Raw genomic sequence first — 144,179 nt, 5'->3', positions numbered from 1 at the left:
TGTTTGTACACCAGCTCGTTTCGCGGTTTTTTTTTTATCAAAACGGCTGATCATCCGTTTTTAAAAGTTTTTTTTTTCAGCGTAAACTCCCGTTGCGAATGCGACATACCGGTTCTTGTGGTTGACACTACAACCAACCCCTTTCTTCTCACTTCCCTGCTCTATCTTTCTGTCAAGCCTGCCACATACAGAACGCAACTTATTGCGGGCCGTGATAGCCACTTGCACTCCATAACGATGGCCTACTTTTTTTAGGCGGTGTGTGATCGTATGAATGTATGGGATGACGGCAACTTTTTGGGCTTTCGTGTGTCCTCAGCAACCTCCCGGCGATTGGACTTTGCTTTTAGGATTTTTACAAGTTTTTCACACGACCATGACAAGAGATTAGAATTAGAATAGGACTTTATTTCACATCAGTTGCATGATGTAGGAGACCTGCGGAAAAAGCTGAAAGAAGTCAGCTTGACAAGGCCGCAGGCCCCCTCATTGGCATGACACATAAAATTCGCGATGACATGATATATAAAATTGGCATACATGGGCATGATACATAAAAAAAAGGCATGATAGACAAAACAGAGCAATAAAACAGCCTTTTTTTTTCGAAATGAAAGAAAAAAAAACCACGAAAGATCACTATCATTAGTGTTAGGCACGCTGCCTAACACGAAATGATAACTACGACATTTCTTTTATTACATATCTGCGCCTGATAGCGCGCGCACACAAATTAGCATATTGAAACATATCAAACAAATTAACACAATGTACAAACTAACACCACTATAGCCAAAGGTGACGAATTAGCGAATAACAAATTGAGACAGGCAACAAAAGGCATGTACTACATTTTGAAATTCTGTCGCAATGCCTTAAAACTGATGTTCTGAAGCTTGACGTTTCTAGCATCCAAACTGTTTAATAGCCGAGGTAGTCTGTTTCTTAACAATTGTAGACCGCATGTAGTTCTAGTAGTCGTGATTTTCCATGGTTCAAAATGATGCTGTGGAAATCCCGCCTCCCTTAACTTTTTCAATTGGTCATTGAAGCTGTTTGTCATCAAGTGCTGGCACGATTTCGAAATGGCTGAGCGAAAACATGACAAGGCATTAGCGTTTTTTACAAGCTTGGTATGGCCCGATGAGTAGTTTATCAAAGGCTTGACCGATCGTGGCGCATACATCCAGCATACATGCTCCTTATCAAACCGAAGATAGAGATCCAGATACTGGATGCAATTCTGTTTTGTAGTTTCAATCGTGAAATTGAGTCCCAAATCCCTTTGCTTAAATACCTTAAAAATATCCACAGTCACTCTTAGGCTGGAGGAATCCTCAAAAATAACCAGGTAGTCGTCTACGTAACGGAAAACTTTAGTGGCCATTGGCGGTGAGCGCGACCACGGGCGGCGCTGCGGAGCGCGCCTCCGTGACGTCGGCTTAGGGATTCTCGCATTTGTCGTCTGCTTCACTCGGGCTCGCTCTCTATGCTGTTTCTTTGCGCGCGGTTGAGATTTTGTGCTTGTCCGCAGCAGATCTCGCGAATGCGCAACTTTTTTTTCGTAACAAAAGATTTAAAACAGCGTAAACTAGCGCAAGGCGTGATTTTAAGTATAGTTTTTGATACCGCTCCGGAAAAAAACATTGCCGGCGTCGCCCATGCATTGCTGCGAAGCTGGTCCTGTGCGGAGCGCGAAGAGTCGGAACTAGGCGTCAGCCTCTGTGTTCAGCAGTCTTCGAACAAAGGTAACAGCCGCAGGCTGACAACCGACAACAGCGAAAATGGAAGACCAAAACAAATTCCAGGCCTTCGGGGCTGTCGGCTTTGGCAGAAGGCATTACGATTCCAGCTAATCGTATGTAAGGTAAAACAGATTTGGCAATCTTGCCTAACACTCGAAACTATTGTATCAAGTCACTTTACGTTGTCACGGCATGAAAGTGTGCCGACATGCACTATGGGGCACAAATAATGTAGGTTGATTTCCAAATAACCTGCTGTGTGTATAGGCGCGTGCTGGTTTTATACCAGGCTTCTAACCAGTATGCAGGCTTATTGAGCAAAACGAGTAACCTGTAAGGCAAACATACAGTAAGGCTATGTTTGTTCAGATTTGGAGGGATATTTCGGTACATTTACCACAGCCATATCATCCCAATATTCAGATAGGCGTTATAGTAAAACTGCACTCAAGAGGGGGAGGACCAGGAGGAGGAGAAAACTTTAATAGTAAAATCGAGCTGGTTAGTGGGCAGGCTCCTCAGTCCAAGACGAGAGAGTAAGATTCATTCTTCAATTCACCGAACGTCATCCCGAGTAGGCCAGGATTTGTTCTTTGCGACTAAATGGGTTGGAAAACAATAAAGAGCTGTCTGGACATATTCATTGGTTTCGAATTGTGTTATACTGAAAATTGGCATGTATACTATCTATTGCGTTAGTTAGCCAGTATATCAAGTTTTCAACACCGTAATCATGTCATAACTTTTCAGGTTGAGATCGAGTTCGTTACGATATCGATGGTTCGATAGAAATTAGGTGCACAAAAGCCGCCTTCGAGTACTGTGGACAACGTTATCTGCGCCGTAGCACAGATCTTATTGCATTGAATATTGAGACGAACTTTGTGAGCCTCGCAAACATCCTCAAACCTCCTAGTACGTTTAGGACGGTGCAGAAAAATGAATGCGTTGGGCACAGAAAAAAAAAACGTTCATCTAACAACAACGAAAGAATTAGAAAACACCCGTTTTATTTCCTGCTGTGCGACCCGCTGCTTGATGCGTAGCATTAGACTGTTGAGTCTTCATAAGAGCATCTCAGAAATAGTTAAGGGAAGCATACGCATTTTGAATACTACTTATCGAGGAGCTCTGAAACTCGCAAATACGCTAGATAAAACGAGGGCGGGTTACACACGATTGTCTGAGCGATGCTCTCTGAAAGTCGTTCTCTCTCTCCTCGTGTGTTGTAAAATTGTGCGGGACAAAGCTTGAAATTATTCAGAGCCGTCACAATCTGATTGAAAACACGCTTTTTAAAGCACCAAAGCATCAAAGCGGGCGATTTCTAGCAAAGGGACTGCTGCCAGTCAGAACCGGACGACCGCGGCGCGGGTGTAGCAGCGGGGCGAGTGTAGCAGACGACAGCGGAGCGGGTCCCTAAGCTGACGTCAGATCCAGGGGGCGCCACTCAAACATCTCACCGCCAATACCGTTCAGGTCCCTCTCAGGAGAGCGATCAACTTTGGCAAGAAAAATGTCGCTTAGAATTGGAGCCACTCGCGAGCCGATACACACTCCCGACTTCTGCGTGTACACTACACCGTCCCGGTAAACAACCAAAGAGTTTAAATAAAAAGTCAAAAGTTCCAAGAAAGCTGGAACAGGTATGCCGCTTAAATTTTTAAATGCTATTTCGTCGTTATAATTCGTAATGCACTCCTTCACAGCGGGCAAAAGATCGGCATGGGGAAGCGAATAGAATAGATCTTCCACATCTATGCTAATAGCAGAGCAGTGAGAAAGGTGATGCGTTTCCAAATACGTGACTACAGCATGGGAATTTGGAACAAGGAAGGGATCATTAACGGGCAAGGTGGACAGACACTTCTGTAAGAACCCAGATACACAGTACTGCCATGTCTGTCGCTCGGTAACAGTTACCCTATATGGGGTAATTGTTACCGGTAACAATTACCCTAAATGGGGTAATTGTTACCGTTAACAATTACCCGACTCGGTAAAAATTATTCGGTAACAATTACCCTAAATTACCCTAAATGGTTCACTAGAAGGTGCTTCAGCTAGGACCGAAGTTCTGCTTCCAGCCGCAACTACGCCCGGTGGAAAAGGTGGCTCTCGCTAGAGGCGTAAGTGCACGCGTTCCGGACAATGAACGATACAGGTGCATAAGTGACAGCATGGAGGCAATCGGGCGAGAGAAAAAACCTGTTAAGCGTTCCCAATGTCTTCCCTAGTTGACTACCTCGCAAGCAATGAGCTTCGGGTGCTTGAGTCGGACAAGGAGGGTTCTTTGGTTGTAATGCCTGAGGCTCTTTTTGGCCATAAGGCTTTGGCAGCAGTACAGAAAAGCTTTAAGAAAGCGGGTGTTAACTTGATGGAAAGAAAGAAAGAAACATGCTCCTTGCTGATAGACATGAATTTGGGCAAGTTGGCCTAATCGATAAAAAAGGCTAATAAGCTTCATCTTGACGTTTTCTACACAGCCAAGACCCATAAGCGAGGAATCCCATTTAGGGTAATTGTTACCGAGCGACAGACGTGGCAATACTGTGTAACTGGGTTCTTACAGAAGTGTCTGTCCACCTTGCACGTTAATGATCCCTTCCTTGTTCCAAATTCCCATGCTGTAGTCACATATTTGGAAACGCATCACCTTTCTCACTGCTCTGCTATTAGCATAGATGTGGAAGATCTATTCCATTCGCTTCCCCATGCCGATCTTTTGCCCGCTGTGAAGGAGTGCATTACGAGTGATAACGACGAAATAGAATTTAAAAATGTAAGCGGCATACCTGTTCCAGCTTTCTTGGAACTTTTGACTTTTTATTTAAACTCCTTGGTTGTTTGCCGGGATGGTGTAGTGTACACGCAGAAGTCGGGAGTATGTATCGGCTCGCGAGTGGCTCCAATTCTAAGCGACATTTTTCTTGCCAAAGTTGATCGCTCTCCTGAGAGGGACCTGAACGGTATTGCACTAAAGTTTTCCGTGACGTAGACGACTACCTGGTTATTCTTGAGGATTCCTCCAGCCTAAGAGCGACTGTGGATATTTTAAAGGTATTTAAGCAAAGGGGTTTGGGACTCAATTTCACGATTGAAACTACAAAACAGAATGGCATCCAGTATCTGGATCTCTATCTTCGGTTTGAGAAGGAGCCTGTATGCTGGATGTATGCGCTACGATCGGTCAAGCCTTTGATGAACTACACATCGGGCCATACCAAGCTTGTAAAAAACGCTAATGCCTTGTCATGTTTTCGCTCAGCCATTTCGAAATCGTGCCAGCACTTGATGACAAACAGCTTCAATGACCAATTGAAAAAGTTAAGGGAGGCGGGATTTCCACTGCATCTCTTGTCATGGTCGTGTGAAAAACTTGTAAAAATCCTAAAAGCAAAGTCCAATCGCCGGGAGGTTGCTGAGGACACACGAAAGCCCAAAAAGTTGCCGTCATCCCATACATTCATACGATCACACACCGCCTAAAAAAAGTAGGCCATCGCTATGGAGTGCAAGTGGCTATCACGGCCGGCAATAAGTTGCTTTCTGTATGTGGCAGGCTTGACAGAAAGATAGAGCAGGGAAGTGAGAAGAAAGGGGTTGGTTGTAGTGTCAACCACAAGAACCGGTATGTCGCATTCGCAACGGGAGTTGTGTACAGTATTCCTTTGCCTTGTGGCCGAACCTATGTTGGGCAAACTGGCCACTGTATCAACGTGCGTTTGAGAGAACATGAATTGTCATTGAAAGGCCCTGTATCATCCCATCTTTCTTCGCATTGCGCTAAGTGCAGCCAATGCGAACCTAATTTTCCTGACACTAACATTTTATTTAGGCACCGTAACCAAACAACCCGCGAAATAGATAAGTGTGTAAGCGAAACAAGCGTGTGTCTCCATCCGAAAGAGATTGCGTATCTGCGTGTGCCTTCATTGTAACATGAGTATAACTACTTGTGGTATCAACGTGACCTTTGCAAAGTTGTTTCGCCCATGCGCAGTGTCTTTTTATTACTTTAGTGTTTGTGTTCAGTATTTATATTCACCCTTTCTGACATTAAAATTTAGTTGTTGGGCCAGCGGCTGTCCTTGTGGTACACTTTCTTCGTCTTCGTCTGAGTTAGCGCTGGTTTTATCCAAGAATGTCTTTCCAACTAGCTCAGCTTGCAACCCTCCTGCAAGAATTGACGGGCATTTTAATAGAACGTTTATTTCCAGTGCCCATTTACCGTCAACCATATCTGATGCTTTTAGATGACAGTGTGTTGAAGCGCGTCAAGAAAATGTGCATCCAAGCTGCTGCAAAAAGTTTCTTTTTTAAGTTGCACACATCAAGTTGCCAGTTAAAACGGCTCAATAGTAAAGGTGTATATGTGCCTTGGTCTGTTAACTGTCGCTTGTGTAACCAGCCGGAGACACTTGATCACTGCTTTGTTTTATGTGGGGATGATGTGTCTTTTTTGGAAGTTCTGCAACGGACTCTTGTAAAGGACCTAGACATAACCCCTTAGAGTATACGATTCCTGCCAGTGATGAAGAACTGTTCCGTGCCATATGACCTTTTCGTGCTGATAGGATTGTTTAGCCTATGGAAGTGTCGCATGATTGACCGCCATGCCGAGGAACCTCGTGGAACCAAGTCAATTTTTCGCGAACAATGTGCGCTTGTGTACAGTGTTTATGCGGCGCAATCGCAGCCGCCGGACTGGTTGCATCTTATTGAAGCGTGTGTGTGCCTGCCTGACTTTGAAATGTATTAGTGAATGTACCGTTATTGTAGTTAGGGTAGAACTTTAAGCTATTCGGTCTAGTTTCCCGTGCAATAAAGAAAAAAAAGATTTGTAGCGTAGTGGGAAGAGCACCGCGTACCTCCCGTTGAGGCCAGAAGTCGTGGGATCGAAACCGGGCGCCGCTAACTTTGTCTTATAGAGTAGGGTGAGAGGTGCGGACAACGGACGGACGCCGGAAATAGCCCCGAGCAAGAGATGCTTTGCATCAAATAGTCTAATATACTCACAACCAAATCTAAACATCTAAGACCGGTTTATATGTTCATACTTGTCAACATTGTTGAACAAGAACAAGACATTTCGCAAGTATAGAACAGAAAATAATGCACAAGGAATATTTAGTGTTCCTTTATACAAAATTTATAGATACTTGATTTTCGTGAAATGAAATACTACATTCACTGCACAAAAAAAATTCACACTGTCACCTGCTGTCGCCCGCGCCACTACAGCTTCTGGCGGCATATTAAGAAAGCAAGCAGCAACAGTTACGAACCACTAGATAGGTTCCACGTTCTGCTTGGAATGCACGCGGACTAGGGCAACACGGTTCTATAAAAGTGGAAGTAGGGCGCCTCGATTCACGAGCGTCTCCGCCGTAAGGCAGCGCTGGCATCGAGGAACCCGATGCCAGCACTGCCAGCGATGCCAATTTAAATTGACATGAGCATACCTTTAGCGTGTTTACCTTGGGATTAGTGCGACGCAAAAGCAACAACATGATAGGTGAGCAGGAAAGCGAAGGGAGGCATTGATTTGGCAGATGTCGACAGACTATCGTTTTTTGCCGGCATTTGCAACGAAAGGAGTAGATACGCGGCCAATTTTTTGCTAAAGTCACTGCACGTGGCGGGGGTGGGTGGCGTTCGCCGCGAGGCACGGGCTCACGAGTGCTCGGTGTATTATTGGTTTTTTTAACGCGTTCCGCATTGCGCGCCACACATTACGGCCAGTTACCACAGCTATGCTTTTAAAAGCGAGGCGCGCCGGCGCAGCCCCGAGAGCATACGAGAGCTCGTGAGGAGCAGAATGAAATGATGGTAATGAGCGGCGTCGGGTACGAGGGTTGATAAGGAGGAAGTCACAATAATGCTTGTACTGCAAGAAAAGATCAATTGCTGGGTAGATATGCAGTTGGAAATTTCAGCAGTGCAGCTTGGATCGCAAATTGTTCCAGCTAGGAAATGGCTACTACTCAAGCAAGAAAAATTCCAGTTGTAAATACTTCTACCGCCACAAATTTTCTGGTTCCCAAATCCAGCTAGAAACCGCATTGTTTTATTCTTTGTACAGGCACATTGCTGCACTATGTACACAGGTAAGGCATTAAATGCAGCTGCGTCATACCTGGTACCATTAACAAAACTAGAAAGCGGCTGAGCCCGAAAAGATGGTGCAAGCACTGGTTAGGAACAGCCTTTATTGCATACAAGCATTTGCATGATGGTGCTTTCTTTTTTTAGGGACACTGACCCGCTGAGCGACTGGAGTGTTCTTGCAGGGCGACGTGGACATCATCTTTACAATGATTAGCAGTACATGTGTTAAAAGCGGGATGAACTGCGATCTTTGGTGTGGTATTTCTTGCTGTTCACACCGTTGTTTGTGCACTTCCTCCGAATTACGTCAGGCAAACTAGCCCTTCAGATTGCCTTGATCTCATGTCCAAAAATATTCAGGGCATGCCAAAAAGCACTAATACAAGTTGTAATTTCTGATCGAGTGCCTGAAATACCGGGTGTAAAGCTATAAGCGAAGATGGCATTTCCTTCCCTCTGAAGGCCTGCAGTGTACCGCTATCATGTGGTTCCACCTCCAAGGAGGTTCCACTTCCAAAGTAGCCCCACTTCCAACGTGGTTCCACTTCGAAAGTGGTCCCACCTTCAAGTGCTTCTACTTCCAAAGTGGTCCCACTTCGAAAGTGGCCCACTTGTGAAGTGGTGCCTTTTCGATAAGCCACTTCAAGGCGATCCCACTTCAAATATTCGTCTGGGTGGCCATGACGATGTCTCGGCAGCAATTATAACAATAATAATGTTAATCAGCGACGCTCTAGCCGCTCGTCGCCCTTTCCTTCACCTTCAAAACACTTCTGTGAAGGAAAGTTTTACATCCACCTAAATGCAGTCATACGGCTACAAAGGAAAGCTATACAGCTTTCCTTCACAGAAACTTACTCCAGCTTGGGGATTTCCCCTAAAATCTGATCGATTAACACTTGTCCTTCGCTTGGAGTTGTTGATCAATTCGCTTTCGCGCTACTAATGACTAGCCTCCTGGTTAGCTCGATTGGTAGAGCGACTGCTCCGGTTACCAGTGGTCCCGGGTTCGAATCCTGGACCAGGACGAATTTTTCTTCAACTGCGAAGTTTCCGAGAAAGCTCTATTAGCCTCTGTTGGGTTCCCCACAGTGCAAGTATTGGGTTCCCAATAGTGCAAAAAAAGCGGCGTTGTCCTGTACAGAAAACGGCCACCCTTGGGAAACGTTTTAAGCGAAGGTGTATTTTACATCAGCCAGCGCCTAATGCTCCCGCATTAAAGCAAGAAACGAGCACAATGCTAAAAAACGAATAATTAGAACGTGCAATACAATAAAATTATAGGTACAGTTAGTATATGCAGCGATTAAAAGTCAGAATCTGGAAAAAACACAGGTATCTACGGCGCCTATCTAGCGGGGCCGAATGCCGGTTGGTCCAACACCAAAGGACAGACTCTGGTTGTCCTGTGCTCCTAAGGCCGTCCTGCCGCGGCGCCTTCCTTCGATGTCCTTGGACGCGGCACTCTTGGTGCTTCTGCGTTTGGCGGGGCCGGGAACAGCCTTGTGGCGGCGGGCCAACCTGAGCGGCGAGTGGAGCTTCCACTTGTCGGCCATCATGCCTCGCATCGTGTTGGCTGGCGGAAGCTTCGTCGTCTCTGGCAGGGAGATGGCCAGGAACGCGAGGAACAGCAGGAGGAGGGCGACGACGGAGAAGGCCACGGCCCGCAGCTCTGCAGAGTGCACGTCATTGAGGAAGGGCCCAACCATGGCCCCCATCCGACCGCTCAGGTAGCAGAAACCCAAACCTGCTCCCCGCACCACCGTCGGGTAGAGCTCGGCCGAGAAGGCGAACAGCGTGGTCACGGTGAGCTCGAACACCAGCAGCCACAACACGGTGACCCCCCAGTGGAGCGCGTACGAACCGCGGTACACGTCGACCACAGCTAGGCATCCGATGATGACGGATAGGGCCGCCATGCTGTAGGCTAAGGAGAGCCGACGGCCAATGCGCCTCAGCACGTAGACGTTGAAAGGGAGCTCGATGACCTTCAGCCCCAGAAGGGAGAAGCGTGGTACCCAGCTTGTGCGCATAACTTCGCTTGTGTTGAGGCTGTAGAACATGGCAAATGTGATGCACCAACAGCCGAAGATGATGATGGACCGTTTGCGCAAGCTCTCGTTCGCTACCAGGTCGGAGACATGAACGTCTGCAACAGGAAGTGCGTCGTTGCTGTTAGTGCGCTGTCCTCCTGACAAATGGTTGTCACCTACAGACACAGCTGGGATAATGATAACGAGGAAATGTGGCTAAAGCTACTCAGTTAACAATCATGAATTACCAGATTTATATTTAAAGTCTTGGTTTCTGATCAAGGGCCGACAATACTTATTTGCTTTTTGATCCCCTTCATTTGCTTCAATTTGCTTCAACACAGCTCTTTACCCTCTTCCCTCGTAACCCACCACGGGTTGATGACTTGTAGCTTTATCCTTCCCTCTTCTATTCTTCCATTTCGCTCGTACCACGTTTTTAACTGTCCAGGGGCGGTATTCTCGTAACTGTCCCCTTTGAAAACGTCCCTTTTGCGTCCCGTTCATCGTGATGTACTTCCGGTTAAGCAGTGGGCCTTTGATTCAAATACCGTAACTGGTCTTGCAAACGCATTTTAAAGAACTGAAACCGTATCAGAGTATCTTTTATGTGTTTTTTGTTCCGCGAGCGAACCAACAATAAGGCGACGAAAAATCGTCTGCTCCAAATCGTCTGCTCCGAGTAGCCACGGCTCATAGCTCCGCCGTGCTTGTAAGGCGTCACATCCGGGTGTTCGCTTTTAGCCAATCAAGGCTCACTCAAAAGGAACAATCTTGAAAGGGACACAAGAAAGACAAAACACCGGAATACCGCCCCAGATCTATCATCTCGTTATCACCACATTGTCATCATCATTTAACCTCACTTATGGTTGCCCAGCGGGCATGCCCACGAGCTCACTTGCCAGTTGAGAGAAAGGATCTCCTTGCACTTTTGTCTCCAATATACTTACTATTACCACGTGATTCGTGGAGTAAGTAAAGAAACCAGTCAGTCTTGACCCCACGGTATCATCAGGTCGGCACAGTAGAGGAACCACTCATAGTAAAGATACAAGCCGATAACGCTGGTTAACTGGTTGTTTCTCCATGTTAGTAAGTCTGAGCTTAGGAACAGTGCATCACGGACACCGGCTTTGTTTTGAATCACAAAATTTCAATTATGAGGACGTGCTGGCGCGAATCTTGTTCCCTAGGATGATCATTCTGCTTGAGTGCTCCCGTCATCTCGCGGCAGTTCTCGGATGAGTTTTCGACCTCAGATATCTTGCCTAAGCTTTTTTTAGAAAGGGCATGCTTTTACTCAGAGAGGTTAAATATTCAATCCGGAAGCCTTGCTTTCGTGTTGATGGAATTGATAAAGCTGGTGTATTTTTATTGTATAAATCACAGAGATGACCGCAAAAAAGCCTTCACCAAACCGTATCAAGTCTATGGCTTCCAGAAATGAGCACAGCAGGAATCAGGCGATGGGGAAAGCCTTGCAAGTAAATAAAAATACTACTTATTTGTCAACAGTAACAGTAAAGAGCGGTACGCACCTTGATCTGAGAGAATGGCATCGAGAGTGCCCCCTTGCCCGTGTTCGAGCAGCTGCTGCTGCCTCTCTATCTGATCCCGGAGTGCAGCGAGGCGAGTCTTGAAGGCGTCCTCATCGACCTTGTTGACACGGGCCGCCGACACCAGGACGCGCTCGCCTTGACGCACCCGCGCGGTCGCCAGGAGCCAGCAGGGCGACTCCTCCATCAGGCACACAGCCAGGATCAGGGCACTCGTGGGGACCATGTACGCGATCTGCGCCATATGCCAGTCGTGGATGAAGGTCATCACGAGCTCGCGATATATCGCAGATGCAACGCCAGCCCCGGACAGGGAGAGAGCGCAGAACAGGGCGCGGTGGTCGATGTCGGTGACCTCGAAGAGCAGCACAGTAGACGTGACGATCGTGCTCGAGGCCGCCGTGGACAGCACAAAGCGGAGGACTGCGAAGGCCGGTATGCTGTGGTCGAACGCGGTCGCGATGCCGGCCAGGATCAGAAGAACGATCATAATGCAGAGGACCGGCCAGCGCCCGATACGGTCGGCCAATACCCCCGCACCGGCACCACCCAGCACGCCGCCAACCATGTATACCGCCATCAAGAGGGACAGTATCCAACGCCGGCCACAAACGAGGTCCCAGGCGCTCACTATCGAACGCTGTCCAGCACTTGGTTCATAGTCCCAGCCGGCGTCACAGGGTACCACGGTTCGGTTATCGGCTCCCAGGTCCTCCGGCACGGGAAACGGGGGGTCGTGGCGAAAGCAGTGGCTGCGATCATCATCTGTGCCGTCTACGGCGGGAATGCTGGCGTTCTTCCAGGTCTCCAGAGGCAAGTCGGCGTAGGCCGCCGGCGCCCTGCACCAGTGGTCGACGGGCAGGGCCAAGTCACTGGCAGCTAAGGCGTGCACAATGGATGTGAAGACGGCTAACGTCGTGCATAACAAGACCAGCCTCTGGAAACGGCCTTGGCCGAATATTAGGATGTACTCTAGCGGCGATGTCATGCCGGCGAGGGTTGAACCCTGGGATGGTACTCCTGGGGACAACGGGGATATCGGGGACATGATTGAGGACACGGGGAAGCTGGAACCTTGGGCTTGCACTCCCTCTGGGGACATCGGGGACATGATCGGGGACGCAGGCTGGTTCGAACACATCTGCCTTCCGTGTGCGGCCTTCGGCGTTTGGCTGAGGCGGCTGGAACACTCGGACGGAGCAGCTGCGACAAGCGGCTGCATCGGAGAAATGAGGTCTTCTTCTTCGAACGTGACCGGCAGCGCGAGCCTGGGCCCAGGCGGGAGACGATGTTGATGACGAGGATGAGGATGACGACAAAGAATATGACAGTGACGACGACGATGATGCGTTTCCCCGTATAAACTAGGTCATGGTTGCTATATCGCTTCCGAGTGAATAATAGTGAGAGCACCAGCCACGAATGACATGGCAACATGGAAGCCGGTTTTATTCCACTCAGCAAAATCCCGATGATGATGATACCTTAATTGTTGGTGACGATGATGACGACGTATCATCTCTTCCCCCCTTAATTACAGCCACTGTAACTTAATGGCTAAAGCGTGCAGGGGAAAAGCCGAAGCGGTCAGAGGGCCGTCGGAGTCTTGTCGATTTTGGCAAAGTTGGCGGGTGAGCTCCCGCCTCGGCCCCTTCCGCGCTGTCGTGGAATGAGGTCGTAGTACCGGGAGATGAGGTCGAAGCGTTCTGCGATGAGGACGGGATACTCTCGGCGGCGGGTTCCCGCTGGTTAACGTCTCCCGAGCGACAGTCGTGTTCCTCAGCCCGACTTCTCAACTGGTCTAGATGCCGTCGCTGAAGTCCCTGCTCCGATCAACAGTAACCATCCGGGAGCCCTGGTGTCTGTGCACAACTCCGGGAGTCCACCGTCGACCTGACCCAAACCTTCGCATCCAGACGGGGTCAGAGGCATTAAATTTAGTCTTTCTCGCTCTCGGTTGGATTTCTGTCCGGCCCTTGTCCGGTGTGATGCAGTCCATTTCGGATCTTATCTGATATCCCAGTAACAGCCCCGCAGGTGACTTGCCATCCTTGATAGGCGTTCGGTGATATCGGAACAGAAACCGAGATATTCATGTTTTGAGGTCCATTCCAGGGTTTTTCTTTAGCCCTTCTTCGAGGGTACGCACTGCTCTTGCAGCTAATCCGTTGGACTGTGAATGATACAGGGCAGTTGTGAGATGTTGCACGCTGTTTCGTGCCTCAAACTCGCGAGGACAGCGCTCACAAAATGCGGTCCGTTGTCTGAAACGACCGTTTTTGGAAGGCCAAGACGTGCAAACATTGACCTTAGCGCATCAACCGTTGATTGCGCTGTGGTAACTTTTACAGGAACTGCTTCCACGCATTTTGTTTTGGCGTCCACAACAGCCAATACCATCTGGCCGTCTATCGGACTGACAAAGTCTGCGTGTAGTCGGCTCCATCGTTCACCGGTGTCCGGGCACGCCAAAGGTATCTGGGCTGGTGGCATCGCCGAGGCCTGCGCACATGTACAGCATGATTTGACGAGCCGTTCTATATGTCACTATATGTCACCTGGGTACCAAAACAGGGTTCGGGCTATGCTTTTCATGGATGTCATTCCGGGGTGTGTCTCATGCAGCTGACGCAACATGCGTTTTGCCACATCCATGGGCAGAACAATGTGGTGTCCCCAATACACCATATTGTCGCTTGCGGTAAGCTCTGTTCTCCGGTTAAAGTATGGACGGAGTTGCTCGTGACCCTGCGGTAGGAAAGACGGCCACCCCTCTGCAATCCACTTTTTGACCTGCCGAAGGATGGCGTCTTGATTAGTCAGTTGTGCCACGTCGCCAGCGCATATTGCCATTCCCTCCGGACCTTGAATATACAAAACATGCGTTCAGCGTTCTCAGCCGCCTCCTGTGCCGATACAACAAAGTCTTCCGCCAGCTGCAGTGTTAGCTTTCGTTGTGTCAAAAAATTTCTCTGCACGTGTACATCGCGCACACCGCAAACAATTCGGCCTCTTAACATGGGCGCCAGTGAAGTTCCGAAGTTACACTTCTCTGCTAGCCGCCGAATTTCCGCAATAAAATCCTGAGCACTTTCATCTTCTTGTTGCGAACGCATGAAGAAAGCATAACGCAGCAATATCGTTGACTTGCGGAGCGTAGTGATCCTCTAAATGCCCGACAACTTCTTAGTAGCTGAGCTCATTCACCTTTCTCGTATGACGTAGTGCTTGCACCACTCGCACCGCAGTGTTCGTTAGCGAAGCTATGAGCAGTGCTCGCTTCTTCGTAGGCTCCTCAATACAATGAGCTTCGAAGTAAGCTTCCAGGTGAACCCGGTACGTAGGTCACGTACCTTCGCCGGTGAATTCCGGTGGCCGCCCGGCACTCATTCTTGCGTGGGACTACTCGCCTAGCGCAAGCGCGATCCTCACGCCACTGCTATATCGCTTTCGAGCGAATAATACTGAGAGCACCAGCCACGAACAACATGGCAAGATGGAAGCCGGTTTTATTCCACTCAGCAAAATCCCGATGATTATGATTCCTTGATCGTTGGTGATGATAATTATGACGTATCAGTGGTGTCATAAGGTTGTGACCTCCTTCTGAAATGGGGCTTCTCGGCAAATTCGCCGCGTGGGTATGTGCTACAATCTGGGTTGCCAGCCACCCAACGCAAATGTGGAAACTCAGTAGCAGGGTCTGCCACTCAGGGTGCATTACCCACGTAAAAAAATTCTAAAATTCTCAAACAAAGGTGCACATGAGTTCAAGTTACCGGCAGAAGGCCACAAAGTATCCTTACAGAAATTATACGTCGCAAAAAAGAAAACGACAATAAAATGAATTATAACAATTTTGAGGAATCGAAGTGCGCGAGGAAATTTTAAAAATTCTCGTGACCATGGTTTGCTGTATTAAACGTACATTCTTTCTCTCTTTATTTCAGCTGACATGTTTTTTTAACGCATAGAAATAGCATTGGTCGCCCTGGCACGAAAGCTGTACCTAAGCTTTACTGATTGATTGCAGGGTTTAACGCCTTGACCCAACGCAGACGATGAGGCGCAGCGTAGTGGAGGGCTCGGGATTAGTTTTGACCCCCTGGAGATCTTTAACGTGCACCGAAATCTCGTACACACGGGCGTTTTTGCTTTTCGCCTCCATCAGAAAAGCGGCCGCCACTCCCGGGAATCGAACCCGTGTACTCGTGCTCACCAGCACAACGCCCTAGCCAGTAAGCCCCCGCGGCGGGTGTTAAGCTTTATTGTAGCTACAGTAAGCCACGTTGGCAACATGCAGACTGTATGAAAATGCATTGAGAGTGTGAGGAATGTTCTGGCATAGTAATGGGCTCTGTTTAATAAAGTAATCATGCTATAAATGGTGCTGACATTGAAATGTGATGGGAATAAAAGCTTGAACGGGTCGGTTTGACATTGTACGAACAAAATGTCTTCCTATAGAAGGTTCCCGATTCATTCACTGATTGACTGATTCCCCCACGACCAGCTGAAACTGCTACGCCTAGGAACTTCAAACTTCGAGAACGAAATCCTATCATGGCGTAAGAGCACACTAAATCGGGACGTTCATAAATGCCACACCTAACAGAGGAAAATGGGAAAATTGCTTTTTTTGCAAATTTCCGATGACCTCACTCACCCGCACAGGTATCAAAGTGATTTCTGCAGATATAAATCCCGTAAAAGATCTGTAAAAAGTAGTTTTATAGCTTTGTCCTATTCCATCCCCATGGTCGAATATCTATTGCGTACAGAATTGGGTTCTTTAAAAGATATGTTTCACTGGATGAAATATAGCATGGTTTATCACTGATAAATGGTACTTATAAAAACACATAAAACAAGTTTGAGGATTTCGCCCAAATACGCCTGTAAGAGGGCGTAAAAGATTTTTGAAATTAAACCCTAAAAATGTGATAGGGACAAATAGGTGATGTCAGCGCCCAGCCAAACTTCCTTAAAAGGAGGGAGAAAATGTCCAGAGCACATACCCATCATAACGTAAGTATTCCTTGCGCCAGAATTTTTTAAATTATCAGGATGAGACAGAGAAAAGAGATGACATATTTTTCTATCAATTTGTCATTATGTCGTAGGCCTGTTGAGATATTGATCTGGTTTTCGCGTTTTTAGGTAACCCATTCGGATATCCAAAAACCGCTTTAAGGTGTTTTGGGTGATGCTCCCCTCATAAGGCTAATTTCTGATTTAGGGTGGGGTACACGTTCCCAGAAATTTCTCAGGGAGTGTTGAGCGCGTTGACATACCCCATTCGTTTTTGTTTACAAACGTTACCCACACATGCGCCCAAGGTAATATTCCGTTCCCAAGAGGGGTACAAACGTGGCGCTCGCGGCTCGAGAGAAAACGGTAATAAAACGTACCCACCGCGGTGGCTCAGTGACCATGCCGTTGTGCTGCTGAGCAGAAGGACGCGGGTTCGATTCCCGACCGCGGCGGCTGCTTTTCTGATGGAGGCGAAATGCAATAACGAGCGTGTGTTTGAGATTTCGGTGCACGTAAAGATTCCCACGTGGTCAAAATTAACCTTGAGCCCTCCACTACGGCACGCCTCATCGTCTGTGTAGCGTTGGCGCATTGAACCCCACAATCAGTCCATTAATTAAACGTGTCGATATGCAGCACCGCCTCCCTAAGATGACCTATGAGATTCCAAACCACTTTTATTTACGAGAATAATGCTGAGAACTGAGCTAAGAGAACATAATACTACAATAAAAAAATCAGGGACGCGTGCACTCACGAGGAAGACTTGAATTGCAGCGCTGTTGTCGGCGAGCATTGGCAAACAGATAGCATCATAGTATAGTATCATGGAGTCATAGTATATAACACATAATGTCTTAGTATAATTTCAGTACCATTGTTTATTGGCATGGTTTCGGTGATCGTAATCGTCGTCATATTCATCGAAGAGGTCGTCATCTTTTTCGCGGCGAATGGTGGATGCAAAGTCATCCTCAGCATTGTAGATTTTCACCAGCACTTCGTCTTCGACTCCCACGCAGCGGTTGCGGTATCTGCAAATCACCTTGGAAAGGATTGGCGCACTCGTAACCATGTCTTAAATTATCCGCAATGGCTTCTAGACAATGTGGCATTCGCGGTTTTTTTTGTGTGATTGTTGTTGCTAAGGCCACTGCGTGAGCCGGGGAGTCGGAGGTCGCCGCCAGGCACGCGCTCACGAGCGCTCAGCCCTCTCGTGGTATTTTTTCCTGCAACGGCGAAGTTACGGCGAGTAAGAGCAGCTCGGCTGTTAAGAATGATTGGTGTAGGAAAAAATTATGAATCCCTCGGGCTCAAAGTCGGGGCGTACGTTCCGAAACCCTTAACCGTAGGCTACCGAGGCAGAACAATAGATCTTTTATGCACTTTTTTAATAATTGCGGGAGTTTGCTGTTCAGCATAAGGAAAAACTACATGTAGAGGTACACTCCGCATTTCCGAAGGAATCAGAGCAGGGGGACATAATGTGGAACTTGTATCCTAGCCATGAAATTTGGTGGTCGTCCTGGGTGCGGACCGTAGGTGGCGGTGTGCACAAGTCGTAGGCTTCGCAGGGCAGGGCAACTCCACACCAAATGCTCTGGTGTATCCTGGTCCACAGGAGCGGCGCAAAAGGGGCACGTGGAGTCAAACGAGCATGGTATTGAGGTGGCCAGGACCTCCTCACAGCCGGCGTGAGGGCGACTCCCAGGCGAAGACGTCTGAGCAGGACCTCATCTTGGCGAGACAACCCGCCAGGGAGATCCGTACCGTGCGGGGGTGTGAGAGAGCGCGCGGCGCGCCGTAGACGTTCTTTTTCACTGGCAAGGCGAACACCGTTTGACGAAGGTGCAAGTGGAGCTGGGTATTGCACACGCGAGAGATGTGTACCGGCATCTTCAGCCTGAATTGCGGAGTGGCTGCTCCGTTGGCGCCATGACACGCGCACACGAAATGGGTTCCGAATTGCTAGCAGAAGTTCGTTGGACGAAAGAGTTTTACGAAGCTACAGCTGCCGATGAATCAGTGTAAATTGTACACTGTGGTGAAGCGTTATTGATTATCAACGATCTGTGTAACAGAGCATCACTCACTGCAAGGTGTCCTGCCTGCGTTGATGGCCACTTCGCCGTTGTAATGTAAGTGCAGGTCATTGGAACGGGAGCCACAGTCGGACAAAGTAGAGCGGTAAGAATAAAGGTATCTAAAGCACTCGCGTAGACAAACATTACCGTAGAGGAAGAGCTAGCAATGTACATAGACGGCAGAATCGCAGCACGAACCGTTCGGGGATCAACACGGGCAACACGTTGTGTATGCGTTAATATGTGGAACTTCCATGGGGCGGTATAGTGGTGTTTGATAGTTGTGGGGCTGGTGAACCGGTCATGTACGCTGCAAGAGTGGCGGAATCTGGGCCAAGGGCTTGTTTTTGGAGGCAGGCTTTTGGAGACGCTGATGCGCGAGCTCATAAAATGTGCTGAGCTGTGCTTCCTGTTGGAGAATAGGGATGGGGGTGAGGGCTGGAAGACCAGTTATAGCTCGCATAGCCGAATTTTTTTTAAATGCGAATGCATTTCTCAGTCGGGGGTTGTCGTGCTCCGTCGGCGTGCGCTTGCGTTCCTCCAGCGCGAGCGCACGTGAGCGCGCGCCTCGTAGTTCTGCCTTCGTCGTCGTCGTCTCGGCGCGGCGGACCCGCGCCGCTACAGTCTTTTTAAATGCGAATGCATTTCTTAGCGGGTGGTAGCTCGGGCGGGAGTAGCGGAGGGCAAGGGGAGAGGAGGAGCGCGCTCGGGCGTGTGAGGGCGCTCGCATCGCGGAGCTCGGGCGGAGTAGCGGAGAGTGAGTGGAGAGGAGGAGCGCGCTCGGGCGTGTAGGGCGCTCGCATCGCGGAGCTCGGCGGGAGAGAGAGCTCGCGCGCGGGGCGGGCGTGTTGCGCGGGTCTCTCTCTCCTCTCCGCGTACCCTCTCTCCGCTCGCTGCGCTCGGAAAATGTATATAAATGCAGTGGAGCGCACGCCTCTCTCCGTTACTGCTTGCCGCAGCGCACTCATCGGTGCACCCAATGCATTCGCATTTCCGCACGATCCCCTTCGGGGAGGTGGAGGGAGTTTTTTTGTTTCGAGTAGTGCCTAGTGTGACTGTGAGAAAGTGGAATTGAGCTCGATAAACTATGCGAGGCCGAAGAATGCCTCGGACAAGCATGCGGGTCATCTTGGAGGCCACACCGCCGGCTTTTTGAGACATGCGACGGAACAGATGCAGCGATTGTGAAGCTTGATGCTTTGCAGAGCGAATCCAATGTTTAGCAGAACCGGTGGCCGTAATAGCCAAACCCAGCCACCGTAGGGTAGACGCTGCTGGTATAGGGGTGCCTTGAACCGAAAGGCGGATAGAGGAGGTTGCCAAGCGCCGTCGGCCCCATGCGTTGGCCTAGGTAACAAGTGCTGTTTTGTTAGTAGATAGCGGAAGGCCGAGATACCTGACCAAGAATTGATTACATCGAGAGCTTGTTGCAGGCGGAGACTTTGGACGTGAAGGACCTGGTGAAGAGACCATACCGTGATGTCGTCTGTATAGATAATACTATAGATGTGTGGAACAGCACCCAGGCAAGAGGTATCATGGCCATGTTGAAAAGCAAGGGGTGCATACAGATCCCTGAGGCACACCACGGCGGGGCTGGAAGGAACCGGTGGGAGATCTGCTGAGACGGATGGAAAAGGGGCAGTTTCATAGGTAGGAGGAAAAGAAATCACATAGGCGGGATGGCAAGTGAAGGAGATGAAGTACCGCAATGACGGCGGCGTGGCCACGGTGACCGTACGCTTTGTGAACATCCATTCACAGTACAGAGCGAACAGGATGGGATCGGCCGCCAATAAGGATAATCTCGGAGAAGTGGCCCCCACTATCCCCTGCACCAAGGTGGGGACGAAATCCAATTTGGCAGGGGTGGTATAAATGGTGCACGTCGTGCCACCACGGAAGGCGTGTGGCAAACATTCGTTCCAACAGCTTCGAAATTGTCTTCGTGAGCGGTGTTTGTCGGAGGTTGCGGACATCTGTACTAGGGGTGCCGGGTTTCGTAACAGTGATAATAGCCGTTTAAAGCGAGGCCGGGGGGATCGTATACACGTGAGCCAAACCCGGTTGTTACGCCTTTAGGAGCCTCTCCAGTGAAGAATCGTCTAGGTTCTTAAAATATTGAAATGTTACTCCGCCATTGCCGGCAGCTTTGCCTAGTGCGGCCATGTGAATGGCCGCGGTTGGTTCCGCCATTGTAAATGGTGACAGTATACTCTCGGTTGTTGCTTCCGATGGCGGCGTACCAGCACCAGGCGGAAAAGTGAACGGAGGGGACATGATGGCTATGTCCAAGTCAAAATCGGGGTATAAAGTATGAGCCAGCGTATCTGCAAATTGCAACGAAGTTTGGTTGGAGGTGAGTTACGCTGAAGCAGCAGGATCTGGGGATCGTGGTGAACACTCCAAAGAATGAAAAATACGCCATATGGAGCCTAGCACAGACTGGGGCCCTAAAGAAGCGCACATGTCAAGCCAGCGTTGGAGGCACAGCCGGCGCTCATGGCGACAAGTCGTGGAACTGAGCTGTTTAAGGCGGAGTTGGCTAGATAAATTGAAGGCAGGGTGGGAGCCAATGCAGTGTATCGGTGTTACAACATCCCGCGAAATTTATGCATAGACAACAGTGACAAATTATCGCGTGGATTATGCATTAAGAAGAACAATAGACCCTATGCAAAATGCGCCCCGCCATCTCACGTCGACTCCGGTAACTAGGTCCGCCATTTCGGTACGGTCGTTTGAAACCGAAACCAAGTAGCAAAACATAGAAGGCGGGCATTGACCGCTCTTGGTGATGGACTACAATGCCGGAGCATTGCTGCATGCTGCAGTGCACGCAACGAGGAAATATTGGTCCATATGGAGAAAAGGCACGTGAAGTTCCACGCTCTTGAACGAACTCTCTGACGAGAACTATGCCGGCGCGAGCAACCTTTGTGACACGCTGAGCGCGGTGCGCTGGGAGCGAATATTTGTCATTGGTTCGCTAAGCGCGGGATTTCGTAGTCGCTGTCCGGATGAAAAATACAGCTGCGTTGGAGTTCCGTGGTTCAGCCTTTGTATTATAAATGAAGCCTGAGCGTGCGTCACCTATTTATGACTGACAGCGGCGCTCGAGCGGGGAAACAGTACCACACGTTGTCAAAATTAGGCTTTATTTCTTCACTCGTCCCTGTGGCTCTACGCCCGCTTCAATTCATTGTGACATGGTACCGCTTAGCCCCTACACGAGCCTTTATCTTACCTAGGGCTGTAAACTTTTCTTGCCGCACTACGCCGTCACGGCGCGGTTGAAAATTTCCTCTGTGGCGGGCGCGCACGGTATCGGAGTATGTTATTAGTTTCTTTTCGGTGCATTCAGCCGCGTGCCGTTACGGAAGTGGCGTACACTGTTTTATGATGATCTGACGTTGGAAAATTCGAGTTTCTGCAATTGTTTCCTGATTTGCCGGGCTGACAGGTTTGTTTACGTCAAGTTAACTTGTTGCCCATTGTCATTTCAGCCGCGATGTATTTACTGTCGAATATTTTGCGACTAAAATACACACTCACTCCTCTAGTTTGTCACATACTGCATGCATGCCTACGACGTAATGATAGTGGCCATTGATGTAGGTAGCTGAGGCAATTTTCAAGTTTTCATCAAAAAAAAAAAAAAAAAAAAACGGCCAGAGTTGCATCAGTCCGCCGCGCATCAGCTTGAGTGCTTTTGCTTTTTTTGTATCCATAGTGAAAATCCAAGTAAATTAAAATACTTCGCTGATTTATAGCGCGTGTAGTATAGCAAAATGTGGATATAAATGGAACAAAGGAAAGCATTCGCCCACCCCGGCATGCAGCGTTCTAGTAAACACGACGTTGCCCAGCCTCTGCGTGCTCGCGAGATGACCACGGCGTGATGTGGCTTGAATGCTTGCTGGTAGCTCATAGGTGACCCTCCAGGTGCCATGCCAGTCCTTGTTTCTGTTACTGTGGGGGGGGGGGGTGAGGCCAGCAAAACTGAGGCAAAAAACCCATTCCAAATGCTACCAAGTTTCCTCCCAAGCGCTTGCACGGCACTTTATTGCTGCTCGCATTGCTCCTGCACTCGACGTGCGCCCAACAGACGCATTGGCAAAGGAAGGGAGGGGCCATTTTCTTGCGGGCTTCTCCAGTCAATGTTTTGGACACTCGCTGGCTTGATGCCCTGCTGTCTCAGACGTCCCCACTGTTGTGGCAGTTGTGCACGCAAGCTCCGGTGGCGCCTCTTTAAAACCTTGGGCTTGCAAGAGGACGAGTAGGTGCATAGCTGCCAGGATGTGACTGCATGCTCCACTGCAACCCGCCGGGCACTCGCACGCTGCCTCCACAATCTCCCCACTGTCCGTCTCAGAGGTGAGGCACACAACGTAGGGCCGGCCAATTTTTCTCTGGGAGCGAAAGCAGCTGCTGACCACATGGATGAGGCCCAACCTGCAAGAACAGAGAGAGTAACAGTAAACAGCACTCAGGGAAGAACAGGACTAGTCCGCTACAGTTTATGCTAAAGGGACAGAGCAGAAAGCAGTGGCCGCAAGGAACAGACTCAAAATGACCAGATTTTGTGTCTTGCTTAACACTGTTGCTAGGGCAATAATCTATACCTCAAACAGCAATGATGTCAAAATTGTTTTTCAAGTTCGAGCGTGCAAGTATCGCTGCATGCTTTGTTAATGTACTTTCAAGAGAACCTCACCGTGGGTAATGATACCAGTACCCGCATATTCGTGTTCGTCATAACTTAAGCAAGCAATATTATGATTATCTGGAACTCACTTCCAAAACCTTTCGAGATAAACAGGTAAACATTCTGGCTATACCGATGACCCATCGAATTAAAAAAAAAATTAGTTCAGTGAGTTCGAGCTAACGAGGTTTTACGGTATTATCTGTTCGGGCACACTCAAAACATGCGCTTTAGAAGCTACCACAACCACCCCACTGCCGAAAAAGGCCAAGCCAGACGCACAAACAGATTTTTGCGGTAGGACATGCGCAATAAATAATGAAAACACACACAAAAAAGAAAATTCAAGGCGCATGTGCACTTTTGCAGTTGACTTCGCCGCAAAGCACGAATGCTTTGCGGCAAACGCGCGGGCGGACGACCGTCACGGAAAACGGCCGCAACCTTTCCGTAAACATCTTTGCCAAAAATCGTCCCGTAAATTCGATGTACAGCATTTGAAAATACCTAATCCACCCACTCGCGGTACGGTCTGGCGATTGTCAATTTCCTCTTTCAGGGTTACTACAACAGGGTAGGGTCCCCGCTACGCATTTACATGGTAAACAACGGTGAACAAAGGGCTATACCAATGCTCATACCGGTTAACTCGCGTCAAGGAAAAAACAAACATTTACTTACTGCGAGTCGCACGTGTTTGTCCGCACCGATGAAGGCGAGCAATGCGGCTCGGTGGCTAGGCGGCATGCCCTGCTCCGCTGGGCTCGGATGGGTCTTCGGCGCGGCACCACGAGTGGTGTGAGTCCTCAGACACAGTCGGCAGCGCAGACGAGTCCTTCGTCCACAATCCGTGGTTGGGACCCTGAAAACGCAGTCCAGTTTGAGCCATACAGCGTTACCGTCACCTACTCTTCCACAGTAAACAATGCCAGACTTCGCGATCGTCGCCCGTACCAATATGGCGGACGGTCTTGTTTACATCAGTGTTGCTAGATCACCAAGCAATTTCGCATAGGGTCTATTCCCTGTTTAAAGTGGTACCGGTCACTGGGCTGTGTACAAACTCTGAGTGATCGATACGTGCCGTGTTAATTCGTCAGCCGGTTCACCAGTTCCGTAATAATTTTATATTTTTCTTATTTTTCTTAGTTTTATCATTTCGTTCGACCAATTATTTTCATATACGCTATTATAACAATTAAAGGTGGAACTTTTGCGACATATGCATTATTGTGGAAATGCCATGCGTTATATGTTTTGCCATTTTCCGTAATTTTCTATTATTGATCTTATTTTCTGGTTTTTCAAAAGATCACCCGGCCAATTATCTGCACTTACACTATCATAACAATTGCATTTGCAACTTTTGCAAAATCTGCATTATTGTGGAAATGCAGGCCATTACTCGGTTCGCCATTTTCCTCAACTATTTTATATTTTTCTTATTTTTTCGTTTTTCGAAATTTCGTTTGACCAATTAAATCGATTTACGCTATTATCACGATTACAAGTGGAAGGTCCGCGAAATCTCCATCGTTGTGGGAAGGCAGGGCGTTAAACGTTTCACCGCTTTCCGTATTTTTTTTGCATTTTCTTTATATTGCAGTTTTTGAAAATTTCGCGCAAGCAGTTATCTCTATTTACGCTATTGTAGCGATTACCGGGGGAACTTCCGCGATATGTGCCTTTTTGTGGAAATTCAGGGCGTTACATGGTCCTGGCTGGGGGGGGGGGGGGGGAGAGAGAGAGAGAGAAAACGTTTATTTGAGCTTTCTAAGGTGGGAGTGGTTCCCTAGTCCGGGAATCCATCAAGTGAGCAGAGAGCCTTCGCTCTGGATGCCAGGAGCTGCTGGACGTCCAGACGGTCGCTAGTCACCAGGTTCTCCCACAGCTCAGGGGTGGGAAGAGGGGATCGGAGAGGTGGAAGTTTGGGATTGCACACACACTGTATTATAACATGAGCTAGAGTTCCGGGTTGTGAACAAAACTGGCATACAGCAGAGTATTGAGTTGGAAATATACGATGCAGGCGAACTGGGTGAGGAAATCTATTGGTTTGTAGTCTGCGGAGCAGCGATTCTTCTTCCTTGGATAGTGAAGGGTGAGGAGGAGGGAAGTGTTGTCTGTCGGACCGGTAATATTGCGTGATGTCCTGATACGTTACGAGCGGGATTAATGATGTGGTTTCCTCGGAAGCCTGGAGAGAAAGGGCGCAGGCTTGCTGATGAGCAAAGTTGTTGCCCGTCAGGGAGGAATGGCCAGGAGTCCAGATGATATTAACTTTCCGGCTGGGGTGGTGTGGTAAAAGTAGCTTTAAAGTAGAAGGGGCCAGCCTCCCGGCTAAGAAGCTTCGGCAGGCAGCTTGGGAATCCGTAATAATGATTGGGCACTTCGTGTGTATGAGGGCTAAGGCTATAGCTAGCTCCTCGGCAACCCAGGTTGATGATGTCTTGATTGATGCACAGGTAATGAGGGCGCCCTTTGTGGTGACTACGGCTACTTTGTGTTGACCATTAGGGTAGGTACTAGCATCCGTATAGGCGACATCCGTTCTTTTTCCATAAATATTCTCATGTGCTTGGCTTCGGGCTTGTCGGCGGCTGGGATGGAGGTGAGGGTGCATATTTTTGGGTAAAGGGCGAACCTGGATGGTACTTCTCCAATGGTCAGGGAGGGGCTGACAGACAGTAGATTGCGGGCATGGGATATGAAGGCTGTTTAGGAGGGCTAGCCCTGCAGGTGTTTGTGTTAAACGGAGCCGTTGGCTTGATAGGTGGCCTTCAATAAGTTCGGATACCGTATTGTGGAGGCAAAGTTGTAGGAGACGGGCCGTCGAAGTGTTCATAGGTAGATTTAATACTTGCTTAAAAGCTTTGCGGATTAATCGATCAATGCTTTCTGTGTCACTTTTGGTGAGGGTAAGGTAAGGTGTTACATAGGTTACTCGCGAAATCAGGAGAGCTTGAACCAGTCGAATGAGATCTTTCTCTTTCATGCCCCGGCAGCGGTTCGAAACGCGTCGAAGCATGTTGGAGACTTGCTGAAACGCCTTGGAGAGCTTCAATAAAGTTTGATCATTACGCGCGTTGGCCTGGATGATTAGGCCTAAAATTCGAAGTGAGGAGCTGGGTCGTATGGTATGGCCGTCGAGGTAGATACAAATCGGTTCAATGTGTGAAGCAGGGGGATGTTTGCGTACGACGATAAGTTCCGATTTTTGTGGCGAGCATTGAAGCCCGACAGATGAGGCATATTTCTTAACGACATCCGTAGCCTGTTGAAGTGAGTCTTGGATTTTTCCAATGGAGTCAGTGTCTGTCCATATTGTGATGTCATCAGCGTAAAGTGCGTGATGAACGGGCGGGATGGCGTCGAGTTGATGGGGTAAGTCCAGGAGGGCCAGATTGAAAAGTAGTGGAGAGAGGACGGAACCCTGAGGCGTGCCCCGATCACCCAGTGCAATAGGCTGAGATTGAACATCTCCTACCCGGATAATAGCTTGGCGTTGAGTTAAGAAGTCAGCAATATATGAGTACGTGCGGTGGCCGCAGCCTGTTTGATTTAGACGGGATAGTATGGATGAATGCGACACATTGTCGAATGCGCCTTTCAAATCTAAGGCAAGAATGGCTCGCGGGGAGTGACGGGTAGCCGGGGCAAGGACCTCTTCTTTAATTCGAAGGAGAATATCCTGGGTACTCAGATGCTTCCTGAACCCATACATGGTGTTGGGAATGAGACCCTTGTTTTCAAGGAAGGTTTGAAGGCGCTTCAATAATAAACGTTCAACCAATTTACCCACACAGGAGGTTAGAGAAATGGGTCGAAGGTTATCTAGGTGAGGGGACTTATTAGGCTTGGGTACGAACCGGATCTCAGCTGTCTTCCACTGGGGAGGGAGTTGGCCTGAGGCCCAGCATAAATTGATGTGGTGGAGCAGATGATCGGGAGAGTCGCCATCCAGATTGGCAAGAAGCCGGTAAGTGGCTTGGTCTGGACCTGAAGCGCTATTTTTGTTGCACTCGGAGAGAGCTGCTTCTAGTTCGTACAGTTGGAAGTCCTTATCCAGGTCATTGTTCGTCGACCCCGTATAGGGGGGTGGGGTGAAGTGGCGGGAGGTGTTGAGTTATTTAGCCGTGAGCGCTTGTATGAGGTCGTGGGCCGATCCGTTGAATGAGTGTAGGGTGCGGGTAATAGAGCGCTCAGTTTCATTCTTGCTGGAAAACGGGTCCATAAGATACCTTAGCAAATGCCATGTTCGGCGAGTGGTGAGGGTACCTTGGAGGCTGTCGCATAACTGAAGCCAATTCTCTTTGGAGAGGTGTTTGGCGTATTCAGTGGCTTCTTTGTTAAGTGCTGCAATTCTGAGGCGGAGTTTGCGGTTATGTCTTTGCCGTTTCCATCGTTTTGTTAAGATTCGACGGGCCTCCCAGAGATGTAAAAGTTTAACATCCACGCTAGGTGTCTGGAAAGAAGTGGCTATGGTTTTTGTGTTCAGTCGGACTGTTTGAATTATGTCATCAATCCAGTCGGTGAAAGGTTGGTCCGGGTCTATGGGGCGCGACGAATTGGCCTTGCGAAAAGCATCCCATTTGGTGAGGCGGATGACCCCTGTCTTGACGTTGTAATTATGGTTGCGAATGGTGAGTTGGATAATGTCATGGTCAGATCCAAGGTTCTCGTGAGCTGATGACCATAGTACATCCAAGGTGCCCTTGAGGAAAGAGAGGTCTGGAGAAGTGTCCCTCGCTGTGCTGGTTCCCGTTCTTGTTGGTAAGCCGGGCTGATTAAGCAGCAGGAGTTGAAAATCATCGACTGCTTGCGCCAGGAGGACGCCCCTTTTTGTTTTGTACGTGTAGCCCCATTGAGGATGTGCAGCATTGAAATCGCCGAGAATAAGTAGGGGCCCTGTTTTAGCGATAGCGATGGCATCGCGTATTGTGGATGAAATATCGGGGGCATTTTGGGTAGGGCGGCAATAAATGTTCAGAACGTAGAGGCTTGATTTACGTTTGATCGATGGAGATAGGAGCTCGGTGAACACATGATTACATCCCCGTTGTGGGGTGACGTGTGCAACTGCAGATATGGTGTTACGAATTAGTGTGAGGGTGGAGCAATTATTTGGCGGGCCGTAGGGGATATACCCAGGGAGCTTGATGTGAGAATTCGCCTCCTGGAGGACAATGACTGCTGGTTTAGAATCAAGGGTGGTGATGTATTGAGTAAGGGCCGCAGCTTTTTGTTTGAAGCCTCTGCAATTCCATTGTAGGAGTGTCGTTGAAGGTGGGTTAGGCTGTCTCCGCGCCATCAGGTAAGGAAGCTGGGATGGCATTGTCGGCGTTTCGGGCATATGGGACGGCGCGGGTGTGGGTCCTTAAAGAACCTTTTGTACTCCTCTCCTGCCGGATGGGGCCGAGATCATAGTTGTGCTCGAGTGAACTGGATGGAGTGCTGATTGAGGCGGCGTCTTTCCTGAATGTGTTATATTCCGTGCGAAGTAATGCAATTTCTTGCTGTAATTTTTGATTTTCTTCCCGAATAGTGTGAAGGTCTTGGTTTATGGAGGCCAGCTGTGTAGCGAGTGTAGAAAACATGTCTTGGATTTGCGGTGGTGGCGGTGGCTGTTGGGTCTGTTTTGAGGGGTGTGAGTTACACGGTTCTGGCGTTGGACTAGGAGGGTTAGGTTTCTTGCGCTTTTCGCTAGCAGTGGAGTCAGCTTTCTCGAGGGCATCAAGGCGAGCTTGGAGCGAGGCTATTAAAGTGTTTTGCTGTTCCAAAATTTGAGTAAGGCGCTTACATTCAACACAGGCAGTTGGGTGCTCGGATTGTTGTTGAGGGGGCGTGAATAGGTACTGGGGTTGAGCTGTGGGAGACACCCGTTGGGCCCAGCTTACTTGTTTTGGCTGGTTGGACTCCGTCTCGGGTGAAAGCTTTGAATCCCGGGACTGGGCGACTTGTTTGCTTCGAGAATGGCTGCGTCTCCGTGCTGAAGGAGTTGTTGAACGGTCTCGATGACGGCCACGAAATGGGGAGGAGGCTCGAGAAGTAGATGTGCTGGCATGGTTTTGTCTGAGTCGTCTTTGTCGAAGAACAAACGGTTTGGCATAACGCTTAGGACAGCCAGGTGCGCCGGACAGGTGGGCGCCAGCACAAAGGTCACAGGTAGGCGAGCACGGGTGGTTCGGCTGAGGCTCTTTGATCCCGCAATTATGGCAGACGGGAGTGGTTGGGCGAGGACAAGCCGTGGCTCTGTGGCCGACGGTATGGCATGTAGAGCAGACTGGGATAGTTTTCCTGTAGATAGAGCATGGGTATTCGGCGCTGTACAGCCGGACTGTGTACGGAACCCTGGGCCCTGCGAAGGTCAGAACCACTGTAGATGAGGTGCCAAGTCTTCGAACTGTGTAGACTTCATCCAAGGACTGATCAATGTTGTGGAGAATGTCTGCTTCAGTGAGTCGGATCGGGACCCCACTGATGACGCCTTTGACGGAGTCGTCGGGGGCCAGGCCGTAAAGTTGGTGTACTCGGCAAAGGTTGCTACGGATTAAAACACCGGGACACTCGTTTACGCTTCAGGCTAGAGAGCTTCGTGCTTCAAAGACAAGAGACTTTGACAGCAAAGCTGTATACCTGTACCCCTGAACGGTTTCATCTCCGTTGGCAAAAAACGCCAAGGCGCCGAGAATGTGACCGTGTCATCCTCCTGCATAAAATATTTCATACGAGCACGTGTGTTTTGGCGCCCATTTCTTTTGTTGCTCCTTCCGCACGCTGTACTCGACGATCTGATCCCCTGAACATTGTGCCATTCCGGTCGAATCTTGATTGTTCTAAATTTTCTTTTTTTCCGCGGACTGTGGAATTATGGAATGAGCTTGATGGGTGTCTGCGCAGACTCGGTGCTGCGCAATTTGAGAAAGAGTTACGTAATAATGTGTTTTGTTGAACTGTGCTGTTCTTTCTGCTGAAACTCTGTACTCACTCCTGCTATGTCTCAGAAACTGAGACAGCATTATTTGTAAATAAAAAAAATAAAAATAATAATATTAAATACACTTATGCACTCTATGTTTCGCCCTTCTCCAGGTTTCCCGTTAGTCCACACCTTAATTGGTTATTCTCGCTACGTTTACCAGATCTCACTCCGAATTTCAAGCCGAATTTCAAGCCGAATTTCAAGCGGAATTTCAAGCCGAATTCCTAGCGCTAGTAGTGGCCTCAAAAGAAGTACCTCCGCAACACTAGAATATAGCTATAATAACTGACTCACTATCGGTCTGTTTTGCTTTGTTATCATCCGAAAATTCACCCTTGATTCAGGCGTTCAACTTTCTTGTGCCTTCCCATTTGCGGGGCATCTGCCTCATTTTGGTTCCCGGCCCCAAAGGTTTGCTCCTTGATGAAGAGGCTGACTCCTTGGCACGATCATCTTTGGATGGTAGTTCGGTTGACCTGTGCCCTGTTCCGGTTTTCTACCAGGAGCAAGGTGGTGGTGGTGGTAAAAACATTTATTCAACAGATTTGCGCTTGAAAGCGTGAGAAGCCCTCAGTCCAGGGCCCCTGCGGCGGCTGCGGTCCTGCGTGCCCGGTCCACCAACTGTCGCTGGTCCTCAGGGTCCGAACTGCACAGCGCGGTCTCCCACTGCTCGAGGGTGGGGGTGCGAATAATGGGGGCTGCTGGTGTGTTCTGGCAAACCCACGCGGTGTGGTACAGTGTTGCATGTTCGCTGCAGTGTGGGCATGTTGGTGTATATATTGTGGGGTGTATGATGTGCAGGAAGCTAAGGTGGGGGTATGTGTTGGTCTGTAGTTGCAGCCAGGCTACAGCCTCTCCTCGGGTAAGCTTCTGGTGCGGTGGTGGGTAGGCACATCTGGCAAGGCGGTGGTGTTGCAGAAGTGCACGGAACTGCTGGTGGACAGGCTCTGGTTCACGGAGCGACTGGTGCGGTGCCTGGAGGGTGCATTCTCGGGCTGTAGCATGTGCTCGCTCGTTTCCGTCGAGCCCTGCGTGACCTGGTGTCCATATCAGTATGGTAGGGTTCAGGGTATCCTTGTGCTTTTTTAGTAATCGGAGGGCGGATGTTGAGATGCGACTGTTGCCGTAGTTCCTGCATGCCTGTTGGCAGTCCGTAATTACGTGAAGCGGTTTATTCGAAGTTGCAGACGTCATTGCCAGTGCGATGGCCGTTTCTTCGGCTTCAACGATGTTTTTGGTTTTTACGGTCGCAGTGCAAACGACATCGCCTGAGCCGTCGATGACGCTTTCTGCTGTGGCCGGATGGGTTGCAAAGTGGCCCGCGTCCGTGAATCGCACATGGGGGTGGGCAGAGTACTTCCTTAGTAGGAATTGTACTCGCGCTTGTCTGCGCTGTACTTGATGCTCAGGGTGCATGTTTCGCGGGAGCGGAGCAACCCTGATCAGCGTACGAATGTCCTGTGGCACAGTTTCCGGTCGAGGGTGGCTGACGTCCGCTATCTGGTAGCCTAGTTGCCTCAGCACTGTGCGACCAGTCGATGTTTGCCTTAGCCGCTCTAGTTGGCTGACAAGGTGGGCATCAATTATCTCCCGCACCTTGCTGTGCACCCCGAGCGCTTCCAGCTTACTAGTGGCGATGTGAGGAGGGAGGCCTAGCGCTTGCTTGTACGCCTTCCGCAGTAGTATGTAGAGTTGGTCCATTTCCCTCGGTTTCAGCGGGAGGTAAGGCGTAGAGTACACCACGCGGCTGACAACCAGTGCTTGCACCAACTTGATGACATCATACTCCTTCATACCCTGGTGCCGGTTTGTTACTCGACTCACCATACGCATGATCTGCGATGTAGTGTGGTTGAAGCGCTGGATGGTTCTCCTCCGCCTTGCTGGATGTAAAGGCCCAGTATGCGGATGGTTGGGACTACGGGGATGTCGCTCATCTGCATACAGTGCATGTTTAATCCCCGGGATGGTGTTAAGTTGTTGTGGCAGCTTCATCATAGCTATGTTAAATAATGTTGGAGAAAGCACCGCTCCTTGTGGCGTTCCTTTGTTGGGCATGGTTTGAAGGTCCGTTCGTAGTGGTCCGATGCCCACAGTCGCCGTGCGATCGATGAGGAATGCCTGGATATACTGGAACATTCGTTTTCCACAGTTCGTGTCACTTAGGTTTTCGAGGATGGCGTCGTGGCTTACATTGTCGAATGCTCCTTTCAAATCAAGAGCGAGGATAGCCCTGCTGGAGTGAGGAGAAATGTGCGCCAAGACGTCTTCTTTTAGTTGAAGGAGGATGTCATGGGTTGATAGGTGAGGTCAGAATCCGAACATTGTGTGCGAATAAATGTCTTGGGCTTGTATGTATGGTTGAAGGCGGGCGAGGATCACACGCTAAAAAAGCTTCCCTACGAAGCTTCCCTACGCACGACGTTAGTGATATGGGACGCAATGTGTCCAACTTAGTAGGTTTTCCTGGCTTCGGAATAAGCACCATTTCAGCGTGTTTCCATTCAGCCGGTATTGTGCCCCGTTCCCAGTGCTTATTGAAGTACCCCGTTAAGGCTTGGATGCTTCTGTCGTCGAGGTTCCTAAGTAGCTAGTTAGTGACCTTGTCTTAGCCCGGAGTGGTGTTGCGGGTCAGGGCTTGAAGTGCCTGCCAGACCTCCTGTGTTGTTAGCGGCTTGTCCAGCTCCGGGTTGGGATGGCCAGCATACGTGCGAGGAGTCACGGAAGGTAAAGTTGTGCCAATGTACTGGTCTTTAAGCTTATCCAGTACCTCGTCGTCGCTGCCAGGATGAGAGTGTTGCAAGCGCTGGATTGCTTTCTGACTCTCCAGCTTACTCTGGGTGGGGTATAGCAAGTGGCGGAGGAGCTTCCATGTCTTCGCCGTGCCCAGCGTTCCCTGTAAGCCGTCGCAGAGCTGACGCTAGTTTTGTCGCGTGAGCTCGGCTGCGTACTCCGCTGCTTGCCGATTTATCTCTGCTATCCTGCATTTTAGCTTTCTGTTATGTTTCTGCTTCTCCCATCTTCGTTGGAGGCGTTTACGTGCTTCCCAGAGATGGAGGAGGTGGGAATCCACTGCAGGCGCTTCTGTGGTGAGGGTGATCACTTCCTAGTGTTTATTTACATCGTGGTGCAGGTCGACGATCCATTGCTCAAGTGAGTTTATGTCGGTTGTGTCGCTTCGGACTCTGTGCTTGCGAAAGGTGGCCCAGTCAGTTATTTTGGTCGACTTGAGCGTCCGACGTAAAGGAGCGGTCGGAATGATAGTCTGTACAATATAGTGATCACTGCCCAGCGACTCTTCCAGATTTTGCCAGTCTGCGTGTGGAACGTTTTTTATCAGTGTAAGGTCTGGGCTGGTATCTCTTGTGATGCTGTTCCCGATACGAGTTGGATACGTTGGGTCAGTGAGGACTGTCAGACGGTGTTGCTGGATGGTAGTGTGGAGCTTGTTGCCCTTTGGCGAGGAGCAAGGTTACGTAGTTATCAACGCCTATCGATAACGCAGAAAGGGGTCATCGCTAATTGTGAAGAGTATTCCCATTTAAAACATAATTGGAATCCTCGTTTTTGAGCATCTCATCAATGCGAGGTCACATTAACATGCTTTAAATGTAGGGTTCCTTAGCTGAACTTCTTTATGCACAGGTCTCACCTTGCATCTTCCGCCATATGTACTGTGTTCTGTGAACATGAGACACTGGAGAACTTCCTATTACATTGCCGTGGTTTTTCAATGATGAGACTTCACCTTACCAGACCATTACAACGGATTGGTCTTCTTATCTCCATGCCCATACTACTGTCGCTTAGGGCCACATCATTGAGATATTGTCACAGAGGGGTGGGTGCAGTCATTCACGCATACGTGTCCAAGACCGGGCCTCTGCCCTGTTAGCCTTGGTTATTGCGTGCACGTTTTCCCAAATTCAAACTCAACTTTCAATTTTAAATCAATCCTCTCTTGTAATCACGCGCTGTTTCTGTATGCAAATGGTTACGTATCTACTTGTCAGTTGTTTTAAGCGGGCGCACAACCCCCTTCATGCGCGATTCATGGCCAATCCCCCGCGTGCGTATGAGGCATGAGACGAGAAACAACAACGACCACAACCACAACGACAAGCGTGTTCGCCGGGTCCCGCCTGCTTGGTTCCGTCAGCCATTTTGAAGACGATAGCCTTTTAAGTGCAATGCACTTCTTAAGCGACCCTGAACCTGCGTCCACCGGCGATGTCCGCGCACGTGGAGATGGGCGCGCGCAGCCTGGCCGCTGACATGGCACATACCCACGTGGGGGATTGGCCAGGAATCTCCTCGTCTTCCTTGGCAACGGGGGGAGATGGGCGCGCGCTGCCTGGCCGCGGACATGGCACATACCCACGTGGGGGATTGGCCAAGAATCGGGCGTGAGAAGGGCTAATGCACCTGCTTAAAGGAGTACTGACACGAAATTTCAAAGCTGAGATCCGCTCTAGCAATCAAGTACAACGCAACACAAATAGGTGTCTGTGAATAAATGCATCTTTCTTTCTTTGTAGTTGTGTGTGTGTGTGATCTCTCTTACGCGAACATTACCGAACCGCGCAAATTCAACTCGTGCATTCGCACTTTCACATTCTTCCCCTCGGGGAAATGCGGGGAATTTTTTTTTGTCTGTCTGTCCGTCTGTCTGTATGTGACTCGATTCAGCCACCCGGCCAAAGTAAAACTGATACCGCGCCATAGCCTTATATACTCACACCCAAATGTAAACGTCTCAGCCCGGTTTACATGTTCATACTTGTCAACTTTATTGAACAAGAACCAGACATTGCGCAAATATAAGACACAGAATTAGTACACAAGGGACATTTGGATTTAGGGACGAAGAAGCTCACCTTGCGTTTCTACTGCGAACGGGACGCGGCTCTCAACCTTTATTTAGGCTGACTTTCGAGCCCCAGCCACCCAAAAACTATACTGTCGACTTTCTGACGGCAAGTTGCATCTGTGAACAGCCGGTTTCGCCTGTAAATATCGCCTGTAAAGTTCTCAAGTGAGCGTAAATGTGCTAACACTAACGCTTCAGCGAGCCGGTTCCCGGGTCCCGTTATGGCACTTGCAAGCATTCCGTTGTCCTGTACAGCAAACGAACACACCTGGGAAACGTTTTGCGCTACGCTGTATTTTACATCAACAAGCCGCTTAATGCTCTCGCAATAAAGCAAGGTGCGAGGGCAATGCTAAAAAACGCATAATTCGAACGTACAATACAAGAAAATCATAGGTAAAGTGAGCATATGGAACGATTTGAAAAGTCAAAATCTGGGAAATGCGCAGGTATATACGGCGCCTATCTAGCGCGGCCGAATGCCGGTTGGTCCAACCCCAAAGGGCACACTCAGGTTGTCTTGTGCTGCTAAGGCCGTCCTGCCGCGGCGCCTTCCTCCGCTGTCCTTGGACGCGGCGCTCTTGGAGCTTCTACGCTTGGTGGGGTCGTAAACAGCCTTGTGGCTGCGGGCCAATCTGAGAGGCGATTGTAGCTTCCACCTGTCAGCCATCATGCCTCGCATCGTGTTGGCTGGCGGAACCTTCGTCGTCTCTGGCAGGGAGATGGCCAGGAACGCGAGGAGGAGGAGGAGGAGGGCGACGGAGGAAAAAGCGACGCCCCGCAGCTCTGCAGAGTGCACGTCGTTGAGGAAGGGCCCCACCATGGCACCCATCCGACCGCTTACGTAGCAGAAGCCTACGCCTGCTCCCCGCAGCACCGTCGGGTAGAGCTCGGCCGAGAAGGCGAACAGCGTGGTCACGGTGAACTGGAACACCAGCAGCCACAAGACGGTGACACCCCAGTGGAGCGCGTACGAACCACGGTACACGTCGACCACTGCTAGGCATCCGATGATGACGGACAGGGCCGCCATGCTGTAGGCTAAGGAGAGCCGACGGCCAATGCGCCTCAGCACGTAGACGTTGAAAGGGAGCTGGATGACCTTCAGCCCCAGAAGGGAGAAGCGTGGCACCCAGCTTGTGCGCATAACTTCGCTTGTGCCGAGGCTGTAGAACATGGCAAATGTGATGCACCAACAGCCGAAGATGATGATGGACCGGTTGCGCAAGCTCTCGTTCGCTACCAGGTCGGAGACGTGAATGTCTGCAAGAGGAAGTGCGTCGCTGCTCTCAGTGCGCTGTCCTCCTCAAAAAGGTATGTCACCAACAGACGTAGCTCGGAAATGGTAAGGATGAACTGTGGCTAAAGCTACTCAGTTAACAATCAAATTACCAGATGGATATTTAAAGTCTTGGTTTCCGATCTAGGGCCCACCATACTTGTTGGCTTTTCGATCCCCTTCATCACAACATTTGCTTCACCACAGCTCTTTACCCTCGTTCCTCGTTACCCACCACGGTGTTGCTGCCTTGTAGCTTCATTGCCCTCTTTTGCTCTTCCGTCTCGCTCTTACCCCGTTTTCAACTGTCCAGCCCTTCTATCTCGTTCTCACTACATTGGCATCGTCATTTCACCTCGTTTATGGTTGCATAGTGGGCATGCTCGCGAGCTCACTGGCCGTTCGAGACGAAGGATCTTTTTGCACTTTTTTGTCCAATAAACCACACTTTTGTCTCCAAAAAACTTAGTATTACCACGTGATTCGTGGAGTACCTAACGAAACCAGTCAGTCCTGACCCCACGTCAACGTCAATTCTGCACAGTACAGGAACCACTGCAAATAAAGATACAAGCAGATAACGCTGGTTAACTGGCTGTTTCTTCATGTTAGTGAGTCTGAGCTTCAGAACAGTGCATAACGGACACTGTCTGTTTTGAATCACAAAATTTCAATTATGAGGATGTGCTGGCACGAATCTGGTTCCCTAGGATGGTCACTGTGCTTTTGTACTCCCGTCACATCGCTGCAGTTCTCGCGTGAGCTTTCGACCGCAGATATTTTGTGCATTACCGATAGCAAAGCACACTTGACTTGTAACCACAACCAGTTCATTTAAGCGGGGTCAGGTTTGTCTCCCTTTCTTGTATTGGTAATTATCTTGCCTAAACTTTTTTAGAAAGGGCATGCTTTTTACTCAGAAAGGTTAAATAATCAATCCGGAAGCCTTCCTTCGTGTTGATGGACTTTATAAAGGTGGTGTATTTTTATTTCATCAATCACAGAGATGACGCAAAAGAGCGTTCAGCAAACCGTATAAAGTCTGTGGCTTCAAGAAATGAGCCCAGGAGGAATCCGTTGATGGGGCAGGACTTGGAAGTAAATAAAAGTACTACCCATTTGCCAGCAGTAACCAAATAATAGTTGCCAGAGGAAGAGCGGGACTCACCTTGATCCGAGAGAATGGCGTCGAGAGTGCCTCCTCGCCCGTGTTCGAGCTGCTGCTGCTGCCTCTTCATCTCGTCCCGGAGCGCAGCGAGGCGAGTCTTGAAGACGTCCTGGTCGACTTTGTTGAAACGCGCCGCCCACAGCAAGACGCGCTCGCCTTGACGCACCCGCGCAGTCGCCAGGAGCCAGCAGGGCGACTCCTCCATCAGGTACACCGCCATGACCAGGGCACTCGTAGGAACCATGTACGCGATCTGCGCCATATGCCAGTCGTGGATGAAGGTCGTCACGAGCGCGCGATATATCGCAGACGCAACACCAGCCCCGGATATGGAGAGAGCGCAGAACAGGGCGCGGTGGTCGACGTCGGTGACCTCGAAGAGCAGCACAGTGGACGTGACGGTCGTGCTCGAGGCCGCCGTGGACAGCACAAAGCGGAGGAGTGCGAAGGCCAGTATGCTGTGGGCGAACGCAGTGCCGATGCCGGCCAGGATGAGCAGGAAGATCATAATGCAGAGGACCGGCCAGCGCCCGATGCGGTCGGCCAATACGCCCGCACAGGCACCACCGAGCACGCCCCCAGCCATGTATACGGAAGTCAACAGGGACAGGATCCGATGCCGGCCACACACGAGGTCCCAGGCGCTCACTATCGAACGCTCTCCAGCGCCTGGCTCATAGTCCCAGCCGGCGTCACAGGGTACCACGGTTCGGTTATCGGCTCCGAGGTCCTCTGGCACGGGAAACGGGGGGTCGTGGCGGAAGCAGTGGCTCCGACCATCATCAGTGGGGTCTACGGCAGGAACGCTGGCGTTCTTCCAGGTGTCCAGAGGCAAGTCGGCGTAGGCCGCCGGCGCCCTGCACCAGTGGTCGACGGGCAGCGCCAAGTCACTGGAAGCTAAGCCGTGCACAATGGATGTGAAGACAGCCAACGTTGTGCATAACAAGACCAGCCTCTGGAAACGGCCTTGGCCGAAGATGAGGATGTGCTCTAGCGGTGACGTCATGCCGGCGAGGGTTGACCCCGAGGAAGGTACTCCTGGGGACAACGGGGACATCGGGGACATGATAGAGGACACGGGAAAGTAGGAACCTTGGGCTTGCAATCCTTCTGGGGACATCGGGGACAGAATTGGGGACGCAGGCTGGTTTGAACACATCTGCGTTCCTTGCGCGGCCTTCAGCGTTTGGCTGAGGCGGCTGGAAGACTTGGACGGAGTAGCTTCTACAAGCGGCTTCCTCGGCAAAGTGAGGTCTTCTTCTTCGAACGTGACCCGCAGCGCGAGCCTGTGCCCAGGCGGGAGACGATGTTAATGATGATGATGAGGATGACGATGAAGAAGACGACAGTTAAAGCAACGATCATGCCCTTTCTCCTTGAATAAACTAGGTCATGGTGTCATAAGGTTGTGACCTCCTTCTGAAGCGGGGCTTCTTGGCAAATCCGCCGCATTTGTATGTGCTGCGTCCTGGGTTACCAGCCATCCAACCTAAATGTGCAAACTTAGTAATAGGGTCGGTCAGTCAGGGTGCATTATCCACGTAATAAATTTCCTAAATTGTGAAATAAAGGTGCTCATGAGTACAATAGGGATCAAAGTATCATCACCGGAAGAATACGGCGCAAAAAAGAAAATGGCAATAAAAACAATTACAATAATTTTAGTGGAATCTAAGTGTCCGAGTAAATTTTAAGAATTCTTGCGACCACGGTTTCCTCTATTAAAGGTATGTTGTCTCTCTCTCTCTCTCTCTCTCTCACTTTATTTCAATTGACATGATTTTTCGAAGCATTGCAAAGCAATGGTTGTCGTGGCACAAAAGCTCTACCTTAGGTGATTGATTGTAGGGTTTAACGAGTGGACGGAGCGCAGAGGATGAGGCACAACGTAGTGGAGGCCTCCAGATTAGTTTTGATCTCCTGGAGATCTTTAAAGACCAACTGCACTCAAAATTTCGACCTCTTGAAAACACTATTTTCGTATAGTCGACTTAAAAAGAAAGCAACAAGCAAATTACAACTGCTGAAATAGGAGCGTGGACGACAAAAGCGGCCAGCAAAAATCGGCAATTTTTAAACCGAAACCGAACAGCGCGCGGCCATTGCAGTGGCGTTGCAGCCGTCCAGCGAGCGGCCGGACGATCACCAGCTTGGGAGAAAGGCTGCGCGCAAGCTCTACGCGAGCACGTGCGCAGGAGAGCTCGACCGGTTCTCCGGCTGCGTGGCTGGCTAGAGGAAAAAGCGCCCGTCAGCTGGAACGTCACAGGCGCGTCACGGCTGTTGACGCGATCCGCCGGCAGATGCAGCGTGGTCTGCGGCGGAGCTTTTTTAAACGCTTTTGACTGATTAACGAGTCGTTTTACGGGGCTACCACTTGTGTCACAGCACATTTGGGGGTACTTACTACGCATTAAAAATAAATTTGGTTGAGGTGAAATTTGAGTGCATTTCGCCTTTAACGTGTCCTGAATACACAAGGGCGTTTTTGGTTTTCGCGTCCATCAGAAAACCGGCTGTCGCGGCCGGGAATACAACCAGCGTCCTCGTGCTCAGCAGCCCAACGCCTTAGCCAGTGAACTCCCACGGCGGGTGGTAAGCTTTATTGTAGCTACCGTAACCCACGTTGGCAACATAGCTGCGGTAGGTGAAAATGCGTTGAGAGTGTGAGGATGGTCCTGACATAGTAAAGGGCTAGGTTTGGTTAAATAGTCGTCCTTTAAATGGTGCTGCCACTGCCATTGTATGGAATAAAAACTTGAACCTATCGGTGTGACATTGTACGAAGAAAATGTCTACCTATACAAGGAAGTGCCCGATTCATTGACTGATTGACTGATTCACTCCCGACCAGCTAAAACTACGCCCAGGAACTTAAAACTTTGAGAGAAAAATCCTATCATGGCGTAAGAGCTCTCTGAATCAGGAGTTTCACAAATGCCACACCTAACAGAGGAAAACTGGAAAATCGCTTTTTTGAAAATTTCTGGTCCCCTCACTGACCCGCTAAGGTACCGAAGTGATTCCTTCAGATATATATCCCGTAAAAGATCTATAAAAAGTAGTTTCATGGTTTTACCCTATTCCACCCCCATGGTCGAATCTGTATTGCGTGCAGAATCGGGTTTTTGAATGATATTTTTCACTGGATGAAATATAGCTTGGTTAATCACGGATAAATGGTACTCATACGAACACATAAAACAAGTTTGAGGATTTCGCCCCAAGACGCCGCTAGGAGGGCGTAAACGATTTTTGATATTAAACACAAAAGACTAAAAAGGACAAAGAGGTTATACCAGCGCCTAGGAAAACTTCCTACAAAGGAGTAAGAAAATGTCGAGAGGCCATACCTCTCATGGCCTAAATACTAACTGTGGCAGGATGTTTTAAATTATCAGGGTCAGAGGAAGAAAAGGACTGACATATTTTTTTATCAATTTGTCAATATGTCGCAGGAATTTTGAGATATTAATCTGGTTTTCGAGGTTTTAGGTAACCCATTCGATTATTCAAAAACTGCTTTAAGTGGTTTTGCCTGGTGCTCCCCTCACAAGGCAAGCTTCAGATTTAGGGTGAGGTACATGTTCCTAGAGATTTCTCAGTGAGTGTTGAGCGCGTTGACATACCCCATTGGTTTTTGTGTACAAACGTTACCCACACATGTGACCAAGGTGATATTCCGTTTCCAAGAGGGGTACAAAGGAGGCGCTCGCGGCTCGAAAGAAAACGTTAACTGAAGGTACCCGCCGTGGTCGCTCAGTTGCCATGCCGTTGTGCTGCTCAGAACAAGGACGCGGGTTCGATCCCAGACCACGGCGGCTGCTGTTCTGACAGAGGCGAAATGCAAAAAGGGAAAGTCTGTTTAAGATATGGGTGCACGTTAAAGATCCCCACGTGGTCAAAATTAATCGGGAGCCCTCCACTAGGGTGTGCCTCATCGTCTGTGCAGTGTCGGCGCAATAAAACCCACAATCAATCAAATAATTAAACGTGTTGATATGCAGGCCCGCTTTCCTAAGGTGACCTATAAGACTCCAAACCACTTTCATTTACGAAAAAATTGCGGAGAACTAAGAGAAAATAATACAATAAAATAATCCGGGAAGCTTGTACTCACGCGGAAGACGAATTGCGGAGCTGTTGTAGGTGAGCATTGCCAAACACATAGCATCATACTATAGTATCATGGTGTCATAGTATATCACACATAATGTCTTAGTATAGTTTCGGTATCATTGTTTATGACATGGTTGCGGTGTTAGTAATAGTCGTCATATTCACCGAAGAGGTCGTCATCTTTTTCGCGGCCAATGGTGGATGCAAAGCCATCCTCAGCATTGTAGATTTTACACCAGCCCTTTGTCATCGACTGCAGGAAGCGGTGGCGGGATCTGCAAATCATCTCGGAAAGAATTGGCACACTCGTAGCCATGTCTCTAATTATTCATAATGGCTTCTAGAGAATGTGCGGCCGCGTTTTTTTTTGTGTGATTGTTGTTAAAGCCACTGCGTGAGCCGGGAACTCGGAGGTCACCGCGAGGCATGCGCTCACGAGTGCTTGGCTCTCTCGTGGTATTTTTTCCTGCAACGGCGAACTTACGGTGAGTAACAACCGCTCCGTTGTTAAAAGTGATTGGTGTTGCAAAAAATTAATATTCCTCGGGCTCGAAGTCGGGGCGTTGGTTCTTTAACTCTTAACCCTAAGCTACCGAGGCAGAACAACGGATCTTTTATGCAGTTTTTTAATTTCGGAAGTTTGCTGCATAAGAAAAAACTATATGTACAGATACACTCCGGATTTCCGAAGAAATGGGAGCAGGAGGCCATGATGTGGACCTTGTATCCACGCCATGAAATCTGGCGGATGTCCAGGGCGCGGGCTGCAAGTGGCGATGTGCACAAGTCTTAGGCTTCGCAGAGCAGGGCAAGTCCACACCAAATGCTCTGCTGTAGCCTGGTCAACAGATGATGATGATGATGATGGTTGGATGTTAATGGCGCAAAGCCAACTGGGGCAAAGAGCGCCAAAACAATGGTTATATATGAGAGGTGAAACCGTAAACACCAAGACAGAAAAAACACAAGTAAAATCAGAAAACGACAACGAGCATGGCTGGTGTGTATGGCCAGGGAGTGATTATGCGTGGTATGAAATGATGTCTAAAAATTTAACTTCTTCTAAATATTTAAAAACACACTTGATAGAAAACATGGGATCGTCAGACAAGAAAAACTTGTAGAGGGACGTGTAGTTTGTATAGTTCTGGGAAGTGTTTGCGTCGTGTTGTGTGAAGTGCTGTGCATTGAATGAGTATGTGAACTACGGATAAGGCTTCTCCGCATCTGCTGCATTGGGGTGTTGACGATCGTGTAAGCAGATACGAGTGCGTTGCATGGGTGTTCCCTATCCGTAGCCTAGCCAAGGCGACTTCCGTGTGTACGTTGCGTGTGTCATTGGTGTATGGTCCCAAGCGTCGTTTTATAACGTGTAACTTGTTATCTATCTGTTCACTCCAGTGTGTTTGCCATGTTCTACGCAAGTGTTGTCTTATGTGTGGCTTCAGGTCTGTATATGGTACGGTGGTTATGTCTACAGTGTTTCTGAGTGCAGCAGCAGCGGCCCCCTCGTCTGATAATTCGTTCTCACCAATCCCAGCGTGTTCTGGCACCCAGCCTAGGAGCAGCTCATGCTTTGGGCATACACAGACATGATAGTGTTGAATACAAGATTAACTATGTGGTTTTTGGGGGCTTGTGCGATGATAGTGCGCGAACAACACTCACGTAATCTGTATAGATGACGGAATTGGGAATTTGATTTTCAAGAATGTGCTGTACGGTGAGTAAAATTCCATTTGCTTCTGCTGAAAAAATGGTTGTGTGTACGCTCTAGGTTCAGGCTGCATTTAAATTCGGAGCATGAGTAGCGCAGGACACCATAGTGGAGGTTAAAGAAGCGTCACTGTAGAATTCTGAACATGGGTATTTAAACTGCAGAGACAGAAAGTGCTGCAGTATTGCCGCTCGTGGTACCCAATTTTTGTACAGTTTCATAAACGAAAGGTCGAAGGACACAGGGCGAGCTTTCCAAGGAGGTAAAAAATCTGTAAAAGATGATCTGTACACATCTAAAAACGAAGTGGTGAGATCCGAGGCTCGCTCTCTTACTTTAGGTGAAAAGGGCAAAGGAGCTGATGGGCGATTTACAAACAGCAGAGATGTGGATGTATTGTTAAAGACTGGATAAAAAGGATGGTTATTCAGCGATGAAATTTTAAAAGCATAAAGCAAGTCCATGTACGTCTCTTGGTTCTGAAGGCACCACTTGTTAGACTCGACATACAGACTTTGCACCGGAATAGTGCGAAAAGCACCCGACGCAAGACGAAGCCCCAAGTGTAACACTAGTGAAAGCATTCGCAACGCTGTCTTAGTCGCCGACCCATACACCACACTGCATAGTCTAAACGAGACCCAACCAAAGCAGTATACAAGCGCAGCAGGAGTTCTTTGTCGGAACCATAGGATTGGTGGAAGAGAACCTTAAGGATATTGATTGTTTTGAGACATTTATGTTTAAGTTCATTGATGTGGAGAATGAATGTGAGTTTGTGGTCAAACCCAATACCTTGAACATATGCTCGTTGTTTACAGGAATCGGCACGTTCTCAAGATGCTTGGGTCCGGGTGGACCCCACGCTTCCTGGAGAACACAATGCAGGAGCTCTTTCCGGAATTAATTTTAAAACCATTCTTGTCAGCCCAGCTGGAAAGTTTCTTGGCACCAAGCTGCACTTGACGTTCGCAGATGGACATATTACATGATTTATAAGATATCTGGACGTCGTCTACATACATGGAATAAGAAATTGTAGGTGGCAATGCCTTTCCAAGATAGTTCATCTTAACCATCAAGAGGGTGCAGCTTCTTGCACGTAAATCTTTGAGAGTGCACAACCAACTCTTACTTGAAATGTTCTCTCCGACAAGTAACAAAAAGGGTGTTTAACATGTTTCCAGAGACACCAAATGACTTGAGGTCACTAAGGATCCCGTAACGCCAAGCGGTGTCGTAGGCCTTCTCGAGGTCGAAAAACACGGTTACGCAATACTGTTTATGCACGAAGGCATCCTTGATATATGATTTAAGAAATACGAATTGATCGTTCGTGAATCGCCCCGCCCTGAAGCCTGCCTGGCAGCTATCGAGAAGACCGTTGTACTTAAGGAAGTACACGCGCCTGCGATTTATCTTCTTCTCGAGAAGCTTGCACAGGCAGCTCGTCAGGGCTACAGGACGGTAACTTAAGGGGGACGACGGGTCCTTTCCCTCCTTCAAGAAAGCCACTACTATGGGCTCCTTCTAAGAGTGTGGGATGTGCTCCGAAAGCCATATTTTATTATGTATATTTAGAAGTGCTTCAATTGTGTCTACGTGTAGGGGTTGTATCATTGTATACGTGATGTTGTCTAGGCCTGGAGCTGAGGGTTTACACGTGCTCAAAGTAGCCCTCAGCTCATGCAGTGGAAACTCTGAGTTATAAGAAGTTGTTTACCTGTTGTTACATAGTCCACGCTTCTTTTCGGCCGCTTGTTTGTGCTTCATGTAAATGTTTGTGTAGTGTGCTGAACTCGACATGTGTTAGAAGTGGTGTGCGAGTGTGTCAGCCTGGTCTTCGAGTGTGCCCCCTGTTGTGCTGACCAGAGCCAGGCTGTGTGTATGTTGTCTCTTGAGTTTGCGTATTCTTGTCCATACTTTTCGTGTGTCTGTGTAGGAGTTTATTGATGATATGAAAGAACGACAACTCTCTCTATTTTTCTTGGCTTGTTTGAACAAAATAAGGTTACCCGACGTGGGGTACCGACGAAGGATACCCCACGCCTTGTTCTGGGCCTCTCGCGTCCGCCTACAGTCCTCATTCCACCACGGCCTCCTCTGGTTGCGCAGGGCACCAGAGGCGTGGGGAATGGACTTTTCGGCGGCATCGATGATGTGCGCCGTGAGGAGTTGGGTAGCTTCTTCAATGTGTAGGTGTCCTATAGATGTGTAGTGTACTTTGGATGTCTCCGTAGATGTGTTCCAGTTGCCTTTTGCTTCATTGAACCTGTTTTGGGAAGATGGACTGCATGAGATTTTACCTATATATGTTAATGAGGTGGGGGAGTGGTCGCTACCTAATGGGTCCGTACCCACGCCCAACTCAAGACAAGGAAAGAGAACTGCGGAGCCAATAGCCAAATCAAGAAATGAGTATGTGTTGTGTCGTATGTTATGGTATGTAGGCTGTTTCATGTTGAAAATGCATGCTTCAGAGGATGTTAAAAATTCTCTATCAGGTGACCTCGGGTATTCGTGCGAGGAGAGCCCCAAGGAGAATTGTGTGCATGAAGGTCGCCTGTTAGGAGTAGGGTTTGGGCAGCTGGTCAACCAGCGCCTCAAAGTCAGAGCTCGAAAATGCAAGATCAGGATGAATGTAAATGGAGCATACTGTTATCAACCTATTATTATTGTGGGGATGGCTACAACCTCAAGGACGGTGTTCAAGGTGACAGGGTGGCATGCTAAGGATTTGCGGGCCATTATTGGCCGCGAGGGCCACCACTGGAGAGGCCGGCGCTGCGATCGTTTTGACGTCACTTGTAGGATCCCCGTTCCTACCTTGCTGCGTTGTTGGCTTGCCGCGCGTGACATTTCGTTTAGGACGCGCTTTCTAAGTGCATTTCCGTGCTAATTGTCGGCGTTTGAAGTTCATTATCAGTGCGTGAAACGTAGTTTGACCTCATTGGGACTTTATAACCATGACAGGCTGCCCGCAAACAACTTGAGCGTGGTGGTGTATGCGGACGTATGCGACCGAACCTGGTGTAAGCGTAAGCTGCGGCTCGTTTCCGCGATCAACATTTAAGCTCGCCTACGACGGTCACCGAGCTGAATTTGTAGATTTCGGTTGTCGTTCTCAAGAAATAGGTGAAGGAGGAAATCATGAAGCGTTTACTGCTCGCAGAAACGCTCTGCGCACATGTCTGCCGTGCGTGCAAGCCGCCGGCGGCTCGAACCGACGGAGGTCCCGACAGCAACACCTTGTTGCCGCTTTTTAAAATCACACTGATCGCGGAAAACAAGTTCCACATTCGCGAAAGTGGATGTTAGTGCGGTGAAAAAATTGTGCTGCGTAGTGTCATCAGCTGCGATTTTCAAGGCGATGCTCAAATAACTGCCGCAATCTACGGCGACCGGCCGCGGATGTCAGGCCCCGCGCCGCCGGCGCGTTCGCGCACGGTGCGGCGAGCGGCTGAAGGGTGGCGATACCTGCGCGCAAAAATCGGCCGAGGCCGTGGCAGGTATCTTGATCATAGATGGCTTAAATGGCACACATACGAGAAAAGGGGTGACAGCGGGGTGAACAGTTGTGTTAGGGACTGTCATTCGCGACTCTTACGATAGCGGCGATGAAATATCTGCCGCGACGCTAAGTCTAAAGTTCCCAACATCGGACTCCGCGCATCCGAAACGGGCGGCGAGTTAGCTGTTGGAGAAGACCCTCTTCTAAAACTCGCCGCGCACAAGCGGGTTGCTTTGGGTTCCACGAACTTCTTGGGGGCCTCCAAGGCTTGGTTCCTCTTAAACTCCCCATTACCCCACGACGTGTTCTCGTCTCGTACGCAACCATGCCTTCTGTGAGCAATCGTGAGTTCTCGTACTTGATGCTAGAGAAAGGCGCAGGCTCATTGTAAACAGACAAAATCCCGTGTTGCAGAGGTCTTAAATAAAAATAAACGTAGCCAAGTCTAAACCCACTCGAAGGCGTTAAAAACTCGCGTTAATATACCATTCGTACATTGCGGACAAGTTGTCGCGAAAGGTAAACATATCAGCAGTACAGAGTACTAGTTATCGTTAATCAAATCAGGGCAGGAATATAAAAAAAAACCACGCCATATCCACGGAATGAATGATGATAAGTGGGGCGAAGCTCGAGAGGGGGAGATCATCGGTAACCGTAACTCTCCCGTGAAAGTTCGCCCATTACATCATTAAGAAAGACGTAAGACTGTGTGCGTACATTGTACAAATCAACTTTTATTTTCGGAGTCAATGCTCCCCGGCCCGGACCTGGTGAAAGACCACGCGCCATCGAGGACTACCCCGCACCTCCACCACAATTTGTCACGTAGGATGGGACACAACGGTAAAGAAAGAACTTTTATTTAGGGCGAACTTCTGCCCGAACAAGACGAGAGGAGACGAGCAAAGGTCCTTGCGTCTCGTTCGATCTCCGAGAACGACTGCCTGCGTTCGTGGCGTGATCTCTTGCGTGATCTCCCCCTCGCAGTGCACGTGCGCTCTCGCCTCCGTTGGCGAACACAGACAAGCTCGCGCTCCCGGTGCCGAGTTTGCGCTGCCGGTTGCAGCCGGTTCTTGCGCGTGCAACGCGGCCCACTTTGCGACATCTCCGAAAGCATGCGGCGGTCACGTACCACGAGACACAAGAGATGGACAGACACATGACTTAAGGAGCTTCGCCTCTAAAAAAAAATTGAAGGCGGGAATAGGCACTGCTTAAGCCAAAGTGCAGATCGTACCAGCACTTTTAAGCCTGTGCGGCGAAGCAATCCGCTCACCGGTCTCACGTAGTCATTCGTTTACCTACACGCAATGCGCGCAGTACGCGTAGTGAGATCGCAAATGAGCGGCACGTTTCTGTCGCTGTTGCAAGGTCTATTTTATTTGCACACACAGTCGCGTACATGTCACGTCGCAAGTATTTCATAATGAATTAACAGTGTACTTTTCTTGGCACCATTTGTATCGTCCTTGGCGTTAGCTGGCTGCGTACGAGCTGTCGGTGGCGATGGTAGCAACTACCCAGCCGCGGCGGTGTCGTCGGGAACAAGCGAGACGTTGATTGCTTGCCCGGATTATTTGGTCTGTAGACAACTTTCTTCTGTAATTTGCTGCAAAACCGCGAGGAGGGGGCAAAATGTGGCCACAAAAAGAAACGTGCGGTCTCATAAGCAAAGGAAATGTGTTGTTCTAGCAGACGACAGCATAACCCGGCGTCCTACAAGCGACGTCACTCGTAGGTGGCGCCACGGTATGTCCTCGGGGCCAATACACCGCCAGAAAGATGTGGGCAGCCAACCCCTGTCCTTTCTGGATACCAGGTAACTATTCAAGAAATTTGTGTGCTTGGAATTTAGATGTCAACAGGAGCGGGGCAACAAAGGCACGTGGAGTTAAGCGGGGCATGGTATTGACGTGGCCAGGACCTCGTCACACCCGGCGGGACGGCGACTCCCAGGCGAAGACGACTGAGCCGGGCCCCATCGTGGCTAGACAACCCGCCAGGGAGATCCGTACCGCGAGGGGGTGTGAGAGCGCGCGCGGCGAGCCGTGGACGTTCTTTTTCACTGGCAAGGCGAACACCGTTTGACGAAGGTGCAAGTGGAGCTGAATATTGCACACGCGGGAGGTGTGTACCGGCATCTTCAGTCTGAATTGCGGGGTGGCTGCTCCGTTGGCGCCATGACACGCGCACACGAAATGGGTTCTGAATTTGTAGCAGAAGTTCGTTGGACGTAAGAGTTTTACGAAGCTATTGTACAGCTGCCGATGAATCAGTGCAAATTGTACACTGTGGTGAAGCGTGGTTGATTATCAACGATCTGTGTAGCAGAGCATTCCTGACTGCAAAGAGTTCTGCCTGCGTTGATGGCCACTTCTCCGTTGTAATGTAAGTGCAGGTCACTGGAACAGGAGCCACCGCCGGACAAAGTTGAGCGGTATGAACAAACGTATCTGAAGCACTGGCGTCGACAAACATTAGCGTAGCGGAAGGGCTAGCAATGTGCATAGAAGGCGGAATCACAGCACCAACTGTTCGGGCATCAATATGGGCAACAGGTCGTGTATCCGTTAATTGGTGGAACTTCCATGGGGGCCGTATAGTGGTGTTTGATAGTTGTGGGGTTGGTGAACCAGTCGTGTACGCTGCTCGATGCCGATGCACGAGCTCATCAAATGTGTTAAGCTGTGTTACCCGTTGGAGAACAGGGATGGGGTGAGGGCTGGAAGAGCAGTTATAGCTCGCATAGCCGAATTGTTGATTGATTTGACTAGTGTCTAGTCTGACGTTGTAAGAAAGTGGACTTGAGCTTGATAAACTATGCGAGGCTGAAGAATGGGTTGGACAAACATGCAGGTAATCTTGGAGGCCGCACGATCGGCTTTTTGAGACATGCGACAATAGATGCAGCGATTGTGAAGCTTTGTGCCTTGCAGAGCGAATCCAGGGTTTTGCAGAACCGGTGGCCGTAATATCCAAGCCCAACTCCTGCAGGGTAGGCTCTGTTGGTATAGGCGTGCCTTGAACAGAAAGATGGATATGGGAGGTTGCCAAACGCCGACGGCCCCATTCCTTGGCCACGTTGAGAACTGCTGTTTTGTTAGTAAATAGTGGGAGGCCGAGATACCTGACCAAGAATTGGTTACATCAAGAGCTTGTTGCAGGCGGAGACTTTGGACGCGAAGGACCTGGTGAAGAGACCATACCGTGATGTCGTCTGCATAGATGATACTATAGATGTGTGGAACAGCACCCAGGCAAGAGGTATCATGGTCATGTTGAAAAGCAAGGGGTCCAGGACAGATACCTGAGGCACACCACGGTGGGGCCGGAAAGAACCGGTGGGAGGTCCGTTCATACGGATGGAAAAGGTGCAGTTTCATAGGTAAGAGGAAAGGAAATCACATAGTCGGGATGGCAGATGAAGGAGATGAAGTACCGCAGTGAATGCGGCGTGGCCAAGGTCGTACGCCTTGTGAATGTCCATGCCCAGCACAGAGTGAACACGGTGGGGTCGGCCGCCAATAAGGATCATCTCGGAGAAGTGGCCCACACCATCCTCTGCACCAAGGAGGGGACAAAATCCAATTTTTCAGGGGTGGTATTAGATGGTGCACGTCGAGCCACCACTTAAGGCGTGTGGCAATCAATTGTTTCAATAGCTTCCAAATGGTCACCGTGAGCGCTATTTGTCGGAGGTTGCGGACATCAGTACTCGGGTTACCGGGTTTCGGAATAGTGATAACATCCGCTTGAAGCCAGGCTGGGGGGATCGTACACGTGAGCCAAACCCGGTCGTACGCCCCCAGGAGTTCCTCCAGAGAAGAATCGTCAAGGTTCTTGAAAGATTCAAATGTTACTACCTCAGGACGGGGAGCTTTGCGGAGTGCAGCCATGTAAATGACCGCCGTTAGTTCTGCCATTGTACATGGTGAGAGTATACCCTCGGTTGTTGCTTCCGATGGCGGCGTACCAGCACCAGGTGGAAGAGTGAACGGAGGGGCATGATGACTGGGTCCAAGTCAAAATCAGGGTATAAAGTATGAGTCAGCGTATCTGCAAATTCCAACGAAGTTTGGTTGGAGCTGAGGAACGCTTACACAGCAGAATCCGGGAATCGTGGTAATCGCTCCAAAGAATGAAAAATGCGCCATATGGAGCCTAGTCCAGACTGGGGCCGTGACGAAGCCTATATGCCAAAGCAGCGCTGTCCCGACAGCCGGCGTTCATGGCGACCAGCCGCTGCAGTGAGCTGTTGAAGGCGGAGTTGGCAAGGAAAAATAAAAGGCTGGGGAGTAGCCTTGGCAGTGTATCGGTGTCACAACATCCCCCGAAATTCGTGGATGCAAAACAATGGCATATTATCCCGTGGATTTTGTGTTAAGCCAAACAATTCCCTGTTTCTGTTTGAGGTAAGTACCAGTCACTGTGTTTGGTAGAGTTTCTGAGTGAGGGATACGTGCCATCTTCCTTCTTCAGCCCGGTAACACGAAGGCGACGGCATAAACAGGTGTGGGCATTTCTCAGGGGCGAAGCCCCTGGGGGGCTCGAGCTGTGAGCGCCTCCTGTCGTCATCGTCGTAATCGTGGTTCGTCTCATGTAGTCAAGGTACCAAAACACCGGGAAATTCGTTTACGCCTTGCGCTAGAAAGTAACTAGCGTTAGAAAACGATTATGCCGAAATTTTGATAATTACCTATTAGTGCGTAGCATTCTGGAGCTGCTTGTCTTCATTGTGAGTTTTTTGCAGCCACATTTTATGTTTTTTTAAAATCCTGCCCACAAATTAAATCCATTTACGCGATTATAACGATTAGAAGAGGAACATTCGCGAAATATACTATATTTTGGAAATGCACGGTAGTATACGGTTTGGCATTTTCCGTGATTGTTTAATATTTTTATCATTTCGTGGTTTCTCAAAATAACGTTCGACAAATTATCTTCATTTACGCTGTTATAACGATTCCATTCGGGACGTTTGCGAAATATGCATTACTGTGGAAATTCAGGGCGTTACACTGTTGATTGATTGATTGATTGTGGGGTTTAACGCGCCAACGCAACGCAGGCGATGAGGCGCGCCGTAGTGGAGGGCTCCGGATTAATTTTGACCACCTGGGGATCTTTATCGTGCGCCGAAATCTCGTACACACGGGCGTTTTTGCTTTTCGCCTCCATCAGAAAAGCGGCCGCCGCGGCCGGGAATCGAACCCGCGACCTCGTGCTCAGCAGCGCAACGCCTTAGCCACTGAGCCACCGCGGCGGGTCGTTACACTGTTCGCCCTTTTTCGTAATTATTTTCGATTTTTTGTTATTTTTTCAGCTTTTAAAAAGTTCGTTTGAGCAATTATCTCCATTTACGGTATTATAATGATTACAGGTAGAACTTTCGCGAAATCTGCATTGTTGTGGAAATGCCATGCGTAGTTTTGCCATGTTCTGTAATTTTCTAATATTTTTTTTTATTTTTTAAAAATTTCGTTTTCAAAATCTGCTTTTACTTTAATATATTGACTATCTAGAACTTTCCCGAATACAGAATTATTTTGAAAATTCAGCGCGTTACACGGTTTACCAGTTGCCGTAGTAATTTTATACTTTTCTTATTTTTTAGTTTTAATCGTTTTGTTCGACCAATTATTTTTATATACGCTATTTTGACGATTACAGGTTGAACTTACGTGGCATATGCATTATTGTGGGAATGCCATGCGTCACTTGTGTTGCTTTTTTCTGTAATTTTTAATATTGTTCTTATTCTTTAGTTTCACAAAATTTCATCCGGTGAAGAGACCACTGATGTATTTACGTCTGCATCTGCATTTACGTTATCATTGGGAAATTTTGCGAAATCTGTATTACTGTGGAAATGCAGGGTACTACTAGGTTCGCAATGTTCCGCAATTATTTTATATTTTTCGTATTTTTCTTGTTTTTCGATATTTCATTCGACCAATTTTGTCAATTTACGCTATTATGACGATTAGAGGTAAAACGCTCGCGAAATCTGCATTTTGGTGGAAATGAAGGGTGTTACACGGTCCATGCTGGGGGGGGGGGGGTACTCGGCAAAGAATGCTACGAATTAAAACACCGGGACACTCGTTTACGACTCACGCTAGAGAGATTCGTGTTTCAAAGACAAGAGACTCACAGCAAAGCTGTATACCTGTAACCCCAAACGGTTTCATCTCTGTTAGCAAAAAAGCCAAGGCGCCAAGAATACACTTTTACACTTCGTGCTTCGCCCTTCTCCTGGTTTCACGTTAGTGAAGATGTTTTTTAGCCCACACCTTAATTGGTCAGTCTCGCTACGTTTACCAGATTTCACTCCGGATTCTAAGCCGAATTTCAATCCGAATTTCAAGCCGAATTCCTAGCGCTAGTAGTTGCCTTCAACGAAGTACCTACGCAGCACTAGAATATAGCTATAATAACTGACTCACTATCGGTCTGTTTTGCTTTGTAACCATCCGAAAATTCATCCCTGATTCGGGCTAGAGCACTGCACGTGCCCGGGCCGGCCCGAAAGCCCGGGCCCGACCCGGCCCGCGAGCGGGGCCGGGCCGCTCGAAGTCGATTATCGGCGGGCCCGGGCCGGGCCCGGGCTCAGTGCCGCGGGCCCGGGCCGGGCTCGGGCTTGAATTCATAGGCCCGGCCGTTAACAGTTCCGACGTGAAGTGTAGAAAAGAGCTTAAAATGAATATTCTGAGTTTACTTTTACGCGCTTCTTGATGTTAGTTGTACACATTGTCTGAAAAACGTGTTTTGCTGGGTCTGATAGTCACTATACTGTAATTTTAATGACATTTCATGTACTACATCAAGATTTTATATTTTGGTGTATAACATATCTAAGATACGGTTACAAGGAATGCCTGGAGCTGTGCACCTATGTCTATGTACGTGCGTTTTAGATGTCGAACCAATTTAAATGCGGCTGCCATGGCTGGAAATCAAACTGGCGTGCTAGAGAAGCGCCACCGCTTAACAACCACTGCAGATAAAATATTTCAACGCACGCACATACTCGTGGATTCAAATGGGGAGCAAGAAATTTCAGCAATACCAACTCGTGACTGAGACAACCACGTGAAATTGCCAAGAGTCTGGTCATCAAAGGTGATAGTGCCTCTCGTGTAAGAATACGAGCTATCCTCGGTATTCAATGGCGTGGAATGCATGCAGGCAACCAAGTGTGCGCCGCCATATATGTGGCCAAGCGTCTGTTGCTAGGCGACGTTGTGCGCACGGCCCGCAGATCAGGCCCCCCTTTTCTCCTCCATGCAACCGTGGGTCTATTCGTTTCACCTGCACCACGTGAACCAGTTCAGGCAGGTTCAGGCGGTGCAGCACTTCGCCGTTCGTTTCAGTGGTGCAGCTCGCGGCACCTCAACCGCGCCGTTCGATTGACCGGTGGTGTCGACGGGTGCAGGAAGAGTTCACGGCTTTGCCTGCACTTCCTGCCGAGGAGGTGCAGAAGCAGACGAAAAAAGTGCCGGGCTTCTGTGAACTGATTCAAGAGGTGCAGGCTGAATCGAATAGACCCCGCGTGAGTGCACCCGTAGCCTCCGCGATTTGCTGCCGGCGGCGCGCCGCCGGTAGCCGATCACTGAGGCAACGGTGCGCCGTCACTCGTTACCTCGGGCTCCGCGGGATGGCGGCACTTGTCTGTGCTAAGCACGTCTGTGTAACACATGACTGTGTTTCACGTTACGAACTCTTCGCTGAACACAAACTATTGCGTCGAGTTCACTATGAGTGCGATTAATAACATCTCTGTTGGCGCTTGGCGCCACAGTTTAGAATCCGATTGGAACGGAGCAGATGATGCACGCCGGGGTCTTTTTTTTTCTTCGGCTTGCGGCCGCAGTGGCCCAGGCTGCGCCGTGTCCGTGTCGCATCGGCCATGTCTGTGGCCGTTTCCAGTGTTGCCAAGCGAAGAAATTGACCTCTAAACTTTTCAACGAATACCGTCTATTATTACGCCGATGTGGCGGAAACTGCAGACGCTGTAAGCTAAAATAGGTGCACTTTTAAACCCTTATTTTTTGAGTTTCAATTCAGGACGGGCTTGTACAGACTAGATGCTCCGTCTGATTTCCCGCTACGAAGACACTGGACCAAATATAATCAACAAATTTTCTTCAGCGTCTAAAACCGGGCCTGGTCACATACACGCAGGCCCTCCCTAGGCTCAAAAATAAATGACCGGGCCCGGGCCGGGCTTGGGCTTGACACGACGGGCCCGGGCCGGGCCCGAGCTCGATGTTACGGGCCTGGGTCAGGCTCGGGCTTCACAAAGCGGGCTTGGGCTGGGCCTCGGGCCTTAAAATCAGGCCCTTGCAGTGCTCTAATTCGGGCAATCAATTTTCTTGTGCCTTACTATTTGCGGGGCATCTGCCTCATTTTGGTTCCCGGGCGCAAAGGTTTGCTTCTCGATGAAGAGGCTTGCTCTTTGGCACGATCATCTTTGGATGGTAGCTCGGTTGAACTTTGCCCTGTTGCGGTTTTGTAGCAGGAGCAAGGTTACGTAGTTATCAACGCCTAATTAGAACGCAGGAAGGGGTCATCACTAATTGTGAAGAGTATGCCCATTTAAAACATAATAGGAATCCTCGTTTTTATGGATCTCATCAATGCGAGGTCACATTAACAAGCTTGAGATGTAGGGTTCCTTAGCTGAACTTCAATATGCACAGGTCTCGCCTCCCTTCCTCCGCCATATGTACTATTTGCGGTGAACATGAGACACTGGAGAACTTCCTATTACATTGTCGTGGTTTTTCAATGACGAGACCACTTCACCTTACCAGACCAGGCAACAGATTGGACTTCCTATCTTCATGCCCATACTAGTGCCACTTGGGATATTATTGGGATATTGTCACAGAGGGGTGGGTGCAGTCATTCATGCATACGTGTCCGAGTCCAGGCGTCTGCCCTGTTAGCCTTGATAACTGCGTGCACGTTTTCCCAAATCCAACCTCAACTTTCAATGTTCAATCAATCATTTCTTGTAATCATGCGCTGTTTCTGGATGCAAATGGTTAGCTATCTACTTGTCAGTTGTTCTAAGCGGGCGCACAGCCCCCTTCATGCCCGATTCACGGCATTCCCGGCGCGCGTATGAGACATGAGTCGAGGAACAACAACGAACACAACCACAACGACAAACGTGTTCCCCGGGTCCCGCCTCCTTTGTTCCGTCAACCATATTTTCGTTGAAATCTGACCTGCTGTCTCGCCTCTCCATTTTAATAAGCGCCGCGCCGAATAACTCGCTGCAACACAGTACAGCCGACTTTGCCTGCGTCTGTCGCGACGCAACACTGCTGGAGAAGCCGTGGTTATCGGTTTCCTAATGCCTGGATTCCAGTCGGTACGACGCCTTTCCGCGCTGGAGGCCGATTTTAGCTTGCAATCGGCACCTATGTCAGGTTGATACAATTATTGTAGCGAATCAACCTGCCGAGTGGAATGTTCACAGTGGGATACGGAAGGAAGGAAGGAAGGATAATACAGTGCATGAAAAGCAGGGAGGTTAACCAGGTTACAGTTCGGTTGGCTACCCTACACATGGGAAGTGGGGAAGGAGGAATTTAAAGAGAAAGAAAGAGTATTGAAAAGACAGGAATACAGCTTGAGAAGCAAGAAAAGAAAAATTAAAGATAACTACCAAAACAAAAGAATAGGCTCTAATAAAGCCTAAATTGAAACGGTAAACTAACCAAATAACAAATGAACAATGGTGCACAGTGTCTCTACAATCGTTCAGACAGGCCTGTGTCCTTTAAGAACCGAAGTAGTGCTTTAGTGGTCTTTTCGAATTGTGATGGGCTACGTCTGTGACACAGAACGGTTTGCGCAGTTAATGGCTGGTTGTCTAGTTTCCGGAAAGCGGTTGACAGGTGCAGTCTCTGCGTTGCAAACCGGACACAGTGACACAAGAGGTGTTCTATTGTCTCGTCCGTGGCGCACACGTCACATGCAGGGCTGTCAGTCATACCGATAGTGAATGAGTACGCTTTAGTGAAAGCAACTCCAATCCACAGTCGGCACAGTAGGGTGGCATCTGAACGTGGCATGTTAGTGGGTAAGTGGCGCTGCAGGTCAGGATCGAGCGAGTACAGGCGGGGGTTTGAAAACTGCGGCGTATTCCAAACGGTCAGCGTGATTTCGCGGGCGATGGAGCGCAGTGACCTTGCTGCATCATGGCGCGACAACGGGATGTCGGCCAATTGGGCACTTTCATGGGCATGATGAGCCGCTTTGTCTGCACATTCATTCCCATAAATGCCGCAGTGGCTAGGGAGCCACTGAAAAATATTATTGTGCCCATGCCTTGTTAGAAAGTCATACGCTTGAGGAATCTCGGCCACAAGCTGTTCGTACGCGCCGCGGCGAAGAGCAGAGTGCAGACTCTGGAGAGCTGGCCTGGAGTCGCAAAGCAGAGCCCATTTTTGTGGTAATCCTTGCTTTAGGTACAGAAGAGCCTCGCGAATAGCTGTGAGTTCGGATGCAGTTGAGGTTGTTAAATTGGACAGCTTGAATTGAATGTCTGCCGATCTGGCCGGCACAGTTACAGCTCCCGCAGAACCGGAGTTCGTTACCGAGCCATCGGTGTATATATGAATCCGGTCTCTGTAGACTTCATTTAAAAGGTGCATAGAAAGCTGTTGGAGACCTTGTGACCTTGTGGTGGAACGTCCGATTTCTTGGTTATTCTCTCGAAGCCAGAAGTGGGATGCGGAAATCGATATTGGGTCTGTAAGGGGGAACACGATAACGGCACAATTATTAGTCATACGCTTGACGAATCTCGGCCACAAGCTGTTCGTACGGGCCGCGGCGAAGAGCAGAGTGCAGACTCTGGAGAGCTGGCCTGGAGTCGCAAAGCACAGCCCATTTTTGTGGTAATTCTTGCTTTAGGTACAGAAGAGCCTCGCGAATAGCTGTGAGTTCGGATGCAGTTGAGGTTGTTAAATTGGACAGCTTGAATTGAATGTCTACCGATCTGGCCGGCATAGTTGCAGCTCCCGCAGAACCGGTGTTTGTTACCGAGTCATCGGTGTATATATGAATCCGGTCTCTGTAGGCTTCATGTAAAAGGTGCATAGAGAGCTGTAGGAGACCTTGTGGTGGAACGTCCGATTTCTTGGTTATTCTCTCGAAGCCAGAAGTGGGATACGGAAATCGATATTGGGTCTGTAAGGGGAACACGATAACAGCACAATTAATATTATTATTATTTTTATTAATACACTTATTATTATTTAACGAAAATTTCAAAGTGTCCAGCCATATTTCTAGGGCGTTCAGATATGGGTGGAGAGAATAAAACAGGGAATGAATATTGTACGAAGATGAGAAAAAGGCAAAATCATCTGCATAAACTTTTGTACATCAGGTTGAATAGGTACGGAGCTCTAGAGCACATTGAATAATACTGGGGGATGACAGACCCCTGGAGGACTCCACGCGTCTGCTTGTACCGAGAAGAGGCGTAGGTGTGTTGGTAACAAAAAAACTGTTTTCTAGAAAATCCGACATCCACGCAGTGATATCCTCCGAGAATTAATAATAAGCCAGGAGATCTAGGAGGATGCTATATTCAACAGTGTCGTAAGCTTTTGAGATATCTAGAGTGACCAATGCTTCAACCTGCTTATTTCGTCGTGCCCACTGGATGCGACTTTATAAGTCAATATGCGCCCACAAGGTGGAGCATCCATCTCTAAAACTAATTTGTCTGCAGTTTAGAATGTTCTTAGCACTCAGAAACTTGTTAATTCGGATAAGCGGAACGAGCTCAATCACCTTAACTGGGGTGGACGTTAGCGCTATCGGCCAAATGTTATCAATGGTGTAACCACGCTCCCGCTTCCTGAAAAAGGGTAAAGTCTTGGGGAGACGTCATTCAGGTAGTATCCATGCGTTTTTAAGTGAAATACTAACTACACTTAGCAGATGGGCAGGAGCTTCATTGTAAAACAATTTGATCATAGCGGCGGTAATGCCATCCGGGCCTGGCGGAGACGCTGGAAGACAAGAAATCACGCTATCCAGATCGCGTAAAGTGACCTCTTCAAAATCAGCTGAATCTACATTTCGGCGGCGTGTCGGAAAAATCATCGTCGCAAATCACAGCTGTAGGTCACCAGCAATATTCTCTAAGAAGTCTATGGTTTCTTCCGGCGTACGAACCAGTGAGGGTTCATTCAGAAAGGGGGAACATGATTTCCTAGACCTCATAAACTTGAATAATGCTTTTTTACGATGTGGTTCTGATAGGGCTGAAAATCGGCCAATGCTGAATGATTCCTTCGCACGTAATGCTGTTCGCTTTATAGTTTCGTGCTAAAAATTAGGATTCACCCAGTTAGCTGGGCTCTGATTGTGGAGGAACTGCTTACAAGCGGCTTTTCTACGTCGGAAATCTCTGGCACATTCTTTATTCCAACAACGACTACCTTAGTTGTGAACTGATGCGATAGTAAATTTTGCTTTACGTATAGAATCATTACAAGCTATGACCACACTTTCAGCCCTGCAGGTATGTTCAATAGGTGGAAAAGTAGAGAGTGCCTTGCACAACTCCAAGGAAAATTTAGTAATATTGATGTACTCCGCGGCTCGGTATTTTCGTGGTGCAAACTATTTCGAAAAGAATAAAGATACGGTAACTGCTCATCTCACAATCAACTGTTGACCCCGGAGATACCAGCCCAGATTTTGAAAAAGTAAGGTCGAGGGCAAACTGCGCCTGACCACTTATAAAAGAGGTATTGCCCATATTTCCCCATTATCCCCTGTCCAATCCTACAGACGTTTCCTTGAGATGTCTGTCGTAAATTCCCAAGGTACATGATGCGCGGTGAAGTCTCCCGCCACAACCAAAGCCTTCTGTCCCATTGCCATAGCTGAATTTAAAGGTCTCACTTCAAAAACTCCGCGGGGGAAATACACGTTGACCAATGAAAAAGGCTTGAAATGCGGCAGAAGCAAATCAAAACCGAAAATCTCGCTCCCTGCGCCAAGAAGGGAAAAGTCTTAAACGCATTACGGCAGAAAGTATTAGATATTAATATCAGTAAACCCCACCGCAACCTTGACGGTCCAGTCGAGAAGTTTTGTAGTTATGCAAGATAAAAAAATCTGCCAGAGTCCAACCAAGTTTATTGTAGAAGGATGATTTCAGGGTACATTTTAGCAGTTAAAGAGTAAAGATCTGAAGAAGAGGATTGAATAGAGTGGCAACTCCATTGTAACACTTCGAGAGACGCCATGATTACTTTATGTTGGCCTCAGTAACTGCTCTCGTTAGGATTTCCCCAGGCGTGATGTTCCGTAACTGGGTGTTCGTATTTTTTGACTTCTCAGAGGGATCTCAGACGTGCCTCTCTCGTTGGAAAAAGTCGCAATCATGTCCTGAGTCGATGTTTCATAACACGAATCTGGAGTTATCGTGACTGTGGAACAATGAATAGGTGGGTTACATGTTGCCTGGGAAGCCATCGATGAGGGTCACTTCTCAAAAGATGGAATGTTTGGTGTCATTTGGCTGGTGGAGCAAGGAAAACCAGCTGGACCCAATGCAGCGCTGTGAGGCTGCGCTGCTGCAAGCCCTGTTGCATTATTAGCCAAGGTGCTGGTACCAAGGAAGCTGTCGTTAGTGGGGCTACTGGAGAGCTCTGAGAAGGAGCCGCGACGGCCTAAGGAAGACTGAACGATGGAATATTAGAGGTGGAGTTCAGCTGCTGCATGAAAGCGAGTATACCCTGGAATGCTTGGAGCAGCTGAGAAAACCGCGACGACATCATTTGCATTTGATCTTGCATTTGTTGAAAGCTTTCTCAAAATATACCTAATATTCGGTCAACCGCTGCAGGGATGGCTTTTGCGATAGTAGCCTCTACAAGCGAAGGCAAAGAAGGTTTCGTAGAAGCCACTTGACGAGAGGCAACACCCGCGTATCCGGAAGCCCACTCTTAAACGAAGGCTGCGCCTTCTGCCCGCGAAAAGCGACGTTTTTCCAGAATCTCGAGCTCACTGACTTCCTGAGCTCGTGCGGGACAGTTGAAGTAGTCCGTTGGATGTCCTTGCTGACAGAGGCAGCACTTTACCTCTTATGGGTTACATTCAGAAGCTGACACCTTGGTCCCACGCGAGCAGCAACGAAGGGACGATTTGCAACCCCTCAAAGAGTAATCAAAGCACCGGCACCTTTTGCATGCAGAGGACGCGGATTTAAACGATCACCTCTGAACACGAGTGGTCAGACCTCAATTTTGGAGGGGCAAGTGAGACCTGCAAATGTGGCAATGACTGATTCAGTGAGGACCCTGCTGCTGTTGGCCTCTCAGCTACAGCGGTACACCGCAATCACCCCAGAGTCTGCAAATTTGTGGAGCACGTCTGTGACACGCAACTCTTCACTAACACCCCGCATGATGCCTTTAGAACATGCAAGATGATTAGGGATGAACTTACTCATCGGAATGGAGCTGAACATTCGACAGTATAGCAGTACATAAATGCAGGACAGGTTTGAGGACCTGCACATTAGACCACCCTTGCCAAATTGCCGGACCTCGTTCACCGTTTGGTAGGGCTGCGTGGCATCCTGAAGGGCCGACTGGACTGCCTCGGAATGGTTGAGCCGAATGGACGCCCCATTAGCCGGCATCAGAGCCACAGGAACCCTGTTCACGCCTTCACTGGGGAAGAATTTTAGAGGCAGGTCCTGTGGAGAAATCCTGCGCGCCACCTTGTCGGCTTCCGCCAACTGGGCATCATCCATGTGGCACAAGAAGAGCACATCCTAGGTATATTGCACGTACGAGTGTATAGATCTCTGTGAAAAGGAAGCCAGCTCCCTTCAAACTGTGACATACCACTGACAAGTTCCTCAAGTCACTCGTGCACGTTTTGAACGTGAGAAAACAATCAGTGGGAATGGGGACCCTGTGTCTCAATCGGACGATATCGTTCATCTAATTATTGCCTACCACACCGGTTAACTTGAAGTAGCCACAGGCAGCCCCGTCAGAACATGACATTGTTGCAGTGACACCATGCTGGCTGGTTCTACTTTTACTGCAAGAACCTCTAAATCGAGAGACAATCTCCACAAAAAGGTATTTGTACTTTTTTTTGCGGTAGAATGCCCGTTGGCATAAAAATAACTTATTTACAAATATACATGGGCCCCCGTCTCTCGAAGGAAGTCAAGAAGGGCGCGGTGGTGGGGTCCCCAGAGCAACCGCTGAAGGTCCTAATTGAAGCTATATGCACCATTATTTTCGTCATCACTAGTCCTTGTGGGATCCCTTCACTTCATCGACACCTATATCCGCAAGACCTGATGACCTTGTTCCACTTTTGCCAGGAAATTGAATCTGTGGAACACTTGATGTTCTGCCGCCGATTTTCCCATCATCAAAAAAGGCTGCTGGAGAATCTCCTGCGATGCCTAGGACAGGCATTGCCTCTTCCACTGCTTTTGTCTTGTGTGGAACATAGCTGGTCGACTGCCATATGGACTATGTCACGCCCTTTGCTCTTTCATTTAATGATTGGCTCGTCTCTTATGCTATAACGTTTGGAAGGAATGTTTGCCTGGCGCCGCGACATCTGCCGCATCTTCTTTCGTTTTTTCCTTCCCTTGCTGCATGATTCTCTTTCCTCTCTAGTTTTTTTCTTGAGTTTGCCTTTCATTTTAACATTTATTGTTTTATGGTTGTTTTTAGAAGCTACTGGCATACTGAGTTTTCCTTCGTTAAAATTTGTTTATTTTTAATTGTTTTTCCTCATTGTTTACGCTTAGCGCTTTAGTATTTCCTTACTGCAGCAATATTTTCGTCGCTGACAGCAATTGCCCAGACCAATCACACCAAGTGGGTATGAGCCACGTCATTGCAGCCACCAGCCCCAAGAGGGACGCTGAAGAAGAACCATTTCTGTTTTCGTGAGTGAAAGCCTAACCCGTTTTTCGTTTTTCCACAGGAAATGTTCAACCAGTACCCAAGGCATGGTGCAACAGGCACCAATCCACGACAGCTGCAACCCGGCCAGTTCCAACCGGGCCATTTTCAACCAGGCCAGTTTGCACAGGGGCAGTTTGCCCCCGCTCAATACGCAGCGGGGCAGTACGCGCAAGGACAGCAGCTGCCTCCGGGACAGTTTTCTCAGAGCCAACTGCAGCGAGGGCAGTTTGCGCCGCCACAGTACTCCCCAGCACAATCGGCCCGCGGTTATGCGCCACAGCAAGCGTACCAGGCCCCCTTCCCGCAGCAGCAGCTTCACGCCCCGGGAGGGTACCGACCCGCAATGGGCTACCCTGGAGCACAGCAGCAAGCTCCCTACCAACCAAGGGTGGCACCGTCAAGTACGTATGCCGTAGTTGACTTCAGGCACGTTCAACCAGCTAGCTCGGGCCGCCTGAAGACGGAGTTATTAACACGAGCATTAAAGCATCGGTACGACCACAATGACTGACGACACGTGAATCTATTCGACTGTTGTAGAATATGCGCGTGCCACTTCGTGCTTAAAACACAATGAAGAGACCGTAGAAGTTTTCCCATTTGAAAACATGGCAGTGGCGGAATAACAAGTACTTTGAGTTTAGCGCCTAATATAATCAAGCTGGTTAGATCAGATGGCCGAAGATTAGGAGCGGCGTCTGGAGACGTTTCTTGCCCTAGTTCATGAAGCAATCAAGTGATGTCTCCGCGGGACCGCGCGGCTTGATTGAACCAAACGTAAACTGATCAAACTGCACCAAGCGCGTGGCCCTATCTCTATGTGAATCTCCTAACACAGGGATATAAATTCACCGATAAATTTATACGGCCGCTTTGATAGAAGTCGAAGGCGATATTTAGAATACGGACAGGCGGGGAGAAGTCGGTGCACTGATATTTCAATCTAGCTCAGACAAACTGTGCTGGTAAATTACAGCCAATTGAAATAGGTAAGCTGCAGGAGCAACCATTCCCGCGGATCTACCGGTGGCGTGTCACACTGGACGTAACAGTATCAAAAGGGCAGTGCTAGACTATACAGAATGTATGAGCTCGTTTAATAAGGTGGCGCCGATTACATTGCCACTCGCAGCCGTTAGTGGTGACCGAATCTGCCTTTCTAGAATTCCAGCAATCTGCTCAAGCTCAGAATGGTGCCCCGTTGTGCTCCATGAAGTATTTACGGACGGCGTAGTGTTGCCTGCCTATATGGTACCTCACGACATGCTTTTGCGATAGAAGACATTATAGAGCGACAAAAAAAATGCCTGGGAATCACATCCGGAGTGTGAACCTGTAGTTGGAATATACTTGTTTCAAAAATGTAATCAATCCTGCTTTCGAGGACGGACTTTTTGTTTGGTGGGGCCTTCCCCGCTCCCAAGCTACTGCTGTGGCTTAATTCAAGATTGTTGTAAGAAAGAAGAAACACCAAGCGCCAGTGCCGAGAAAAGTTGCTCCGTGTTTACCAACCCGGTGCGGTATACATAAAATCGTACTTCCCTCTCATAGAAGCCTATGTCGTCATATCCTGTGGTATTGTTGAATTACACCTTGTTCCTAATCACTAAAAATTTTTTTTTGTTGAAAGAGTTACAGCTGTAATATCAGTCCTTTTGTGTGGTTACGCCCACGGGACGGCAAGAAAATACTCAAGTTTTACAATGCTACAACACGCCTCGTGAAAAACAAGCTTGATTTACTCTTCAGCAACCACAAATTGGTTTACCTAAGCAGATTCAGAAAGTACGCAAGCAAAATAAACTATTGACATATTGAGTGTGCGGATTAGTTTTTTTCTTTAAATAATCTTTCTGGGTGGTGGATGACACAGACCTTTGTAACTTCGCGAGATAATTTTCTGCTTTTCAAATTAACTTTTTTTGTTATCGGTGTTAGTTTCTGTATTTGTTTGTCTCATTTTCTTGCACCATCACGACTTCATGACGCAATGACCATGTGTATGAGAACCCATGATGTCATCGAAAAGAAGAGCTTATACAGTACAAGCTCGTTATTTCGAACTCCAAACAGATGCCACTTAAGTTCGAAATATTTATTTATTTATTTCAAATTCTTTCAAGGCCCATAGGGCTAACAGAAAGGAGTGGTAAGATACACACATAAGGTGCAGTTGTTCTACAAAAAGAGTATACAAACAGAAATCAAGAACAAATTACAAGAGAGTTATTAAACAAGGAGCGTTATGAATGGTTGCCTTAAAGACAGTGACATCAACAATGGCAGCAATGGTGGGAAGGAGGGTTCCATTTTTCTCTGGATTTGGGATGAATGAGTTATTTTACATACCAGTACGACAATATAGTACAACTACTTTGCTGAAATGGTCAATTCGAGATGACACGTAACGGGAGGGAGGGATAATTTGATAATTTAAAGTAGAGTTGTAATGATAAATTTTGTGGAAAAAAACAAAGATGAGAGCACTGGCGACGGTGTGAAAGGCTGGTCAGATTAAGCGTATTTTTCATGGATGATACACTGTCAAGGCGCCAATACGATATGTAATGATTAAAGAGCGAGGGTGAGCGTAGATTGGTGAGGATCCCGTATGGCGCATGCGTATTCTAATTTGGAACGGACGAGTGTTGTGTACAGGGTTGATTTTAAAGATGAAGTTACAGAAGAAAAATTCCGGCGCAAATAACCTAGCATGCGACTTGCGTTCTTTATTACGTGTTCAATCTCAGTGTTCCATGGCAGGTTATCAGATATATGTACTCCAAGATATTTATATGAGTTAACATGTACAAAAGGAATATCACAAAGAAAGTACGCATGCATATGTGCTTTATTAGGCTGCCGGCATACCCTCATACTTTTGCACTTCGTAATGTAAATTGTTTCATTTGCCATTTGTTATACCAGCTAGTTACACGGTTAAGGTCCTTCCGAAAAATTTTAATATCAGCAAGGTTAGCAATTTTGCGGCACATTTTACAGGCATTAGCGAATAGCCTAATTGATGAGAATTGAACACAGTCTGGAAGGTCACTGATATAAACAAGGCAAACAAGTGGTCCCAAGGAAAACAAGTAAGACTGCCCACTAGCTTTGCCGAACTCTAGCAACTTTTTTTCGTGATTGACATGTTTCACGACAAACATCTTCGCGACAAAAAACCTCTGACAAAAATATTTAAAGTTAGAACTGACGAAAGTGATGCACGCAAGCCGTACAATGCGAATGGGGAGAGTGAAGCATGTGAGCAATTGAATGCCTGAAAAGGCCGCAATTGAAACCTGCTATTATGTTTGAAGGGGAAAGCAAGAACTTTTTTTCTTTAACATGTGAACGTCGTGGAAGGCCTCCTCTTCGCGTTCTCCAAAGCTGAAGCAAAGACGGGTAGCATTCCATCCGGTCATTAATTCTGAGCGATGGCCGACCTGACGCTTCGTCCGCCACCTCCTCGAGGACAGTGCCAGCGACAGGTTCTACTCTTCTCACCTCTGAAATGATACCACCTGTCAGCAGGCCCCACACTCTGAACTCGTGTGTACGTCGGTGTAGTCCGCCAAGAAACTCTTTCTAAAACTTCCGCGTTGCAGGATTTATATTGCGGTTACTCCGGTTAACTTCTGTGTTTTTCTGTACTTTCCGTAGGCGACTCGGCCTCGTTTGCAGTCAGCGGGCAGTTTCTCTGGCCTTGCACAATGCCCTAGCTGCCGGCGCTGTGGCGTGTAGTTCGAATGATCCGTGTCGAAGGCCCCCCGCGTTCGAATTAACACGTTTTTCCAATACATATGCTTCTGTGGAGACGTGGCCGAACGGAAGAGAATAATTCGACTCATCCATAAATTCGAATTATTGAAGTTCGATCTAACGAGCTTTACTGTATTTTGTAGGCGTCGCTGCTTGTATAAATGTGATCTCGTTGTAGATCTGTTGAGATTGATGCGTGCACAACACCGGTTCAAGTCAGGGAGCGCCATTGACCTTATTGTTTCGCTCGCAATGACCCATCTAACCTTACAAACACAACGAGTGTTGCAAGGTAAGAGGTATATAAGCGATTTACAACACCAATAGCCGCCGTCAGTATCGCCGCAGCACTTAAATTCGGAGTTATGAAGTGATTGCTTCGTAGCCTGAATTCGAATGGGAACGAGTGCACACTGCCCATCCTACACGCACGTGCAGCGCAGGTTTGACTCCTTGTGTCACAGCCAATCAGGTGATAGCGGAAAGTATGCATGCGTTCTTTCTCCATTCGAAGTTAGTGTAAATGTGAAGGACTGCATAGCGTCGCACACGTCCATGTAGTGCTTGCACCACACGCAGTCGGACAGGTTTCCGATCAATAATGTTCCACTCAAGAGCGAATTTCCGCTCAATACTGTTGATACCGACGAAGCTAGAGAACGTGGACGGTATTCTGCACTTGAAAATTACTCTTACACTCAACTTGTTTGTAAGTTCTTTTGGTGTGATACGGAGGACTACCAGGGCGCATCCCAAAGGACGTACAGTAGAGGTTAGACCAGCCCCTGCTCACATACCGGGCTATCACCGAACATTACATACTCGTTCATTGCAGGATTTAGCACGCCGAAGCTACACCTGAGCTATGAGGCGCGCTGTAGTGCAGGGCTCCGGATTAATTATTGACCACCTGGGTATATTTAACGCGCGCAGAAATCTTGACACATGGGCGCTTTTGCTTTTCGCCGCATTCTCAAAAACGGCCCCCACGGCCGGGAATCTAACCCGTCTCGTTGGGCCAAGCAGCACAATGCCTTACCCACTGAGAAAAGGTGGCGATTATAGGCTCTCTCACAGGGTGTACCAATCAGACCACAATCCCTCACCAGAGAGCCGGAGACAATCTAAGACAGGCTCAAACACTTTTCCGCATTCCACCCGCCTGTACACCACGTTCCCTACGCTTTACCCCTCTACGTGCCCACATTGTGGAGAGGCTCCCACACCTTACCACGCGGTGTTGGCCTGTCATCGGAACTCCACAATCAGTCCTCTCCCAACCCCGGAGCAGTGGGAGGTGGAGCTGACGAGCTCTCACTTCAAAGCCCAGCTGTGGCTGGTCAATCGGGCGCCCACGGGAGCTCAGTGCTCATTCGACCTGGACTAAGGACTCCGCCCACTGCGAACAATGCTGCGGCAAAAAATGTGTATTTCTCCACCTCCTCTCCGTACCTCTTTTTGCTATCGCATCGCCTATTGCGTGCCTGCCGAGGGACAACATAAACGGAATGGTGGCGGAATTACCTACCAGGGGGCGTTGGAGAGCCCGTCGGATCAAAAATTGTTGATAACCAAGGATGAAGTCTTGGGTGTCCAGCGGGAATTTGAAATGATGTGAATCAACTTAGTACCAACCTGAGTACCACAGCAAAAAGACGAACAAATGGGAAGGCTCGCGCAATTTCAAGGCGATGCTATCCAGGATGTCGTGCCGCGCTTGGAAAGAAATTACTCGGTATTATTATAGTGTTCCGGGGAGATGGGTTATGTAAAAAAAATGGGCTCCAATCCACGCTGTGAAGGTGGTTTTAAAGCAAAGCTTTAAACAACACTCACAGCAATTGCCCATGCGACATCACTTGAATTCACACACGTCGCTCTAGAGGGAGAGAAACCAGAGATTCTGCTAGCGTTTAACTGGAATTCGAGCGGGCGGCGTCCCGAACGCAGGAGCGTCTGCCACGGCCGAGCTAGAGCGGGGGACGACGCCGCCCCTGTAGCTCGGCTGTGAGTCGGAAGTAAGAGAAAACAGAGAGGAGCGTCTTTCGAAGGGTGAGACAGAGGAACCTAGCCATCCTGATGTGCTAACTTTGGGCTATACCACCGCGAGATAGAAGCGCAGACATCGAAACAATTCGGCATGTCAACTTAGTGATTCCCATTTATACCGATTTAAAAGTCAGTTTAGTCAGTTTCAGAATTGCGAGAAAGCGGAGCGAACTTTTATAATCGTTATTTATCAGACCCAGTCGCTCTTTTCGCCTTTTGTAATACTTCATAAAACACAACCGAATTTGTATTCACCAATTTAGAAAACGGAGTCCCATTCGTGGCAAGCAGTGCAAAAAGGCAGCGTTTCTCTAGCGGCCAGATGTGTGTATGTGGCCTCTACATTTTGTTTTCCCGCCATGCAAGCCAATCTTTAACGTATCTGCCGCACGACCATTTAATTTTGTCGGGTCAGGGTTACCCAGGAGGTACTGACGAACAAGTTAATCAAGCCGTGCGAAGAAAGCGTGCAATAGACGTGAAGAACGCCAGAACAGGCCAAAAACAACCATCCCTAAGCAGACGACAAAGCCGTCCCTCCAAAGCGCCCGCGGGTGCTAGCAGGCAGCTGCGCGGGAAGAACGCCGGGTAATAGCGTCGTATCGCCGCGCCATCTACACTGTGCTGCGGAAGTGAAACCCGCTCTCCCTCTCCCCATCCGCGTTCGGGGTTTCCTGCCCCGCACGCCACGAAGGAAGCGTTGGCTGGTAGAGGTAGAAAGCTTTGCTTTAAAACAGATATTCCGGAGCAAGGGGACCATTTCATAGAAGAGATCGAAATTCTACATGCGTACCTCGAGGAAAATGGCCACATATTCGACGGCCGACAGTCCGGGAGACTCCGATGCTTGTTTACGTATACCACACAGAGTTGGCTACGACAGGGTAAATTTCCTCCGCACGGACGCCTTCTATTTCTCCTTTATCACAACAGTCCTGAACTAAGTGAAAGGGGTAAGGGCCACACCAAATTAGAAATAAACCTCCTCTAAAGCGGGATTAATTCCTTTTTTTAAAGTGACGATCATTCCACTACCGATTCGCACTCCAGATGTGCTTGTCAGGCATAATTTGTTGTCACTTTATGAGATATAGTATTGCAAATGCACGTTTTCAGATAACAGATAAGCAGGCACCACAACGCCCCCCGTAAAGAATTTATGGTGCGCAACAAGGCATGTTTCTGAGCTTGCGTAGATTGCTGGAATTCAACAGAGGCAGATTCGGCCGCCACTGATGGCTGCGAACGGCATGATAACTAGTGCCACGTTATTAAATGAGCTCACAAAATCTGTATATTAGCCTAGCGCTGCTCTTTCGAAACGTACGTCCAGTGTGACGCGCCTGCAGAGCGGTGATGAAGCATATCAGATAGGTAGGCGGGGGCAGTCCGAACGCACAACCTGAGCGTGATGCAATTTGACCCTCGCTCTTATGCACCGTTTATTTCTGCGCGTATCTGTACTTCAGTTCCTCAGCTTAATTGCAACTTCTGCTGCAATGTGTATGGACCAATAGCTTCCCCTGGAAGTGCGCTATTATAAAAAAGTTGCAACCGTTTTTTGATGTATTCCGTTATTTGGGCGGCAACCAAAACATCATTATTATCACCTTGGTTGCGGCTTTTTGGGGTTGAAGTAAACGACAACTTTGTACTGGAAAGGAGGTATAAAACTTAAGTTCGATGCGGCAGAACTCTATAGGAGACCAGTTGCGAAGAAAATTGTAAAATTAGATAAAAAATTTAAACTTTCAGGGCTCAGGTCCGATCCTCGCCGGGGCTGCAGCAAATACCCGCAGCGCTTGACTGCGAGAACTTACTAGCCTCGTTGAAATAACGCAGTATGTCAGCTGTCCCCGAAATAACTTATAACGATGCAAGTCTGTGAGTATAGGCTGAACTTGGTTTTAGGAGTGTAGGTGCTTTTCCCAGATGCACTGTACATTTTCTCTTTACTCCATGGAAACGTGAAAATCATATTACGACTTGATTAGCAGTTATCATGAAAACCCAGATGCCCTTGCCAGTTTAAGTAACCTTGTACACTGGACGTAAACGTATGGCAAGCACATTTCCAACGCTCCAGTTTTTTCCCTTCGACGCTTTTGCTCCAGTAAACTCAATCACCACCGTCATCATCACCAAATATCGTAAGCACCTTTCTGTTAAAAAATTAACCGCCATGGTTCAAACATTGTTTTACGCAAGCGAATCCGGACAGTTTATTTAAGCATCTAAGATTCACGCAAACCAAGGATGGCACCTTTATCTCTCATGTTGTAAATGTTCTTTATTTTAGTTTGTGTCACGTCAACATCCCCGACGCAGGCGTATGCTTTGTGCCTTTCCTAAATTTGTTCAACCTTTATCGGTTTTAGGGTAGGCTGCAGATTTTTTACGTAGTGCGTGACATAGTTGGCACCTGATAAGGCGGCGAAGCGTTTTTTTTTGGGGAGACTGACGTCCGGTGTGTGCGCTATTAGAACGCGGTCACCACAGCAGTCATAAGGCTTTCAAAACGTGATTTTAATATTAAGCTTGCACGTCTCATCACTCGCACATCCATTTGCAGTGGATAAAGGTGCTATTAACACGCACCGTTTTCATTATCCGTAGAGCCAAAATAAAGGCGTGTGCTGGTATGTATGTGTCTTTCTCAGGAATGACCGCCCACACCGAACCAGAGAAATAAAATTCCCTCGTATCTTTCTCTTAAATTTAGTGTCGCCCTTGTACAGTATGGTTAAAAGCTTCGCTGGCAATCCACTATTATAGGGCGGGAACACTGAGTTATTCGCCTCACTTCGCAGCAGCTTTCTTTTTGCGCTGTGCTGAAATATTTTAGAGGAAAGCATGTCTACTGTAAGAGAAAGAAGCTGCATCTACGAACGGAACAAAGTAGTTGTGACATAGTAATATCTGATTTTGATTTTGTGTTATCCTGGAACCCCTTAAGCATCGCCCCACACGCTTCGTTATGCAGTGCAGCAGCTACGAGGGGTGCAGCCCTACGCTCCGCTGCAACAAGGCCCCTACGGCCCTGCTACCGCTGGAACCTACGCTCCCACCGCTCAGGGGCAGCCGCAACCTGGGTCCTGGCCTCGGCACGTTCCCCACCAACCCGGTGGTGCCGGCCAACAGCGCTTTCTAAGCCAAGACCCGACCCACCCGCTCGCAGGCATAAACACCGGTACGAAGCTTTCCGAGCCACTGATACAGCAAAGCGATGCCACACGTCTACCACTCAAGTGCGCCTACCACAGCCGTAACAGCGGGCGATACGCGACAGCTACCGTCGTGCGATTCCTAGGTGCTATAATCGCACCATTACCAACTTTCTGAAGGCTTAAGAAGCCAGAATATTTTTCATAGCGTACACCCATCGAACCACTGAAAACCATCAACAGTTTCGCATAACTTTAGCTAACACTGTTACTTTAGGAGCTGTAAGACCTGTTATACACGAACTTTTTGCTGCATTTAAAATAAATGAAATGAAAATGGATTGAAAGGAAACATTTACCCTAGTTCCAAATAGGTATACCGAGCGTCATGTAAGCAACGTGGAGTAATATTCTCACGATGCCAAGGACGACGCAGTTATTTTCAAGGAAAACAAGTTTTTTGTAGCGATCTTGTCCTCCCCTAACAACTCAAAGAATACACAGGCGGCGAAGCAGCAGTCAGCAAAGTGACGTACGCAAGCGATCTTCGGCGATCGGAATCCCGGGCGTCTGCTTTGCAGGCTTTTATCTTCCGGCGCGAGTGTTTCTCGAACCGTCCATTTACATCTAGGACATTGTAGTTCAAAGAAGATTATTCGAGGCTAGTGACGTTAGGGCGAAGCGCTCTCCGTATCAGAATGAGATAACCGGGGCCGCAAAAAAATGAAGATTGGAACACGTGCTTCACTTGGGACACAGATAACACGTCCGGGCGCTGCCGGGCAGTAAAACAAAACATAAACAAACACAATGCCTAGCTAGCGGCATTACTCCTCCTCTAAGAGTGCATCGACCCAATGCTAAAATAAAATTACAGTCCGAACAAACAACAAAAAAAGTCCGTCATCTTGCCCAGTAAGGTTTGAGGCGAACCACGTGGACGACTTCGGGTCGCGTGCGCCGTCGTGATGTGCCAAAATCACCTTCGGGGATCACTTCGTAGGCAAGTTGGCCAACCCGCCATAGAATCCGGTAGGGTCCGAAAGACCGTCAGAGAAGCTTTTCACTGAGTCCGCGTCGTCGGATGGGAGTCCAAACTCACACACGATTTTCTGGGCGGTACTCGGCGTCGGAGGTTGTAGCGGCCGGCATCCACCAGCTGCTGGTCCGTTGTACGAACTCAAGCGAGCTGGCGGGCCTCCTTCGCACGCTGAAGGTATCCTTGGACGTCGGCGTTGAGGTGTTCGTGTTCTACGTGCGGAAGCATGGCGTCAAGCATCGTAGTCGGCCGTCTTCTGTAGACAAGCTCGAACGGTGTCATCTGCGTAGTTTCCTGCGTCGCTGTATTGTACGGAAAGGTGACATACGGGAGGACTTCGTTCCAAGTCTTACGTTCAACGTCGACGTACATGGACAGCATATCTGCAATCGTCTTGCTCGAACGTTTCGTTAGTCCGTTCGTTTGCGGGTGGTACGCCGTCGTTGTTCGGTGATCCGTGTTGCTGTAGCGTAGGATTCTTTGCACCAGCTCCGCAGTAAAGGCCGTTACGCGGTCCGTGATTAGAACTTCAGGGGCACCGTGTCACAGTACAACTTGGTTTATGAAGAACTTCGCGACATCTTGTTCAGTCCCCCTCAGAAGAGCGGCGGTCTCTGCGTAGCGGGTCTTGTAGTCTGTCGCTACGACAATATACTTGTTCTCGGATCGTGACGTAGGAAAAGGTCCTAGAAGGTCCATTCCAATCTGTTGGAAGGGCCTCGATGGACGGCGATCGGCTGCAGAAGTCCGCCGGGTCTCGTCGGCGGCGTTTTTCGTCGCTGGCGGTCACGTCAGCTCCGGACGTAGTGGGTGACGTCGGATGCAAGGCGGGGCCAGTAGTACTTCGCCTTGATTTTTCTAATTGTGCGAGCTGTGTCGAGATGTCCGGAAGTCGGGTCGTCGTGGCACGCTTCCAAAATTTCGTCACGAAGATCAGCCGGGATGACAAGAAGACACTTCGTTCTCTTTCCGAGGCTGAAATTCTTCTTCATGAGGACGTAGTTTTTCAGGCTGAAGCAGGTAAGGTGCGTTTCAAGGCTCTGGGGGACGGCGTCGTTGCGTCATTGGAGGTAGTCGATCATGACGCGTAGGTCGGGGTCGGCTCGCTGCTGGGCGGCCAGGTCACTCTCAGTCACGACTCCGAAGAACGGGCTGTCTTCATCGCAGTCTTGTGGTGCTGGGTCGACAGGGGCACGGGACAGGCAGTCGGCGTCGGAGTGTTTCCTGCCGGATTTATAGACGATTGCAACGTCGAACTCTTGCAGGCGCAAGCTCCACCGCCCGAGATGCCCAGAGGGGTCTTTCAGTTTTGAGAGCCAACCATTCAAGTCGCAGCCTTGAATGGCCTTCCATACACGTATGGGCGAAATTTTGAAATCGCCCATATAATAGACAGGCACTCTTTCTCAGAGGCAGAATAGTTTTTCTCCTCCGTCGACAGACCACGGCTGGCATAGGCGATTACCCTTTCGCAGCCGCTTTGCTTTTGGACAAGGACGGCACCCAAGCCTATATGACTGGCGTCCGTGTGCATTTCCGTTTCGGCATTTTCGTCGAAATGAGCGAGGACGGGCGGGCTTTGCAGGCGTTTTTGCAGCTCGCAGAATGCTTCCTCTTGGGCGTTTTCCCAGCTGATAGGGGTGCTATCTTTCGTCAAGCGCGTGAGTGGCTCTACAATGCGTCCGAAGTTTGCGACGAAGCGCCGGTAGTATGCGCACAGTCCGAGAAATCTTCGCACACCCTTCTTGGCTTTGGGTCTTGGGAAGTTTGCTATGACTGAAGTTTTTGCCGGGTCAGGCAGGACTCCTGCGGCGTTCGCGACGTGGCCCAAAAACGTGAGTTCCTCGTACGCTCCTGCGGCGTTCACGACGTGGCCCAAAAACGTGAGTTCCTCGTACGCGAAACGGCACTTTTCAGGCTTTAGCGTTAACTTCGACATCCGAATGGCCTCAAGTACAGACTCCAACCTTGCAAGGTGGTCGTCGAAAGCCCGGGCGAATACCACAATGTCGTCGAGGTATACGAGAGGGGTGTGCCACTTCAGGCCAGCTAGCACTGTGTAAATGACTCTTTGAAACGTTGCTGTAGCCGTGCACAACCCAAACGGCATCACCTTGAACTTGTATAGGCCATCCGGGACTATAAATGCAGTCTTCTCTCGGTCTGTCTCGTCCACTTCAATTTGCCAGTAGGCGGTGTTCAGATCCATCGATGAGAAGTACTTCGCGTTGCAGAGGTGGTTGAGGGCGTCGTTGATTCGGGGGAGGGGGTACACGTTCTTTTTGGTGATTTTGTTCAGTCAGCGGTAGTCAACGCAGAACCTCACTGTAACAGAACCTCATTATAACGCTGATCTCCTCCTCGCCACTCGGCTCGTCTCGTGCCGGCTCAGGAAGACACCGGCAACACTGTCGCTCCAGGAGCCCTAACCAGCTGAGATAACGCCGCTCCTCCTCGCCGCTCGACTCGTCACGTGCCGGCTCAGGAAGACACCGGCAAAACTGTCGCTCCAGGAGCCCTAACCAGCTGTGATAACGCCGCTCTCCTCCTCTCCGCTCGGCTCGTCTCGTGTCGGCTCAGGAAGACACCGGCAAAACTGTCGCTCCAGGAGCCCTTAAAGGGGAAGCGCGCTCTTCTCGTGCCGGCCCAGGAAGACACCGGTGAAACTGTCGCTTCAGGAACCATCTCATGGTCGGGGCTATGTCCCTCCCTTGTTGTTGCGCCGTCCACACCCCTACTGCGCATACGCGTCTCTCCTCCATTCTCCTCTCCTCCAGCAGTACAAAAGCATGTGCGCGTGCTGTGCGGCGTTCAGTCTGCTCCGAGACACCGCCTGCGCCGGTTCTGTTCCGGTGTGGAACCTACACGGAACCCCCATGCTTTGCATCACCACATAGTTCCCTTCGGGGAGATAGTGTAATTTTTTTTCTTCACGAGTACGACGGGCGCAGTCCAGAGACTTTTCGATGGTTGTATAATGTCGTCGCTGAGCATGTCGCGACTTGCGTCCGGATGGCTTCCCGTTTATGTGAAGAGACGCGGTACGGTGACTGTCGGGTGGGTCGGGCTCCATCTTCGGTTATTATTTGGTGCTGCGTTAGAGGTGTTTGACGTTTTGAGTTCCACGACAAACACACTCTATAGCGATGCAGCAAATGCTGCGTCACTACTTACCTTTTTCTTGCGGTAACGCCGGATTCACGTCGAAGGAAGTCGGAAGTTTGAAGGTCTCTTCGGGTGCGCGTTCAAAGTTGGCAACCGCGATCACGTCACTTGCTTCTTGCGTTTGTTCGAGGTAGGCAATTGCAGCGCCCCTGTTTAAATGCTGGTATTCCTCGCTGAATTTAGTGACCAAAACTTGGGATATGTGTTGCGCAAAGCGCGCAATGCCTCTTGCAACAGATACACCGCGGTCGAGGAGCTTTGGTTACTCTCCACGATAGCGTCGACGCCAGGAACAGCATTTTTACAGTAGACGGTGATCATCAAGCTTGCGCGGGGTGGAGGTGTGACATGATCATCGGCGATCCTTAAAGTAGCACGGTGTTCGGGGTTCGGTTCTGGCGTCATGTAGTGATCGGTGGAAAAAGTTATTGACTTGGTCTGGAGATCAATTATTGCACCGTTGTCCGTCAAAAAGTCCATTCCAAGAATTACGTCGCGGGAGCAGTTAGGCAAAATGATGAACGTCGCAGGGTACGCTGTGCCGTCTATGGTGACGCGCGATGTGCACGTTCTACTTGGCGTCACGAGGTGGCCTCCTGCTGTGCGAATGTGCGGACCATCCCATCTGGTCATAAGTTTCTTCAGCTAAGACGCAAATGGCCACTCATGACTGAGTAGTCGGCTCCAGTGTCGACGAGGGCTACTACGTCAAAAGTGTCGATGGACAACTGGACGTCGGACGCCGCCTTCCTCGAGTTTCGGGTGCGTCGGGTTGTCGTATCTCGGCTTGTGCGTGTTGACGGTCGGGCCCTATGCATCGTCATTGTCGTCGTCTTCTCAGCGGCAGGCTGTCACCTCGGGCAGCTGGAGCTTACGTTAGAAAACAAGATGGACATAATCGTTGACTTCGAAAGTCGCTCTTACACGAAGGCGGCGCTCGCGACGAAGCACGCTGTCCAGAAAAGCAGCTTAACGAGGATCCTGCACGAGAAGACGGTTTCTTTGCGCCATTCATCCGATGCCTGGAGGCAGCTGTCTGCTCAGACTATAGCAAACTTATTTGGGCATGCTGGATTTTTTTCAAGTGACCAGGCATCCGACTTGACACATCTGCCTGCGTGTGACAGCAAATATTCCATTGAGAGACGGGAGGTAAGACAGCAGTGTGCTTTAAGGGAAATCGAACTGGGATGATGAGTATTGGCACATCGACAGTGATTTTGCGACTGTACCTGAGAAGTCTTTGGAGACCATTATTGAATAGGTGTGCGAGGTGTGCGATTACAAGGAGGACGAGCAGGATGAGCCAGAAGATGAATTTCAAAGATAGCTACCGTAGAACATACCACACTTCAAGGACAACAGTCAGCTTTTCTGTATCAAATAATTTTTTTAGACTGAAGCAGGATCTAAAACGTTTTTGAAAGCTCAAGTTGCGTGAAAAAAATGATCCTGAAGATGCAGTTGCAAGGATTCAAAACATTTCATGACTTTTTTGTGCACAGTGACTAATTGTTTCCAAATAAACTTTGTGAATGTTGTGCCTCAACCGCTTGTAGTTTTCTTGCTTTCTGAAAAACTATCAGCTATATTCACCTCCTAGCGCTTGGAGTTCCGTGAAATGGTAATAAGTGTGGGTGCTCATATAAATTTCCCATTTTTGCACATCTGTCTCAGTAAATGGAACTTCTGTTAAATGGAACTAACCTTCTCGGTCCCTTGAAGTTCCGTTCATCGAGAGTCTACTTTACATCAAAAGCAAAGCTGTTTCAGTCGACTATGTTCTTCACAAGAAAAGAAACTTTGAAGCCAGCAGCACGTGGTACATTTGGAATCACAGCATGAGGGGGACCTGGTCGCGTGGACACTTTTCCCAGGGGCGCGAGTGTTATGTGGAGTCTGAATTTATTTTTGTTGTTACACAGTTGATACAGGAATTTCAATCTGGTTATTTTTCTGCGCGTTACAAGTTCGGGCAAACCGGCACGAGATAACACAGTTACACGTGATAACTCAGATAAGTATTAAAAATAGGTCCGTATTCGGTTGAACCTGTCCTCTGCGAACACCGTGGAGCCTGCACCGTGTTCGAATCTTGTAAAGAATGTGATGGATGCGGAGAGACGTTATGCCCCGCTTTTATTTGATTTAAGTAAAACTGGTCAGCAGTAGGAAGGTCACAAAGGTCGGTTATTATTCATCATGTAACGCAAACATGCCTCAGGTGCCATGTATGGTTCTTTGCCGATTTTGAAATACCGCGGATCTGATTCACTTTGCCATTTTCAAAAAAATTCAGCTTCTCAACTACTTTGACCTTCTGTGTTTTGATGTCCATTGCTCCATCCTTGCAGCCAACCTCACCAGGGACCAGATCTTGCAAATTCTTGGGCAAAGAGGTGAGATTTCAAGCAACAATACGCGCCAGTTGGGCGCAGGAACGCGTACAAAAAAGGTACTGTGAAACTACTGTGAGGACTTAGGTTATATTATTCCGAGCAATAATAAGATTACCAGACCATGAAACAATGGCCTGTATTGAGCCGGGCATTGTTTCATATCATTTTTTATTTTGTCGTATAAGTAGTAGTGTTAAACTTCGGCGCAATCAATCTTTTGTTACGAAATATAACCTTTTGCGGCCACGTTCTGTCACATTTCTTTTTGGTGGAGAGAGAGATAAGACATTTTAATTGTCTTGCTACCTTGAATGAAACCCTCAGTAGCAATCTGTGTTGCCCAAGTACTCTTCATCCCGGTCATCAAAGCGGGCTGGTCCTCAGCCGACAGCTAGTCAACAGTGTCAACCGCAGCTCAGGAAAGGCACGGGCGCAGAGAAGCGATAAAGCTGTGTTCGGTTCGCCTACTAGAATTTTACGTTGGAGGGCACATTTTTGTGGACCAAATTGGCGTTGAGCAGTGTGATGTAGGTGAAAAAAACAAATCAGGTCGGGCTTGGTGTGTGAATGTTGCCCTTTGTAGTAATGGGAGCGCGATTTCTATGTTTATCTCGTAATCCGCCCTGTGCTTTGTGTTTCTGATCAAATGGTTTTCTATGAGGACCCGTTTGGGAGTGATTCATTACAGCGCGGCCAACACATGTCCTCACTTACAACGTCACGAACGTTTTCTTGCTAAATTTCAAACTATTGGGCCAATTAAATTTGTGCAAAGCTGAAGAGCAGCAGCTTTTGTGGCTCAAAGCAATCGTGAGTGGCACCCTCTCTCGGCGTCTGCAAGGGGGATGAAAAAGCGGGTCCATATAGCTACTTTCATCTTCCACCTCACTGTAGTTTCTGACTTCCTTTTCCGATATACGTGTTGCTGACGATGTGCGAATATAAAAAAACACCCTGCGGAGGCTAGGTTGTTGTCACGTGAACGGATGGTGGGGTGGTCTTAACCAGCTCGGAGAAATGGGCACGGGGAAGCCGTTGACGTGTTTGACATATATACACCAATTTAATGCACACTCGAAAACCTTAACACAAAAGAACTCAATAATTAAACTACACTCAAACGATAAACACACCTCTAACAATCCCAACCAACAGTTCAACTCTCAACCCAAAAGGCTCTAGAATAAAGTTCTACACAATTCGTCCGAATCAACTCATTCTATCACCTTCTAGGTGATCTCACTAAACCAGAACTTCCTAGTTGTGTCCTATGCTTGCGTCCCTATATGACTGGCCTACCCCGGTCGTCGGCGCTGAGGTGTCGCACCCTTGCGTGGCCGCGACTCGGTGGTAGCCGTCGTCTCGCTTCGTCGGTGCCGGCGTTCGATGCGCGCGGTCACTCCTTGGACGGCGTGGGCTCCGCGCGTCCTGACGTTTCCCTTGCGGCTACGTCCTGGTATCCGCTCCCGCTGGATGTCCTTGATGCCGGCGTTCGATGCGCGCGGTCATCCCTTCGGCGGTGCGCTTCCTTGGTGGCTACCCCCTGGTAGCCGCTGCCGCGGGAGGTCACAGGTAGGCTTGGCACGAACGTCGCCTTTCGGGGCCGTCGAGACGAACATCGACGGAGCGTGGACGCTGGCCGCTGGTGCCCGACCGATGCCGCTGGGGCCATGAAGACGCAGGTTCGTGGAGCACCTAGAATGACGGTGCCGATGCGAAGTCGGCCCGCTCCCGCCCAGGCTCGGATGGCGTGGTCGATGGCCTGGCCGCGTCCCCCTGGCTCGTTCGTTGAAGCGCACGTGCTCCGGCCGCCTCCTGGTTTCTTCGGTTTCTTGCCTCCCCCTTCTGTTTGTGCGCCCCGCTTTTATACCCTCTGGGCTCTCCCGTGGCGCACTCCCATTGGCTTCTTGCCTCTACTATGTCCTTATATGGCCATCTCGCCACTTGTCCCCTGCGTGGCCTCCCCTGATTGGCCGACCAGTGTGCTGCCACCTTTGCCCATGATTCCTTGGTGCGTCGGCACTGGCGCTTGCTGATTGGCGCGCTCTTGGCGCGCACTTTAAATGGCCGTTCCTTTGTTCTTTTCTTGCCTGTTTTTCGGGGGTTTGATGCGTCCCCTTCTCAGGGGGTGCCCTGACACATGACAGTTCTCATTCTAACTTTATTAACTGGACGACCCATTAATTATGGTGGATATAACGTTGTAACGACTCAATGCACAAATAATGGCGTGAAGGTTGGCTAGGAACATGTGTGTGTGGAGATAAACACATAGCTCTTTCTACCGACGCGCGTATTCTTCACGCAGGCGTCGATTCACAGCCCCAGCCGCAGTTCGCCCAGCACCCGCCCTCCGCAGTTTTGGCCCAGAAGGTTGACCAAGTGGCGGAAGATACTACCTCCGGCTTCGACGAAAGTGACAGTGACGAAGATGGTGCGTCATATTTGGGACACGTAAATTTTTGCGTCGACATATTCTATGGTCACACGTGTGAAAAAGACGTGACTGTAATATCGGTGCGCTTACTTTTGATATCTACTTCCGCCAGGGACGGTAAACTCATCACCGACGACGGAAGTAATGTATCCAAGCGAGCTCACAGCAACTACTTATGGGACCAACCGTTTAAGGCCAACTGCACTCAAAGTTTCGACAACGTAAAAATAATGTAACCTTATTGTACCCAAAAAGAGTGCGAAGTGCAAAAAAATACGTTTTAAACATGAATGCGACTTATGCAGACGGCTCATGACATTGGCGTTTTCGGAACCTAAACTAAATAGAAAAGGTGGCCATTACCGGCGGCCGGACGTGACATCTGTGATGGAACGGAAGCCACTGAGATAGTACAATGAACTAGAATACTTGTTCACTGTAGCGATAGTACCAGCGGCCGCTCACAGCCGTCTTCAAATGCGCGTGGTAGCATCGCATTTCGCACTCTTATTTTTACAGAAGAACTCCCATTAAAGGTTGCCCAGGGTAATGGAGTTAGGCGAAATTCCGACATCGCATTGTTATCAATCGAAATGAAGTAGACCGTAGGGCAGTTATTTTTCCATCAGAATAACTGCCATTGTAGCAGTCCTTGGCATTGCGAGTAAAAAAAGCGGGCCTGATTTACAAGGCCGCTCGTACGTTATCGAAAAACAACTTTGATTAGCGGGCGCCTCGGCTATCACATCGCTCCCTTCGAAGAGAATAAACCGCAAGCGGGCGGAGATAAATCACCATTTTTACTATCCATTACGTGCAAACAGCTTCGTGAATATCAGCCCGGTATTTTTTGCCTTCTGCATATCGAGAATCGAAGTACAAAGGGTATCTAAAACTGTAAGCTAGCTGCCACAGCTAAATAGTGCACTAAAACACGCAAAAAGTTACCTTTGTACCACTGTTTTCTACTTTCCCCAGAGGCATGTGATGTTGAGAACATTTTGCTTTCAAGTAAACCAAATCTAGAGCTCTACAGAAGTAAATACTTCATTTGAGAATTGAAAAAAAAATCAAGTTTATTGTTTATAAGAGGAGCAGTTTTGTTAGCTTTCGCACGTCACGAAGATGATAAACATTTGTGCGACTTTTGCCTCACTCGCTTAGTGAACCAAAATCAGACTTGCTCGTGGTAACAAATACACCCGCACGGTTGTATCTGTTACCACGTGCAAGTCTGATTTTGGTTAACATAGCGACTGATGCAAAAGTCGCACAAATGTTCGTTACCATGAGCAAGTCTGATTGTGGTTGACTTAACGAGTGAGGCAAAAGTCGCACAAATGTTTATACGCGCATGTACAACAACTCTAGTTAGGTCGCAAAACTTTGGACAGGTCTAAGGGATGGCGTTGGCGTTGGCCCAGCCCAAATATTGCAAATGTTGGATGTGGAAGTGCAAGTGGTCGGGAAAAACAAGTTTCTTTTTTGTGTGATAGATGCAACAGGAAATGTAAGGCAAGTGTGCGGGTCGCGCTATGTTTTTTATTAGAAATATTATTTTCAAGTAAAAAGAGTTTTGCTAGCTCTGGAACGTTCGCAAGTGCGCGTATGGTTTGTTGGGTTCTAATCTCTGTTAGTGCACTGAACAAAAAGGAGGATATTGCTGCCTAAGCAGTTTGTTTGAAACATGTGATGGCGACGATGGTACAGCGCGGTGGTGTAGCAGAGAAACCCCGGGCGAATGCGTCCCTGCGCCTGGCGGAGCGCCGTGCCAGTCGCCGGAGTATCCGAGGAGACCCTCGGCAGCGGCCACTGCATACTCAACACCGCCATTCGTACCCGTCTCTTGGCAAGAGCTTACGCACAGGCAAAAAGTACCCGATTGGTCTAAATTTCGACAAACACCCACTAACTCCACCCCCATTAAGGAGCAAGGGTACCACGCTTGGTCCCAGCAATTGGTTTCGACCCTTCGCTCCACAGAAACCCACATTAAAATGTCGAAGGAGACTCCGGATGTGAATAACTACCTCCTTCATCTCTGGGCTGCTCATCACAGCCTCGTCCGCCGGTGGCGCCGACAAAAACACAATCGAAAACTGAAAATTCGCATCACCGAGCTCACTCAGCGAGCAGCGGAGTACGCGGCCTAGCTCGCCGACTCTAACTGGGTGGACCGATGCAACACGGCCGTGCGACAAATGTCCCGCAGGAGTACCTGGCCCCTCTTCCTCACCTTGATCGATCCGACCCAAACGCGAACAGAGACACAAGAGCACCTCCAACGAGCGATTCACAGCTTTGATGGGGACACGACAAAATTGGCATGCAAACTGCGAGACCAATACCTAATCACACAGCGGGACCCCCGAGGGTCAGCGTACTCGTATGCAGGTTGCGAGAACGCGGAGCTGGATCAACCGTTCCACCTATACGGCCTGAAGGCGGCCCTAGAAAAAACTAGGCGAGGAACGGCCCCAGGGCGGGATCACATCACAGTGAAATTACTTGGCAGTCTTCCCGACTCTGCCTACACCATGCTCCTTGCTTACATCAACTCTGTTTGGCTAGGGGAAACACCTCTCCCGAGTGAATGGAAGACCACCCTGGTCACCTTCATACCAAAAGCGGGTAAAGCCATTAACACGGACAACCTCCGCCTCATCTCCCTTAGTTCTTGTGTGGGAAAATTAATGGAGACGATGGTGCGCGACAGGCTGTCCGAGTTTTTGGAGAACAAAAATGTATTTGCAGATACCATGTTCGGGTTCCGCCCACACCGGTCCGCGCAGGATGTCTTCCTCCAGCTTGATCGTAAGATCCTCGATCCCGTCGAGTACCCTCTCAATGACAAAGTTGTGCTCGCTTTGGATTTGAAGACGCCATTTGATAACGTGACTCACGAAATTATCCTAACACATCTCTCACAAGGCGACTGTGGCCAAAATACTTTAACTGTATTAAGCAATTCCTCACTAACCGACAATCATATATTCGAATTCAGGACATGGAACACGGCCCTTGACAATTAGGCGCGCGAGGGACCCCGCAGGGAGCGGTCCCCTTGCCCCTCCTTTTCAATCTGGCAATGATAAGGCCCCCTGCTCAGCTGTCGAAAATCGAAGGCGTCGGCATGAGCGGTATGCCGATGACATTACCATCTGGGCGTCCCACGTTTCGGCAGGGGACATGGAGGCCAACCTGCAGCAAGCGGCGGCCATCGTGGACGACTGCGCCCGTCGCTGTGGCCTTCAGTGCTCCCCGTCCGAATCGGAATTGGTGCGCATACGCCCCCCCCCCCCCCCCCCCCAAAGTGCACCACCAAAATCAACCTGACCCTTCACAGCAGACCCATACCCGAACGCGATGATATCAGAGTACTGGGGCTCTTCATTCACAAACATCCCAGAGCAGACACAACATTGGCCAAATTGCGTAAAGTTGGGACCACGTGGGCCGGATGATCTGCCGGGTTTCCAATAAGCACGGTGGGTTACGATGGAAAGATGCCTTGCGGGTGGCGCATGGATTCGTAACCAGCCGAGTCCTGTACTCGGCTCCATACCTTCACCTACGCAGGTTTGACGAGAATGTACTCGAGGTCATTCTCCGCAAAATCTACAAGCGCGCTCTCGACCTTCCGCTCCACACCTCCAACCAGTGCCTTCTAGGCCTGGGTATGGTGCACATATTGAAGGAGCTGCATGAGGCGCATTAGACGAATCAATACACTACACTCTCTAAGACGCCGTCGGGTTGCCGCCTCCTTGCCCGACCACACATCCATCACTTAATACATATGGAAAAGGGCGTACAGATTAATGAAGTCTGGAGATATGCCCTGCATGTGCGTCCTCTTCCAGCAAACATGACACCAGATGACCACAGTGGCCGACGCATCGCGCGGGCAGAAGCATTAGCTCGCCATTATGGTCGCAAAAACGGAGTCTTTTACGTAGACGCCTCCGGCCGGCACCACGGGGGTTGGTACACGGCTGTGGTCGTCCACCAAACCACCGCAGTGAACGGACTCGCTTTCCGTGGACACAAAATTACACAACCGGAGGAGATTTTCATCGCGCTAGCCGCCTGAGATCAGGACTCGTGGGTCATTATCACAGACTCAAGAGGTGCCTGCCGCAATATCGAGCAGGGGTGCATTCCGTACTTTGCTTACAAAATTCTGCAAAACAGTAACTACCTTGGTGCCCCAGCGAATCGAATGATCATATGGGCCCCGGCTCACACGCGTCTTCAGGGTAACGAAGCGGCTGACGCCGCTGCCCGCGCGCTCACTCTCTGGGCACCATCCTCATCCCCTACCGATCCAGACCTAGAACGCAATCCCGCTTACACCTTTGAGGAGGTCACACTGTTTTATCACCCCGGCCATTCCGTCTATCCCAAGCCCTGTAGGGGCCTCACGAAGGCGGAGGAGCGCATCCTCCTCCGCCTTTATACCAAACTCTCTTGTGCCCGGCAGTCTTAAAGGGACACTGAAGGGATTTGTAAACATTTTGGGATTACTACCGCAAACTGTAGTCCAGAGTTCTTAGGCCATGTTTCGACCACGCTGAACGCGTTTACGCGAATTTGTTTAGTAGAAAAATCAATTCGAAAATGCTGTCCTCCTCTCTGCACCCTTGCCCATTTTCTGTGGCGTTTTCGTGTGACGTCAGGAGGAGATGAGCTGGCAATTGGCTGCGCTACTGACGGCTCGCCGACATTGCACGACCGAGTCAGTCGGCCCAACGTTTAGTCCGCCGGCCGCCGACTGGTCGTCGTAATTCGCTCGGTCAGTTGAAACTAAGCCACAACACGTTTGTGAATGAAAAAAAAAATGTGCCTTTCTTTACTTTCTTAGTTTGTACACTGCATCAAGCTCCGGGTCCGGGTCGCTCCACACAAGCGCTGCACCAGTGCACATGTGACGCTTCGCTGACTTTACGCTGGTAGGAAAATCTAATGCCACTTGAAGGCGGGAGAAAAGTCAGGGAAGTCAATATAGGTACTAAGGAAATAATATCAACTGAAACTTTCACCGTACAGCGCAAAACTACAGAGCCGGAAGCACTTTCTTGCGCTGGGTGAACAAGCACAGCGGTGAGCAGCACGACCACACATCTGCGAATGCTTTTCCATCTAAGAAATGCAATTGCAAGACGTGAGATATTGCGGAAGTTTGGGGACGCTTACTGCAAGAGCGCTATACAACAAATAGTCACCTAAATTACTTGAAATGTTAAAACCAAATAAAAGTCTAAAGTCTTTTTACATTCTATACCTTATATATCCCACTTAAGTAAGGCTGGCTCGTGGCCGAGTGGTCTGGGGCGCTAGGATTTTTGTTTTGCAAGTCGCAAGCTCGAATCACCAAGGGTGCATGCTTTTTTTTAAGTTGATTTTTTTGTTTTGAGGCCGATGTTTTCTAATCTGAGTTCACCATTTTTGGGTCGTAACGTTCACTGGTCCACGAGCGAGTACGCAGAAAGCGCGAAGACTGACACTGGTGCGCTAGCCAGTACTCGTTGGCGTGCTGTTGCTGCAAGCGCCGACTGCTTGCGGGCAGTGGGCACAGCCCAGAATCAACACACCCTTGGCCTTGTGCGAACACGCTTTTTACGATACAGGCATGAGTGAGGCTAGCTCCAAAGATGGAGGAAAAGCGCATGGCATTTGAGCGTCTGCGGTGACGCAGAGGAGGGCGTTCATCCACTGCGTAAGCCTCGGCTAGTGATTTCTAGGATGCCAAGCCGTCCTGGGAGTCTTATCTTAGGCATATTAAAGCCGACAACATGGTAGAAGCGCGGTACGACGATTACTGAGATATCGAGAATTCAGATCCAACGATGCCGTCGGATGTCAAGCATGCTGTTTACAAAACGGAAACCGAAACTTGTTTGAATGCTAACCTTGGACATCGTCCAATCACGGTGCCACCTCCTCACGACGTCACAGCTTTTAGTTGGTGCGGCCGCCACAGACCGCGCATAGCAGTTTTTGTTCTTTCCTGCTTTATAAAATAATTACGGACTTATCAACCGAATAAACGATGAAAAGTGTGGTAATTTGAGCCAGTCAAGCAGTGCAAGCAAAACCGGGAGCTTGACTAAATTATTTCAGTGTCCCTTTAAATGGGTTCTAGCGCCGTTAGCCGCTCACTGCTACCGTCCGATGCAGTTTAAATTTCCCGCCTTTGTAGTGCTCGCGCGCCCCTGCTTGAATCAGCGCCGGCGGTAGTTCTCACGGTTCTTTTCGTGCTCGCTTTTAATGTCGCACGTTCCGACGTTGCACTGCAACTTTGTACGCTTCCTATCCTGAAAACCAACCCACGGAGCATGCTTAATTAAAGTACGCAGGCGCTTCCGGTTAATTACGTATATTCTGCCGCAAATATACCTACAGTTTATTTTTGCGCTAAACAACGGGGATATGTGTGAAAAGCGCCAGCGGTTCACGAGTTACGAACGCTTGTGACTATATAAACCGCCTGGGTGTCGAAACCTCTGGGTTACGCCGCGACAACAGCCGCTATGACAAAACGCTGTGTGGTTCTACTTTGGTCCAGCGAGCGAGCTACGACGCCAAGGCGAGCCCCTAAAGCGCTCTGCACTTAAAAAACTTTGACCTCCTACCTCCCCACTTCGCGGCCCGTGCCGTAAAGAGACTATAGTCCTGTGGTGGCACTGCCCCTTAAATGCCTGTCTTCTTTCTCCCGCCAACACCTCTGACACTCTTTCTCTCCCGTCTCGCTCTCACCAAGAAAACACCCTAGTGGTTCGCGCAAGTCAATTTAAATTTTACGCCTTCTATTGGTCGCGCGCCATGTATTGAAAGTTTTTGCTGCTGCTGAACTTCGAATGCCCCCACGGCACCTAGGCTGGGCCAGCAGCTCCTCTTTGTATTTTTTGCTGGAACTACTGCTTTTAACACGTATTTTTATTTTATTGCGACCATCCATCCCCAAAATGAAGAACATTGCGTACAACCAGCTGTTTAATAGTACTCTTAATCAAATTTGCCTAATGTTTTTTTTTTGCTCAAAGATGTGTAAAAATTTGCGGTATGATACCATATTCCGTGGGTTCGAGAGGTTTTGCCAGTATGAACTTTTCGTTTCAGAATTCTTTTCCCCTTTGGATAGTGACTGAATCGAGAATCAGGCAGGCAGACATACCCAAATTTTCGGTTTTAAGTAGCCCAAGAAAGACTGACGCCTTTAAAACGTGAAACCTGGAGTATGAGTTGGCTGGTGGTGAGAAGAAAGATTAGTCTCTGTTTTGGCGCTTAGCTGAAATGGCACCTGGAAGGGAGAGTCGCGTGCGAAGATAGACATGTTTAGCGTTTCTCTGCCCATGCGAAGGGCATCCACACGTGATTTCGCTCTCGCTATTTAAACAAGTACTAATGCTAACATTGTTTTATGATTTCTATAAATTGCTTATATTTACATTTTACCATTTCACACACAAAAAAATGCAAGAACCCTGGCGTTTGGCTACGAGGCTTCAAAATTTTACCAAAAATTGAACCTCAAACTCTAAGTGGCATGCTCTGCTCCAACCCTCAATAAAATTGGTTTAATACTCTGCAACTTCGCATTAAACTGCTTCTAATAGGTGGCAGCACCTAATGGATTTAAATCGCGAGGTTTTGGGAAACGCCCTTCGCGCCACAAAGCGATAGCAAGGAAGCGGTAATCCAAATGCTGAATTTATAAATTTATTCTTAAACCAAGAAAATATCGTTTCTTGTTGCACAGTAACTGAAATTGTCATGCAGTGTGACATTTGCGGGGTTAAATAAAAGTTATTTAGAATTTGATAACCTTTGACATCATAAATACAGTGTTATATACACGAAAAAGCATCGTCTCTTGTGTTGCATTCTTCATTTATTTTTGGGGGGGAGGGAGGACAGTGGCGAAGGTGTCCGTCCAACCTGTCATCTTGGGGAACACTTGCTTATCCTAACACACACTGATTCGCTTGAAGCTAAATATGTAACAAATATCATCGGCAGCACATACAGAATCATCTCTCAGCCGCGAATGTTTATTGCTCTTGTCAAGCGGTCCCTGAAAGTGCATTACTTAGACGCCCATTTGCTAGAGCGTGCCTCAGTGCGCAGTATAGGTTTTTTCGCGCAGAGTTAGAAACGACAGCAGCAATGTTATTCCTGTTCATCATCCCGTTTGAGCGGTGGTTCTACAAGGTGCCATGGAGTTGGACGCCATTGAGCTTAAACTAGGGGCAGCAGTTCTTCTCGACAAACTACACACAAAAAACGACAGAAATTTCTTGTCAAGTTGCCTGCTAAACCAGTGCTCATAATGAAATGTAGCTGCACTTAAAAATACCACGTTTCGAAAACTGTTCAGTGTGGTTCTTTAGCAGCAGCATGCAAAGTCAGAAAAACTAAACCCACTGACTATGCGGGTCGGGTGCAGTTGGCAGAGATGTCATCTGTGTTCATCGGCGCATTTTAAAGCACAAGAGGAAATGAGTCATAAGAAACATGCAGGTACAAATTACGCGTCATTTTAAACACACGCTCTAGTCAGCTTTCAAAATAGTAGGCCATATGGCTAAGCTTGTGAAGAATTTGCCTGTCAGTCTCATTCATTGGGCCAGCCTTACCGTGTTTTTGCACAATTTTTGGTTCATATTTTCCCTTTTTTCAGACGAGGATGAAGAGGAGGTCCAGGAGGACTTGAAAGGCAAGTGATTATCAGTATACTAATCGTTTGGATGTCGTCTTTCATATATGCGTTGAATACCAGCAGCGCTGTACAGTTCCAAGCCGCAGCCCTTAATAAAATTAGATCATTGTGTCTGGCCTGCCCTCAAAAAGCGGCCAACCTCCCTGCGTAAAATTGTTCTAAAGGTACATGAGACAAAACAGTCGGTTAAGCAGGTTAGATAAAATTTGGAATCCAAGGATTTCTTTCTTATTCGTATTTGTATACAACAGGCAACATGCATTTGAATAGCCCTGGAACAAGAAATCTAATGCCTGGATACCAGAACTTTTTCGTTATTTTCGTTAAACAAGACAGCCTCTTTTGAATGAAGCGCAGGCATGAAAAAGTAACCGACCTCGTAAACGAGAGCTCGATATACAAAACTCACAAATTAATCTTTTTCTCTTCGCGTAATTTCTCCCGATTCGCAATTAACAGTAGGCTGTGACACCGCAACTCTGCTATTACGTTTTTTACATCGATAAGACAACCAGGGATACATGCATTGAGGTAAGAAAGGAAGAAAGGCATTCATAAAGGAAAGAAACAACACTGCTTTCTTAAAAATTATCTCCAGTAGAGATTTAACGTCATGAGCCAATAAAAAAAACATCGCTTATATCAAATTATCTCGGGCTAATTATTACGCTTACCCTTCTGACTTCGTTCTAGTGACGGTGCTACAGAAATACGATTTAGCCCAGCGAAAGACATGGACGGTGAAAAGGACGCGACGGGCGCTAACTCGCAACTGATTTTCATTGAAAAGACGGCATGAATATATTCATTCAGCGTAATCACACGCGTGTGCTAAAAAAACTAACAGGCATCCAGTGAGGGCACACATCAACAAACATCAAGAAAGTTATCAAGAAATGCAGACTCTTTTGCGTAGTTTAGCAGCGATGGCACACTCACGCAGTTATCTCCCTCCTACTTGATGTAGAAGGCTTCCTCTAATTCACGGGCCGTGACGTCCCGACTTCACTTCAAAATTTTTGTTTTGTCCGATTCGGGTACACAGTGACATTCTTTGCAGTGGGATGGCAAGTGTGATCCCGTCCCATTTTTCGTGGAGAGGGCGTGCTCTCGTAGTCGCTCATTCACACATCGACCAGTTTGGCCGATGTATAATTTGCCAACATCCAACGGCATCTGATACAATACACCTTCAATGCAATTTACAAAAGGTTCAGCAGGCTTCTTATCGCATGTTTTGGTACGTTTCCTTGTAGGGTTGTTTGGCGCGCATAGTGTGCCAAGTTTGATTGATTGTAGAGTTTAATGCGCCGACGCAACGCTGGCGATGAGGCGTGCCGTAGTGGAGGGCTCGGGATTAATTTTGACCACCTGCGGATCTTTAACGCGCGCCGAAATCTCGTACACACGGCCGTTTTCGCTTTTCGCCTACATCAGAAATGCGGCCGCCGCGGCCAAGAATCAAACCCGCGACGTCGTTCTCAGCAGCGCAACGCCTTAGCCACTGAGCCACCACGGCGGGTAGTGTGCCAAGTAATAGCGGTGCTGAAAACAAAACCGGGAACTCATACCTCGTGACCCCCTTCTTTAGACTATGTGCGACTCGGCGCGCATAAGGTATAACTTGAGGGCGCGTTTTTTTGTGCAAAGGCTCTGCGTGAGCTCTTTTTAGGACAGTTTTTGTTTTCCGAAGCAAAGCCTCAGCCACGACCGTGAGCAATGAGCACACGAAGCCTGCGCCTTCTAGTCTGGTCATCTGATGACCAAAACGTTTTTCATTGACATGCTCACATGATTTGTAGAGCGCAGATTTCTAGAGCCACATCACCTAGGCGGATTGCCGTGCCAGGCTTATGACCTATAGTATCAAGAAAGGACTCGTTCCTCCAGAAGTGACAGCGCTGTTCGGATGTGTCAAGCCATCATTTGGACAAGTGAAGTGGCTGTGCAAAATCCTACGTTTAGAGCTGAGGCGTCACGTGCTAATTTTGTACGACTGGCTTCGAGTGCTGTATTTCATAGGGAACCCTGAATGGATTGCCAGCAGGAACCTCCAGATCAACAGCCGCCTTGCTGCTGAAACGACGAAATTTTGGTGGCGGACCATTTTGGTTCACCTACCGACGGCCACTGGGGGCAGAGTGGAGCTGGATCTCTGAGGGTCATCTGGGATGCCCATGTTCCTGAGGGAATAGCCGGCCTTCTTCAGAAAGGGCCCAAATACAGTGTGGAAAAGAGGATGCCAGCCTATGAGCTCCTAGCCTTGAATAGGCGGGTAGCCAAGAATGCCCAAGAGGACGACGGGGAGAGCTGCCTTCTGGACGGCGTGGACAGCCTACTTCGCAGTGTCCCTTCTGTAACACCCCATTGCCACAAGTTGGAAGATGCCTCCCATTTCAATAACAATGACCTGAGGCTTCTACAGAGCGACAAGGAAGGACGATTCGTGGCGATGACCTCCGGAGCGTTCCGTGACAAGGGCAGCCTGGACGTGCACAAGAACTTTATTCCAACAAACGTGAGTGGCGCCATACACAAGAATAAGGCTCTCGCCCTTTACAAGAGCCTTGAACTTACGAAACTTGCTAAGGGCATTGGAGATAGTAAGAAAAGCAGCCTAACCGTTTTTTTCTCTGCCAGAACGCATAAAGTTGGTATCCCCTTCAGGACCATTGTGAGCGAGAACGATTCTTGGGAAGCACTTGTCAGTCGCTACCTTCTGAAGCAGCTTAACAGTTTGTGTATAATTGAGACGTTTGATACCAAGAATTCTACATCGGCAATCAGTGCAATACGGGTGACACGGACATACGCTACGTCTTCTCGGTTGATGTAGAAGATTTGTTTTATTCAGTACCGCACAGTGAACTTTTGCCCGCGGTTGTTGAATGCATTGAAGCAAAAGGTGATATAGCCTTCCAAAATGCAGCAGGTATTTCCGTCACTAACGTTTTGGTTCTACTTACATTCTACCTACGTGCACCTCGTTTGACGACAAGCTTTTCATACAAAAGAAAGACATTTGCACCGGCTCGTGTGAAGTTCCAGTACTGTTGTGCATTTTATTTGCGAGTGTCGACCGTGACCTAAGTAACTAAACTAACTCTGACAAAAGATTTTTAGGTGCGTTGACGATTTCCTTGTCCTCTTGAAGAAACACGACAAAGCCACTTACCCGAACACTGTGACTGAAATTTTAGGCCTGTTTAATCGGGACGGGAAGAGTTTAACTTTTACTCATAAGCTGCGCCTTTAGAGTAGTCCTCAGTGCTTAGATATTAACCTTAACCCTTTAGACGCCCACGTTTGTTGGGAATTTTAACCCCGAACCACCACGAAACTGCTTCCTTACGTTTCTTCACACTCCAAGCCGGTAAAGCGAGCTATAGCGGCTTTGTGCCTCCAATCTGCGATCTACAATTCATGTGAGCTAGCCATAAAAAAACGTTTTGGCCATCAGATGACCAGAATAGAAGCCGAAGGCCTCCCGCGCTCAATGATCACTGTCGTGGCTGATGATTTGCTTCTCAAAACAAAAACTGTCCTGAAAAGAGCTCACGCAGAGCCTTTGCACAAAAAAACACGCCCTGAAGTTATACCTTATTTGCACCGAGTCGCACATAACCTAAAGAAGGTCCAGCACCGCTTAAACTTGGCACACTATGTGCGCAACCGAGCCTACAAGAAAACGTCCCAAAACATGCGATAAAGAGCATGCTGAACCTATTGTAAACTGCAGTGAAGGTTTGTGTATCAGATACCGTTGGACTATGGCAATGTATACATCGGCCAAACTGGTCGATGTGTGAATGAGAGACTACGAGAGCACACCCCTCCATGAAAAATAGGCCAGGATCACACTTGCCGTCCCATTGCAAAGAATGTCACTTTGTACCCGTGTTAGACAAAACAAAAATTTTGAAACAAAGTCGGAACATCACGGCACATGAAGTAGCGGAAGCCTTCCACATCAAGTGAAAAGGAGATAACTGCGTGAGTGGGCCATCGCTGCTAATCTACACAAAAGAGTGTGCATTCCTTGAAAACTTTCTTGATGTTTGTTGATGTGTGCCCTCACCGGATGCCTTTTAGTTTTTTTTTAGCACACGTGTGTGTGATTACGCCAAATGTATATTGCACGCCCTCGTTTCAAAACAAATCCATTTGCGAGTTAGCGCCCGTCCTGTCTTTTTCACCGTCCGTGTATTTCGCTGCGCTAAATCTTATTTCTGTAACATGAACCAACTGATGGCTCCACTGAGATGACTCCACTGAGGAAGAAAATAATTGCTTGGCGGTTATGACTAGTAGACTAGATGGAACACCTAACCGGACGCAAAACAGACGAAAGCGAACTGACCCTCATACTTATAGCAAGAAAAGGAGTGGAGGAAGCTGGAAGCCTATTGTGATTTTATTACCCGTTTAATGGTGATTAGTCGCTATGGAATATACAGAAAGATTGTGTTATATAAGAATGTTTATTAATTTACAGTATCCACGGCAGAGATATGTTCGGATAATTTTATTTTTGGGCGAATGTGGCTGGTGTGTTGTAATTATGATGCATTAAAAATGGTTCGATTTCGTAGCTTCTGCGGAAGGACTCTAGAAAGTGTTCCGTATAAGAGTGTTTCGTATGCACTCAACGCGTGGTTGAGAAGCTGGAAGGCTAGGTAACACGGCCACTGATGCATCAATAACCCGCCCCACTCTCAAAGGGAGAAGACTCTTAGAAAGGAAGACGAACAGGTTACCACGTAATGGCAGATCCCCGGGTTACATCACTGACTGCTCATCATACATTTCCCACAGTGGCAGCAGTCAATGGTTTCGAGACTATAACATGTTGACAATAATTGTTTTAGTCCATTTACTCTATGTCCGCCAGCCCTTAGCCACCTAAAAAGTTGTAAATAAAAATTGTGGAAGTCAGTCAATAATTGAAAGCAGAAACAGGAAGCGCCAAGAAATTATATTTGAGGAACCACATGACTGAAGTGAGCTAGAAATATATTTTTGTAGTTACCAGTTCGCAAACGATCCTTGGCTTTCTGCCTGCAGGCTGTCTGCTGCATTGGAAAGCGAACTGCAAGACTAACTAAAGGAGCTAATGTCATTGCGTCATTTTCAGCTTACGGTTATCAACCTCGGCTCCGTGGAATATCAGCCTGCTTGGTGCTTTGTGAAGGGCCGAGGGGACGAAGCCACTTAGTAATTTCCAGCCTCAGCGTACCCGAAAAGAGCGGAGGTGTCTGGCCCAATACGACCAGAAAACGTGTTGCATAACCCCTAGACAAACAACAATCAAGTCTAAATTTGGGTTGGCACGTTCTACATCGGGGCTACGAAGCATTCTGTAGTAGAGGGCTACGCGTGAGTACTAACAAGGTGCTGACCTGCATGTATTTCTAGACCCGGGCGCATTGCAACTGCCCTTGTCAAATTCGCCGACCTCACCATCTTAATAGATCCAAGGCGGCAGCTGATAAGACAGCGTATAAGAGAGCGTATAAGAAAACCACGGTTTTTAAATTCGTGATTTGCTCAACATGATCATATATCCTGTCCGTCTAGTGATGTATTCTGTTTGTCTAGTGCGTACTTTCACTGACATTTTTGCCTCAAATAATTCACCCCATGAAGAAGCGACGCCAGAGAAGAAAGACACTGGAATAGCTGCCAAAAAAACGAGTGAGTTCATTCTTTTTCTACTTTCTGTACATCTGCTGGAATCTAAACATTGATAAGCATCGCTGCATCGATGCAGGGGAGTTGCAGCGTACTCGAGAACATTTCCAAATGTTTGCGGCAAGCGTTACTAATCACTGCCGTCACTTTGTGTTTCAAAATACGTGTTCGATACGTTGAAATTGATCGGTGCACTCGCATAAGGACGGCAGTGCATGACTTCGGGAGTCGAAGGCGATGCCATGGCCATCAAAGTGGCGGTTTAGCTAAGCGCAGTAACCTTCTTATTACGTTCGTTCGTCAGCACTTTCTCAATCGAGTCAAGATAAATATACTACAAGCCTATGCACCAACACTGAATTGCCATGACTAGGCCGCACACAGTATCTACAGGTTCGTGAATTCGGCTATGAATAAAAATCAGCGCAGTTCAGTGCGGTAATGGGGGAATTAAACGCAAAGGTGTGCAAAAATCAAGTAGGAGATGCTTTGAAATAGGTAGTCGGTATAACCGGTGTGTATACAGGTTCAATTTGCTATGGAGGTGGGAAGCAACTTGACGATAATGAGTACCTTCTACCGCTAAGAATAAAATAGGAAACGGAAAGAACGAAATGGCCCCGACGGTCAACTAAGAGTGGTATTAACTTCATCCAAATTCCCCATCTTAGTATTTGCTAGACTTTTAAGTGCCATAAACACGGTCCACATCAGTGATCACAAATCGGGAAAGAATAAATCTAGTAAAAAGTACCACACTTAGCTTGTTGTGCAGCTTGAGGTGCGGAAAAAGAGTTTATTATAACCTTTTGGAACAAATAATGGTTTTAACCAGTAAAAAATAGTCCACCAAGGTTATACTACGTAACTCACAACGTCACGACAGTAATAACGGTGAGCCTTGTACCTTTAGAAGGAGTACAATATAAAAAAAGAACCTGGTGAAATATCACAGAAAACAAAATATTACAAAATGTAGAAACATAAAATGCCAAGAACGCTGATCACAATGAAGTGACTAACATCGAAATTATGGGGTCGAAGAAAAGTGAGGGTAGTTCGCGCCCATACACCGTAAAAAAAAAGCAAGATACTGTACTTTGAAAAGGGTTATGAACAATGAATCAGAACTGTCATGAATGTAGTAATAAACATGCGCGGAGTATAATAAACTTCAATAAATTAATTTTTAAACTACCGGACAGTGCTTTAGCAGCAGTGGAAGCAGTTAAAGACCAGAAAAAGGGCAGATTTACGTAAGGCTCCTGTATTAACTATGCAATAATATATGCGTAGAGCAATCATCCACAAGGATAGCCTAGACATTCTGACTAGAAACAGTTACAGAAAAAAGCACCTTTTCGCCAGGACTGTTTACAGCCCGCCTGCAAATAGTATTCCAATAGAGGGACAGGGCAAAGGCAGGGTTGCGAATAAAGTAGGTATATTTACGCCACTTGAGATTTGCGGATGTCAAATCTAATTGTCTGTGGACATCACCTCTAGAAAATGCTTCACTACCTACAAACAAAGCCTGGCTGTGCTGCCAAATTTCAATTATAATAAATACACGCACAGTAATAGAAATGGAGCAGGTAACCTATGGAGCCTAGGTAACAACAAAACTAAGTAGACCAATGTAATAACCTTGAACAAGTTGTCAGGGCTGATCCCAACCACGAGAAGGAAACCCGCTGCAGAAAAGGAAGGACGTGCGTGCACACGGCAAGCACACCCAAATAACGAGTATTAGGTAGGCTATCTTTACCTTTGATAGATACTATACAACCAATGCGTACTGCCGGTGTGGACGCGCGGGGCCAAACTTGGAGCCTTACTACATGCCTGCCATGGAAGGAAGGACAGGGATAACGCTTAGGGGACGGGAAACGGGCACCTTAGGCCATAGCACCAGCTGCGATACAGATAATTCAAATTAAGGGAAACAATGGGCCTGGACTCGGCATGTAGTGCGACGAAATGAACACCCGTGAGCCACAAGCGTAACAGAACGGCTACCAATAGAAGTGGGTACTAGGACCTAGAAATAGGACCTAGAAGTAGAAAGCCCACAAATTCGAATTGCAAAAATGTCGGGGCCAGGGATGAACTCGGGTACCGACGAAGACTAAGATTGTGATGATGCCGATGAAGATTATGATTGGGGTGATGCCATAAATTTATTCGGGGCAGCGAATCTATGATGTCAGGGCCGCGGGCAGGATTCCACTGGCTATACTCCGGTATAACTTAAGAACGACGACGGAAGTTCCCCTGCACCCAATCACCGCATCCTGCTGTTCCTCCGCGTGCCGTAAAGAATGCGCTACTGCGAGTATTTTGAGTAAGGCTTGGGTTTGGGCTAGTGGGCTATATATCATTTGAAGGAACAGCGCAAGGACGCGGACGAAACAACGGAAAAAAGACAGTCCAAAGGCTGATTAGCAAATGAACGTATATTATTGTGTTCGGAAATACATACGAAAACACAGGCGACCTCACACCTTTGCGATCAATCAAGAAAAAGGAAAGGAAAAGGACAGCCCTCTGTTACTTTGCTGCAGAAGGAACGTGACTACGTAGACGGAGCATCAAATCAAATCAAATCAAAGTTTATTAGTTTCATGATAATGCACAAATACATTGGAGTAGTACAGAAAGAGGTCCCGAAGTTAAGCATTGCCGAGGGGACCTCTATGTTGGAGATAGTAGCATCAAACTGTTTCCCTCTGTGCTGTGTGCATTGTTCATTTTTCACCGGTTTTCTTATCCTGTCCTTTTCCTTTTCTTTTCTTTTTCTTTTGCTTGATCGAAAAGGTGTGACGTCGCCTGTGTTTTCGTATATATTACAGAACGCAATAAAATACGCCCAGTTGCTGGTCAACGCTTGTACTGTCTTTTTTCCGTGCTGTCGTGCGCGTCCTTGCGCTGTTTGTTCAAACGAGTAGTTTGAACGTAACGAGGATCGTTTAATGATGTTTCAACTTATTTTGCTCATAAGTTACTGCAGCGGCGACACCCGTAATATGTGAGAAAAGCACACGATGTCTCCCGTTAAGGGCAGTCTGCTTTTGAAACGCGCGCGCGAGTTGCAATCCGGGCCTCTCGGTTTGGCAGAGCGATAAAGTAGATGATCTATTGCCATTCGTAAATTTTACCCGCGAATGGCATGCCTTTACAAATTATTAAAAACAAAAAAAAGTTTTCCATGTCCTGTGTATTTTTCAGTAATGCGAGTAATACGATTGCTTTCCTCGTCACCAGTGTTGCGAAGGCGTCACCAGTGTTGCGAATCGGAATGACTCCAGAATCATTCCACTTTTTTTTCACCCCCGGAATGGAATGTGAATGGAGTGGTGACAACGCTTAGAGAAATGGAATGGGAATGAAATTAGGCATCATTCATGTGACTCTCGAGTCTCTTGTGCGGAAGCATGGCAAGTTGGTTCACCCAAGGGCTGGGGGAGGTACCGTGCCCGTGTAATCCAGCGTGGGAGGAGGCCAACGGTGGGGGGGGGGGGGGGGTGGTAGTGGGCCGCTGTGATGATAATGGTTGGTGTTTAATGGCGCAAGGCCGACGAGGGCAAAGAGCGCCAGAGAAGTTATTTAGTGAAAATAAGTGATTACCACAAAAGTTAGGTATAAGTGGGCCGCAGTTCTCTAGAGTGTAAGGAGGCCGGGGTGTCAATTCTGCGCGGCAACTACTGCACGTATGCGTGCAGCTCGTTATATAGTGGCCGGACCGTTGCCTAAGCAACGGGGGTACCACCCTGAGGCCGGGGGCGTAGCGAACATATATATAACCGTTGCTTGGAAGGGGCCTACCCTTCGAGCTGGTCGCTGGCCGAGGGAAGTGATGAGACACTGTAATTTTGTGACTTGGGGGCGAAGGGGCAGCGTTACGGGAAGTGCCGAAGATCTGGTTCTCCAGGTGGCCCTTTACCTCCGCGAGGTTCCCGCTGCGAAACGGCGGATCCTCCGAAAGGGGGTGAAGTTAGGCTAATCTATGCCTCCCAATATTAACAGTGCTTTGCACTTGGAAATCTGACCTGATTTTTGAACGGCGACCACATAGATGCCTTCTACATTTGCAGAGTAAGCAGCGCTGTACAGGGACTACCACGGTATCTTTAGGGTCAGCTTTTCATCATAAGGAGAAATGAATACATGGATGTTCCTTAGATAATTTCATTAGTAGGGCGTTGCCCTTGTGACAAGCACCGTCATTGTGATCAGAATGTCAGTATTTCACGTAGGGAAGTAATAATTCCTGACCACACTGAGACAAGACAAACAAAGTCAAGATACTTTTAGAACCTTGGAGAGATCCAACGCACAAAAGGTACAGATGTAAGGTACAAAAATGTGCTACGTAAACTTTGCGGTGAAGTTTCTTCTAAACGGGTACATTTATGAACTAAAAAAACTTAACTGTAAACCATATGCAGCTCGGAAAGGCCTTTCAAGGTCGTCAATGTCACTCTTTTCGATGTCAAAGTTCTTCAGGTTGAGCTCGGAATGAAATGTGAATGGAATGGGCTTCAGTTTTAGACTAGCTGTGTCAATCTTCAGTACACCGCCTACAGCCAAGCTAGCTTTTGAACCAGCATTAAGAGAAGGCAAAGCGGTCAATCGCTGCCTTTAGTTTCTTGGGAGGTGATGTAAACTCGAAGATAAAAGTCGTGGACCCCAAAAAGAGAAGCTCTAGACGTGTGACACGTCCTTGACAACTACGGAGCGCTAAAGGAGGTGCTCTGCGTGGTTAGCATCGTATTCCGAAACCGTGTGATCGCCAAAATCTACAGTAGCAAACGCGGCAACTCTTTCCCATTTATAGAGATTCCAACTTCTGGTCCTGTCAATCTCGTCGTACTCGGTAGCATAAATGAAGAATTTTTTTATTCCAGCTCCCAGCCTTCGATGAAACACAACGTAATGCGCCCAAATAGAATGAAAGTTTTAAAGGGATTGGGATCTATTTTTATTAGGTGGTTACGCTCACATTTCAGCGCGTTAACCTAATTTTGCAACGTTGCACAGTTATGCCGCCATGATTGTATCTGTCACCCTTTCGCACTTAGACATTGCACTTTATGAGTTCGCCTGTTTTTAACGCTTACGAATTTCTCTTGACGCACAAAACATGCACAATGAGGTGTGTGACACCGTAACGATTCTGTTTGAAAGGCGGTGTACTGGGTCATACGGCTCTTGGTCGAGCCTTTTTCACGCCGTGCCTTGCTCAAGCGTTAAATGTCTCAGGTGAAAAAAAAAAAAAACGCGTCGTCGCCGAATCTGCGTAACCACAAAGTGACGCCAGGAACGCGGGCAAGAAATTCTCATTGCCTGAGAACATGGGTATGAATTGTCTTAGCAAGCGGGTATGTATCGGCCCAATAGCCTCATTCGTTGCAGACTCTGGTTTGCGTTCGCCTGACGACCTATTGGCTGGTAGGTGAGATGAGGCTGAACAAAAAAGAGTGATGATGTACTATAAAGCTTTAGTGTACACGGCGTGACCAGCAACTTAAGAAAAGTTGTGATATATGGTCAGCCGAATTGCTGGTTCGGAAGAGGTCTGGTGTGTATGCGAACGTGCGTTATGGCCTAACGTCCTGCTTTGAGGCTTAACGTAGTCAATTAGTGCCTGCAGCTTGACGTTCAATGAGCTTGACGTTGCTTCGGACATTACTAAGCCGAACAATAGGATTGCTTAACTTTAAGCATATCTATCATAACTGGTAAAATAGGGGAAAATGCAAGTGAAAAATGGTAATGATGAAAAGCTCGAACTATTAAATAGGGGAAAATGCAAGTGAAAAATGGTAATGATGAAAAGCTCGAACTATGGTCTGTTAGTGGTCTTGCGTGTTGCGCCGCATCACACACTCAGCAGCACAAAACGTAGCCACACCTAAATCAGCGGCATAACTCGGTGACGTAACTCCAAGAGAAGTGATGCTCACACATTCTCACACTATCCGAGAAATCTGGTGCGGCACCTCGACGACTATGCTCTATACTTCGTGCGTCCGGTGTCGGAGGTTTGGGCGTATCCCGAGCAGAACGAATCCTCAGCTCATAAGAAGAGAGTGGCCGGTCTTTCATGCCTGTTTCGCCTGTAGCAGCGCCGAAAGTTACAGCCTTTAATTCAGCTATAAGTGACTGGTTTCATAACGGGAAAGTACACTCCTAATCAGGGAGCTTTCTTATACTGTCTCCATAGAGAAGACGGGCTCCAAGTTCTCCCACATCCTTCTGGCTGTAGCGGTACGCTGCTCATCGCCGAGCGGAATTGCAAGCAGACAGCAACGTATACTTTCTCTAGCGCCACGCAAAGACAAGAATTACACCACGATCATCATGCAAACACTATAATAAGGATTTGGAATTCTGGCCCTTTGGGAATCATAAAAGTGATTGTCTGCACAAGATTTCACCACGATGAAACGATCATTCGGCTTTGGCGACGTGAATTTCTATTATTGCAAAGCAGTATATGGCTATCCCCCCGCCCCCCCCCCAGTTTTCATTCAGGTGTCATCGATTTACTTGGTACCGCTCCGCAGCTCCTCCTCACCACCGCTGACACCTCTTTCACAACAATTTTCCCCCTCGCCTCCACTGATGCCCCTTTGGCAAGTTGCGCAGTCGGCAGCTAACGGCGGTATTCAATTATCGAATGACTGCGAAAAATAAACTGCAGCACGGATGGGCGCAACAAAATGCACCGACGATTACGACACTCTCCTAATATGAAATTCGTGCGCAGCGCGTGCTGCAGCCTTTTCGATCGCGGCACATTTCCGCTGGGTCTCAGGAAGCGTTCGCGTGATCAGCGAACATACGGTGTCGTGCGCTAGACTGCTGCTACCTCGGAGTGCGCCGGCGGCGCCGGTCAGCATGTCCAAATCGTGTTTGAACCTCCCGCGAAAATTTGACTTCGTTTGGATTAACCCCGCACAAGGAGAGCATGTTGTTGCATATCGTGTTTGAAACTACCGCGCAAACGTCACGTGGTTTGGATTAGCAGAGAATTGAACAGCATCTGGTGAAAGTGTCAGGGGGAGGGCACTCCTGGGTGGCGACGCGTGAAACGTGTGTGAGGGAAAGGCAGTGAGATAGATGACGCCGTAGCCACACGTGTCATGCTCCAATTCACCCTTCGCTAGACGCTCCTCTCCGTTTTCTTTCTTTCGTCGCTGCTGCGATCGCTCTCTGGGTTACGCGGACATAACCATACGCCGCTCCCGCGAGGCCCAGGTAACGGCTCCCAAAGGGCTGCTCCCTAAAACGACCGAAACCCACCGTCGCGGCGTCTGTTACTTCTAAGCACGTGCACATGACCGGTTGCTGGTACTACAAACCCCCGTACTACTACAAAGCTGGTACTACAAACCCCTGTGCGCAGGTTTGTACAGAAGAATAGCGGGAGGTTGGAGGGGAGGCGTGCACGCACAGCTATATGTTTCACGCCCGTACTAATGGATGGCATGTCTGTTGTGCTGGTACGAGATTTAAACTCGGACGTTAAACGGCAAAGTGGGACCTTTCTGGAGTCCTTAGTGGTAGAGCCGATTGGGTTTGTGTGTTAGGCTATGTTCAGATTACCGAAGCAAAAGCCGTATCGTGATATATGGACATAAAAAAATGTCAAGTCATGCAGCTAGGTTGGCGGAGACAGCCATTTTTTAAAGTCATTACGACAGTCGCGGCAACAGTCTGAACCCGGATATAAAAAATAGTAAGATCCTTACGACGCGTATCTTCAAGAACAAACCTTGAATCCTTCATAGGTTTATTCATCTAATTGGCTAGGTTCATTGGCTAGGTTTATTTTGGTTCATTGGCTAGGAAGTGTGCTCCATCGCAAATTACGATAAACGTGTTTTGTTTCGTGCACTCCGTGGAGCGTCCAGCTTTGCAGGTCATCCTTCTTCACAGAGTGGAAAGGCACTAATTTTTTTCTGCAGTTCTCATCCATTTGATAACGTGCACTTTATGTAATGTTCGTAGGTAACTCGACACAGCTACCAAAATCAGTTTTTATGCTGTGAAACTAGAGGAATAGAATTGACCTTCTCCGCCGCTCCAGGAGTGCTAATAGGCAAAACTTTGGCATCCTGCAGAATTGGAGGGAATGGAACAGTAGAAAGGTTTAATTCCTAAAATCAAAATTGAGATGGAATGGGCCCACCCGTCGAGGCAGCTCAGTGGCTAACGAGTTGTGCTGCTAAGCATGAGGACGCGGGTTCGCTTCCCGTCCGAGGATGTCGCTTTTGAGCAAAAACACCCGTGTGTACGAGATTTCGCCACACGTTTATGATTCCTAGGTGGTCAGAATTTATTTCGGAGCCTTCAACTACGGTGCGCCTCATCACCCGCGTTGCGTCTGCGCGTTAATCCTTTTTAGGGCGTTCGGGGTTTTTTCAAGCAGCGACATAGTTGAAAGTGTTGCAGTCGGGGTCGTAATAACATTTATAGCAAAACTCAACGGTGGAACCCAGCCACGAAGACGCGTACCCGAGGAAAGGGTAGGACAACACACACGCTGGGTCCTACCCTCTCCTCGTGTACGCGTCTACAAGGCTGGGTTCCACCGTTCCTTAAAGTATGTACCAACAGGCACAACACCAAACTTTTCTCAACGAAACCTAACAGAATTGCGCACTACTCCGTGCACATGGGAGACTACTGCACATTCGTGCTTAGACCTCGTCCTAATTCATTTTACCATCACTGTTGTTTCCTTCAGAGGTCGAAGAGGAGCATGGACGTGAGTGACATTCATTTTTTGATGTTCTAGCTTATTTTCCTCGCTCGTTCAGTTTTTCCTCGAAGCAACCCTTACGTCTATTCCCTTGTCAATACAAAGCCGGGGCAACTGTGAAGAAATGAGCTAAAGGGCTTGCCATCATGCAGCCTCGTAACAGAGGAAGTCCTTTGATTTGAGTTGCGTTTGGTTGCCCGAAGAGGGAAAAATAGACGGGAAGCTTCTAATGCGAGATAACAGGTTTCCTGCACTGATCCCTGCCTTCTATTCTGGGAAGCAGGCTAACCAGGATCACTTATCTCTACCACACACTTGTGAATCGGCACCGACTGGTTCAAGTGCGAAGCTTCAGTCTGCATGAAAGGGCGCGAAGACAAAATAAAGGTTTGGTTTATTAAGAAGAATGTTTTTCCAGGTAACGATTACGTTAAGTTTATCGCAAACTTAAAAAAAAAAAATATACCAAATAATAAGGAAAGCACATGAACCAGTTCGGTCTCCTGAGACAGTTCCCGGGGATTTCAATATCACGTTCCAGATTCTTGTTTCTGCGATTAGCGTCCGCTGACCAAAGGCACCGCCAAGAGTGGTGCTTCTACTTATGCTTCATTGTACCAATTGAATGCTAACGTGCAGCCAGCATGATGATGATAACTACATTTGTAATGCTAACTTTGATAGCGTATCTTTGCCAGTATTTTGTCACCATATGGCTAAAGTGTAAAGTTTTCATTATTTACCCCCTTTTTCTTAAGTTACAAAGACGTCGTTAATGTCTAGCATAAAACTGAGCAAGTTAGAAAACGCTGTCTTACTATTTTTTAGCCTCAAGCCAAATGAGACAGGCCGACTGCTTTTCTAGCGTGTAGGGCAAAAGGTTAAGAAGAAGGTATGTCACAGCCTTTAAAACACTTCCACCAATATTTATAGAAAAAAAAAACAAATGTAAGCGTAGCAAATGTTGGCGATGGAAAACTAGTGTAAGACACCTTCCAAACAGCTTTATTTCGCAGAGCAAGACATATAGGCGATTAATCCTACTTTCCTTCAAGCAGCTGTAGAACGTAAGTGTACCTAACGTGCTTTCATTTCTTTTGTTTTATGCTTCCTGTAACGTCGGAAGAACGGGAATTTGAGCCCTGAAAATGCCACTATGATCCACTGCGGACAAAGCAGATAGGATTATTACAACCAAAATGTAAATGACTAGCCCGCAGTTCTCATTGCGGTGACGCCGCTTTATTGGCACCACTTCTTATATTCTGCTCGCCAGCGTCGATGCCTCTGTCAAAATTTGCGTAGTCGGCTGATAACTGCGCTAACGCTCGGAAGTCCCACCTCGTCGAACAGCTGACAATCCTTCGTGGGTGGGTTTCCCGCTTCGAACGCCGACGTGAGACAAAAACGATCATATACAAATTCACCATAGGAAAACCCACCATAGAAACAACTTCGCTGGATTGCGTCTTCAACTTGTGGACGGCCTCTGAATTTTTCTTTTAGAAGAACTCAATAACAAATACTCACCAACTGAACTAAATATTGCCGTCCCTTGGCTGTGATGTTACTGAAGACTGTATTAGTTACTCCGCATGTATTTCTGCATGTGTACAAAAAAAATCCAAATAACTTGAGAGCGCCGCTTCGAGGATCCCGATCATTGCTCCTATTTTTCAGAACCCCTGAAACACTCTGCAAGGTTAAAGCAGGACATAACTTTGCTTGAATCCCTCATCCTCCATCCATATCCCCGTTTTTGTCTAATACGCTGACACCCTGAATCGGCAAAGGACTCCTATGCCTTTTTTTTTTCAAACAGGCAACATATTCCGGCCGTACTTCCAGCTTACAGCGCACGGAAAAATTTATCCCAGAGCCTATGTTTTCTGCAATTTTACACAAACAAGTTTTCATGCTCAAGTTTGCTGCTATATAAATAGAAGTTTCACAACGTAACCTTCTGCATTTTATCGCGCGCAAAAGAATCATTTCGTGCCGTGTATGCGAAACGCTGCTCGACGCCATAGATGCGGAATGGTCACTTGGCCATACACCCTCACTACATTTTGTTGGTTGCTGCCATCGATATCAGGAAACTTTCGTCTGTTTTGCTGGTACACAAAGCAGGCGAAGATAGCAAGAGTGGTTTCCTACAATCGAAGTATAATTGTCTGAACTCTTACAATGCTACTTTGAGTGTGCGCGCGTGTCCGCGTCATCAGCTGCTTCAGACGAGAACCCATGCGTGAGTTCGTGGCCATTAATGTACTGCGGTGTCATGCAGTAAAATGCGGGTTCAGAAAAGGAACTAAAACATCAACCCCTTCCCTACCGGAAGCAGGGGTACACGCGAAACTTGAATTCGGCGAAAACCAGCACCAATCGCGTCTCCCAACTCAGGATCGACCCGGTGTGGTAGTTTGGCCTTCTATATCAGCCACTCTAATAGCAATACCGGCCTGCCATTGTCGTTTCGCTTAGGCTTCTGCTTGCGAAACTCGGTATCATCCCGACGAGAACGCGCACATTAGCGTTCACGCTCACATTGGTGATCTTGCATGGGTGCCTGCTCTTCGGCGGAGCGAATCAAGCGCGGCCTACCCATGCCGCATCCAGCGGTGAAGTGGTTGACGATCACACAGCCAGTGAACCTCTTCCGGAACGCACCTCCGATGTGGTATGATGCGCCGCACCGCCTGGGATTCTCTCTCAGTTCAGCGCGATGAGGCGCGCCACATGTGCGCGCGCGAGTGCCATCGGCGACAGAAGAGTGACGGCTCCGATCAAGGAAAGGGAGAGTGTGGAAATGAGAAGAATGGTTTGAGGCGAACTCCACCAACCACCAACGAAACGACTGGGTGAATAAAGCTTCGCTTGAAAACGAACAGGCCATGCGGGAAACAGAAATGTTAGTGCGTGTTTTTTTGTAGTTGTGTTCACGAGCGGTGTAGTTGTATTCATGTGCCATGATAACGGGGTAAGTAGGACTTGATATTCAAGCTCGGTCGGGGAACTGCCAGTGTTCCTACACCTGGGGCAACGCAAACGCGTGAGTTGTATGCGTAGGACTGCTTGAGTAGCTTCTTCAAGGCTAAGACGCTTCCTCGTCGAGTTTTCATTCTGAAAAGACAGGAAATCAATTTCCTTTAGCAGAACTGCCCAACAAATAGTTGGAATCCACGTAATAGCATTAAAAGGTGCGGTTGAGCGCCATCACACCATCACCTTTTTCAATTATTGGTTTGAACAGAAAAATTTGTCATGCCTTGTTTTCTGTGTGTGCAATTAAACATTTATCTTAACAGACCTACCCGCCCCTAGCGTGGCACGAACCGGGTGGAATAGAGAAAGCCGGGCTCTGTGCAGCATTTTTAGTTAAGGGCTCATAACTTTTCAAGTTCGCTTCTGAGTGAATTGGCTCAGCAGCGGAGCGTTCCTTTATTGTCGCCGGGGCTGGAAGGACCCAGAATGATAACAGCAAATTCTCAGTATTGTTTGCATGCAACGTTTCTCCTTTGTTGTGTCTTTCTGCGACTTGAAGAGTACCACAAATACTTTGGGCTGAAAACTACCAAGCATGCACTTTTCCCAGTCCTTAAGCGACGCTGATGTAAGCCGCGGCTGGAATCACAATTTGGCCCAATTATTACTTCCAGACAAGTGGTAAGTACAATCTCGAAGTATATTAGTTTAGTTCGATGTCTATCGCACACCACGTAGACTTCTCGCGTTACGTTCCGCCGATATGTTCCGGTAACATCTACGTAAATAACCTAACCCGAACTAAATGGTTATCTGGTAACAAGCATAAAAATTCCATTGATACCGTTTCGGTGACCCGGTGCTGTTGTTCGGATCACAGGCAAAACTATAAGGCCAAAACCGCTACAGAATGACTAATTTGGTAGGTGTGTGTTTGCCCTGACTAAGTGGCAAACTGAACCAACAGAAAAATGCCCCTATGGTGATTGATAGCGAAGTGAGAGCGTTTCACTCGCTTCCTTATTATTGGGAGTTCAAAAGCCTACTGGTTGATACTCCCAGCATTAAAGTTGGTGGCTTCAGAAGGGTATGCTGACGGGCCAGTTGGTACATTGCTTGTGTCAAAGTCCTAATGAGGGCAGGATGGTGTGCCCTGAGGTTAGTAAGAGTTTGATTGCATTCGCCGAGCAAAAGAAGGCGTTGAAGTGGTTAAATCAAAAGGGGAAAGACCATTACTGTGGCGTCACTAATTACGGTGTTAGGATGCGCGGCTGTTTAGTAAAGGTTGAGCTATGCGCAGACGACTGTTTCTCCGAGTTTGCTGGACAATGCCTCTGACGTTAATTGGAAAGTGGGACGCAGGAGCGCCGGCGACGTGGCACTGTCCCGCAAGTGCAACACCTTCGTCAACACCATCTTTGGCCTCTTGGTCTGCCCCGCCATTGTGATCACCGCCGTCTTCTTCGCCGTCGAGAGTCTCAGTGAGCAGCGGGTGTTGCCACTCTGCCCTTTTTTGTCTCCAACATCATTCATGTCTGTTTAAGGGGGTGCAGAGGAGTGACCGCTGACCGGTATGAGGGTCGCAGAAGACCACAATCAGCAGCCATATACGTCTTACAGTGTACAGTCCCATCGCATGGGCCTAAGTCCTAAGGGGCTACTGAACGCTACGGTGTCACAGTTTTATGTTACCGACCACGCACGGGACACAAAACTGGAGCAATTTTTTTGCTCTTCTAAACCCTTTGTTGACTCGTTCGGCCATGGTTGAGTTAACCACTTCTATACTTCCTTAAACTCTGCTAAATCAAACTTGGCAATGTCAACTTTCACCTTAACGTTTTTCAATCCGGACAGCAATATCTCGATGTATTATTTGTTCGCAGCATGCACTCCAAGAACATCACTTGGTTGCTTAGGATTGCCGACTCTATTCCCTGGTATGAACTGCACTTTATGGGACACCTGGAAACACGAGCACCTAAAACAAAAAAAATGGGTTACTATGCCTTTGGCAGACCCTGTTTTTATACCCTGAGCTGCTTGTGAACCTTTCCAACGTATACGTTCTGCTTTAACCGAACCTGGCATTCATTGGTGGGAAGAGCTGAGGTTCCTTTGTGATTTAAAATATGTACCCCTGTGCTGGCTTCTGCTATTCTTTTCCTTCGATTAAGTGAAAGCTCTCAGAATGATTTGCCGTACTGAAAAATTCCCGTTCTCTCAAAAAAAGTGCGGGTGGCACGAAACAAACAATGATCTCGAACGTTAATTTCAGTAATTCTGGAAATGATCATAATCCGGCTTGTAGCGTGATTGCAGCTGGCACTGAAATCGAAGCTACAAACACAGAATGTACAGATATCGGTTACGTCAACTGCTATTCATTTTTATATGGCTTCAAATATGAGGGTACCAAACATTTTGTCACATTCCGTTCATCGATTATTACTTTATTTTTAGGAGATTTCTCAATTAATATCCATTTTGGCGCTGAAGTGCCGAAGAGGCATGTTAATTTCTAATCTCGCAATGCGCTTGGTTTCGTAATTTGCATCTACGTTAATTTGTTTGGAAAAGTGTAGTAATTCAGCCTAATGACCACGTGCTGCTGACTTTCAGCACAAGGCACTGTTACCGAGGAGAGTTTATTTTAGAAGGCACATTCTGAGGAGCATTTTTGTTTGTCACACAGCTGCTCGTGATTACACGAACCATATAACTTTTATGGCCGGATCATGTGGGAGCACATTTCCGGTAAATCTATTTACAATGAATAATGGAACAGAAACTAAGAAGAAAAACAAACCACTGGTCCAATGTAAATATCATGAACATTCGTATACACATTTTCCGAATAGTTAGTTTTTCAGACTTGCAGGCTCCAAGTGAAAAATAGCTCACAAGAATGCCCTTCCGGAAAAACACAGCGCGCGAAGAAAAACGTGCTGAGGATCGATGTTGGAACAGCCGATATTGCTTAATAGCAAGGCGGTCGTCAATCTCCTCATGCCTTTCGCAGTAGCGCTTGCTCTTCGGTGTCGCCTACAGTGTGGTGCCGGCAGTTTCGGCATCGTTTTGAAATTTGGTACCCTGTGCTTGCTAATTGTATATTTTCTGCGCAGGTGACCCACGAATTTACGGGTACCAAGGTAATACCCCTTTGTTCCTTGTGTTCTTGATAAGGCTGTTCAGCAGTATGCTCTCATGCCAGCAATATCAGCCTGAATTAAAAGCAAGACTGTTATATACTAAGCCCTGTACACGCATACCCGGCGGTCTGGGCTGCCCTTGAACTCTTGACAGTTTCTGCGCGAGAACTGTTAACTAACCAGGTGCATGATGAAGCTGCTCAATTTTTCTTGGCGCTTCTCATAAATTATGCGTTGTATGGCTTTCACATGAAAAAAAAAAACTCTGTCCAAGAATGATTCCATGTAGGGACGAAGATTTTTTTGTTTTTTTCTAAGATCCTGGTTTGCCTTGTGAGCTAATGAGGTGGGCGATCGTGTTTCTCTAATGTGGCAAAACCGCGCATGGAACTGAGTACAACATTCCGAAACCGGGTGCTTTGCCCGTGCTACATGGGGACTGAAAATTCATTGTTACACTTGTTTCTCTGTTCGCTGTTATTTCCTCCCTGCCATAAGAAAAGGTATACGCCTTTTGTTGCCCACATTTTTAATGCTTTCGAAATTGGCCATTCACGCGGTGCGCATTTTGTTGGAGCTTCTGTTCTTTCCCGGTATGGTTTTTTGAGCTCTTTGAACTCCATTTATCAAGTCAACAAGACCACATATTTAACCGGGAGGTTTTTCTAAATTGTTTGTTTCGTCTCGAATTTTATCCAGTTCGTGCCACCAGCCATTCTTTTTTCGGTATCGTTGATCGTACGGGGGCCACGCGACAATGAAGGAAGTTTCACGGTGCGGTTTCCACGTACGTTGATTATTAAATTAGTTAGAGAAAACTGCAGGAGCGTTTTCTTAGAAGATTTCTTGCACGTTGTTTGTTCGGATTTCATGGTGATGCAGGAAACAGTAAAATAGCGCAAACGGCAAGCTAATAACGTTGTCTTACTTGAGTTTTAAAGTTTCAAAGAAGTATCCTTCGGTAACTAATTCTCTTCAATGTCAGCGACGAAAATTTTTTTAACCGTAATATCAAGAAATATAATGCGCTTTCAAATGTTGCGCTACGGCGACCCAATATGGGCTATAGGGACGAATTATGGAATAGTACAAAAACATGTCAGCGTGTTCACTGCATGTTAGCATTCAAGCGATACAATAAATCCAAACAGGAGGCCCCACAACAATTGCGCAGGCATGTTTTATGACGATTGATCAGGTCGGCTGCCGCTAATCACCGAAAAAAAATTCTGTGGCCATAAAAAAAATCATCGGACACAGGGTTCTGAGTCGCCACGGCTTCGTCTGTTTTCTATTCGTTTGAAGATTCCGGTAAAATTGTTATCATCGGGGCAAAGTGTACATTTTAATGAGCCGACTATGTGTTTTATCTTTATGGTCTCTGTAATGCCTCCATATTGCTGAACCCGATCCACGATGCGTTGAGCCACCCTTCAAACGTGCAATACGTAGGAGTCAACAATTTTGTATTTATACTCGAGCACATCTCCCAGTGGAAGATCAATCAACCTCACGCAGCCTTCCTATGAAACAAATTGGCCCCATCCCGCCCTGCGAACATGAATTTCCAGCGCAGCTGTATCAAACACCACACGTGCTGATGGGGGTCATGTTTTACGTTTACTTTGAATTAATGGTACTGATACCGGCTTTGTGGTCCCTGTGGTAGACGTTACAGGTTCCGCCACCGTTCTTGCTACATTCTCGGTCAAGACCAAATCCAAACATGATTTATTTGGCAGGGTTGGTCGGGTGGGGTCCTTGTATCATTTCAGTCCGAAGTTATGCATGACAAACGACAAGAACTAGTCCTTGTTAGCGGGTTTAACTACGTCAGTATTAAAATCACCGACGATAGGTAATGGTGTGACTGTTTCGTGTCTCCCCCAAGCAAGGTGTTTGCAGCTAAAGTCCTCAATGTCTGTTTTGATGTTCCAGGCCCGATCTAAACACTGAAGAATAGCATTCCATGACTGGTCTTTACACCACACACATCCGCTCAGTCGATGATGTCTTGCTTTAAATTGTGGGACGGCATTTCGATGATTCGAACGCAAATGTTGTTTCGCCTAAATGGCTACAGCAGAGGCTCTTTCCTCATGGCGCTTTGCACGCGTGATCCCAGTGCACCCGGTGACTTCGATGCGTTCGTGCGACCATGTTTCGGAGAAGCACAAAAGAGGTACAGTTTTAAGGCTAAAATCACGCGTAACATGGAGGTAATGTGCACTGCACATTCACTGCAGCAAGTGCAAGCGTCTGTGGCTCGTCTAGTTTGGTCTTGCATTGTTTCGGGACCATTTGGTGGTGATGATTTTCAAGTCGCCTAAATGCATCCTGTGGAACATAGCGGTTCGCAGCGATGGTTCACAGATACAGTAGTCGCCTTGTATGCGAAAGGTACCGGGTTCGAATCCGCGTACCGCCGAGCCCCCCCCCCGTTTCTTTTACTTCGCAGACTATCATCATCTGATGATGATGATGATAATTCTTATTGGTTTCCCCGTTGAAGCGGGGTGATGACATATCATCTTACCAAAAAGGACTAATATAACCATGTTTTACACTCCTGGCTTAATACTAGCGCTGCTTAGGGCAGGCACTAAAGCTTATTAGGCCCGAAATACTTTCTTTTCCCGGTTACAGGTGGTAACTGTCCTAGGCAATATTCCCCTCTGTGCTTTTCGTCCACCAGCATTCTAATCTTCTTTTCGTCCCCTCGACAGCCTTGAAGTTAACTTCCTCTCTGATTTCCTTAAATCCTAGGGCTTCTGAACGCCCAATATTCTCTTCATGTAGATTTGGATGGATACCCTCACATTCTAACACTATGTGCCGCATAGTTTCTGTTTATTTTCCGCAGACCACACATACCCCATCATTTTTTGAGTAATACCCCACAAAACTCTTAGTTCGCCGGCAACCTTCTCTAGCCTCAAAAAGCAAAGCACTGCCCTAGGAACTATCGTAGAAATTTTCCTTTCTGGTGTTCATCTTCTCAGCCATTACATCTCTAACGACGTTTCATCTTTCATTTTTTTCCCTCCATTTATTCGTTTCAATCTGCCTTGCCTCTTTTTTGGTTACCTTGGCTGTTTTACGAGTGAAAGTTAGCTTGCCCGCGGTGCATTTTGTGTTCACGCCACAAATTCTCCCACCAACGAGAGGTATGCAGCTTCGCTGTAAAAATCAATGCCCCTTTCTTTTAAAGGAGCACTGACACGAAAATTTTATGTTACACTTTTATTGCTTTTATAGATGCATAATGGTCTGGCGATCCAGAAACAGCACTTCAAATACTTTACCTGGCGATAGTTAATTACATTGAACGGCCCGAAAATCGTTTGTTTCAAATCCCCGCGCTTTCATTCCGAACGGCGCATATGACAGAATCCCGGCCTGACCTCACGGGTTTGTGCGGACGTCACCGACGCCTGCTTGAGAGGGTGTTGCGCCCGCTCGCCGGTCGTGGGGCCGCGCGCGTGAAGTGACGTCACGAGTTTTTGACGAGCGCTGTCGCGTTACTTCTTTTTCCTCTCCTGGAGTGATGTACCGCTGATGTCCATTTGCTGAGTGCCGCTCCGCGCGCTGCTCTGTCGGCGCGATAAATGTGATCCAATTGAACTATGTTCTTCGCTTCGCAGGCCGCTCATATTTCAGCCAGGATACTCTGTTGAGTGAAGGAAGCGAACTGTGCAATAATATTAACGCCAAAAATTGGTGTCAGTGCTCCTTTAAGAACATGGTGGCTAAAACACCAAGCTGCTTCAACCGTGTAGCAAAGGCGCAATCGGATAGACGTCGGCTTTATGATGCCAGTGACCGAGGTTCGATTAGAATTACAGGAAGCCCGTTCTCCTGAGGCGCATGATGTTCCTTCGCTTATAAGCGTCAGTGTTTTGTGAAACCGATTGTGTAAAGTTGGCTTTCCTGCAGCGTTTTTGGCGCGACACCGAACGCCATTTGTGAGGCATAGAAATCTTCGCTTTAACAAAAACATATTGTGCAGGCGTATTTCTTAGCTGGCGTGCATTTGGATCTACCAGCATTTGGATCTACCGCTGGCAGCATTTGGATGCTGCCAGCGGGTCTATCAGCCCAGGGGCCTTTCCTGTCAAAGCGATCATTCTGGACTCTTGCCTGTACCCGTAGAAAGCGACAGACGGAAATTTTAAAGCGTCTTTATGACTTTCCTACCCAAACCTTTATTACTTCAGCTACAAACGCAGAAAACGCCTCGTTCCGCCAGTTCTTCGTAGTGTCAATATGACCTTCAAGCTCACTAAAGATCACCGCAGCGGGCGGCGCTGTTGCGCAGAAGGAAAGCGTCCGATCACTCGTTTGTTCCAGAGAGAGAGAGAGAGAAAAAACTTTATTGGCTGAGGAAACAACCCAGGAGAATCGAAGTCCTTGAGTTGGCGGCGGGTAAGGGCCGAACATCCACTCAACAACGACGTCTTCTCCTTGAGTTAGGCAGGTGAGCTCGTGGTGACCCTAGGCCGGTGCCTTTCGGGGAAGTCTTCCTTCCTCTTGACCAGGCGTACCTGTAGGTCCGGGTCGGGGCTGCGAAGCGAGGTCTCCCACGTCTCCTCAGAAGGGATTTTGTGGAAAGGGTCCGGGGGGCATGCCCAGATGATGTGGGCCAGGTCGGCATGAGCGCCACATGAGGGACACGCCGAGGTTGGGTGAAGGCTGGGGACGATAGGCGTCATGACGGTCGGATTGGGGAAGACTCCCCTCTGGAGTTGGCGCCAGACGTGACTGTGCTCTAATGTGACAGAATAGCTGCCTTAGGTTAGATTCGGCGGGAGAGCAGGTAATAGATAGTAATGCCGTGGTAACTGATGAGGGAGGGTTCAGAAAAGGGGGTAGAGGGAATGTTAGGACGAATGCCATCAGGAAATGTTACAAGGAGGCGCTGGCTGCATCTAAGCTCACTGTGCGTTCACGCCTACAGCCTCTACTGCGCCGAGCAAAGTGTGTGTTTTTCCTTGTGGTGCGACTGATTATGCGCGCCTTCACTGTGCGTTCTGGGCACAACAACCGAGCTAACGCTGGACAAACTGTATTTAACTGTGTTCAATCCCACTAAATTTTGCCATCGCTACGAGAGTCAAGACAAGCCCTTAAAGATGGGCTGCGGAACAACCTCCAAGTCTCTCCTATGCTCTTGCTTTTATTTTATTACAGCGGGTCGTCACATGGTGGTGGAATACTTAAACGAGTCGGAGTTTCTGCAACCAATAAACCAGACCCATTCACCTCATGGCGAGCTCCCCGAGGCGCAGTACTACTTCTGGGAAGACCCAACCGCCCTCGAGGACGAGCCCGAAATTCCAGTCAGGCGTACGTTTGCACAAGCTTTATTTCTTAGCCACGCTTTTGTGGGGACGTTAGTTTGCAACATAGCCAGCCACGCAAGGCCGCCAGTCCAGTCTTTCGAAGTGCTCCTGTGCCTAAGTTGTCGTGATAGAGTGTTGTCGAGTTTGCCTGTCACTACATTCTCGTTGTGTGGGGTGTGACTCGGTGTGTGTGGTGTGGGCACATAAAATAGTAGGGTATGATTGGTCGCATTGAGCATTTCAGCAGCGCGAACCTAAACTGGGCATCCGTAAACTGTTTATGCTGTTTCGCACGAGCCTAGACTGTCGTTTTGCTAGCCGATATTCTTGCAGAAGTTTGCCGACGTCTGTGTCACGTAGCCTGTAATGTGAGTTGCACGAACGTGAGACTTCTGACCTGACGAGATAAATGACCGCACGCTTAAAATGAAATTTTTTACATAAGCACGTTTATCGAAGGAACTTCGAGTAGTCTCAACTTAAAACCCATCCAACATTTCTCAGCAAGCGCAAAAATAACTAGCGAGAAGCAGCGATACAGCGCCGAGTCGCCGAGTCCCAGAATAACGCAGTTCGACGATTGCTTTCCTGTTTCCTGCAATGAACAATGCCGTTAACGCTGTTTATTTGATTGTGTACGCTCCATTTTGACTTACTGTAGAAACGTGCGACAGTAAGCTGGCGGTTAAAGCTCTGGGTTGACTAGAATTCACGAAAACACGACACTCTTTCGAGTTCCAAATGCGCAGCAGTTTTTCGGCGCGCGCGCTTCTCCTGTCTATAGTGTAGTGAATAAAGTGTCCGACCAGGCTCGCCGTAAGGTTGAGCTGGCCCGGAATCCGCAAGTTGGAATCCCCCACGGGGCACTTTCTTTTTGCTTGAGCGGTTTTTTGTTATTTCATACAAAAAAGGTAAGATTCCGAAAAGAATTCGGCAAAAGAACGTGAAATTCAGCAGGGAAACTGGCTACAAACTGCACAAACAGCCAATATGTCTGAGGTCTCCTGCAATGGTTGCCAGACAAGTGAAGTGTTCACAACACTGCTCACGTGGATATCAAACTTGTTTTTGGCAACATATAAACTACGCATTATTTTTTAAATATCGGGTTTGCAGATTTGCAGAACAATATACACAAAGAACGTTGAAGGCGTTGAACTCTCGAATGTACTTGACGTGACGTCTCTAGTTGCGCTGCTTACCAACGACGCGTGCATGGTCGCTTGCGATGCGCCCCAAAACGAAAATTTCAAGGGCGCCTCCTCAATTCCAGAAGCACTGAATTGTGAAAATATTAGGGATTTATGTTTTTAAAAGGTCGTTCAAGCAGGCAAAAATAGGCAAACACAAATGCATTTTTTCTTTACGACCCCTTTAATCGGACTACCTAAGTGGTCTGTTCAAAATTCTTCACTAATCAACTGCACAAAAACAAAAGCCGTTCTGTTTCCCTCGAAAGGTAGAAAAATGTAAAATTTTGACCAAATTGTTCTTGAACAACATTTAAATTGAGCTATCCCGAATATCTTTAGCTGCACGTTTTCATGAATACATGTTATGGGACACTCAAAACGAAGCAGTTTGCAGTAAACTAGGTAAGTATTCAGGCATGCTCAAGAGGTGCCAGTCGCTTCTGCCAGCTCCCCATCAGCTTCTTCTTTTCGACACGCTTTCCGCGTCACAATTACTTTATAGGCAATAGATATGGGCATCCGGAAGTTAGTGGTCTAAAAACACTATATATACTTCAAAAAATGCTATGCGTGCTGTTGAGAACTAGGGTTATAATGCCGATAAATACAATTCATTCGCCAAATTTATAGTCGTAAGGAAGTGTTTCGGCTATAACTATCACCTACTAATGTCCTTAAAATGTAAATGCAGCCTTCGCTTTGCCTCGTTCACTCATGTACCTTGGCTGAGATTCGGCACAGTTCATGAGTAGTGCAGAACGCGCTGGATCTCGCAATATCCGAGTTACTCTTCCAATCGCCGCCTAACATGATCACGCGACTCTGAAAGGAGGCTATGACAGACGCTGTCGCCATTTTATGCGGCTCGCACAACAGCGGTCGGGTTAATAGTGCTATTACTATTTTGCTTCCCCAGGAGCGGAATCGTTAACGCCAACAAGACGTACAGGCTCCTAGCCTGAATCATACGTAGCAACCTGAGAGACAGTACACGCCCCCTATATTGTTCTGCCTGCAGTTCACTGGATGACGTCAGCAGGGGCCCACCAGCCACGGGATTCGGTCGCTGCGGTCTTCGACGGAAAGTCGCTCTTGTACGCCGGGCGTGCCGACCGCGGAGGTGCGTGGACGCCCTGTCTCGCACCAAGGCACCAGGCCAGGTACACTGCCGACCATAGCCCAATCGCCGTGAAACGTGGTGGTGATGATGATTTCAGGTTTAATGGCGCAAGGCCGACAAAGGCAAAGAGCGCCATGACGATCGTGAATGAGATGAGAAAGATTTCTAATAAAAGCACTGCATTAAGAATTTTGTATGAGAAATAGTGTATAGGGCCATGTTAAAACATAATGAGTATACTAAGAGAAAGGGTGCCTATATAGGGTCACATTAAAACACAGTGAGTGCAGGCATCTAAGGTGTAAAGCCTCAGGTCCCGCCACTGTTTTGCAACACGTCATGAGCACAGGTGAGGTTATGGGCAATAAGATATGTGTTTTAAAAAATCTACGTCTGCAAGGTAGCCAAAAAGGTTTTTGTAAGAGAACATGGGATGGTCTACAAGAAATAATGAAGGGTGCAAGGAAATATTATATGTGTAAACTTCATTAAAGTGACGTTTCCTTTCAATGTTGCACATCTTGCATTGAATAAGCACATGAAGGACAGATAGCTGCCCTCCACATCGATGGCACCGTGGCTTGTTTGTGTCAGTCAACAGGTATGAATGTGTGATGTGTGTGTGGCCGATTCTAAGTCTGCATAAGGCCACTTCTATTGATCTAGCATGTTTCTCAGAGGGAGGTTTTTCAATTTTAGGTTTAATGACATGTAATTTGTTGCTTATGTCTTTATCCCACTGTTGTTGCCAGTGCTCTCGCAGCTTCCTCCTCACATAAGGTTTGAGGTCTTGATATAGAACCAGCTTAATATCTATGCTTTCACGAAGGGCAGCAGCTGCAGCACTTTGGTCAGCGGCTTCATTTCCAGCAATGCCACAGTGGCCCGGAACCCAGCACACTGTGACAGCAAGCTTGAGACTATAAGCCAAGTACAGAGCTCTCAGAGAGCAATAAAAGTTGGGTTTTTACTAGCCTTCAGAGATGAAAGCTTTGTAACAACACTCAGTGAGTCTGTGTATATAACTGAACTCTTAATTTCGTTATGGAGAATGTGGTTCAAAGCTAGCAGGATACCATATGCCTCTGCAGTAAATATACTAGTGTTCGTGTTCATTGTTTTGGACAAAGTGAATATGGGGACAATTGCAGCACAAGACACCGCTGCAGAAGTCTTCGAGGCATCTATGTAGAATTCAGCTGCCTTGTAATTGTCCTTGAGTGACAGAAAGTGCTGAGTAATAACAAAGTTTGGCACATTTTTCTTTTGCAGTTCTCTCAAAGACATGTCACACTGAATTGGGCAAATGTCCCATGGAGCAACCAACTCATGAATGGAGGTGCAGTAAACTTGAGCAAGAGGAACTTGTAGGTCCTTTGAGAGGCGTGACACTGCCAAAGGGAAGGGTGGTGCTATGGATGGTCGATTTTCAAAAAGTTTATTATTAGTGTTATTTTTCATAATTGCGTTTAAAGGGTGTTCCTTCATAGAAGTAATCTTTGCAGCATACATCAGAGCTTTGCGTTGGTACTGCAAGTACCACCGATTAGATTCAACGTGAAGGGATGGAATGGGGCTTGTTCGATATGCACCTGTTGCCAAGCAAAGCCCCAAGTTGTATACTGGGTCCAACATTTTCAGTGCTGTTGTGGTTGCAGCCTAGTATACAATGCATCCATAGTCAATTCTTGACCTTACTAGGCTATTTAGAAGTGAAAGCAGACACTTTGTGTCCGTTCCCCATGACTGATGCGATAGTACCTTTAAAAGTTCATTGTTTTCAGGCATTTCGTATTTAGTAATTTAATATGCGGTATAAATGTGAGTTTGTGGTCAAGTAAAATACCCAGAAACTTGTGTTCATTTTTTACTGGTATGTGCTCACCTTGTAATGTAATACAAGGAGGGGGATGGACACCACGCCGCCTGGAAAATACCACAACAGCACTTTTATCAGCAATAAACATAAACCCGTTCTTGTCAGCCCATGTAACCAGTCTGTTGACACTTAAGTTGATGTGGCGTTCACATATCGATAAATTACAGGACTTAAATCTAACTTGAATGTCATCAACATAAGTGGAGTATGAGACAGTTCGTGGGAGAACATTTTTTAGTGAACTCATTTTAACAAGAAAAACTGCGCAGCTCAGCACTCCCCCCTGGGGTACACCATTTTCTTGAACAAAGGTTCTAGACGGCACATTACCCACACGAACACGAAATGTGCGATCAGAGAGATAGTCCTTAATAACATTGAGCATATTGCCAGTAAGGCCAAATGACTGCAAATCTAGCAATATGCCGTATCGCCATGTTGTATCATACGCCTTCTCCATGTCAAAGAACACAAAAAACAGTGTTGCTTATGGATGAAGGCGTCTTTCACATATGATTCAAATGCAACCAGGCTATCTGTAGTTAACCTTCCAGACCTGAAGCCTGTCTGATTTTTGTCTAAGAGACCATTAAACTCGAGAAAGTACAATAGTCGCCGATTTATCATTTTTTCGAGCAGCTTACATAAACAATTCGTCAAGGCGATGGGTCTGTAACTCGCAGCAAGACAGGATTCTTTTCCTTCTTTTAGAAGCGGTACAACGATAGTCTCTTTCCATGTTCTTGGAAAACAACCTGTTTGCCATATTTTGTTAGAGAGAGTTGCAGGGTTTCACTGTGTAGGTGTCTGATCATGTCATACCTGATTCGGTCAGCTCCAGGGGCTGACTTACCACATGTCGAGAGTGCACTCATCAATTCAAGCATGGTAAATGGAGCATTATATCCCTCATTCGAGCGTTGGTTCACACGAAGGGGCTGACGCTCTGCTGCCTTCTTAGGCTGTAAAAATGTTTGTGTATAATGTGAAGAACTGAATACATGTTCAAAGTGTTTCCCAAGAGCATCTGCTTGATCTTTTACTGAGTTACCCACACTACTTACTTGGGGAATAGGATGACTCTTGTATCCTTTTAGCTTCTTTATTCTAGTCCAGACTTTCCTAGAATTCGTATAAAATATATAGATGATATAGTCCTGGTCCAACTTTCGTTTTTTGCCATACGTCGCGTACGCTTCCCCTTAGCTTTTGCCTGCTTAAACTTGAGAAGGTTGTCGGCCGTGGGATAGCGGCGTAAAAGTGCCCACGCCTTGTTCTGTTCAGACCGTGCACGCGCGCAGTCCTCATTCCACCATGGTCTGGGTTTTGGGACAGTTTTAAAAGTAGTCTCTGGAATGCTTTTATGAGCAGAGTCAAGAATGTGGGCTGTAATCAATGAACTTGCTGCTTCAACATCTAAATTGCATATTGTTGTAGGGGGTAGCCTGGAAAGTTCTTCGTATGTTTTCCAGTCAGCTGCTTGTAATTTAAATGTTCGAAGTGGTTCTCTGCCTTGAGAGTCATTGTTTACAGCAGTTAGGTTTGCAGGAAAATGATCACTGCCATACGGGTTGTTAAATACACTCCATTCAAGCATAGGCAGTACGATTGCAGAGCCAATTACAAGGTCTATTGCTGAGTATGTGTGGTGTTTGGAGTTGTAATATGTGGGGCGTTTCTTATTAAGGATGCAACATCCGGATGTTGTGACAAACCTTTCAATGAGCCGCCCTCGAGCATCGGCTCGCACAGATCCCCAGATGGGGTTGCGAGCATTAAAACCACTGGTTATGATGTAAGGTTCAGGTAGTTCATTGATTAGGTTTTCAAATTCGACGTTGGAAAGGCGATAGTCGGGTGAAATGTAGAGAGAGCAAACTGTCACTAGTTTGCCAAAAACTATGGCTCTGACAGCTACAGCTTCGAGTGTCGTCTGTAGCTGGAGCTACTGACAAGCCACAGATTTTTGGAGTACTATTGCCACACCACCAGACGGCTGGATGCAATTTTGTCTGTCCTTACGGTAAACAATGTACTGTGTTGGGAAGTTTGTCTGTGATGGGCGCAGGTGTGTTTCTTGGAGGCATAGTATTTGTGGTTTGTAATTGGTGAAGATGTCATAAATATCGTCTAGATTTCTTAACAACCCCCTACAATTCCAGTACATAACACCTTCAGCAGCCATGAAAATGTGCAAAAGAAAAAAAAGGGTCATGTTCTGGATCATTTTTTCCCCTCTCTTTAGCAGGCCGTGTTTCACGGCCCTTCTGAGCAGGTTCACTTAGGTTTTGCGGTCATTTCCAGGGGCAGCGACTTTACTGGCCTTTCGTTTGGTCGGTTTTCCACGACCTGTGGCACCGCGGCACTCCTGTGATGCCTCAGGAGCAGACGTACTTGGAGAGACGTCCATGGCCTCAACCGCGGTTTCTGAAGTTGAATGATTGTCAGAACCAGACTTTGTGCTATAGGCCGTAGCCGCAGCACTGGGCACAGCTGCAACAGAAGAAGCCACAGGAGCAGTCTTCTGCTGTTGCACAGGTGCCTGAGACGAGGCCAGGTCAACATAGCTGACCTGGACAGGAGTCGTGCTGGCGGCCTTTCGCCCAGCACTAGGTCGGAGAGCAGCAGCAGAAGCCACGGTAGCGACTTTCTGCTGCTGAGTGGGGGGCTGCGACGGGACCAGGTCAGCCTCACTGTACTGGGTGCCCGCATCTACCAGGCGACGCCCCACACCCCGGCGAGCTGCGTCTGCGTAACTTTTTCCCGATAGCAAGGGATGCTTCAGGCGTGCTTGTGGGAACGTTAGGTTCTCAGTGACATTCAGTTGGATAAATTTCTTTTTTTTTGAATGATGGACATGTACGTGAGAAGGCAGAGTGTGGTCCACTGCAGTTTGGGCATTTCACTTGTTGCTTGTTACAATCGTCACTGGTGTGGTCAGTGCTTGCGCAGTGAGCACAGGTGGATCGGCTACGGCACGACAGAGTTCCATGGCCATACTTCTTGCACTTGAAACACCTTCGCGGATTAGGTATGTATGTACGCACTGGACAGGAAATAAATGCAGCATGGATCTATTCGGGAAGTGTTGGACGGTTGAAAGTTAAACCAATGTGCTTAATTCGGATTCCCTTACCTGCGCGATGTATAGTTATCCTCCGCACAGCTGTTACACCTTGGTCTTTGAGCCCTTCGAGGAGATCGTCTTCATTCTCATTAAGTAGTTCTCGTTCAGAGATGACGCCTTGGGTTGTGTTTAGGCTACGATGTGGCGTGACCGTCACTTTTAGTTGAGCCAGGGTGTCATGTTTCATGAGGTTTTCACTATGGTTTTTTCTTTGTACTTTTACCAGCAGGTGTCCTGAGGCAAGTTTTTTTGCATGGTAGTCTTTCCCAACGATGTTCTCGAGGCATTTTGCAATGAGGACCACCGATTTTTTTGCTAGGGGTGCATTTATTTCTCCAGAGTGTACCGCAAGGTATTTGTTAAAGGTTTCGACAGGTGGAGCTGCTCTGATGCTCAGTACGTCGGTGCGGCCCCTTTTCAGGGACGGATCAGTTTTTCTTGGGATGGAAAAAGAAGCCATAAATACAAGGTGTACATTCGGTAGCAAGGCCGGCCGCGCACCACCGAGCCCAACAAGGGAACGTGACTTAACACGCTAGCCGTACCTTGACACTATAATCCTGTGCTCGGGATCGACGGTGACGTCTTTGCACAGGATTAACCCCTCGCCGCCTGGAAAAACTTAGAGATAAGGAAGAAATGAGATGACAGGACAGTGCTAGGAAAGGAAATAGGAAAGTGAAAGAGCTGAGAGGAGGACAGGAAAGGCGACTGGCTGATTCCCCCTGGGCGGGTCAGACAGGGGGCACCGTCTGCGAGAAGTGGGGGCCGAAGTGGCGTGTTGCTGCTGCTGGGGGGCCGTAAAGGTTCAAAACAACCCCAACTTTGGCTCAGCCACCAGGTCCCCCTTTTACCTGGACACGGCAAAGCCACGCACAGCCGGTACGTGGGTGGGTCCAACCCACATGTGCTCGGTTGCGTGGTGTTGCAAGACACCAAGTGCCTACGGCAGTAGGCACCCCTGCGGAGCTCGGGACCGCGGTGGCGCTACTCACCAAAACACCTTGAGTACACAAGGTGCCCCCTGCGGGGGCCGTGAAACGTGGTGACGTTGTTCTAAAGCGAACGCTGTAACTGGCCAACTGCGCACAAAAGCCACCGTCCAGCGTTTGTAGCAGCGAAATGCCTCCAGAAATTGCCCGACGGCAGAATGAAAAACATTTTGTCCTTCCACTCCGGGTAGAGGCATGACCAGTGAAGCTGGGCTTAGACCATGGAGGGCACGAAACAAAACAAGTTTGTTTCTCATTTTCGGTTGAGTCCACTGCCTAGCTTACCTAATTAAGCTTGGAAGCACTCGGCCTTATTCTAGCGGGCAAGCATTGGGCTGTCCGTTTCCCTCCCTCGTCGTAGGTATCTTACTGTGTGCGTAACAGACGAACAGAACTTCCTTTAAGACGGAGGACAGCAGACTGGTCGCACTTGGCAATGAGACCTCCACGTTTAAATCTTCCCCGAGCACGGTGGTCACGTCATCGCTGAGAAGACTGAGCGTGCTGGAGTGCACATGCCCCCTCCCCTCCCATATCTCTCCCCCCGTACACGCATAAGAGCAACCGGTAATGTGCGCAATCAGACGTGAAAACACGGGCGAAATGGTCACTCCGAAAACCCGTCAGGCTGAAGTACTAGTGGCTCAAGTTGGACTGAAGATTATCCGGCAACAGCATTGCGCCAATATGCACTTCTGTTACTAAAAAAAGGTATACAGCCAATGTGTACTCACAATGATGAGTTGTGTTTTTTGTGTGTTTTAGACATTTCAGTACTTCCTAAGTCATTCTCGAAGCCAGTTAAATTGTAGAATGACCTACCATCGGGGCGAGAGCACCTCTCGAGGCCACACATGGTTTGTTCGTATCTTGTCACAAAATAATCAGTATCGGAGGAGTTTATTCAATAATACGTATGGTTGGTGTCTTCGTCTGTTGCCTTAACCCCAAGATTAAACATTTTCGTTGAGAGAGCATAGCGTCTCACCTCCCCTCCCGCGCAAGGCAGTGTCCTTAAAACCACTACAGAAAGCATATGTCAATTCAACGACCCGTGGGAAAAATAAAGATAGGAGAAATGCTTAAAAGTAGGAAACCAGCTCGTATTGCAGCGAGCTGGGGTGGAAAACTACCCAGCTCAAATTAGAAAGAAGTGCAGTTTCTCATGGAGTGATATTCGATGAACTGGCATCCGGTGGCCAACCATTGTAACAGTCACAACCGAAAGACGGCACTCTAGGACTACGAGAAAGAAGAGCCATGACGCGAACGAATGGCGAGATAAGAAAACTTTGGACCGAAGAATGCATTCAAGAGCGCCGGATGAATGCAGTTGCTATATTATCAGGTACGTTGCCCTGCAGAGAACAAGAGGATGATGATGATGAGAACGACAACGACAGTGATAACAAAATGTTAATTCACGGGTTGACTGTTCCGCCTAGTTCAAGGAGACAGCAGGAATAAGAAGTTCCAATAAGTGCATCTAAGGATTTTAAAAAAAAAGGACATGATCTACTACTGCAGGTAACTTTGCGCGAAACACACAAAGGGAGCTCAGTACAACGAATACAGTGCCTGGTGTTCCCTTCCTGCAGCATTGTGCACTGTCGCAGCGAACGGCGGCACGTTTCGTAGAAGAGCCTTGTACAGTGTCTCTTTGTCTCTTTTTGTTGCACTCAACGCAACGTACGCGTCGTCCCTGGCCCCTGTCTCGGTGCTCACCATTTAACGTGCTGTTGTTGCTGACACAAGGCAAGAAACTAGGTAATGACACTTTATACTTAGCTATATGCGGCCGTCGTAAGAACGATGCGGCGGAGATGTTCCGTAACCAAGCTGGGTACTGAATCTCTATCTTCGTGGCCCGCGACATTGTTTTGCTTTTGTAAAGACCCTGTGCGTGCAGACCGATGATGTATACTAGTGCCTCCTGTTTGCGTGCATTGTTTATCACCATGGAAAAGGTGTACGCGCGTGGTTGGACACTACTACCACCTGACATAACCTCATTGCAGGCCCACGTGCGTGTCCAGCCTCAGCTCGGGCCAAGCGCCCAGCAGCCACTTCCAGTATCTTCTGGAGACCGAGGGCCTTGTCCTGTCCTGGCTGTCGGCCGGTCGGGGCGGCGCCCTGCCGGAGAACGCGGTCAGGGCCGACCCGGCCGCCCTGGGCGGGGACACCATCGTCTTCGCCAGACAGCTTAGATACGAAGACCAAGGGTGCGGCTCTTTTCTTGCCTGGTTGCACGGTTATGTTTGCACTATTGCGGTTGCCACCTATTTAAAGTATGTATCAAAATGCTCCGGTCTGTTCACTTGTTTTACATTGAATTCTAGTATTCTTAGTCCACCCATGATTTCCGTTGAAGAACCGCGCCGTTGCCGCGGTTGTCCGTAGCCTCCCATCCGGCGGCCTGCTATCCTCGGCAAGGCGAATGCTGGCCGGCCCAGACGGCGTCGTCCGGCCCATATCCGGGGCACTGCAGATCCTGACGAAGCGCCGTGACACATTTCCCAACGAGCGATGGCTGCCGGCCGTGCTACCGGAAATTCCGCCACTGTGGCCAGCCAAGATCGCAGGGCAGACGACGGCTTGGCTGGTCGGTCGAACCGTCCGCAGGTTCGTGCTAGTCGATATAATTCACAGCTGGAGCAGGGCAAAGCTATCAGGCCTGCGCCTTTGTGGTAAGACAGGAGTGTCATGCATGCCAGTGCATCTCTGTCATTGCCTAGGCGCCTGAGCAACTCCAATGTTGCGGTAGTATAAGCAAGGAAATACAAATTTGCTGTAGAAAAGTGGCACGTTTTATTTGTGGAAGACACAAAAACTCCCCAAACAGACAGCTCCATGGGTCTATGTTTCACATCTATACTTTGTGTTTCCACAGTGCAGATGTCTATTGTTACGTCGCAATAGAATTTTTGTGTGAATAAACAAAATGTCGGGGGGATATGCTCTTAAAAGCAAACCATTGCTCTCGGTTGTGTATCATCTGTCGCCTAGTTTTGACAGCTGTCAGTGTTTTGGGAGCGGCGAAATCGTGCATGGGCGTATGAGGAACCAATATCACGAACGAGGACGTTATGAAACAGATGCTCGCATTCTGGCTCTCAGAAAGCAGTGGACAGATGCTCATTCTTGTGGGCATGTCCGACAATGGGTTATTTTTATGAGCATACCGAGCGCCCGTGTCTTGCAAAAGCACGTTTACAAAATGTGAGCATTCACCAGCAAAAGAAAAGTAGCTTTCTGACGTCCCGTAAGCGCAGCGCAAGTAACCCCGTAATAACCCCGAAAGATGATCATAGCGAGGCAATAAATTGCTGTGACCTCTGGTTTCTGCAGCGACGATAAACACTGTTACATTGGCCAAAGCTTCCTATAGCCCACTCCCGTCAATGCCGTTGTAGCGTGGTGGGCCAGCGGTTTGCAGAAGAGTTGCCTTCGTTTCGACGATGCAGAGCCAATAGCAAAACTTTATTTATTTAATGCGTGACGAGAAAAGAGCAGCGATGATACCAGATGCACACCCCGCTTCCCTTACAGCATGAAATCAGACAGAGCACCGTTCTCAAAAAGAACCAAGAGTGAACTCTTTCGGCTCAGCGATGGTTAAAAAGTTTCTCCCACCTCCCCTCGAGGGAACTCCTGTGTAGATGCGACGCATAGGTGGTTCCGTTGTTGTTTCCGTTAGGTTGATTCTCCCATCGCGTGAAACGTGCCGTGAACCCCCTGCCGCGGCTATGACGCAACAGAATCCGACCCAATCCACTTTAATCCATTCCGATTCAATCCGAATCCAATCCAAGCCAAGCCAAGCCAAGCCAAGCCAATCCAATCGAATCCTATCGAATGCCCCTCGCGAGAGAGTGTTCGCTATCAGAGAGGAGAGGGGGTGAGCGGCGGAGAGCGCAGCTCGCGCGGCGAGGAGAATGGGGAGGGGTGTGGACGGACAACAACAACGCCGTATGGAGGGACAAGGCGAGTGAATGAGATGCAGTCGCATCTAAAATTTATAACCAGAAATCCCAACCGTAAAGAGGAGTTTGGGCACGACGCCTGAAAGTATCAATGCACTCTGAAAGTCAATGCCTGAAAGTATCAATGCCTGAAAGTATCAATGCAAGTATCAATACTCTTAACCAACCCCGTGATAGCCGGCGTACGCAGTGCCGAAGAGAGGGCGGAAAATGAGGACGCGTTCGTTGAATGTGGGCACAAAATCGATCACGCCGCCGCAGGAACCCGTTCGTTCGGTAACAGCCACGACTCACAGGTTTCTGGCAGCTGTGCGGATGTCACGCTAAGCGTTGATTCGTGGCGAAGCTCGAAATGCGCTGGGTACACCGCAACTCAGGGAGCTTCACTTCAGTGCACCAAACTTGTATTACGCGCGCACACAGTAGCGGTGCACTGAATCGCAATAACACTAACAGGCGTAAATTATTGTCTCTACACCACCGGAAGAGGAAAAAAAAAAACTCGTTGCATTTTTGCAACCACCCCATTCTAGGCAGAAGCCAGGACTAAACACCCCGTGAACTGTTGTAGGCCTATAACGTAAAGTAAAAAAGGGGGCGATTGTGGTAGCGATACGTATATATCTCTGTATCCTTGTGAAATCAGTTAGTTTGACACCGCCCTCCCGTAGCCTTCCAAAGTGGTTCGTGAAGTTCCGCGCACAGCTCATTTGCCAATCTTCTTTGTTTTCCTATATATACCGTTACACGTCGTGACAACTAAACCAGTTGTTAGTTAGCGCCTGCCGTGTCTTCTTTATGGTTTTCGTCCATTTTTAGATCTAAAATCGTGTCGTGAAGTTCACACCATGTCGATGAACAGCAAGTCCTTCATAAGAAGTTTCCGTAGAGTTATTTCCCGTACAAGCCGGGTAAACTTGTCAAATGCAAAAAAAAAACAAGCCTGCTCAAAAATTTAACATTTTTTATTGGCTCGTTAAATTATTCCGTAAGGTCTATCAGGTTATTGGCGGGCTTATTGCTCAGCATGCGCCGAAATAAAACCTTTTATTTAAAATTCTATGTGTAGTCGGTAGTGTCTGTACAAATAAACTGAACCGTTTAGGCGTAGCGCCTCTACGTTGTCTAACAAGGTATAGCGACGAAAGCTAATAAGCTTTACGGTTTTCTGAAACCATCCCGCTCTACCAGACAAACAGAAAAACACAGGAAACGTTCAATGACTTCCCCTGCCTCAAAAAGTAAATATATACGGTCAAGAATGTAATCCGGTGGCTCCACAGCAGTGGAGCCACCATCCGGTGGCTCCACAAATGGGCATAAAGCCAACATAAAGGCGCTCAAATTATAAAGGTAACGCCTGTTTTATTCTATTTCCGTACTGAAATAACGGGTTTACAGGGTTCCGTTAAAATTCCTCCTCGACTGAATTGGGTCTCTTTTCTGTGTAACTGGTTTATGGTGTACGCAACCTCTTCGTTAGTATCCCATCTTGCCGCACATAGAGAGAAGAAATATGGGGAATATGGGGAATATGGGGAACCCGTTCAAATGCCTTGCAAATTTTCAGAAATATTGTGTCCGCCTGAGGGTTGTCTTACACGTAGTAAAAAAGGCCGTATAGCAAATCCGCAAATTGAGTTTTGCGAGAAGACAACTTGCCAAAACCGCCTTGATGTAGATAACCAAAATTTGTTTTCAGATAACTCATGAGGTTAGAGAAATTATATGCTGGAGCAATTTGCATGGGGCACTTGTGAGAGAACTAGGGCGTTAGTAGGCGGACTTTAACGATTGTCCGTTTAAAAAAGCGGCACAACATGCGCAACCTTCCACTCATCGGAAATGATTCTGTACTATAAAGATTGTAAAATATCAGTAAAAGTACTTCACTGGACGGCAAAATGTTTTTTTTTAATAATTAGTGTTAATGTCATCGCAGGGGGAAGAAGACGGTAACTTAAGTTCTTTCATTAGGTAAAAATAACTTCATTGGTTAGTTGACTAGCACAGCGCTCACCTCACCGCGGTGAGCGAGCACCGCGCTCACGCAAGTTTTCAAAGTGGCGCTAAAGATGGCACCGTTACTTGGGAGGAAAGGGAACAACCATAGTCATTTAAGGCATCTTCACGCTTATACTTCTATTTACTGGCTCGTTATATTATTTGGCAAGCTCTATTAAATTACGGGCGTGCTCATTAAATTTGTTGAGGGTAGACTGCAGAATAATTATAAGTCGGTGGAAAAAGTTTCACTTTGGCTTCACCCGACGCCGGAACGTATTGTTACAAACGTAAGTGGTACCCGTTGCAGGCCTCACAATGATTACTTCCATTTGCGGTCTTGTAAAGACGTATTTTTTCGACTCAGGAGTGATTCCAAATGTTCATTAAACAAAGAGTTGCGAATCAATCTTGACAAGAATATTCGGTCCGTATTCGTTTTTTAAGTTCAGATTTCTCACAATGATTGTTTTATTCTGATGCTCAATACCATTTTTGTCCTTGAGAAAATATCTAACAAATCGCTCCGCATTTTACGTTGTGATTTATCACGATAATTTTTTGTTCTGATGCTGAATAGCTTTTTTGGTATTGAGAAAGCACCTAGCCTTTTTGTTTGTAGCCTGTGTTTGTATACGCTTTCGATATTTTTTGAGCAACATTATGTTTAATCCTAAAAACACCTTTATGCACTTCTATTTATGATATGCATTATATAATGTTTTTGGTTACGTTGATCGCATTTTGACGGGTGCCGCACTGCCGACACTGCTGCCATTTTATACGGGGTTGGAGCCTCTGTCAAGCTGGATCCACAGCTTTTAGCTCCATCTCCCTCCTTCCCAAAACACAAAAGATTGAATTGAATTGAACTGAATTGAAGTTCAGCATGTCATTCTCACAAATGTCACAGTTCGCATTAGCAGAACGGCGAAGGTATATATTCCTATAGAAATCCTCTAGTTCACAGCTTCCTGCTTCAAAAGTTCATTTCCTGTAATCGTAGATAAACTCTTTTGATGGGTATTTTTTATGCACCTGCAGTGTAATGCGTAATAGGCAATGCGTAATGCATAATGCGTAGTATAATGTTTAATGTCTAATAGGTACGACTGGGGTCACTCCAGCCTCCAAGAACGGTAAAGCTTCTGACATCATGGCAAGATGTCTGTAGTAGGTCAGGTCTAGTGCAGGGGTCGGCAACCTACGGCCCGCAGGCCGCTTGTGGCCCGCGGGTCAGTATTATGCGGCCCCAGCACGTCGTCAGAACCCCTCCCCCCACTCCTCCTTACCCTGTCACCGCCTTTCTGAAAGCCGACAGGTCAGTTTTGACCTCAAATGGGGTCAGAGCACGATGTAAGAATGTTCTTACGCCGCGGGTTAAAGGTAAGGAAGACAGGAACAGATAATTGATCACGCCCAGTTTGAGTTAGCCACTTAGCCAAATTATTGCCAGTTATTGTCAACTATTTTCAATTTGTTGAATTTTTTCTCTTTGCCTGCAAGGGCCTATCCCCCTCCCCCCGCAATTTATTTGCCGTTCTGCCCTCCGTCATGTCGGCCTCATTAAAATCGGCCCCCCAACTCAAACGGTTGCAGACCCATTATGTCACTTTACCTTGGAGGGGACGGTATGATTTGATTGAGACTGAAGTCCAGGCTCGTTTGGTTCGCTGTGCGGCGAACTGTGGGTCGTTTTCTCCAATGGCCATGAAATGTCTATAAAGTTAAAATCTCCCCCTGTCTTCCCCCCCGCCCCCAAGAAAAAAATAGGTGCATTTCGAAGCACATCTCCCCAGGAGAGTAAGTGAAGAACGAAGACGCGTACACAAAGAGGAGGAATGGTCGGTTGGCGAGGAGATAACGGATGCCGAAAACTGACCTGACATTGAAGTATTAGTTCCATGTCACCGATATGAAAGACAAAGGAAGAAGAGCCAAAGCTCAGCCTGGCGAGTGCGTGATGTGTTGCCAAGGGAACGGCGAAATTTTTATCGAATAAAGGTCAAATTTACCATGACCGCGAACCTTTTCGGCGGGATTAAGAAACGTTTGTTTTAAAAGGTAACAAACCTGGAACAATAGAAGGGCAGTGAACATGTAGCGGCGAACGATGTCGTGCCCCAAGCGTACTTCGTGGCTGTTCAACATATATACACATGATGAGGTTTCTTGAGAGATGACATAGACAAACGAATATGTTGCCAGTTGAGGAGTGAAGTCCGGACGAGAGCTGGTTGTTCTGATTTTGTTTGAAGTAGACGGGAATTTTTCGGAAAGCCAGGTGATGAGTACTTCAATATCTGCGTCCCCCGGGGTTGGCGTTGGCCCAAGATAAAAGCATGCTGTCAAGATAATCCCAGAAGCCAGGGTCTGGAATGATAGGAGAGCGCACATGCTGTGGCGAACGGTGTCGTGCCCGAATGATGTCGATATGTTATTAGACAATGATTGCGGTTGAGCTTGGTGTTGTACGGCGCTTTCTCGGCCACTTCGTGGGAAAAAAGGTCGTCCAGGCACCCTGACCTTTAAGCCTCGTTTCCCTCCCCGGATCTACATGCTGGTTTCCAGAGTAGACAAAAGTAAAAACAGCGCAAGTTGACAAGCAACAGCCGCATGTCCCGCTGCCTGCTGTAGCGCGTTGCTGCAGCCGAAGCTACGCAACAAGCCTTTGTGCGGGTCAAATGCGATCGCTACGTACCTGCTGCTCCTAGTGACGATGGCGATAATAAGACCACCATCTGTATCCTACAAAACTGCCTATTTTAGATGACACTGCAACAATCGTCCTCCACAAGAAATGTTGCAAGGCGTTCGCGGCCGTCTGCGCAGAGGGGACACGCTGCCTTGCTACGGCGACAAGCGCGGATGCCTGGCCGCAGATTGGGCGACGCGCCGGTGTCTCTTTGTGCCCACCTTCGAGTACCTGGCGCAGAGCATGGGCACCAGCTACGCCTGGCAGGTGCTCGCCCGCCAGTTACCCATCTTCGACCCCCCATCGTGGCTGCGCAAAGCAGCGAACGGAACGACCAGAGCCCCGGTGAGTGGAGGTCGTGGGGCTGCCGACAAGAAGCTTCTGGCGGCCAAAGCTCGCAGCTACGGCGCTCTCGTGGTTGGATATATCGCAGTGCATCGGTCGGGCTCCATCGATGAAGACGAGGGCGTGATCGGCTGCAGCCTGAGCGCTGGTGACGGAGCCCCGGTCATAACCGCTCAACATGACGTGCAGGTGAGTTTACGTTCGCACATAATACCCTCTACGCGCTCGCTCAAACGTCATTTGTGCTTAAATAATGACAGGCACGTCTGTTGGGATACTCGCGAACATGATCCGTTCCAAAGCGAATAAATCTTTCTGTGCCCTCTCCGCCGGCTTTGCTGGCGCTGCTGCTGCTGCTGTGGCCCTGCTCGCGCACGCCGCTGGTTCTCTTACACTCAGGCCACAAATTACCCGAAACGAAAGTACACGGACTTCTGTATAACTCTTATCCCAAGTCGGCGTATTCTAGTATAGCTGTACTTCTAAAGTCGGGGTATAGCTATACTCCTTGCAGTGGGGGCATCGCCTTACTGGCATTATTTCCGGAGTTTTATTTGTTGGTATAACAGAGTAATGTTCTATTCCAACTAAAATGGGAGTTATTAACGGCAGCATCGGAATTATATTACTTCCTCCCAAAAGGAGGCGCGTTCGGCGCACTCTTCAGCTGCATTATTATTTTTGATGTTTTTCAAGAGATTTATAGAAGCGGTGTAGGGGAATTCATGACTGTATTTGGGAGTTGTTATTAGGCGCATAGCCCGTATCTTATTCTCTTTTAGGAATGTCCAGGAACCGTATTAAACATAATTTCTACTTTCTTGAGCAAATTTTCAAAGAAAAACGTGGAACGTTTGTTTTCTGTACATAGACAATTTATTGCACAACAATTGCATCAATACAAAAATGCGTTTGAACACGTAGATAACAATACAATCTAAAAACGCTCAATCAACGAAACACGTGCATCGATAATACAAGGTATCTTGGTCATCTACTACAACTCACTTCAAATAAAAAATGAAGGCCATTTGCAAACAATGAGCCCGGTAGACGTTGATAGTTGCGCAGGTCACTTGCACTTAGTTCAAAAGACTGCATTGGGGCCCCCCATGGCATGTTTGCCACGAAACCGTGGAAGCACCGCCATTAGTACAGGGATAACGTAGCTTGTTACATCTACGGCAACAAATACAGGTCATGCTGTACAGCCTACCTGAAAAAAAAAACAAGGAAACAGCAGGGCAATGACGCGGCACTTAGCACCTGCGCTCAACTTTCCGTAATGTATATATTTCAAGCTATGCAAAATTCCACTTTCATCTGAGACACCTCCGTTCACTGGCTGATCAAGAGTAGGGATGTCAAGGCGGAGTGTTGTTGGAAACGGAATGCAACCTTTGGTGCGACCTACTTCTGCAAATGCTTCATCTCCCTCTTCCCCTCTCGTGTATTGCGGGGGTTAAATCCTAAAGCGTGCAACAACACGGTTGCCGGCTTGAGATTTTACCCCCCTGCACCTCCCCTTCATTCCCCTACTAAATTTGCTAAAGGATTACCGTTTTGACGCGTCCGCTGGACAAACTTTTCAGTGCTCCCAAACAAAACACGTTTGTCGATACAACAAGAATTCTCCCGCTACTTTCACCTGCTGGTTCAATCTGCACCCGCCCAGCACACCGAGTGCTCCTTTTGTCGACTTCCCCCCACGGCACCCCGACCGGCTAGCACCCCAGTGAAACCAATGGGGCCGCCAGATTTACGTGGCTATCTTCCACCACGTACCAAGCCCGGCGGGCACCGCTCGTACTTCTCAAGAAATTCACTCTGCGGCGCTCGCTCGGCAACTTAATTAAGCCTGTCCTGCAAATGATAAGCCACGAATTCAGCGTAACAAAATCAATTACAAGCCTTACTAGCTTACTTTCTCGGTCGCTGTTCACAGTACGGAAACTTTTCAGTCTGCTCGCCACCCACACACGCAAAACTGAAGCTGAGACAGGTGATATCCTTATTGCTTCTACCCCGTTCGGCAGGGCATGGTGCCCCTCTCACGCACAACGCTCGCCTGGACAGTGACGACGGAAACACAATGTGTTTAATTTGACACTTCAATGGCCACACGTCACCCAAAATGCTGACTAGAATAAAAACGTACGATGCTTACAGTGAACCGGCTCGTAGCGGCACTACCGCATTGTTTTCAACAAACCACTCTCCGTTTTCGGTCCCTGCGTTTGGGCCTCGTGTTGGTTCGCTGGCGTAGTCCGTCGGCTCGAAGGTGGGTGACTCGAAGGAGACGTTGCAGTGCGGCGCACGTTAGTCAAGGCTAGTTCCACAATAGGTTTCCGTTTGCGGGAAGCACATCTCAGCCATTCGTGCGGCCGCAATTTCGCATCGACAAAGAATTTTCGGGGACACTACAGCTCACACGACACAAACTGGCAGCTATTTTGTAAGTAGGCGTAGTGGAGGCAGCGGCGGGGCAAGAGGGGAAGGAGAAGGAGGAGGCTGGGGGTTTTTCATACTCCCATTTTGACTAGCGTGGTATTCACAGCCATATACGTCGTTTTGGGGGGTGGTACAATCGGGGTAAATGCGCCTTCTTAAGACGCCTCCTGGCCACCAGAGTAAATAGGTTGTTTTACCGCCATCATAGTGCCAAGCATGGGAGTAAGCCGTTTACCGTGAGGAGTTTCAAATACTAAGTTCAGCCAGAAAAATCCTTTTCAGGCTAATTTCCGTTTTATATGTACGGGTGTGCTAACTTTCAAGAAAGGGCAGTACCACCGGTCGTTGCGATGCCCCAAAAACGTATCAATTCGCGTGCTGCTAGTCAACATGGACGCGTGGTTGCTTATCCCCACGCATTTGCAACGACGAATAGGTAACCTCAATGTCACTTCAAAAGCTCGGTATATTTGGCAGGAAAGGTGCCTGTTATGTTCATTAGAAGAGGGGGTTGATGCTCCAATTAAAGCGGTGCTAGTTTGATACACCGCCCTATTTGTTAACGATCAATTATAGGTGTCTATCTAGACGTGCAGGCTGCATTACGTGACAGTAACGCTGTGTGTCCCTAACGACGTTTCGCGCTCTGAAGGCATAGAGTTCGCAAAGTAACTTAGGTACATGTCTTCACAACCTCTTCCCTCTTTCTCTTACGCAGGTGCTAATGAAGTTTCCCAGCGCGTGACACTGCACGTGTCACAATTCAGGAGCACCACAGCAAGAATTCCTGGGACGACTGCAAGCAAGCTCTCACCAAGTGCTTACAAATATTCCCGTCAGAGTAGCTGCTCAACAATTGCTATGTACTTTCGTGGGACCTACGATGTTTGGGTTTGAGAACGCACTCTCAATTCTTGCAATTTGCTTTTGTTCTTGTAAAATTTTATTACCCATTCCTCTCCACTAATAATACGATGTTCTACGATAATTTGTACTCTAGGGCACAAATTCCTAAAGAGAAAAAAACTACACAAGACACGAAAACGAATGACATATACAGGTTCTGCAATTTTTTATCGCTGTTCTATTTTTAAAGGTACTCTATAAGGCATATACATGTAATTATTACATTGTAAAGACATATAGAACGGATATATGGCAACAGATTCTGGTGTGTGATTCTTAAAACTGTTGGTCAACCTACACGCAACCCTACCAGAGCGGAGATTTGCATTTTGACAAAGCTCTGACAGAAAAACCTGATGGAGCTCCCTATAATATCACACTCAAAGCTGTCATTATGCAACGAGTGTTGTACTGCATGAATTCTGCGACGATTCCTAATAGCTTCCTCATCGGCAGAATGAAAAAGCTGGTGTACTGCGTCTGAAAAGTTTTCCAACGGACAAAGCTCCGCTGCGTGGATGCCTCGAAAGCGGGTGGATGGCTGAGCTTGTTTCGCGGAAACCTGGATGTCCGGCACAGTCACGTGACATGACTTCGTCGCTACGCGCGTGGAGCGAGACACGATAGGGTCTTTCCCCCTCTCTCAACCGCTCGCACTACGACTACGACTGAATCCGCATACTACGTGCCGGCCGCCTCTCCTGCCCGGTCTCGCTCTACGAGCCACTGCCCTTTCCGGGTGGCATTCTACCAGCTTCCCTCCCTGAAGACCAATTGTTTTCACCATTAAAACCGAGAGAAGTTTATTTTGAAGGCTCACGCACGAGTCTTCGGCGGCCTGTTGGGGGGGGGGGGAGCAGCAGTGTTTGCTGGGCGGATTTGCAGTACGGGATGATGTGGCGTTTCTAGCATGTCCTAAACATAGGATATAATAAGCGCGCACCGTAATTGTCATTAATACAGAGAAATACGTATTCCAAACTAATATTTTAGCACCGACAAAACCGAATAGGAAACATGTAACCTGCTCAAACAAATCTTTTTCTTACGCTGTATGGGCCAAAGCAGGGGCAGCACCTACCAACCACGCTCACGAAGCTCGACAACCACCAATCTAAACGCAGATTATTTTATGTCACAGACATTGCAAATCGCAGTCCCAAATGGCTGAAAAACCGCTACTTCGTGTTTCAAAGGCCAAAGGCTTATCTGAACGAATGAAGGCACATTACGAGCGTGCAACATCTTTCATTCCGCTATTTGTTCGGTTTACCTGTAATGTTAAGCATTCCTTTCGTCCATGGTTTTGTTTTTGTACTTGCTTTTACTCTTTCTTTGCTCCTTATTTTTATCAGGGTGTCAAAGCGAAACACCTGTTTGGTTACGGTTTGGGCGAATTCATTCCGTTCCGGTTCAGTTCCGGTTCGAATAAATCACGTAGTGAACTGGTTCACGAACCGGTTGGGAAATTTGAACCGGTTCGAGAATTTATTCAACTCATCGAACCGGTTTGCGAAAAGGTTCAAGCTTCCTCACCTGTTCGATGAGTTGAATTATGAGCAAAGTGTGAACAATGTTTCTTGTTTAAATCGAAAACAACTACAAGAAAAACAAAATGCTTAAAAAAGGCAAGATGCTGAATTTTCCCCATTATTTGGTGCTATTTCGAAGACAACTTTAATCAATCGATCCAGATATCAGGAAAAACAGAAGCAGCGACGATTCAACAGCCACTTTCTCGCCCAGCCCTTATGTCGTCCCAGGGGCTAGATTGCGCTTTTCACAAGAGATAGAACAGGTGCGTTTTGCCGCTATTTTCAATTTTGGTAAAAATATATATTTAGATCATTTCGCGCATGGAATTAGATACACAATTTATCAGCAGAAAAAGGCTTTTATCTGTTAAAAAAATCCGAAGCCGTATCGGGTCACAGCCTCGTTAGACGATTCACACGAAATTCAGTATTTGCACTTCTAAAACGGCAAACTATTGCTGCTATCGTCATAGATTATTTTTTAAATGCGGAGCGTTTCTTAGGCTCGCGATGTCACTCGTTGATGTTGTCGGCGCCGTCCACACGCTCACTGCGCATGCGCGTCGCGTCGAGGCGCAGGTGCGCGTCTCTCCCCCGTACCCTCCTCGCTCTCAACAACAGGTGCGGTGGTGCGGGAGGAGCGCGTGTACCCCGTGTGCTCCGTCCCTCTGAACAACAGCTGCGGCGGTGCGGGGGGAGCGCGTCTGTGCGCGCATGCGTCGTAGCTACCCGTGCGCTGCGTCGCGCTCAACAGTAACGGTGGCAGGGCGTGTACACGTGATAACGGCGTGGTGGGTGCGTGGAAAGTTCGCGCGCTTGTGTACGGAAGTTTGCGCATGCGCGTCTCTCCCCCGTATTCCTCTCCCTCGAACGCGGGCGGTTTGGATATAAGGGGCGGAGCACGCGTTCGGAATTCAGTGAAGGGCGTCTTTGCTTGGCTTTCGCTTGACTTCACGCTTTGCTTGACGGCACCAAGCAATAAAGACAGACTTTAACTTTACACTCCTTGCCTTCGCTTCTCCTTCATTCAATAAATAAGAATAATAAAGACGAAATAACAATTAAGCATTCCCAAACCATACCCAATTACGCAACATTAACGCGATACCCCCACCCCTCTGCGACGCATTTACTCGAGTTCCCCCCGTGGGAAGATGCGGGCGGGTTTTTTTTCGTAAGACATCCAATACTTTCAAATTAGCAATGTATTTTAAAGCGAAGCTTTAGTGTTTTTACTGATGGCGTCAGTAACGCGACGACGTCCTGAAGGCAAGCCAACTTTATCAGACGATGATGATTAATGATCGTGGGTTCAGTGAAACAAAAAAAAAAAATCCCTTGCGCTGGCCGTAATCGAACCTGGTCCCTGGCGTAATGAAGCCGGCGTACATCCGATTGCACCCTTCTTTTTTTGTTATTGCCGGAATTTGACATAAAGCGAGTCATTCAACACAACACATAAGACATGAACACAAAAACCGGCCAGCCGTAACTCCAACTTCGCGTTGTCATTGGATCTCTACTTGTATTATAGTCAGTGATTAAAAAACGTAAACCAATCGGGAACTGATAGAGTTCTTTGCTCCTGAACAAGTTTTGTAACGCTTTCTCCAAGAAAATTCCGCGCCGGGCGAGTAATAGTAATAGTATGAAACTTTAATGAACCTTATAAAGTAGGAGTGGTTTCCTAGTCCGGGAATACAAGTGCTGACCGGGCGACCGAAGCCCTTGATGCCAGTAGTTGCTGGACGTCCAGGTGGTCGCTGGTAATCAGGGTCTCCCACAGCTCATGGAGGGGGAGCGTGAAGGAAAGGGTGGGAGGTCGAGGTTATGCGCTGTTTAATTATATGTGGACTAGTGTGCCAGACTCATGAGTAAAATGTGTATTGGGCGAGAAATTGAGTGGGAGACATGTGGTGTAAGCGAATTGAATGGACGAAGGTATTCGTTTGGATGCGACGAAGAGTCGTTTCTTCTGATTTGGACAGCTTGGAGTGAGGTTGAGGGAATTCGTCGCCATGAAGCCAGACCATGTGTGCACGCAAGATGCTATGGAGGCCGAGAAGCATCACTAAGTCGTAGGGGATCCCTTTCTCATCATTGCTTCATCTCGACGCGGTCGAAACGCAGTCCAAACTCAGACGACAACCAATGAATGCGTCACGAGAAAGCTTCGCCTTCTACCATTGTCGTAGTTAGACGGAGAGTTGCATAATTTTTTTGCTTGCGGGAAAATTGTTTCTAATAAAAGTTACAAACATGGCATTTTCAAACATTGCCAAAATGTCGGGTCCTGTTTCTCTCTTCTAAGCCAGCTAGGAAGCTTTAAGTAACATTCGTGCATTTTTTTTTCTTCTTTGGAACAATTTTCATTGATGTAAAAAAATATGGTTGAATTTTAAAAAAGTGCGGCATTACAGGTAAGTCGGGTATCTTGCTGTAAATTGAAAAGCAATATGACGCAAGGCCTTTTTTGTATTTCCTTCCAAATTATGCGTTTTCTTCCAGTCTGTTCTTTACCACACTTCTCGAAAACATGCTGCAAACCTTGTGTAGTTTACTAGCTACAAAACACGAAATATGACCTTGTTAGCTGAATTGAGGCGACACACTAGAATGTCTTGTAACAAACTTCCGACGACAACGTATACGACGAGAAACGCCCGGCAGAAACTTGCTGCCCTACGCCTCGTAGGAAACCAACTATTATCTTGGGCACCACAGCGCTCGCCACCTTCGATGACTTCGGGGATGATAAGCGTGGTTATGGGAAAAGTTTGGAAAATGAAGGGGTGTCTAGGGTAAAAGTACGCTTGATATTGTTCGAGTGCCGACGGCAGCGAGAAAGAGCAGAAATTTTTCGTTTGTACAATTTCCGTGAAATACCTTAAAATCATGTGATAGGATCTTTCTTTTTGTTTTGAAATCAAGTAGTTTTTTTTTGCAACTAAATTTAATTGTTGGGGGTTCCCAGGCGAAAAATCGTCATAGATTGCTGGAATGTGCCTAGTGGGCCGTACAGAGAGCGAGACACGTGAAGTAGCAGAGGCATAGAAGTGATGCTCGATCAAATTACAAAACAGATCTAACAATGCACACACATCAGTGGAAAGACAATTACAAGTAGAGTTAGACATTTTCCGAAAATGTCCGTGAAAACAACAAATTACCACTCATACACTCGTACAAGTTACAAAAACTTCTGCCGTTGGAAACGCACATGTGCGATAGGACAGCAAGAGAATATTGGCAGACAACAGGAAATCTGCACAATCTCGTCTATGGCGTGGAATGCGTCGATAAAAAAGATACCAGCATCAACAGACCTTCCCAGCGGGCTCGCTCGCTGGGAGGAGGTCCTGCTGCGTAGAATTCAAATTGGGGTGCCCCTCTCTCCTGGGTAACCCGGGAGTGGCCACCGCGATACCATGCCGCGTTTACCCACAACTGCCCCTTCGGCACGGCTCCTGCGGAAGACGCCGACATCGATCACCTGCTATGGGTGTGCCCTTTCTTGACTGCAGCGAGATCCCGACTCCTTCGTGGTACTGGCCTGCATCCTGGGAGACCCCCCGATCTCCAGCGATGGCTGTGGGGGCCCAATCACCGCTGTCCTCTAGAATTACTCCGGGAAACCAGTGCCGACTTGTACCTTTAAGAGTTTAAGCCAAAGGGCACACTATCACAATTAAAAGAATAATACAAAAGGTGCAGTGTACAACAAAAAGTATGACAGATAGTACGAGTTATAAATGAAATAATCGCGCAAATCGCCTTCCAGACAGCATGCAAGCGCCAATACCCATCTCTTCCAGGCTATTTAGAATGCAAGGCATTCGCTGTATTAAAGATTGCAGTAGATAATTCGTGCGCTGTCGTGGAACAAACCACATGTCAGGGGTGCGGGTGCGTGGATCGCTCTCTTGAACTCTAGGGTTAGAAAGAGGTTTTCAGAAACATTGCAAATTTTTATTCGGAAAAGGAAGAATGAAGTAACCTGAAATCAACAGCATATTTCGCACCTGTAATCTGATTTTTCGGAAACTGTCAGGTGAGCGGTTGTGTGTGAGTACGCCACATTTCCTAGGAGAGGAGGGCATTTTCTGTAGCGAAAAATAGAGTTTAAGCTTCCAATAGTAGTGGGGCCCAAAACAAGGGTGCAGTAGTTTATGTGGGACGCGAATAAAGCAGGGATCTGTAATTGAGCTTTTGAAGTGAAGAAACAGCGACATCGCGATAATGCACCTACTGCAGCTGTCAATGACTTGATCAGAAATTCAACATGGCAAGACTACGACAAGGTAGTATCATCCGAGGAATTGTATGCCTGTGGACGATTTCTATTGGCACGTGGCCCTACTGGACGTCGTCATGGGAGTGCGTATGATTATTTTTAGCTTCCTGCGTAAACACAACTGCAAAAAAGGCGCGTTTGATGCTCCGAAGCTACGGCTCTGCTATGAGGCACATCGTATAATGCAGGGCGACAGAAAATTTTTTGGCCACCTGGGAATACCAACACAGGCGTTCTCGTTTTTTGTCTGTACCATGAAAACGGCTGTGGGGGGCGGTGATCGAACATGCATCCTTGTCAGAGGTTTAGTCGAAGCACTCCGGGGGATTGCACTTGTGAAGTATTTACACATTCCATGACTGCAAGAGAGGCCGGAATAAGCAAATTATGAAATGCAACAAGGAGGCATGTTTAGGGCTGGGGTTCACCCTTGCGCACGGCAGCAGTCTTTGCAGGGAGGGAAAGACAATGCCGGAGTTTCATATCGTCTGAAGGATGCCGAAAGTGTGTCTTCCTCAGCCTTGCACACTAGATGCGTTACGGTAAGCAACATATTAATGCAAAATGGTTCGATTCCCTTCCCACGTTGCGACCACAAGCAAAGAGCTGATAGTGTTGTGATATCTCTGAAAGTGAGAAGCTTGTGAGGGTGAGGGAGCCTTTCAATAATAGAAGGAGGGTGCAGGGACAAAAAAAGGAGATGGGGGAAAAGATTACGAAGTTGATCTTGCGTGCTAAAAGCAAAGCCCCAGATGATATTGACGGCGCATTATCCCCAAAGGGTGGCCGAACCGTTCCGTGGGGAACCGATAACCGTTATTCATTTTTTCGGTTCAGTTCAGGTTCCGGTTCAGCGTGGGAAAAAAATAACAATTGACGTTCGGGTTCCGTTCCCCCCCAAAATAGCGGTTCGGTTCTTGTTTTTGGTTCAGTTCTGCACCCTGACTTTTATATACCCTTTATTTCGGTTTCAATACCTCTTTCCCTGTTTCCCATGAGTGGGTTAGCTAACGTACTCTTCTCTGCTCAACGTGCCTCCCTTTCCTTTGCTGTCTTATCCTTCATTTTATCCATAGCTATTTTTCTGCAATCTAAACGCTGGAATCTTTTCTGCATGTTCGAACATTTTGTTGCTTGTGAATGCGGAACTAAAATAAGGACACGGAAGGCATTACGCTTGCCAATTTTCACGTTCTCACCCAAGAAATTTATTCTGAGCAGGAAGTTCTAACAGAAAACAGAAATCTGCACCCATGGGCTTTGGCAGGATTTTGTCTTGAGGGGGGCAGACCCATTGCATTGAGGGGAAAGGAGGACAGGACGAGGGGGCGGGGAAATTGTTCTGTAATGGGGTGGAAGAAGAAAGTGTATGACAGCTGCATCTTACCCATACTCACCTACGGGGCAGAACCTTGGAGGCTCCCTAAGAGGGTTCAACATAAATTGAGGACGACTCAGCGGCCAATGGAACGGAAGATGATAGGGGTAACATTAAGGGAGAAGAGAGCGGAGTGGGTCAGGGAACAAACGCGTGTTAAGGACGTATTAGTAGAACTTAAGAAGAAGAAATGGACGTGGACACGACATGTAATGCGAAGGCACGATAACCGTTGGTCATTAAGGGTAACAGAGTGGATCCCTAGAGAAGGCAAGCGTGGCAGAGGGCGGTAGAAAGTTAGATGGGCAGATGAGATCAAGAAGTTTAAGGGGATAAATTGGTCGCAGTTAGCAAAGGACCGGGGTAATTGGATATTAATGGTCGAGGCCTTCGCCCTGCACTGGGCGTGGATAGGCTGGTGATGATGATGATGATGATGGATTGAAGGGGAGGCAAGTGCCCATTTTGCAACCTCCTGCCGGCGCCCATGTGTCACAGACTTGTGAATGTAGTATAGCTGCAAGCAGGTTATAAATACCAGGTGTTTTCTGGTATGTTGCACAGCATAAGGTAAATTTATTGAATTGTATTTTATCCCTTCTTACGGCCTCAACAAGCGCAGCTATATAACTACAAGCCGAAAATGCCGAAAGAATTCAGCTACCTGCGAATGTTGGGCGGGTATAAT

At 48.0% G+C, this 144,179-nt stretch overlaps 3 protein-coding genes across 3 annotated transcripts; 1 reads left to right on the top strand and 2 right to left on the bottom strand.

Annotated features, from left to right (window-relative positions):
* Positions 1 to 9,208: 9,208 nt before the first annotated feature.
* LOC144172371 (solute carrier family 22 member 7-like) lies at positions 9,209 to 12,436 on the bottom strand. The gene is made up of 2 exons (XM_077701126.1): positions 11,431 to 12,436; positions 9,209 to 10,005 (listed from the first exon to the last, which is right to left on the bottom strand). Exons 1-2 carry the CDS (start codon positions 12,434 to 12,436, stop codon positions 9,209 to 9,211), a joined length of 1,803 nt encoding a protein of 600 aa, XP_077557252.1.
* A 23,156-nt stretch (positions 12,437 to 35,592) lies between these two features.
* On the bottom strand, positions 35,593 to 36,573 carry LOC144172370 (solute carrier family 22 member 7-like). The gene has a single exon (XM_077701124.1). It carries the CDS (start codon positions 36,301 to 36,303, stop codon positions 35,593 to 35,595), a length of 711 nt encoding a protein of 236 aa, XP_077557250.1. The 5' UTR covers positions 36,304 to 36,573.
* Positions 36,574 to 78,306: 41,733 nt separating this feature from the next.
* LOC144172369 (uncharacterized) lies at positions 78,307 to 136,351 on the top strand. The gene is made up of 13 exons (XM_077701123.1): positions 78,307 to 78,322; positions 78,446 to 78,490; positions 80,799 to 80,924; positions 84,112 to 84,181; positions 84,507 to 84,604; positions 89,611 to 89,646; positions 108,448 to 108,576; positions 115,438 to 115,593; positions 117,801 to 117,942; positions 125,919 to 126,122; positions 126,301 to 126,522; positions 132,720 to 133,116; positions 136,097 to 136,351. The coding sequence occupies exons 1-13, from the start codon at positions 78,307 to 78,309 to the stop codon at positions 136,121 to 136,123; spliced, it is 1,668 nt and encodes a 555-aa protein (XP_077557249.1). The 3' UTR covers positions 136,124 to 136,351.
* Positions 136,352 to 144,179: the final 7,828 nt, after the last annotated feature.

This window comes from Haemaphysalis longicornis, unplaced genomic scaffold, assembly GCF_048455015.1.
Source record: "Haemaphysalis longicornis isolate Haplotype H1 unplaced genomic scaffold, Haemaphysalis longicornis Haplotype H1 scaffold_20, whole genome shotgun sequence".
In the NCBI taxonomy this organism is placed as follows: Eukaryota; Metazoa; Arthropoda; class Arachnida; order Ixodida; family Ixodidae; genus Haemaphysalis; species Haemaphysalis longicornis.
The sequence above is the reverse complement of the archived record's forward strand: the minus strand, read 5'-3'. Positions and strand labels throughout refer to the sequence as shown.

Coding starts and splice junctions, on each gene's coding strand:
- LOC144172371 (XM_077701126.1), bottom strand. CDS start 12,436: ATGACATCGCCGCTAGAGTACATCCTAATATTCGGCCAAGGCCGTTTC. Junction 10,006..11,430: donor TGCCATTCTCTCAGATCAAG/GTGCGTACCGCT, acceptor TTCCTGTTGCAG/ACGTTCATGTCTCCGACCTG.
- LOC144172370 (XM_077701124.1), bottom strand. CDS start 36,303: ATGTTCTACAGCCTCGGCACAAGCGAAGTTATGCGCACAAGCTGGGTG.
- LOC144172369 (XM_077701123.1), top strand. Junction 84,182..84,506: donor GCCCGTCGCTGTGGCCTTCA/GTGCTCCCCGTC, acceptor TCACCTACGCAG/GTTTGACGAGAATGTACTCG. Junction 133,117..136,096: donor CCGCTCAACATGACGTGCAG/GTGAGTTTACGT, acceptor TCTCTTACGCAG/GTGCTAATGAAGTTTCCCAG.